General features: G+C 39.7%; 3 protein-coding genes across 8 annotated transcripts; 1 reads left to right on the top strand and 2 right to left on the bottom strand.

The window, feature by feature from the left end:
* Nucleotides 1–34,779: 34,779 nt before the first annotated feature.
* On the bottom strand, nt 34,780–41,980 carry MSTN (myostatin). Its single transcript, XM_054210078.1, has 3 exons — nt 41,481–41,980; nt 38,942–39,315; nt 34,780–36,522 (listed from the first exon to the last, which is right to left on the bottom strand). Exons 1-3 carry the CDS (start codon nt 41,851–41,853, stop codon nt 36,142–36,144), a joined length of 1,128 nt encoding a protein of 375 aa, XP_054066053.1. The 5' UTR covers nt 41,854–41,980; the 3' UTR covers nt 34,780–36,141.
* Nucleotides 41,981–43,404: 1,424 nt separating this feature from the next.
* Nucleotides 43,405–82,240, top strand: C7H2orf88 (chromosome 7 C2orf88 homolog). Of its 5 annotated transcripts, XM_054210319.1 has the most exons (8): nt 43,405–43,563; nt 44,087–44,201; nt 55,199–55,279; nt 62,952–65,047; nt 70,211–70,380; nt 74,934–75,007; nt 75,303–75,379; nt 79,008–82,240. In XM_054210319.1, exon 8 carries the CDS (start codon nt 79,174–79,176, stop codon nt 79,435–79,437), a length of 264 nt encoding a protein of 87 aa, XP_054066294.1. In that variant the 5' UTR covers nt 43,405–43,563; nt 44,087–44,201; nt 55,199–55,279; nt 62,952–65,047; nt 70,211–70,380; nt 74,934–75,007; nt 75,303–75,379; nt 79,008–79,173; the 3' UTR covers nt 79,438–82,240. The 5 variants fall into 5 exon arrangements, with proteins under 5 accessions (XP_054066294.1, XP_054066296.1, XP_054066295.1 ...); XM_054210321.1 differs by lacking the exon at nt 44,087–44,201; XM_054210320.1 differs by lacking the exon at nt 55,199–55,279.
* Nucleotides 82,241–84,663: 2,423 nt separating this feature from the next.
* Nucleotides 84,664–126,749, bottom strand: HIBCH (3-hydroxyisobutyryl-CoA hydrolase). Of its 2 annotated transcripts, XM_054210317.1 has the most exons (14): nt 126,666–126,749; nt 125,642–125,684; nt 124,731–124,871; nt 123,173–123,257; nt 122,190–122,270; nt 120,047–120,099; nt 106,685–106,763; nt 101,557–101,702; nt 100,569–100,655; nt 99,380–99,438; nt 98,518–98,599; nt 91,213–91,332; nt 89,974–90,007; nt 84,664–85,221 (listed from the first exon to the last, which is right to left on the bottom strand). In XM_054210317.1, exons 1-14 carry the CDS (start codon nt 126,695–126,697, stop codon nt 85,106–85,108), a joined length of 1,158 nt encoding a protein of 385 aa, XP_054066292.1. In that variant the 5' UTR covers nt 126,698–126,749; the 3' UTR covers nt 84,664–85,105. The 2 variants fall into 2 exon arrangements, with proteins under 2 accessions (XP_054066292.1, XP_054066293.1); XM_054210318.1 differs by lacking the exons at nt 84,664–85,221; nt 89,974–90,007; nt 91,213–91,332 and adding an exon at nt 95,292–98,080.
* Nucleotides 126,750–136,908: the final 10,159 nt, after the last annotated feature.

The raw sequence follows: 136,908 nt of genomic DNA, 5'->3' as shown, positions 1-136,908 counted from the left end.
TGTTTCATGAAGTGATGAAAGCCATGAGGCTCCCTGGAGAGCTGCCTGTCCTTGCAGTCCCTCAGTCCCCAGCTGTACGGGCTGTTTGAAAGGAAGAACAAAACCTAAAATGTGTAATGATGAGTAGACTTGATTATTGTTGTGCTTGACCTCTTACCTTAGAGGAAAAAGCAGCGGGGCAGGACCCGGTGGGGGCATGTCCCAGCAGTGAGTGGACAGGCTGCCACATCGCTGTACCCCACACCACGGTCCTAGGCAGCTGTTTCCACCACAAGTGGCCAGGTCGGGGCATTTCAGGGGACTTCTAGTATTTGCACTGCCCTCTGCTGGCATTTTATTTTTGTACAATTTTGTCCACTTAAAAATGATGGGTAGGCGGGTCTGAGGTTGACCGTGAATGAGCATCATTCGTTCCTTAATTTTGGTCACCCGTAGGTCAAAGCGTTATCGCTTATGATATTTCTCATGATGTCTATATTTGCCTTCCCAAAGCATGCCTAGTGCACGTAGCAGCGTTTCCTGTGTGATAATCTGGAGCTTCCCAGGCTAAAGCACAATCTCGTAATAAAAATTATAAAATGCCTTGGTACGTAGTTTTTAATTTTTCAGAGGCTCATCAAGAAAGCTGGGGAGGGGCTGTTTGCAAGGGCATGTAGCGATAGGACGAGGAGCAATGTTTTTAAACTAGAGCAGGGCGGGTTTAGACCAGACATTAGGAAGAAGTTCTTTACAACGAGGGTGGTGAGACACTGGCACAGGGTGCCCAGAGAGGTGGTGGAGGCCCCATCCCTGGAGGTGTTCAAGGCCAGGCTTGATGAGGCTCTGAGCAACCTGATCTAGTTGAAGATGTCCCTGCTTACTGCAGGGGGGTTGGACTAGATCACCTTTAAAGGTCCCTTCCAACCCAACACACTCTATGATTCTGTGATTTGTGTGGTCGGTTTGGGCAGGTTCAGTTCTGGTGGTCTATTTGCAGCTCAAGTGCCCACCTTGCCCAAATCCTGAAAAGCTCTTATTCTTTAAATAGGAAATTATTGAATATGAATTTTCTTCTTAAATTTAAAAAAGAATGATTTTCCCTGCATATAAATATGGGTATGAGCATGAAACGGAGGTAGTGCCTTTTACATGTTTCTTCTCTGAACGTATTAGGCATCTTAATAATGAAGTTTCTGTTTCCTCTCAGTTAAGAGTGTCCGTGAAGAGATTTGGAGTATTTCTGTGGATTTTTTTCTTCCTTTAGTATGAGTAGTAGCAGTTCAGAGAATAATAGCAAAAACAGAAGAACACTTAACTTGTTTCAGGAGCACTTAGCAAGTCATTGGCAACAGTGAAATCTGCATGATGTATTTTGTGATTTGTTAAAACAGGCTCTTCTGTATTTCCATATTCTAATATGGAATAATTAAAATATCTCGCAATAGAATCAATACTCCTGAGCAACACACTATTCAGTTATACAAGCACCGATTCTTCGGTCTCAATTTATGCAAGTGGTTTCCTTCCATTTTTTTTTCCCTAGGTGCATATTGGTATTACTGTCATGAAAGTAAGCATCAAAGACCAGCTTTTTAGGGTTTTGAAAGGATTGTAGCATTTGGTCATCAGAGCTTGTTTTATCTTGCATAAAAGCAAGTCGGGTTTTGGTTTGGCAGGATTTTTTGGGGTTGTTTTATTAAACCTATAATACCGAATTAACTTTTTGGTTTCAACAGCAACATTGAAGGATTTTGAATGTTTTTTTTCTTTTGTATGTAGCTTTTAATGGCCTGGGTTAACAATTGTAAGAAACTTAGGGTATTTTGCAATATTTTGCAAAAACTTTGCAAATGGAAAGCTACCAGGAATAGCTTTTATTTTTTTCGTCTCCCTGTGTGTGTCTCTCTCTCTAAGTATGGAGTATCATATCTGAAATTATGGAGAGTATAAATGTGGAAATGTTAAATCTTTTGTTAATGGCTTCGAATTAAGCACACATTGTTGCAGATGATTTGGAGGACTTATTTAAAGTAAATATACAATTTCAAGCTCAATTATCATTCATAGTTTAACTAAACATAGTGAGATATTAAGTCTGTGAATTTGATACAGTGTTACTTCATAATTACGATGCTTTTTTACAGTAAATTTGATATAGAACAGTTGCTAAAGGCAAGCTGCTGAATAGTGTGACCAACCGTTTTATGGGACACATCTGGTGCATTAGTTCAGGATGTGCCCTGCAGAAGAACAGAGCCTTTTGCACAAAACGAGAAGGAAGCTAACTCCACATGTATACGTTTTGTGGACATGCGGAGAGGTTAAACAATTACGAGTTAATTGTGTAAGCTAATAGGAGGGGTGTTCATCATGTCATTTCAAAATAGCTATGGAGGAAATGGACGAGAATTATTGTTTTAAAATCTCAAATGAACGGTTTACACCTGTTAATGTTACATTTAGAACAGCTGTTTCTTTTATTATCAGTAAACAGATGCAGAAAGTAATGGAATGTTTTAAAGCAATATGTTAATCCTGTCTTCCACTACTGAACATTCTCACAATATCATGATTAAATATTAACTGTAATGCTGCTGTCATCTGCAGTTACAGAATTCTTATTTTTTTAATCACTTTTGTATCTGAAGTTGTAAATGTTCATCCAAAGTTATTGTAGTCTTTCATCAACCCATTGTAAGTCTTTTTGCACACCAGTAATTTTATTGATGATTTCATCGGGCTGAATTACTCGGCCAAAGCAGCTCTGACTTAGTTTTGTTCAAAGGTTTATTTCTGGTTTTGTATATTAACCCTGAAATGAAACGAGCTGTCTTTATAAGGGGAGAAAAAAATTGATCTTGAGGGCCCAGGCTAACACGCATTTCCTGGGAGCTCCATATGAGGTTGGTTGGTATTACAGGTGAAGCTTTGCCAGAGCACGCCTGGTCATGTCCAGCACTGCGCATGGGGATAGTCCCAATCAAGTGCTCCAGGAGGGGTTCTTTAGCGCGTGAAATTTTTTGGTTTATGTGAAAATAAGTTTAGTCTTAGTTCATTTATTTCCTGTATGTCTCATGACAACCGTATTGTGCTGCTAAAGTTTTGAAATACAGAACAGCTATGGTTCTGACAGCCTCTGGGAAAAAAAGACCTCAAAACTGCAGATGCAATACCACATGTACCTAGTAAAAAAAACAACAAGTATTTCAAAATGTTTAAAGATTAGTGCCTAAACTGACCTGAAGAAACCAGTACCTGCTGCTCAGATGCTCTAAGATGATAGTAGCAGTTCTTCTGCTGGAAAACGTGTCTGTCTTCATTTTAGAATTCTAGTATCTGTAAATGTTCTAAAAAATCTGGCTTTTCAATGAAATGGCATGCGATTGTGGAGCATTACTAACTCAGCACTCCAAGAACGGAAGCACAGAAGATTAATACTGTATAACTTATTTGGCAGATTAGTTTTCAGGAAATGTAGAGACCAATGAATATGGCAGCTGCGTTATTAAAATACTGTATTCAAGCCCAGGTCAAATTGTTCATTCATGCATGGAGTAACTCAGCATTAATTGAATCATTACATTTTTTAGATATTTTAGGTCACTGATATTTTTTGCTTCAGCACTTAAAATGCCTGTTTAAATCAAAATATTCACAAGCAGCAAGCATTTTGACAGAGGAACGTTGTATGAAGCGTTTATATATGAGCATTCCCTTGTCAGGTCATTGCAGTAATAAAATTGCATTGGTAGAACTAAGGTTCTACCTTATTTCTAACGTTAGGACAGACTATTTTTGGAGGATTTTAAAGATGCTCAGTCAGGTAAAATTATCCAAATTGATATAAAATAACAAAGAGGTAATATCTTTCCTTGTTCTTGTTAGCCTGGTACTCTTTATGTTAGATAAATGAGAGAGTGTTCCTGACAAAAGGTGAGAGAATTTACTTTCTCAATTAAAAGAAGAGGGAGGGAGGAACCCTCTCGTGTTTTAAGTAGCTTTAAGAGAGTTCTGTCATGTCACTTCAAGAGAATGGAAAGGAAAATTCTTTTGGAGACAGTCTGAGTTTATCTCATGTAAAGTAGTTGTTGAAAGGCTAATGGTTTCAGCTGTGAGGAGCAGATCTAGGTATGATTTTTGTCAAACTTGGCCAAAACTCACTTGTAATAAATTTCAAAGGAACGTGCTGTTAGATTTCTGTTCTTCACTTAAAGCAGGCAGACTTTGACTGTCATTGGGTCAGTTAACATTCCTGATGTTCTCTGACAGCTTAGGTGTGTATAATTTAGAACAAGTTAATAGTTACTAAGACGTGTGAAACTATATACATGTAGTTCTAGAAAAATGTTCCCTCATCAGAGGAATTCATACAGTTACTTCTCGCACAGCTTCACATTCAGCTTCAGAATCCTCTTTTTCAGAACTGCCTGCCTGAGATCCCGTTGCCATTTAGGAGAGACATAACTTCTATGCTTTATTTACGATGACCTTTGAGCAACTGAAAATGCTGCCAACTCCTTGAGGAAGTATGGATTTGAAACTTCAGTTTTGGTCTACATTTGCAGATCAGTAAACGTGATTATGCGTCAACTAGAACAGCAATAAAATGGATACTGGCCTTTTAGAATTGTAGTATTTTACACTATTAGTTATCTTTACTGTAGAACCTGAAAACACTTTAGTGCATCAATCACTTGTAGATTAAGGAAACTGAAGAAACAGCTCAATCGGCCTTGAGCTGGGGGCAGACATTACAGGGGGAAAAAAACCAAACTCTGTAACTCAGCTCCCACTGTTGCGTTTTTACTATAATGAGCATTTACTTTAATGACACCTAATGGTTAATGGGTGGGTGCAGTTAATTCTTGCCTAAGTATGAGCTCTTTGTGGAGTCATCAGGACTGTAATTTCTGACTCTATACTACTTTGAGTCACTGAGAGTTATGTGGGTTTTTATTATTGTGTTGTATTTCTTCTGAATTTATTTGGATGCTATATAGCAAGAAAGCGAATTGAATTCTTAAATAGTGTAAAGCAATGAAGGTTTCAAGCACCACCAGATTGTTTTTTTAATTTTTTTTTTTTTTTAACCTGTGTGGATGCAGAATTAGTAAGACTAAAATCAAGTCCAGCTAAGGAAAGATTTAAATGATAAAATATATTGCTATAATAGCTGTCTTACCAGTTTTCTTCTGGTTGTCAAAGTCTTTTAACTGTAGCTCAAAAATCTGGAGCAAGTATTTTGGCATAGCACGGTTTGTAAGGAAGATTTAATAGCTTGTTGTGTCCTATTTCTATAAACAGAAGTCATTTAGAGTTCAGCAGATATATTTAGAATCAGCATTTGTGCTGGTAGTTGCAAGCTGAATAAAATAATCTTTGAAAAGCTGAATATACAGAAGGGAGTATGCAAGTCCAAATTTACCTCGCAACTAATTCTCTCTCAAGTGGCTTTGGCATATTCAGTAATACAAACCTACAAAATTGTGAATCACACTTATTATTTTATTTACAAATCTTTTCAATGATGAGTTCAAGTGCTATGTGCAAACTAATAGTTTTAAGAGAGTTTTATGATTATTGTTGTACATTAGCTCTGACCTTGCATATTTTACCATGGTAAAATTCCCTAATCTTCATAGAGGAAGATTTCTCTGTCTCAAGGAGTGCGGTGTTAGGCCCAATAAAATGGAAAGCCAGAAGTTCTGGAGAGTTCTTCTCTACTGGTTTGGGTCAAAATATTAATAGGAATTTATATTGAGTAATTTGTAATCTAACTTGTGATTTGTTGACTTCAGGTATGCATAATATCTGAAAAATTTATATGAAGTGTGTTTAAAGATACAAGTTTTATAGCAAATAGTAAATTAAAACCATAGTGACCTTTTGGTCTTGCTGATCATGTGCGTAAAGATGTTCATCTGTTGGTCTGTGCTAATCACAGTGACAGGGCTCTTGCTCGGGGGATAGCAGGCATGAGCCAACGCTCTTGTGTATTTGTTCTTCTACTGTGCTTTCTGTTGAGAAAATTTTGAAATGAAACACCTTGATGCAATTTTTCCATATTCAGTTTTGGAAAAGATAGTAGTTCTTTTCCTATGAAAATAAGGTTCATTTAGTGGTGCAAATTTCTGTCCCTACTGCTGGCGCTGGCAATGTTGGTGTGAAGTCTGATAATTTTTACTATATCATTTCTGGTATAGATTTTGCCAAACAGGAGTTTGAAAACATTGAATTGAAAGTGTATTATAAGTTGCGCTTGAATATCTTTCTCCTCCTGTATTTTAAGATGTTAACAACTGTTTTCCTTTCTTCTGTATTAAGTGTCCAGGCTTTCCGCATCACAAAAAATGTCACCTGATCATGTGATCACCCCATCACTACTAAAGAAGTATCTTGCAAGGATTGTTTTGCAAATAACTAAGACCTTCACTTTATATTATCATATCTAAACAGGATGTTTTTCAGTTTCTACCATGTTTGAATTTTGGTTGTTTCAGTGAATATCAGAGAAGTTTTCATGTAAGTGCATTTTTTTTTTTTTTAAATGTCATTACTGAAGGGAGAAAACATGAGAATATTTTCTTGTGTTACTTACACAGATAATAAAATGATACTTTACAGTGTTCATTGCTGTTTGTCCAAGGGTCGTAAACGTGAAGTTGTATACACAGATGAGAGTCACATTATGCCCATTTGTCCCCTCATTAAACTGGCATATCGAAAAGAGGATTGGCCACGTAGCTGGTTGTTGGCAAATCTGGGAACAGAACCTAACACGCTGATAGTGTTTCCCCACTTTAACTACACTGGAAGTCTACTTGTGGGGGAAAATGATATGCTGGTACCAAATGATATATATGATGTGCAATACAAAAGATTTCCTGTTTTCAGTTTATATGACATGACCTGTGGGCTAACTGAAGAAAACATCACTGAGAAAGTGCTATAGCCCCATATACAAGTGTTCCTATTGATATGTTATTTTTCTAAGATTTTGCTGAGTAAAGCTATTTCCATACATAAGCGTTTTGGCCATCTGCAACTGCTTGTCAATGAGCCTGGTTTGAGAACACTGGTCGTAATTGTAACCTCAGGAATGTGTGACCAGCTCGCGGCCAGCTGTGCATGCCCTGACTTTTCCCAGGTGTTAAGATACATGGCCACTTTTGTTCACTTTTTAACCGATGGGGCAAAATGCAGTCCTTGTTTTTCCCCACCTTTATTAAACCTAAAAACTCCCTTTTTTTTTTTTTAATATGTCATAGCAAGCAACTAGATGAAGTTGTCCTTGTTGTTCGACTATTGTGCTTAGGGACACAGTGCGCAGCATCTGTATGATAGTATGTGTTTAGAGAAATACAAAAAGGGTCCTCAGTGTGCCATGGTCATGCTATAAATCAACAGTGCTGACCCTGCAAATCACACGCGTGCTCTTGTTTGTTTGTTTGTTTGAAAAAGATTTTACTTATGTTTCAACAGCATAGAAATTTCTGCAGTTTAATCCCCTTCAGCCAGTGAGTTTGGCTACGTTTTTTAATCAGTTTTATTTTAATCATCCATTTCATGATCATAGGAACACTTCCTAGCTGCTATCTGCATGGAAGCCTGATTGGAATTCCTCCTAAATCCAACCTGGGTTGTCTGCGTCGGGGGTTTTGTATTTTGTCTTTACCTGTGTAGCATTTTCTTTACTTGTGTAGCACTTTTTACATTCAGGGTGAGGCATGAATAGCTTGAAAGCAAATAACATGTGAGCACAGGTCTCCTCCTCACAGATGTTGGAGGGGGAGAGCGCTTCTAGCAATCACGAGGACAAAATTTGCTCCATGGCCTGTGATACTCTGTTTAGTCAAGTGAAAAGTGAAAGCATGAGATAATTCATGGACATGATAATTTGCACAGCGTGATTGTTATAAAGTAATAAATCCACTTCTCCTCAAGTCACTGCTGTTGGCTCTTGTTTGCCAACAAGCTGACATGATCTCCGCCTAGTAGGTATGGACAAGAAATGAGTTTGTAACTTAGAGACTGGTTCTTTATATGGTTAAAACCACATGTTATCTCTAAAAGTAACCTACCTATTTGGATCAGTTTCCGTGGAGCGAAGTCAGACCTTCAAGCAGAGCTGATCTGTGTCTTCTGTAACAAGTTGTAAGTTCATGGAGTGTGAATTTCTGCCTTTTATGGCCTTTCAAAGACCTTACACTGTTGGGTTTGGTCATCTTTGAATGTAGGAAGGACACACAGATTCTAAACCAGTGCTAGGATTTTCCTCAATGTTCTAGGGTCGGTGAGGGATGAGCACATGCGAAAACTTCGCATATGCCTAAATGCTTTTCAAAAGCTGCTGCTTAGGGACTCAGGAAAGCTTATTTGATCTTGAAAGTCAGTGAAGAAATAGGCTCCTAAACACTTGCTTAGCTCTTGAAAAATGTACCGGAACTGTTTGAGAAGGAGGAGAGGATCACACCAATCCAGTGCTGAGACCTGCTTAAACATCAACTTGTAGCAATGCAAGTTCTCCCTTATAGCTGCAATGGTACGGAGCACTCTTGCATGATGGTCTTACATAAAAGACTGAATGATGTGCTTTTTCAAGGGTGTTTTTGTAGTTAAAGTACTGGTCTGTGAGTCGTCTTTAAAAAGCGGGGACCATCCACTCTTCACCAGAGCACGCAGGAGAGCTGGTAAGACCTGGGATAGAACTGCATGGTAGAAATCACTCGTAACCGATTTGTGCCTCTGACTGACATCCCTCCGGTGAAGACTCCCAGATACGTACCAGCATGGTGAGATTCCTGCAACCACTGGTCTTCGGTATTTCCTGTGAAACATAAACCTAATGTTCAAAATCTGCATCAGCACTGAACTATTCTGTCCTTTGTTTTCTGTTCGTCAAGGTGGCTTTTCTCATTAGCATAAATCACAGAGCTCCTGCAGCAGTAGCATTGTCCATATGATATACAGCATCTCCGCTGTGGCCAAGGCATATTTACAGCCCAAAACGCTCCACTTCGCTTGATTTGGAGAAACCTTTCATTGTTTCTTCTTTCACAGTTTCTTGCATCCTAATGAGTAATTCTGGTTATGAGATGGTACAAATAACAGTTTTTAAGAGAAAAGCATATAGAAAACCACGATAATTTTATTAGTATCAATGTCTGATGTGAACAAAATAAATTAGCAAAAGAAAATTAAAAAGCACCCCTGTGGACATTCAAAAGTTTAAAAACAATGAAATAAAAATGTCTGTGGTGCGTTACATTAGACTGTGCTAAAGAAGTTAAATGGCTCTAAATTGCGTGTAACCTACTTGAAGAAATAAGATACTGCTGTGGGGTATGGACACATAATGTAAACAATTTCAAAGACTATTTGGCAGCGCCTTGGAATTTGCTCCAAATGCTTTTGGTTCAATGGGAGTGAAAAGCTATGCTCCATTATAGCCTCACTTGATATTTGATTTTGGAGGAAGGAAACTTGGAAGCACGTCTACGGTTTTTTTTCATTGCTGAAAGGTGACAGTGGAAAAAAAGTAAGATGAGCTGCATGCTTGTATTTCTTCCTACCTGCTCATCTTTCTTACTTTCATTGTTGCCTTTAACTTCCAGTCTTACTTAAGCAAAAAAGCATTAAAATACACACACATATGTATCTACTAACATATGATATATTAATAAGTGTAATTGGTGACAATTGCTTACTTCGTGTATGAAAGAAACTGATTTGTATACATGCTTTAGTTTGCTGCTCTTTCTCAGAGATTGCCCTTGGGGAGAGAGAATTGCTATTTCTGATGCTATCTTCCTATCTCTGTATCTTTACAGTCTTTGTTTATTATTCTACCTGCTGAGATGATCTTGAATGCTTTCTTTATGAGGACTTAGGACTTACTGGAGTAGGAAACATTTTCCTCCTCTGCAGCTTTCGAAGGATCAGTACAAATGTCTCTGATGCCTTGCAGCTTTCAATCATGTTGCCTTCTGCTGCATTTTCATCAGATATTGCAGGCTAAGGACTATTAATCTGCTTAGTAGTTGGGTGGAAACCACAGGGAATGACGAGAAGTTGATTTTTTCCCCGTTTCCTGCAGCGGCATACGAAACCAGTTGAGCTGAGCTGTTAGCCTTGCTCCCCAGGGCTAACATAAATTAAAGGTCCTGAGCACTAGGGGTTGTTAAAATTCTCATAGGGCTCTTCATAAGATGTTAACCCCCGTGGTCTGGCCAGGCTCCAAACGGGGTAATTACATTCTTCCTACCTAAATTCCCCCTGCAATTGCAATTCGATGTGCTGGTATTCCTCACTTCCTCTCCTCTGCCGTGCCCCGTGGAACAGTTGTTGCATTTCATCCCAGAGGTACTTGCTCTCAGTGACTGTTGGAGTGATCTGTGTGTAGAGTCTACAAAGCATTTTAAGAGCCTTTTGGATTAAATGTAATTTACGATGCTTAATATTTTTTTTTTTGTAATTATCTGCTATTTAAAATGGACCTGGTTAATCTGAGCCTTGAATGCGTGTGAACTGTGTGCAACAGACCTGGACTGAGGCAGTATCGACAACTGTTCTCGGTTTTCCTTTGCACTTCATCCCAGGGGTTTTTAGACAGAAGAAGTCACAGACCAAACTAAAAATGTAGGAAGGCTTTTCTAAGGGGTTCATTACAAAATAGGAAGACTATGACCTATGTAGTAAGCCTAATGTGATTTTTGCCTCAGTTGAAGTACATATTGAAATATATATAGGTATATGTATATGTTGCTTCTGCTTAGGGATTCTGTGGTAACCTGAAGAGCAGCATCTAAACACTCATGTTCTAAAACTCACGCTTTTTCTACTATTTCTTATACTAGAAATGCCTTTTATTATTAAAACACTATAATTTTTATCAAAGATATTGCATACTTACCGGAAGTAGACAAATCATATGTAAATTTAAATGTTGCCTATAAGCAGACAGAGACGGAGTTAGTACTCAATGTTCGACAAGATAGTCAGGGAATATCTGCATGTGCCAAATACACAGAGACTTCAAATACAGTGTTCTCTAAATGTGGGATTTGCTTATCATGTACCTGCAATACCAGTAGGATAAAGCGATGCTGGGGGATGCGTTTGCGTTTAGTTTAAAGTTAGTTTCTCTCTTCACTTGTGGTGTGACTCATACTGAGCCTAACCGTACTATGTGAATGAACTAAAGCCCCCTTTGCCCCTTTGATCCCTCAGCTTTTATACTGAGCGTGATGCAGATGGGATGGAATACCCTGTTGGTCAGTTTTGGGTCACCTGTCCTGTCTGCTCCTCCCTACGGGTGGGACCCCTCTACGCTTCTCCGCTTCTAACCCTCTAACGGGGCAAAACAGCAAAGTTAACTGACCTTGGTTGTTATAGCAATAAGTCTAAGCGAGAGCCTTTGTGCATACCGTTCCTTGGTGTAACCAGGTCTTATCACTCTGAGAGTGAACAGCGTCTGAACAATACGCTGTTAATTTCAGACTTTAGTCAGTTAGAAGAGGCCCAGCTAAAAAGTAAAATTACAAATCAGAAAATTGGTTCTGTTTTACCTCAAAACAGGACAGTGAGATCACTTAGTCTGGTCTGTTGTGTCTGGCATTTCACTTGGTATTAGTGTCCAGCCTAAATATTTGGTTAGGTCAGATATTTCCCTCCTGGAACATCAGCACATAGGCTACTGGTAGAAACAGAAGATGACAGTTCACCTGTGCTATAACGTCCTCGCTAGTGAAGTGACATCTCTCAAGGTGGTCTCAGCAGGTCAACTACTCGCCACGCTGCAGGGAAAGTTGCATATTTTGCAGGCGACTTGTCTGGTAGCATGAGAAATGTATTTCCAGTTGGCAAAGATCAATATATGGACCCCGTGCAAGTGAATGCGAGGCACTACCTGAGATCCTGAGGGGATTCTTAGTGTTCCTTCCCGAGTCAGTGCAGATCTCCAAGCGCCCTGACCCCCGCATCAGCCAGTCGCTCTCCGGGGCTTCTGAGGAAGGTTAAAAAAGCAAACCCAACCAATCAACAAACTGAAGAAACTCCTTTTTATGTAAAAACGACATTAAAAAAATACCTGGCTACTGTGATAGAATAAGTTTGAAAGATCGAAGCATAAAATGTCTTGCAAGGTGTTGCTGTAAAAAAAAAAGTATGCTATTATGAACATAAATATCTTTCTCTTTGACCTGTGATGAAAGCTGAAATAAATTTATTTAAATGTTTGACACTGAATTTAGGTCAATGTGCTCTACTGCTTGTTGCTTAGAAAGGAGCCTGTACTGACTACGTAGCCGGATGCTAACGGGAGTTATACCTATGTGCACCCACTCAGTTGGCTTTAACGCATTCTAACTTGGAGTAGGAAATTTCATTCTCTTGCCTATGACCAATTCAGACATATTCTTACTTAAAAACAGTTTGCCAATTAAAATAAGCCATTTGTATAGTTTTAGTACTGTAACCTTTAAGAACGTGCTTTTTAAATTGCAATACATAATAGTAAATATTTGAATAAAATGCGGCTGTGCTTGAAGCATTTCTCTTATGATCATTTATAGTTAACATTACCAGTGCAGTTTAAAAATACATTTAGCTCGTAATTCTATTACAGAAGGAAATGTGTTATTTTTAATTAGTTTATGTGTAAGTAAATATAAATAGCTTTATTCATAGTCGTCTCCTAACAGGCACAAGAGCAATGTACTCTCTCTTGCCATCAACTTTCCCATGCACTTATGTCTTCTAAGCATTCTAAAGTGTTTATATTGTTTCATTTGTTTGAGCTTTGGTAAATCAGCATCCTTTCGTGTTTTGCACTAGCTTCTGTTTCCAAGATGAGACACAAACTCCTGGTAACTTTCATGCAGAAAAAAACCCATGTATTTTAAGACTATAGGAACACTTCTTTTATCAAATAATATTTTTAGGTAAAGTTAATCTAATAGAATAAGGCGGCAAAGGGTTTATTTAAATGGAAGATGATTCATAGCTACATATCGTGGAGATGCATACCCCATAATTTTGTGCTTTTCTTTCTAGCTTGTCTTGTTTTGTATTCTTTTTCTTTACCTGACTGTATGGTGTAACTTTTTAAGTATCTGTGTTCCATTAATGTAAGTATCAAATTTATTTTTTCAGAAATTACTATCAAAGAACAGTGTATTCAATTTACCTATATTTTGAATTATTTGAAATTCTGATTTTCTATTCCTTCAGCAAATAGTCTCTGCTGTTTCTGACGCCCCCATCCCAAATTATCAGACTTCATTCTTCTCTGGTAAATTCTCTCCTTTGCTGTTTTTTTGCTGCTGCTTCTTCTTGCATCCTCTCCCTCTGGAAAGGAGGAATGTGCTCTTTCCTTTTACTCACGCATGGCTTTCTCACTGTCTGTTGCTCTTTATTTTTGTTACCCATCACGGTCTTGTTTTTTCTTATTTCTGTCTCTCCATCTACAGCTTTTTTCCCCCCAACACTCGCTGCTCTCATGAACAACTTCAAATTAAAAAGAACTGCCTTTTTGTTGAGCTATAAATTCAATTTTGTAGGACTCAGTAGAAGCTTTCACATCTACAGTTGAAAGAAAAAGTTTTTTAGTGTTTTTCTGCTCCACACAGTTTCCTATCTATTTCTTCTTTTTTTTTCCCCCTCATTGATGCTATTTTTCTTCTTTCTCAACCTGTCTCTTTAGCACTCCAAGCTCAAAAACTCCCTTCTGTGGTTGCATGTGATTAAAGACACAGTCTGATAATTAAATATTCTAAAATATGTACAAAATTCACTTCAGTGGATTTGCATTAAGCTTTTGGGGGCAAATAATTTTCAGTGCTAGCATCTCAGTCAATGTAGGAAAACATACTTTAGAAATTTGAACAAAAAAACAACATTAAAGCCATTTTTCTCAGAGCCCCAAACTCCTCGTATTTAGGCGATTGTGTAGTCTACACAGAAGAGCAGATTATTATTGCCATTTGTTAGAGTGAAACTGTAGCAGTATCTGTACATAGTCCAAAAATTCATCATCATTATGGGATGCTGTCTCTAATGACTGCTCTAAATTCCATTATTTTTTTTTTATAGCTATTTTATTAACTTGGTTGTGGAGACAGGTGGATATTTACACAAAAATTCGCTGTACTCTTGGGGAAACCAGCCATACCACGAATACTCACTTTAGCTGCAATTGAGATAAATAATTTGAGGGTGACTTACTCAAGTTTTGAAACAGTTAACGCTCTTTTAGGAGGAGATGAGGGGTAGATAAATGGTGAACAACTGGGAAGCTGGCTCTGAAGCACGTGCTCATGAATTTGGACACCGACTAATCTGTTTTGGCTGTTGCTGGCACTGCAAATAACAGCATAATGCAAAACCTTCCTGTTTCTTCCCACTCTGGCGTTTTAACTTTCCACTGAGGGCAAGCAGCGGCCACGGGCCGAGCCCTCAACGGCAGAAGTGGGAGCAGCAGCTTGGCCAGGGCTCCTCGCATGGCCGAGTCCGCAGCCTCCCTCTCCCCACTGTAGTTCCTCTGGCACTTGTGCCGCTCGATGCACAGCGGAGCATGAATTTGGGAGGGGTTTTTTTTCCCCCCTTTGCCAGCCTGGAGTCAATCTGTGACATCGAGAGGAGCATGTGACTGTTGGACGGGTGCCAGCTGCAGCTGTATGGCTTGTCTGTGCCCGGGAGAAAAACTAGACACCTGTAACCGGTTTGTGTTGTACCGGTTGTTCCTGTTGCATTGGCAGAGTTACTGGACTGACAGAATCACCCAAAGACAATTGCTAATATGGAGATGTTGCCATTTAGAGTTATCTCATGCCGTTTTCCTATTAATTTTTCACACTGTGTAAGATTCACACACTCAATGGCACTTTCCACGCGCTGTCAGTTTTGGGTTGGGTTTTTTTCTTCTTTTTAGTCATTTATAAAGATGATGAGGTGTATATGTGAATTCCTCAAAATGTTCTCACATTTAAATTACTTTTGTAATTTAAATTTCTTGGTTTCCTTAGAAACCTGATCCTTTGCCTTGTCTTGAAGAGAAGTCACGCTCTTCAGAACTCATCACAAACTCGGTGATATCAAGTAAAGTTTGCCTACTGTTTCATCATCTGGTTCAAAAGTTATTCTAGCCTTTTATATCCTTTAGAGTATCTACCTTTTTTCCTTAACTGATGACCAAATGATCTGAATTTAACCTCAATTCTAATTCATTATTTTTTTTAAGGCATCAGTGAAACAGAATTTATGCTCTACTTGCTCCTGTCAGGTGCCTCAGTTGTCCATTTTTCCTTAGCTTAGGTTGGAGATGTTTGGGAAGTCATTGTGTTACTGATGTATTGTCTGTATGCTCTCTCTTTCATTCCTGAAACATAACAGCGATTTGTTGTTGAGGTGTGTCTCTAAAGAATACCACCACCCTGTTCCTTGCATCTACTTGGGCTTCCAGCTTACGTGCGGCTTCAAGACTATGTGGAAAGTCTGTGTGACTAACGAAGAGTATGTTGTGATGGTCTTGGACACCGAGAGCTGAAGGTGTATGATAGATGCAGATAACCTATATATAACTGTATGGTAACGCACACTTCATTCTGGAAATATGAAATTTCTTGTGTTAGTATATATGCTAGTATAATTTTGTGTGAGTCCTACAGATGTACAGTTTGATTATTTCAAACAACACTGCCGCCACCTGTACTGTGGCAGGCACCTTTGTGTCTGAAGACCTAAAGGTAAGTCCCTTCAACCACATCGTCATCTCCTCCTCCAACCCACTTTTTCAGTATTTCATGTTCCCTGCTGGACAGAATGTTATGGGCTGCCTTGCCCTCAGGACCAATCATCTCCTTAAAGGTCCTGTTCTTGCCTTCATGGACTGTTCCAGCACAAATCCCTTTTTAGCACTTCTGTCTCTCTTGGCTCTGTCCTGTAGAGCATCTAAAGGAAATATTCCCTGAACAAAGTCTCATCTTCCATTCAACCTGGGGTTGGATTTTGGTTTTTTTTTTTCCTTATGATCAGTGTCTGTGTAGGACAGAGCCCCTGTGTCCGTGTCCTTTTCAGATGTCCTTTCAGATGGCACACCTTCCTGTTCTCCCGACGGCTGCCTGCCAGGAAGCCACAGCTCCATCAGAGGGAACTTGCAAGGAGCTTCACGTGTCTGTTCTGTCATTGGACCCGTACCGAGAAACCACCTACCCAGTATTGGGAATTTAAAATTAATATAGTCTTCTTAGGGCTGTTGCTTCAGCTGGAAGAGATGGTATGGGAAGGATCTTGTGGAAAATCTTTCATATCCTATGTTACAAGAAAATTTAGGTATGTTCTCAAGTTTCTGTAAAAGTTAGTTTTAGACTTTCGATGTAACCAAATAATTTATCTTCTGTTTTTCCTCGCAAAGCCCACGTTTTATTCTGAACTGTGCCAGATTTCACACTCCCTACGTGAAAAGGTTTTTGTGGTTCAATGCAGAGAAAAATGAATAGTTGTGATTATCAATCCTGTCTTGATAAAGGCAGTCTTCATCTGTTTCAAAGTCTTCTAACTATATTAAGACTAGCTATCAAATAACAAGGAACGTATTAAAGCCCTGCTCCTCTAAGGCTCAGGCAGTCCCTGCTGCTTCCCTAGGAACTACAGCAGTTTCTTGAGGTTTTTCAGTATTGCTGTTTAGAGTTAGATGTGCATTCATTTCCTTTACCTGTTGATGCAGAGATGTAGAAAGGATTGGTAGTCTCTTCTCCCACCTCTTCAAATTAGAGCACTTGTCTCTCTTGAAGCTCAATGAATACCTTTCAGTCACGTAGATGAGTGTCTGTGTGGGCAATTGCTTGGGGAATAAATTTCCTTTATGCTGAAATACGTGTATACCTCCAAAGTAAATTTGTGCATAGTTGCAGTGGTCCTCATTCTGACTCCCTCATCCCACCCCCCACCTCAGTCCCAATTAGCTGAAGCAATATAGATTCACAATTCTGAAGTCTAGGTTAAAAAAACAAACAAACAAACAAAAACCCCCAAGCAATGCTGCTGAAGTGCAGTTAAGGCAAACAAAGTACAGTCACCCCTAAAGGAATGCTTGTTCCAAGAAAATCTGATTGGAGGCATTTAGCAAATATGCAGTTTAGGCATAACCTGCGTGGGCAAAACACATTTTGAACATATATTCCTCTATGACTATCATCTTTGACGCATTCCTTAAGAACAGGAGACAGTCTGGGAAATTAAGGGGAAATACATTGACCATAGCTGGTAGATGATGGCTGGAATCCATCAAAGTCTTGCTATGGCGAAATTCATACATCTTCCTTATGGTCCTATTTGCTCCTCAAACAACCTCCTGTATTTTTTTGGTTTTAGCATTGATGTCAGTGTCTTGGACAAAGTTCAGCAAAGGAACTACATTAGTTTTACATTTTCCCAGTAGTTCCTTACATCATATTACGACTCCAAAATAACTAAATATTGTCCTCATGTTTGGTTTGTGCTTTTGATTTCAGTTCCCAAGCTGTGTAACTCTTTCAAAATCATTCAAGCCTGGTTCAAACTCCCAGAACAACTGTAATACTGAAAATGGGAAGTGAGACTGGTTAGTGTTTGCATAAATAAAAATGCCGTTCGCCTCCGCACTTGGAAGGATGCTTTTGTAGTTGCTGGAGCTGAGGAGTACGGTCAGTAGCAAATGACAGTCTTCAGTTGGAAAGGGGCATCTTGGAGAAGGTTGTTCAAGTACGTTTAACGTAGGTTGGCAGACGGGTAGTTTCAAAGATCTTCAAGGAAATGTCGAATGAACACATATAAAGATCTCTTTAAATCACAGAAGACTGGGCAGATAGATGCAGGAAAATAAATGGCACGTGCATTTGGGGTTCCCTGTCATTGAGAAAGATTGAAGATTGACTGTAAAAGGGCATTGGAGCAGTTGGGAAGGAAAGTGAGTGTGGCATGAATGTATTTAATCAGATGTAGAGTCAAGGTAATGATGAATAATGACTAAATACATTCGTAAACAGGTGCAAAACATTTTTTTTTCCCTGCCTGGAGAGTTGCCACTGTTATGTGATAGCTTAATGTTTCAGCTAGAACTACAGCTGGAAAGGCAATTGTATTGAATGATTTTCATTATCCATTCTGGGCTGCTGAAATTAACGTAGCCATGTAAAATAATACTAAAATAAACTCATCAAATAGAATTTGCAGTAAGCTTTACAGAAAGGGATTTTTTTTTTTTTTTTAAAAATGAGTGTACATTTGTGGAAACCCTTCAAAAGAGCTCTGAGCTGCTGATGGAGTTTGCAGGTAATTTTTTTTAAACCTGTATCGCTTACAGTCCTGAGCTACAGGTATAAAAGGCCTTACCCCTGAACTTGTCACTAATGCTGCTCTCTGATGTGGCAAGTGGCCTTTGAAAACGGGCCACTCGCTGGGACAGTCCGATGTCAGCTCGTCATTGTTTCCCAGTATTACCATTGTAGCACCAGGACCCTGTTGTAGATGCTGCATAAACTTGCAGCAGAACTGCAATCCCTAATCTATGACAATTAGTGACAGTTGCTAGACTAATGCTAATTAGAAAATTAGCAGTAATTTGGTTTTGAATTGCATTTCTTGGATTCACTAGGTTTATGCTACAGGTGCCTGGAAATATGTTCACTTTTAATGCGATCATAACGTTGACTTAGCTTCTTGCTGCCAGTGCCGTATATACAGAGCATCTATTTTTGTGCGTCTAGCATCGGTATGTTTTATAAAAACATGCACAGCAAAGATTGTGTAATATTCCTGAGGCCAGAAAGAGCAAGAAAGCAAAAGCATCGCTAGCTAACTGAAGATTATTATTTTTAATTCAGTATAGCATGTATAAACAAACTTGAACAGGAACACTTGATTTAAAAGTCTTAGTAGAGGGAGTCCTTAATAATCAATATTTCTTCTAGCCTTGGACTTTTGGACTTGGGAAAGATATTAGTGTGCCAGTACTAAATATATCATGTGGTTTAGCTTTCCGCCAGTGTTTTTAGTTTCCCAGCTGTTTCTAAACGTTTGGTTCAACATGTAACAATGTGAAAATATGAAACATAAACTAGCCTTCTTGCCTTGTTTCTGACTTGTATTTCAGCTTGAATAGTATAATTTCAATACAGAGAAAGCTGGATACCTAAATAGACAGTACTGACCAATTATCCAGGTGTTTAGAAAACTCTAGTTAATTTTGTAAACACAAATTCGTCTGAAAATCTTATGTCAATAATAAATATAATTTATTACCTTGGAAAATCCATTCTTTATTTTAGATTGGATTACTGTTGGTTTCAGAAGGATGAAAACCACTGCTGAAGTATATCAGATTATTCATGGCCCATAGGGCAACTGCGCACTAAGGAAAAGCAGGTGTCTCCTTTCACTAGGAAGCCTTTCTGTTATAGGAACAGGATTCGGAGTAACGTACGGATGCCTGCAGGATCCTCAAGATCTCTGGTTCCTGCTACTCTACATCCTTTTTCAATAAACTTTTGTCAAAATGAGGCAAAATCATGTTTAGTCCAGTTTTGTGCTTACATAGCAAAACTGCAATCTCTTTCAAGTAATTTTCGTTTGGAAGACTGCCGCTTTTTGGTGGTAACTTAAAACCTCATGTTTTGTTGTGTTTTTACTGTCCCTTCTTCATTAATGCACAGGGTGTGGTGATAAAACAATGCAAATTTCTGCTAAGTTAACCATATTTAAATAGTTTCTGTACCAATCCAGTCCATGAAGCCTGGGAGGTGTCATAGCGGTGGTGGCCTCGGGGGGGGAAGCTGTAGCGGTCTCTCAATTTCCCAACCCTAAACTGCCCAGAACAGGGGAGTTCCCCGAGTCGTAGCTCTCCCAGAGCAGCCATGGTAGAGAGTAAATGAAGAAAGGCTAAAAGCAGCAGATCTCTGTTGAGAGTCCATTGGAGCTCAACCTAAAACAAATTGTGGGTGTCTTTATGGAAAGGCAACTTGTGTTAAGGTCCTGGGGGAAGGCGAAGCAGCTGTCAACAGTGCAAAAAAAAATACGTTGGGTTGTGTGGCTCCTCTTTGCGTAGGCCATAGGGATGGTGATGAAGATGTGCTATCCATCCTTGTCCCGTCAAGGAGTGATTCATATTCTCTAGATATTTTTCCCTTTCTTCTGTATGTTTCACTCGAGAGGAGTAATTCTTCCAGAATTAAAGTGCATTTTGTCCTAAAAACAAACATCCGCCTGCAGAGGACATTCTGAAATAGCCCTTCAGTAATGTTTTATTCTGAAGGAGCATTTGCAATTTGTTGTCTTGACAAGTATCACTAAATCTCTGCTATTAGTAAGCCACTTGCGACAGTGTTCTTGGAGCAGTGGGGCTTTTTTTATCACTTGATAGTTTTTAGCTCTAGGAATGGAAATTGAATTTCCAATTGAATATAGGATAGTCATCACTTGGTGACAAACAGCTTCAGAAAAAATGGTCAGATTGTAAAATGTTTGGCACTCCATGCTCTGAGATTAGGTGTCGACAGCATTCCTTTGGGGTAATGTGAATCTCGCAGAAAACACCCTGGCAGGTTTTTATCTAAATCATAAAGGAGCGTTTGGAGGCAGTGCAAATCCCGGGGGAATCTTTGCTGGTGCGCTCAGAGTAGATGTATTGCTTCAAGGAGAAGTATTGGGCTTGCCCCGGTCGCAGCTTAGTTCAGGTTACTTGATTTGAAATTGGACTTCCACAGATGGGGTCCCATACGTTGCCCTACAGGATGGGTACGCTATTGTAAATTATATTGATGTGGAGGGAGAAGGGAAAAAAAAAAAAAAAAAGTGTTTTAGACAGGGTATTGCAGTTTCCTACTGCTCATGGAGCCAATTCACCTTCTGGAATAGTACTTGCAAAAGCAAGCGTTGTATTTCCATTATTGGTGTATCCTCACTGAAATGCTTAAGATATTCCAAGTTTCTCATTCAGGTCTATGGTAGGGAATTTCTTTTTTCTCAAAGGCATCCGGTCGTGTAGGATGCTTCTGCTACAGCGGTGTGTACATACAGTAGGGAACATAAATTAGTTAAGAAGTGCAGAGCTAGTCAAAGCTAGCAAATCTTAAATGTGCTGTGGAGTGTGCATTAAAAGTTGGAAAACTTATTTCATTTTTATTTCTTTAGAGTTTTCATCGCTTTGTGGTATTACGAAGTTATATTGTGTATCGTGTAGTATAGCAGGTACGTTTCTAAGATGTGTAAGTCACTGTGCTGTATTTTACAACTTCTTTGCTCTGGAATTTTCACATATGTGCACATCTTTACCGTCATACGGGCTTTAAGAGCTGTATGCGCTTCCCGATGTGTTTTTTTTTTTTTTTAAGTACCAATATTTTAATGCATTTTGAAAGGATTACTTTTTTGTTGCCTGTCCTCCACTGTCTTGAAGATGAGAAAGCTTACTAGTATTTGGGTTTTTCTGACTCTGCTTAATGGTCTTCAATCTGTTTGCCTTAACTTTTCTCAGTCTTCCTTTATATTGCTTCTTCATTTTTCCATGTACCAACAGGAATGGGGATGTTTTGGGGTGTAGCTAATTAGGATAAAATCTTCTGTATACACAAATACTTTCTTTAGCTTTAGGAGCGGTTTCTGACTTGCCTGTTGCAGGGCAAAAGGAGATGCAGTTGTCCTGGGAAACCTGTCGAGTGTGTCACCAGAAACTGCAGCCAGAGGGGAGGCTGTTTGTGTCCCACCCCTTCCAGTGTCACAGTTGCCCAAAAAGATCATGTCACCCAAAAAAATCAAGTCTGGAGCATGCAGTAGCTTTTAACCTACCTTTCAACATCCTATGGTCATCATAGTTTCAAATCTTTATATGATTTAATCACGAAGGTAGACTTTTGCATAGTTTTGCTTTAAAAGTTAGCTGGGAATCAAAGTGTGAATTAGATTAACACAAAGGATGCTGCTTCTAATTTTTTAACACTACTGATGGGGTTAAGAACAGCTACCGCAGCCAGAGGTACATTTCCAGACCTCAGCATTTCACACAGGGTGCTCTCATAAGAGGAATGGAAAATCTTCAATAAGACTGTTTCAGTGACTGTGCTGTTGGTATAGGATTGTCGCTATTTCATTGTGAAATTTCCAGTTGGAAAGAGAAGCTCTTTTACGTTTCACTCTTTCATTAAGATTATTTTCATTAGTGCCATCTTGTGATGATGATCTGTATTTGTATCTAGGTGACCCATTTAGAAAGGATGGACTTTCTAAACAAGTAATTTACAGATGTTCTCTACGTGAATCAAAACCTAGGTATCTAGTGTTTTTAGTTTTCAACAGGGAAATTCTTAGATTAATTGTTGGTAAAGAGAACGACACTGTTAAGTAATTTGTGAGTTATTTGAAATTACATCTCTGTTTCTTTGTCATGTGGCTCTGCAGTCATTAGTACTGAAGTCCACTTCTAGCATCTGGCAATAGTCTGGAGGTTTTGAACAGTGGCACAGAAGACAATGGGGTTATCCCTTTGGTCAGAGTGCATGTGCAACCCAGCCTGTGGCAATGGAAGTTCATGCCCACAATGATATGAAAAATATACCCTTGAAATTTTCAACTAGTTATGTTTATGATTAAGGAGTAATCGTTCTACTAATATCATATGCAGTTTTAGTGCAAATGTGAGTTGTGAGTGACAAATACACATTATCAACATTTTCTTACAATATTTATTTCAAATCAAAGATGAGTCTTTCTTGGTTTTTTTATTTGTGTAGCACCGTTCAGGGTAACGGGAACAAGAGTTCATTGGTTTTCCATTCTTAGAGCAAGCCCTGCACTGATGAACGAGGCTGTGCCTTAGCTGAGAAAAATCTTCTGTAGTTCTTGAGGGGTGCTTGGTCAGCAGTCTCAGAATGGGGTCATTTAGTGCATTTAACAACACAGGAGTAAAACCGACAGAATTTTGCACTCTTAGAATAATTGAATATAAATTATAGCTGGCTCTGGGTTGAACTCTTAAGCAGGAACGAGACTATGGAATGATGCTGAAGTAGACGTTTCATACTAAAGCCGCTTCCCCACCCAGAGGTTTATGTGCAGTCAGACTTCCCTTTAATCTCAAATATGTGAAATGCAAAAAAAAACCCATTAAAAATATCCAACTAGGAATTTCAACTTTGAACAGCCAAATTTCACTACCTTGCTGGCAGCAAGAATGAGTGGAACTTCTTTTTTTGTTAACAGGCGTACCTATGTCAAAGTAGAGCTAGTTGAGAATAGGTATACAAAGAACTCAAACCAGAAACCTGAACTCCTGGTTTCTGAATAGCAGGTCAAGTAAATGTTTTTGCGTTTTCATCCAATTGCCCATGTAGCTTTCTTGGTATTCCCAACTGAATTGCTGGGATGAAATATATTTATTCGTAGTAATCTCTGTAGTGCGCTAAAGCAAGCCACCATAATGGCAATATTATCTTACATTCTTTCCACGTGTCTAGAATAAAAATTACTTGAGTATTTTAGCACAACTGAAATCTGGAATTGAATACTTTCATCTCGCTTATGAAATAATGGTCATGAAATTCAGATTCCAGTCTGTGATTTTGTCATTGAGTCCAAGGAGGTTTTATTCATTGTTTTACTGTTTCCTTAAATAAGAACATCTGGGCAGACAAAAGAAAGACTCTTTCTGTGACTTTTTTTTTTTTAATAGCAATGCCAATAACTCTTCCAGTTATTCATGCTGGCCAAGCATTATTGGAAAATGTCAAATATTTAAAAAAATAATAATTTAAAAAATTATTAAAGGACATAATTAGACTGCAAAAATTTCACTGGAAGAGTTTCAAAATTTTTTTTTACAAAAAAATCGCAGAACATTCTTTACTGTCTGAAGCCCACATAACTCATGAGTGGGGGGCTTGTTGGAAGTCTTATGACCTGGACCACCGATGAATGGTGAGAGAAGACTTAAAAATTAACTGGAACAAAGGATGAAAGTATTATTCCTCCTCCTACCTGGTAAATGAGTCTATACCATTCTCTCCTTGCCCCATGTAATGTATAATTACTTATTCCACATTGGGTAGTAGTGCTTTAGTAGAATTATCCCATAGCTTGAGAGTGCATTCATCTAGGAGAAAAGAAACACAGAATTTAGAAGGCTTCCCAAACATACACACGCAAACCAAATTATCAACAACAACAAAAAACAAAAAAAAAAAACACACAAAAACCCAACCAAACCACACACACACACACAGAAAAAAAACACCAAAAAAGCTAACAAAAAACCAACAGCAGCACAACACAGTTAGGTAAAAGGGAAGGAGGACCAAATAAATTTTGTGTTATGTAGTTGTACCTTTGCGGGACGGATTTGGTGTTAGGGTTAACAAGGCTTAGGCAGTTGTGGATCCTGACAAAGAAACGTAGATGCTTGTGAGTTAGACTTAACAACCTGAAATGTCTATTCGGAATTTACTGTTTAAATGTTGTCAGGTTTTCAAGGTTTGGGTTGAGAAGGGGATTTTCAGGGATGTCTTTTGGAAAGTATTAATCCACTGTATCCCTCTCCTGTAACTTAGAGAGTGAATATTAATGCCAGGAGACATTCGAAGATGCTGATCCATGAATCATTCCACCTTCTCAGAAGAAAAGTTACCAAGTTACTTATTCTCCAAAAGATCATCCTGTTTGAGATAGTATTTGCCTGATTTTAGAGAAACAATCATTTTTGGTGTAAGACAGCAATCAGTTGTCTCATGAATTTATTATACTTTTTTCATATGACCTTCTGAATATTATCTGTAGGATACTTGAAAACTTACATTTTGTGTAGAATGTAAAATGTGTGACTCTGTTGAATACAAGAATTTTAAAGCCAGATGCCTCAGCGTGGTAGGAGGACCAGCGGAACAGGGGCTTCTCAGATCCAGTAAACACATATTTTCCTGTCATCATTTCAGTAATAATCAAAAACGTTGCCAATTCAAGGTGTCTGACTCCTTTTTCCATGAACATAACCTTGACTTTTGCCAAAGTTTCACAAGCTTTTAGGAAAGCAAGGGTTGATAAAGTTGTGCTTGGCTTTTGGGTTTTGGTGTGGGGCTTGATTTTTTTTGGTTTTTTTTCCTTTGTTATGGTAAGTATTCGGCGCTTATAGAAGAAAATCTGGCCTTGGCTACGGGTGCCTACATGTCTTCAGTAACTCTGGAAACATTTCCTGAAATTCTGTTAAGTGAAGGGTATCTAATGTTAGTGTGATTGCAGACCGAATGCGAAAGAAAAGGTCTGATAGCGGTAAAGGTTCTGGATGCAGTACAGTGAAGTGCAAGAGGTGCTTTCACGGAATGATAACTTTCCGTTATTGTCATGTCATACTTGCACGGATGGTTGGGAACTGCTCTATGCATGAGGCCTTGATGGTTTGGCTCAAGAAAGGGTCATTCTTGAAATAATTCCCTTTGACCTTATCTGTTTCTGTTTTCCAGCTTCACACTTGTTTCAATTTGTTTAGCACTCTTGGACAGGTGAAGCACATAGAAAAAAATACTCTGAAAGAAAAGGTTTTAAATCATTTCACTGACTTGAAACATCAGTTCTGCCTCCTTGAGTTTGCAAACAGGACCCAGAAATGTTGCAGCTAGAGGAACACCTGTCAAAATATTGAGTCAACGTTTTTAATTATGTGGTTATGTTCTTTTCTGCTGTCTGCACTCATAGTAGTAATTCTTATCTAACAGAAACATCCCTTTCCGCTCACCGGGTGGGACCATTCCCAGGTTGTGCAGAGGTTGTCCTTGGGGATCAGTGAGTTCTCCTCAGACCCTTTGCCTCTCAGGGCAGCTTTCCACCATGATCTCACCGGCTGGCTGCTGAAACAAGCCATAAGCCCAGGGCTGCTGTTATTTTGCCTACCTCATGTCCCTTGCCCTGCCATCTCATAGTCACTACAATGGTTACCTTCAGTCATCGCATTCCAATCCAGGTGTGAGTAGCGGAGCCAGTGGAAAATCTCTCTCATGCAGCCCATCCCACACCCGTCTCGAACGTCCTCCAGAAATCTCTAGGATTGTGTTGCCCTTCCAGCAGGTGCTGGGGTGGTCAAAGTCCCTATGTTAACCTGTGACCATGCAGTTTCATCTAGTTCTTTAAAGGAGGCTTCCTCATTTTTTGATGAGATGTTCCATAAGAGACACCCACCATGATGTCTCCCTTGTTGGGACACATCTCTTTGATCCCAATGTCTCTGCAAATACTTGGAGAATCCTAATTCCTCCTGCAACTTTCCCACTATGTGTGATGTTTTGTATGGGCTCTGGAGATGGACCTGATGGTTTTGCAGCTTGCCTGGGGGCAGTACCACCCCTCTGTCCATGCATAGTTCCCCTATTCCTCCACTCACCGAGAGGCTTGGGCTCCACCCCTCAAATAACCTGTTTGCAAGCCTGCTGGCAAAGATGCTCGTAGCCACTTTGTCAGATAGGTCCCACCTCTCTCCTGAAGTGCTCACCCTCAAAGATGGTCCTGTCATCACAGAAACCAATGCCCTGCCTGCAACCGGCCATGCAGTCAGTAACAGCAAAGGAGGCATTTGCAGCACTCTTGCTACTTCTCCCTGTTCGACCTATGTAAGCCTCATACAAATGCAATCATCTTCAACTGTTTAAATGAAATTTTAATAGTTTGAGTTTTTTAATGAACTGTTTATGAGTTGGCGTCACTTCTAGAACCATGCAGTAACTATGTAGGTCCAGTATGTGTGCGGAAGTCAGGTCCTTATCTGCACACGGTGACCCACTTGGGAATGAAGCTGGCTTTTGAGACCTGGCTTCCTTCCTGCTGAAGTACCGACCACGTTGTCTTGCCTTTGGGCCTTTCGGTACTTGCCCTTATACAACAGGGATGGTTTTGTCTCTGTGCGGAAGAGCGGGAAGAGCAAGCTGCGATGCTTGTGATGCGTTAGATCAGCCCAAGCTGATTGAACCCCAACAGCTCTAGTGAGAGAAGCTCAAGAGCTCGTCCTGTCAGCTGACTTTTGCTGCTGCATCTCGACTGTCGCTCTCCCACCAAGTAGGTTATGCTTAGCTCAGGTATGTCTGTGTCATCTGTAACCGCATATTCTACTTACAAGAAGCTTTAACTTTTTATTGTGAAAATACAGTATCGGGTATGGTTAGAATAGCTCGATCTCAACTGACACAGCATCCCACCCTTCCCGTCATTGTAATGGGCAGGATCTAATATGGGTAACTTACAAATTGTGGTTTAAGCAAGTGGTGGGTGTACTGGGAGACGTTGGTGTTCCGCTGTAAGCCGGTGGAGAAGGTGTTGCTAAATCTCTGAGTGAGATCCATGGCAACGCTGCCAAGGAACAATTGGCTTCTGAACCAGAATTAGGGTCCGTGGGAGCGGATCGGAAACGCCTCGTGAAGGCTGCATGGCCAAAACCGAGTAATTGCATTTTTGTTCTAACTAAGCTCCTTCTTAATCACAGTTGAGAGAAATTTGTGGGAACCAATTTTTGGTTCTTTTCAGCGGCAAAGATCTGAAGTTTATCCATATCTAATCCAAACAACAGATACCCAGCGTTGTGCCTTCTGGAGGGATAATTTGGCTTTGAGATCCACTCAAAAACAGGAGATAAAAAAAAAAGAGGACTGGCGTATAGGATTATGTGGTAGGAACAATTAATGCAGATCTAGTCAAATGAGATCTTGTACAACTGAGGTGGGAGAGTTAAAGAGGGGCAGTTATGGACAGCTACAGATTTCTGAAGCGTTTTGTAAAGGCCAGCGGGTTTTAACACAAGTGCACAGATAAACGTAAGGTAACAGGAGCGTCACTGTCACCGTAAGAATCTGTTACTAGACCAATACCTTGCTGCCTAAAACTTGTGCCCCCAAATAAGAACCAGTAAAAAGTCATTCTCTATTGCTCATTACGTATGATGAAATATGTAAGAATAAGTAAGAAAAAAGTCACCAATAAATATCTTGTTCACCAATGATTATGATGGAAAATGTCTTTTACTGAAAAAATACCGTCCCCCCCCCGCAGTGTTCCTAAGACTGCTATTATTAAACATAAATAAGTAAATTAATTCCTTCAGAAGTACTTTTTTAATATGGATAAAGCACTAAAAAGATAGGATCTTTTCTGAATACTGTCTTCCCTGGAGTCCTGAAAAATTCTATGTACTTTTTAAACTTTACTATGAATGTTTTCATGAACAAGGAAGGAACTTTAAAAAAAAAAAGAAAAGAAAACAAAGAAACCACAAGGAAAAAGATCGTTTCAATAGCAGATAAAATTTGTGACAAGAAACCTAAGATGATAGTAAAGCCCAAAGATGACTATTGTTTTGTGGCAAGGAGAGCTTGAGTTTAGATCTGAGTTGGTTGATAAGGAAATTTAAGACAATTGTTTGGGAGCAAGGACAAGATGCTCTTAGACATCAGAAGAGAATCTGTGAGGATGCTTTAAATAACATTTGCAGTTTTGATAAGATGTTGGAAATCTGAAATAAAGAGAGATCAGTACAAAAGAGTAAATCAATAGGTGTGTAAGCACAAGTTATACATAAAAGCTAACAAATAAAAGGTGAGACAAGTAGAATAAGAATATTTCAGAGACACCATGGCGACCTCAAAAGAGAATATTTGGGCAGCTGCATTTTCCTGTCTCCCCTAGGAAAGAAGCATCACTATACAGGCAACGTTCTGTCTGAATGGGTGCCAGGTAACAACATCCTCTGGAGGGAAAAAACAACCCCAACCCCCCAAAACAAATTAAATGAGTTTTATTAGTTTGAATTTATCGAGTTTTTTGGTGGCTGTTGATATATGGAGTCTCGTGGATGCACATCCATGATATCTGACTGCGTGTAAGTGTGTAAAATTCTGATGCTGTGGCTGTATATTGTGACGTGACTTTAGGGGAATGCTTCTGCCGGTGGGGGAAAAAGCCCCGTTTGAAATGTGCTCTGAGAATAATTCCTGGTCTAGAAGGAAAATACTCAGTAATGATAAGGCAACGCTGCTGTTAGTTGGAGTAACCCGTGCTCTTTGGCACCTCTGGGCATACCATGGTCGCTGCTGCAATCTGATGGCGTTCGTTGTTCCACGCTGCGACGGGGTGCGCAGTGCAGCCGAAGGGAAGCCTCAGGCCAGCTGGGGAGGTAGCTCTCCAGCGTATTGTGGGCACCTATAGCAGCGAAGCAAGGTGCTTTTTTGGGGTTGGTTTCCCCCCCCCCCCGGACTAGCACCTAGGCCGTGCTATCCCACGCGACAGCAGCATACAGTAGCAGCTGAGCTCAGCCCGAAGCACGCGTTTGACGTGCCTCCCGCTCCTCCGCTGCTGCGACCACCTGGCGCCGCGGGGCTGCAACCTGATGCTATAATGCGTGACAGCCAGGTGTTCAGTTTTGCTGTTTCATATGTCAGCCTTACCAAACTTGATGGAATAACAGCATGAAAAGCGTTGACAAAAATGCTAGCAGGAGGGCGGGTCGCTGCTTGGCTCAAATCAGAGTAAACCTCTCATTCAAAGGTGCAGATGCTGGAGATAAGGGAAAGGCTTTGCTCTACATGCTGTTGTGTGCGGTGCTTAGGAAAGAGCCTTGCTTTAGAGTGCTTTATGGCACTTGAATTTGCAGTTCTAGCTGCCTAATACTATTGCTGGGTTGGGAAGGTAACTGCTCCTCTCCTAGGTGAAAAGCTAATGAGGAAAATAAAAATTTTGACTGCATTTCTGCAGGAAGAGTTCATGAATTCAATAATCTTACCCACAAGCTATTAGCCAAGTCATCAGCAATTATATTTTCGATTGCTTCATATTCAGATTATGACGTGAAAGATTGCAATTAAGTTAGATTTGCCTTAAAACCTCTTTTAATCTTGGCAAAGAATAAACCTTTTCAGTTTAAGCATTTTTATGGTAGAGGTAGTCAAGGATTAGCAAATGCCTCCAGTATCATCCTGAATTTGGGAAAATAAAATCTTTCTTGCTGTCTTGGTTACATCCCATCAAATTATTTATCTCCTTTAAATTTCTGTTTTTTATATTATGCTCAGTTCATTGAAAGTTATAGAAGCAGACCATCCTTTGCACATGACTAGTTTACCATAAGTATGGTACGCTTTACAAACTGCCTTTTCTAAGTTTTGCGGAAGCTGCCTACTAAGTAACGCCTCCGTAATGCTTTCCGGGGTAGTCTTCCCCGGAAAATACCATCATACCATCATAATCTTTAAGGCCCCTTGTTAATTTTACTGGTGAAACATGGAACACAAGGTGCATTTCCTGCCAAAACCGAACATTAGTTATTATGCCTAACCAGATCTCACCCAGAGGTCATACAGCATCCATCAAGAGTAACAGAAAAGACAGTGCTGAGCCAGGACTTGTCCTGTCTTTCCGCAGGTGGGATTCATTCGACCTGAATCCTTTGAGCTCTTGAAGAGGGATTGGCTTTACTTTTACGGACTCAAGATAGTATGATAAATATAATGGAAAAGCAACAGGTTTGAAATTAAACTTGTTTATTGACTTGTAAGTGAAAGGCATTTCTATAGGGAGAAAAGGTAATAGCTTTTAGGGTCACTGGTTACTTTGGACGCGTAATTAGATTTAGAGCACAAATAGCCTCTAGGTTAAGAACTGATGCATCACAAGGTGATGGACACTAAGCTATTTTATTTTCTCTGGAAACAACTATTTTGAAAGCAGGCTTGGTGTGAATTATGTCCACTTCTGAAGAAAAGGAATGGTCTTTCCTGAAACCTCAGAAAGCTTTAACAATCAAGGCTGGTGAAAGTCAGCCAGTTTTACACCCAAAATGCTGTAAAGCTTGTGGCTGATCTTGTCACCTCATCTACAGAGGGGTTCAAGGCTGTCGTCATCTGTACTTCTGGAGTAGTGAAAAACAGACAGCAGAATATCCACTGTAACAGTTCTTCATACCTCAGTTCCCCCTGTCCAACTGTCAAAGAGAATGATTCTGCTTTATCTATCAACACATCCAGTTATTAATTGCAGTAGATTACTGTTGGAGGAACTGTATGTTTGCACTTCTCCATCACTTTTTTTCCACAAGATTGTTTGCAGCAGATGCTGGCACTATTGCTTATTTTGTGATTATTTAGAAATAGCCAAGAGTGAACAGAGCTGCACTTCTTGCCTATTCATATTCAGAAGTTGGCCTGTAGCCCTAACTTCTTCCTTTGGGTCATGTCAGGCTTTTTATAAACTAACCATAAGAGTGAATTGGCACTTCAGTGTTTCCAGAGCTTGTTAACATCTTGTTTTTATGGATTCAAACAGGCTACACGTGCATTTCAAGGGAGAGTTACGGTCTTACTGCTTGCAGGGGAAGATCGCATAGAGAAGCAGATACGGATGCATTAGTGATTTACAAAGTGCTTTATAAATTTTTTAATTTATAAAGTGGTTCTTTGCCGTGTGTCTTGGTATTAAATCAATGCGTAGATGCTGTTGCTGTAGGTAACATTGTTGGGATGAAGCTAAAGTGCAAGCACGTGGCTAGCTGGGATCATTAACGACAGATAACTAAGGTTCTTTATGACGATTTTGCTGAAGTACGTAGGTACAGTGTTATTTTGAAGTAAACCTGTCACATAAGTTTAGTGTCTTCCATAACCTATCTCTTAACTTTTAAAATTATTATTGACTAAATTTATAAGTGGAGGTGGGATTGTTTGATTAAGTTTGTCCAGTACTTCACATTTTAATACCTTGCTTTGTCTTGCTGTAACTTTAACAAAATGTAACTGCCTGGACTGAACTGTGCAAGCCTAGTCTCAGGCCGATTTCTTTTCTAAGACATTTAGCCAAAAGAGCCCATTCGCATCCAAGAATGAGTCAATTCAATAATCTCCTTGATTAAAAAAGAAACCACCCAAAAAAACCTACAAAAAACCCCAAAACACCAACGAACAACCCCAAACCTAGACTCTACAGAACTGAGGAAAAGCTACCTAAAACCGTGAATGGATTTGGCCTTTGGTTGTTCCTTTGAAATCTGCTCGCAATTAGCAAACCAGTACATCTGTGAGAAACTGCAGTTCACATGTGCTTAGTGGTGATGACTCCTGTGTCAGCTGTTGAATTCCCCAAAGGCCCCATTTGAGCATATTGCAAGATTCTCCCTCAAAGCGCAGCTTTCAGCAGAAGCAGGATGTGTTGGAACTGCTTAACGGGCAGGAGGGCAACGCTGCAGGGGGGGCTTTTCCTTCCCTCTGCCGAAGGGGCCACGGGGCAGAGCGTGGAGTGTGCTGTGAGCTGGGGAGGGACATGGGCTGGGGTGGGGTGGCACGGGACGGGGGAAGCTGTGAAAAATGGGGAGGGGAAGCGCTACTTCAACCCCGGTGTACTGGAACAGGGTAAGAGGTAGGGGTAGAATAGCATGGGCAAAGAGATGGGCTGATGTCACTTCGAGTACTGTGTTCAGTTCTGGGCCCCTCTGTACAAGAGGGACACTGAAGTGCTGGAGCGTGTCCAGAGGAGAGCTACCAGGCTGGTGAGGGGTCTGGAGACCAGGTCATATGAGGAGAGGCTGAGGGAGCTGGGCATGTTTAGCTTGGAGAAGAGGGGGCTGAGGGGAGACCTCATGGCCCTCTACAACTACCTGAAAGGAGGTTGTAGAGAGGTGGGGGTTGGCCTCTTCTCCCAGGTGAATAATGACAGGACCAGAGGAAATGGACTGAAGTTGCGGCAGGGGAGGTTTAGATTAGATATTAGGAAGAATTACTTTACTGAAAGAGTGCTCAGGCACTGGACCAGCCTGCCCAGGATGGTGGTTGAGTCACCATCCCTAGAGGCATTTAAGAAACCTCTAGATTTGGCACTTCAGGGCATGCTCTGAAGGGCAGAGATTGTAGGGGGGGTTTTTTTGTGTGTGTGTATGGTTGGACTCGATGATCTCAAAGGTCCTTTCCAACCATGAAGATTCTATGATTCTATGTTGGGAGGGGGGCTGGGCAGTAGGGCCGAGAAGATCTGAAGCAAAACGGAGATGAGGGACCGCCCCATTGAAGGTGCACACACGTCTCAGGGCACTTGAACACTGCCTTGGAAAGCTGGATTCTACCTGTGTCATTCCTTTGGGGTTCTCAAAATGCTCGGCAAGGAAAGGAGGCTGTTTATGTCTTGGAAATTATCTCTCATTGCCTATCTTCCTTTTTCTGGGTACGCAGCTTAACAGTGATATTTGAGTGACGCATAAAGCTGAAGTCTCTAGGACCTGAGCCTTGGAAATATAAGGATGTAACGATAAGAACTGAATGAATCATTGACATCTCGAGCTGTTTGCCAATAAACACATTAATTATGAATCATTTGGCAGCTAAAATCAACAAGAACAAAGCCCAGTGCGTGTTCCTTGAGGTGCCACTTGCATGAGAGGTCAATATTAGAAACATGGGAGCCAGGACTGTTCTACGATAACTTCCAGTTTGGCAAAATACAAAGGGCAAATCCTGCATAAAATTTCCATGGAATAAAATTTATCTGAATGTCAAGACGGAATGATGTTTGGAGTAGATGCTTTTGGAAATTCATATTATTTCTTTTCTCGGTTTTGGTTTATTTTTGTTTTCAGTGATACCAGCAAAAAAAAAAAAAGTCCCATCACTTGTGCACTGCATTTGTGCAGGGTACAGGTATCAGTAGGCAGACAATTATGTCACTTATGTGGGGGTAACTGAATTTGCGTTAGCTTTAGTTTAGCTATCGGGAGTAAAAATAATCATGCAGGTGTTGTAACAGGACTCTGGTGCAGACTGGGGATATATTTTATTTGCTATCAATCAACTCCAAAATCCATGCTGCTGCGTCTCTGCGGCTGTTGCTGTATGAACTGACCCAACTAAAGCGAGTGAAGGTGTAACTACACGGTATACGATGGAAGTTCATTTGAAGTCTCCGAATGGTTTAAGAGGCTTTTGGTATGCCTGGTGCAGAGAGATACTGTTCACAGTTCATATGAGCAGGATGGTGCCTGAATGTCACAAGTTAAAAGTCCAAGGGGCAAAGTGTTGGTCTCCCTTAAAGCCAGTGGAAGTTTAACTTCAACAAACCTAGGTTTTCTCCCATAATTCTGTAACCTTGATTTTTGGAGAGGAAGTAATCGAGTTGTACTTTTACTTCTTGTGGCTTCACCAAGACTCCGTATTCCTAAGCGTTTTTAAATTATCTTTTATTTACTCTGATTGTGTTTTGTGGGAAACTAAATTGAAAGTGTATTTAAGGGCCCCAGAGACCTGCTCTGATGAACTCCATCAGGAGAAGCTGAACATCTGCTTGATGCTCGGACACAGCTTTAGCAGAACTCCTAGTCATTCAAAAGAAACTGTAGAAAATCTGTTTGCTTTTAAGTTTCAAACCTCATCACTCAAATTTTAAATTTTAATGTCCTTGCATACAAATAAAAAAAAGTAGAAAACTCAATACAAAATTATTACCACCTTGACAGAAAATATATAAAAGAAGAAGAAGATCAAGCATTTGTGCAGTTTTAGGGTGGTTTTACGCAAAGCAAAATTCAAAACTGAATTCTGGAATATAAGAAAATATGTATCGTACTAGCATGAAGATGTTTTAACAGTGATTGTATTGTCTTAACAAACACCTGTTTTATCAGTTGTCTTTCACATGTGAAATGAAATGGACTTTATAGTAAATAGAGTTTTTAATTTCAGTTAACAATATTTTACCATAAGGAAACTGTACAGAATTTGTGTGGTAATCCATGTACTATGTTTACTCAAATAAAGGTAATACTTTGCTGCAAACTTTTAAATATAATAAAATGCATTTAATAGCAATCTTTTGTGGTATCATCATTATTTATGGACGTAACATTCAAAGTACAGAAATTAAGTTGTGGATCAAAATGACCATAAAAACAGTAACCCAAAGAACCTTATAAACATGTCAACACCCATCATTTATCACAGATGGCTCATACCAATGTAAAAAACATATAAAATGCAGTATAATTCTCAACATATGGTTTACTTTGTTGCATTGTTCCTACATATTATTTGTGTTAAAATCCAGGAAATTATATTAGGAAGAGAATATTGGTTTTGTTTATTAAACTAAAGTACAGGTGAAAGTCATTCTTTTCTTGCGATGAACATATACCAACAGTGATTAAAAAATAAACATTTATTTACAAAATATTGATGCATACATATTACACAAGTCAGTTATATCAAAGTGGTTTTTTAAACAATATCTGTAGCAACCAACTATTTGCATTGGTTTATCATAGTGCAAATGGTAATGTTGCAAAGGCAGGTTATAATGCGGGATTATGATTTGAATGCTAGCCTTCTCTGCTGCCTTTTGTTTTACTACATCTAGAAAACTATTCCCTTTCATTTAAAAAATATCTATTTCTTGCGAATGTTGAATAGTGTACCTGAGGATAGGGCAAATTCATTATTATTCTAAATTCTTTCACTTAGATAACTATCTCTCGATTTACTCAGCCTGCTTACATAGCACCATTGCCATTGATTACTAACATACTAATGAGAAAAAGGAATGGAAACACGCTAAATACACTATGCCATCCCTAATTTCAGGATTTATCCATTTATGTGGAATTTCACAATTCTGCACTATATATTCAAGTGTTTAAGGATGATTCTGGTGGTATTGTGTGGCGGTGTATATGTTACCGGTATATATTTTCCTGTAAGTACAATATTAAGAGAAGCTGTGAAGAAATGGACTTAAAAGCCCGCTCCTTCTGTCCTCAGGTGAGAAGGAACTTGCTTTTAATTACCAACATGTACTGAAACCTGCATATAAATTTGCGTCTGAATGACTGAACATTGATTCCCTCGCAATGTAAGAACTTCGCGTATTAAATCTGGTGATTTTGATTGTAGCTTTTCTTTTTCCCTGGCTCAAAGCCAGCCGTTAGGTAACTATATCGTCCTTTAGTTCATGTTCTGTAGCTGGTGCTGCACTAAATCTGTACGATTGTAGGATAGCCTATCATACAGCATATAGGATGTCGGCAATGCCTAGCATACGTAACTTCACAGTTTCAAAGACTGGTAAGTGGGTATAACTTTTTTTTTTTTTTTTCCCCCCTCGGTAGCTTCCACAATTTACGAAGCGGTGGATCCCACGACGATCTCATGAGCACCCGCAGCGATCTACAACCATGGCCGGTATCTTGCCGTATATTATTTGTTCTTTCCCGTTGAAGTACAGCATGTTTATGGGGGACATCTTGGTGGGCGTGCAGCAAGGGCCTGCCGAACCTCGGGGGTTTGCTTGGTGTACAAGGTGAGTGTGCGGGTATTTTTGTAAAAATACAAATTCGCATTCTCCGGAGCAATAATTGGCTTTGTATCTTTTAGGTGCGATAATCCAGTCCCATCCGAAAGCTTCAAAATCCACTGTCAGCGGGTAGCGACAACATCGGGATTCTGTCGAGTGCTCATCGCAGTCGAGGCCAAAATCTCTGCGGGACCGTTTCGGGGTGTCTGTAACTCTGACCTCTAAAAATGGGTTCTGTGAGGAGAGGAGAAGGAATCAGAAGCACTACAGAGGTAAACCTAAGTTCAGTAAGAACATGCAAACAGATAATATCTCAGACAGATGTATCAAATTAATATCCTCAAATAATTTTTGTGAACAACACTTTGTCCTCCTGCAAATCTCTGCCACAGCTGATCTCTGCTCAAGGATTATTCCTCTTTTTCATGCTGAGGACCAGCATTTCCCTGCTGTTTCTCTATAAAGAGCTGTAATTTCTGAGTATCTCTTTCTGAAATCACCATCATCTCACTGCTAGCACCGTTTCTGTTAACTGCTAAAAGGTTCCAGAAATTTGGAGGATGCTGAATTTTTATTTTTGATGTGGGTTTTGTTTGTTTGTTTTAAACAATAGTAAGAGCTACTTTTTTTTTTTTTTTTTTTCTTTTCCTATGGAAGAACTCCCAATAGGAAAGAAAGAAGTCCAGAAACTTTTCAAGGGCAAGATCAACTGGTGTTGGTCTCCCTTTTGTGAGTCCTTCTGAAATTCCCTCCGTTAAAGTCATATTCAGTTCAGGCTCTCTGGATAACCAAGGAAGGCTTCTTGTCCAGACCAAGAAGGAGAAAAATCACTCCATAATTGCTGTCGTTCTTGAATGACTGCAATGGCAGTAGAAATGAGCGTTTCACCTGCTGGTACAGGTTACTTGTACTTCACAGCTTTCCCCTCCACCAGAGGGCTGAATTTGCCGTACTGAGTCTGGAGGAGCAGCAATATTTTGCCTCCTGAAAGAGCCCTGTGGCCAGGAATGTACTTTTGGCAGATCTCTGAGCCACGTGCTTCCTAGCGAAGGTGTGTTTCCACAGTCACCAACTGAGAATAGAACGAAATTACAACCTTCACAATCACGAGTTTGAAAAAGTTCCCAAAGTTTCCTCCCTTCCACTCACTGGTTTCAGCCCCGTGTGCCGGTTTGGCACTGACCGGGCTGTCCCATGAAGGAAGAGCGTTCCTTAGGAGTAAATAACAGCCCAGCTAACTTTGTTACATGGATTTGTCCCTTCCAAGATACCCGCCTCTACAGCTGCAAATTGTCCAGCTGCTGGAGATGCTCCTCCCAAAGGTAAATGATATGGAGCGGGGCTTGGCGAGAGGAGCATCCCCTTGCTGGGAGCTGCCGGAGAAGAGAGGAGCCAGAGGGAAGAGAAGTTTCCTCTCCCGTTATCAGCTGTGCATCTAACCCTGCCCTGCTGCTGAATCGGTTTGTTTTTACAGATGACGATAACCATGGATTATCCACACGTGTGAAAACACAGTGTTGCGTGTTTGAAGGGATGGAGGAGGTGAGGACGTTCCTTATCCTGATATCCAGCCGGCCTGTTTCAAGTATGGGAGATCCACATCTATACTGGATCTACAATTAAGATACCACCGAGTTTTTCCTTTAAGTTCTTTTATCTGCATTATACTGCTATGAAGTTAAACATTACATAGCTACATAAATACGGTTGGACTCGATGATCTTAAAGGTCTTTTCCAACAGAAATGATTCTGTGAGTCTATGATATACAGATTGATTTACTGCATAGAAGCGAAAATACAATAATATTCTTTATACTTTGTTCAAAGGAGGGATTTCTTGGTTGTAATTGTTTCAGCTGCAATAGGTTCAGGAATTTTTACAGGTGGTCGAGGATTAGTGATTTGCAGAAACATAACGAGGAAAATGCTGTAGTTTAACTGGTACACTTCAGATTTTATTTGTTCATCTATACTTACAAAAAGGAACCAGATAGTTATTTTACGCTCTTTCTCACGATTATGACCCATTTATTGTAGCAGGCAGAATTTCTCTATTCAGACATTTCTAAAAGGTGGAATGATGCCCTCCACCACATTATCACACACACTCTATCTACTGAAAGGTACACAGCATTATGAAGAAGATCTGTTCTCACATTCATTAACATAGATAATTCTGGCTGTTGTTAACAGAAAACATATGCATACAGAATAGGGAGAAACTCCCTGACAGTTTGAATGCAGAAAGCTTCCTCAGCACTATCAGAGGCAGCTTGCCTATCAATGAAATTATCCAATGACTATACTGTTTAGATTTACTGCTTATTAAACAGTATTTGCTCTCAAATTTGAAAACAAGGTTACTTTTAATATTACCATCCATCAATAATTACCAAAATATTTTCCAGTTAATGCCTCTCAATGTCTTAGTGAAGTACTGCAATTTTTCTCACTTTTTCAAATAGGAAGCAGAGGCACAGGAATGCTATCGATTTTGACACGATCAGAGAGCAAAGAATGAAAGATTTGGCTATACAGAGCTTGTATCTTCCATTTCCTATGCAATGCTTCCATTTTATCCTTCAAACACAGCTTAAATGCTTTCCAATAAAATGCAAGATATTTAAATGGGATTTTTCTGAATAAACTTACCAATCCATCTTCACCTGGTCCCGGGAAAGTTACAGCAAGATCTCGTCCATTCTCATCGAAAGCTTTTATTTCGATGCCTAAATTGGATTCAGGCTGTTTGAGCCAGTTTTGCAACACTGTCTTCACATCAATGCTCTGCCAAATACCAGTGCCTGGGTTCATGTCAAGTTTCAAAGATCGGATTCCAGTATATCTTGTACCGTCTTTCATGGGTTTAATAAGTCTCAGGATCTGCACAAACACTGTTGTAGGTTTTTGGACTTGCCTCAAGTATATCCACAATTGTGCCTTTACTACTTTGTTATATTGTATTTTAGAGCTAAACTTAAAGAAGCAACATTTTGGTTTTCCCTCCATTTGTACAAGAAAATCAGCTATAAATGAATGGAAAGAACAGATTACTGAACAGGGAACAAAAAGAAATAGGCATATATAAACCCCATTATTTTTTTTTTCTAGACCATGTAGGAAGTCTTACAATAGGTTATAAACAGTATCAGTAACAAAGTGGATTTAACATAGTTCATTTTCTGTGGTTTATGCTCTATGGCAAATTTAATGGATATCAACAAAATCATTATGCTACCCCCTGAAAGCAACATCATGTGACAAGGAACCGACGATTGCTTTGTAAACAGGCTAAAATGAGGTTTGGCTAATCATTTTCTACATAATTCTGGTTGCTGTCTTGTGCTCCGTGGGCTAAGCCGAGCGGAGCTGTGCTCGGGCTGAAACTCGGAAACGACGGGCAGTCAGGAGAAGGTGCACGCTGTGGGGGACCTTGGCGGTCCTCGGCGTGCTCGGGGCCCTGACCAGTGGTACCGGTGCCGTGGGCTGACCCGCACAGCTGCAAAATTGCCTCTTTCCCAAACACAAACTACCCGGGGAGGGGGCACAGCCTATTCCACTTCACAGCAGCTACTACCCGCTCGCTGCTGGTAGTCATCCCCTGAGGACCGTCACAAAGCATGCAGAATAGCAACTTTGCATAAGCTGACTCAACATGTATGTGGTGATCCAGCTATTTCTGATTTACTAAGTAGCCTTAGTGGGCTTCCCATCGTACGGAGACAGCCATGGGCAAACTACACGAGCAATTTAATCTCTTTTCTCAATGGTAAAACAAATAGTTAAAAGAGGTTTTGGTTTCTTTTCATTTGAACAATATTATAGCAAAGTCACGTGGAGCGCTGCGTTCCTCCTTCCTGTGGACTACGATGCAGCTGTCATACCTAGTCATGGCCATATCTTTCCATGCCAGGATAAAATGGGTAATACTGATCTTTAACGGTGCAGGGCTTTGACATTCATAAATCTCACCACTTAAGATACCTGCCTCTTTAGTGCATTTAAAATAGTTTGAGGGCTTTTTATAAAAAGCAGGACATGAACTCGGATCAATGAAGTATAATGACTTTTTTTTTCAGTCATTGTAATTATATAATGGTTTAATTAAAAATAGTTATAAAGCCTTGGACGTAATAGGCTGGGATGAAACTGCTGGCAGACCTCAACTTTGTGATAAGGCTGCAGTAATATATCGCTATTAAGTACACATCTTATTAATGAATAACTTAAAAAATTTTACAGATGAAGTTACTTTTTCATCAATGCATACGTTTTTAGCTGGCTAGAGCAGCTGATATGTTATTCCAGTGTGTGTATTGTAACAATATCTGTAACTGCTAACATGCCTTGTATGTCCTGTCATCTTTTTCCTTTTTGACATCATATTCGTAAGTGTTATTTAAAAAAACAGCTGCCATAGCCAAATACTTTAGCTGATGAAGAACACGAGATACCGTATGTATTAGCCGTGCAAAAGATACTTGATAGGAGCCATAGCAGATGTTTAGCACTCAGAAGATAACTCAGAATCTGCTCATTCAGTAAATGCCTTCATTCTTCCTTGGCACGACTACTGGAGCTGAGTGCTATAGCATGGACATTTTAACACTTAAATCTGTTACACACATATTTGCTTTAAATATATAGTTTTAACTCAGAGGTAGGTGGTGCTAGTTTATGGGATCAGCAAAGCAGCAAGAATTTAACTCTATACTTGCACTTGCTGCAACGTGTTGCAGTTAGGTAGCTCTGGTGCTCTAAGCTGGATTTCTGCTGATTTCTATTGCTTCTAAAAATACTGGCCAGTGAAACCTCCCTCAGGAAAATACAGTTACCTCGTTATCTGCACTAGTAGTTCATATTTGTGATAGGAAATGCCCTGCGTACCGCAAATAACGCAGTCAACTAAACTGCGGATCTCCCTTTGCTTTCTCAGGCAACGGGCAAATCCTAAGCGCTACAGGGCACCCGCGTTATAAGGAGCCGAAAACCGAACAGTAAAACAAAGGATCACAACAGGGTCATCTGAACCTGGCTCAAATTCTTTAGAAATAACGCTCTCCTCCCTCCCTCTAGCAGAGTTCAGCCAGCAGCCTGTTGGGAGAGCCCGAGGAGGAGTTGCGTGGCTCTACAGCAGGGAGACAACTCTCTCGGAGGAGCGGTGGGAGGTGAAAGCAGCAGGGTTACTTACACTCCGTAGGCATTGTGATAATCGTTTCGGTGGTGGCATGATAGTCATCGTCTTCCAAAGAGCCATCGCTACTGTCGTCTCTCTGGACGTCATACTGATCAATCAGTTCCTGTAGTGGAGGAGCTTTGGGTAAAAGTTGTTTAATAACGTCCCTGCTAATGTTAGGAGCTTGTTCCAGACGCAGTTTGCTGAGGATTTGAATTTTTATGGCTTCTATTCTGGAAGATTTTGTATTCTGTCTCCACATACAAGCATTGCACAGTCCATCTTTTTCGGCGTTCTCTGTGGGCTGACTACTGTCATCCAGAGCCACCGGATCAACTGAAATCAGCATGAACAGGTAAATATAAACATAGATCGCTAGCTTTTGCATGATCTCACATTCAGTGCAGCTTTTTTCTTTTTTTCTTTTTCTTTTTTTTTTTTTCCCCCCTCCCCCTTTCCCTTTTCCCTTTAGTACTAAACAGATCCGTGGAAGCAAATGCAATCTGAGAGACAGCTTGCCACACTGGTGTACCTTATATATTCCAAGGGGGCTTTTTATACTCCAACTTTGATTAGGCTCATGTCGTCAAACCCGACGATTGGTTGCTGTCCCAACAATGAATCTGGCTGTCAGAGGGTAAAGCCCTGTCGATCACAAGTCACTAGACAGCATTTAGTTACAGCCAAGGGTGAACTGATTTATCTGGGTGATTCGTAGAGGATATGTCTTCGCATATTGAAAGGATATATTTCCAAGTATTGTGGGCAGCAGTACTGAAAGACAGCACTGTCATTCTTAAATATATACCAACCCTGTATTTGTACTATGAATCAAGACAGGCATCTCACTAAACTTGCTTTAGGCTTCTACCAGGTTTTTTGGACTTGAAAGTTTGTGCTATTTTAAAGAAAATCCCAGGGGATTCCTGTTAGCAGGCAGGGAAGAAATGCTTTAGAAATGCAGTGTGAACAGTGCTAACTTAGGTTGTTCAACAACTAAAATATATAGAGCGGTTCAAATTTCAGAAAAAACCTTAATGGGTTTTCCTGCTAGGTGCTTGCTAAAGCAGTAGTAAAGATTTTGTGCATGTATGACTCTATGTAAATGCATATCTTATCTGTTTGTCCCTTTAGCATATAAAAAAATCAACAGAACAAATCCCTTACTGAATTAACAGTCAGTTATGAAAAATGAGTCTGTCCTCTTCATACTGTCACTAGGTCAGCAGAATCCTGGGCAGTAAATTAAATATTGAGAGATCTTTAGTAGCAAAAGTATTTTTAAGGAATATCTTTAGCTACCTACTGTAATATTATACAGAAATAATAAAGCTTGCTTTTTCCATTAATAGCGAAAGTATTAAAAGACTTAAAACATTTAAATCTCTACTCTGACCATTTCTTCTTTTTGCATGTCATCCTTTATTTTTGTTCAAAATGCCTCTGTGTTATGCCAGTGTAAGTGATACCTTTCTGTGCTTTCTTTTGCTTTCTGCTCAAATATTTGTAAGTTCTCTAGATAAATTACAGTTTTAATATGCTTTCTGCATGAGGCAGATACCTCTAGGCATGGTTTTATACTTCCAGGTTATGGCTTACAAAAATCTTACAGCAACGTAGTTCACATTTGATGTGCTCTTAGCAAGAATTATGGAATTCATGGTTAGTTGGGGAGGTGGGAGGCTGGGGGTTACTGTTCAGCATAGGCTGTATATTGCAGCAAGAAGAAACCCTGGAATTTGTATATGTTGTGTACATTTGTGTATTTGGAATCGGTATATTACCGCCAACAGAAATCCTGGTATTTCATGCGATATGCCAAAGTTTGCCTATCTAAGTTAGGACTGAGTTGTCAGTTTCTCATTGAGTTTCTCTTCTTTTTCCATTCTCAGTACATTTAAACATGTGGCAAACAGGGTTTGGGGTTTTTTTGGCATATGTTCATGCAGGAAAAATGTTGGTATACAGGAAGATGTGGGACAGAACTGTTTTCTGCCTGGTCATTCATATGATTTGTATCACCTCCCCAGGGCGCGCAAATTCACTGCCTTGCACACAACTGAGCCTAACAGTCAGCTCATGACCAGTGATGTAAATCGTGAGTATTCAATTGAAATTGATTTTCCTACCCTGGTGTAAAGTTGATGCAAGCAATAGATGTATCACGCTTGCACGTTCCAGACCTATGGCTTTAGGGTCAGACCCTGATATTCTGATTTCAGTCAAAATCTGTGTTTAAAGCAAGCAGCTGGACGACTTAGCTCCTGAGCATTTGCTTTTTACACAAGATACTGGTGCAGCTACTCCCAACGTGTGGCAACATCAATGGGCTCGTGGCTCACTGGAACTAGAAGTCAGGGTAGATCCGAGTTTGCAGTGAAAACTGCCTGCCATGTCTATAACATGTTTTAAACAGATTCTTAGTGCATTTCAAGTGCTGGAAATGTATTTTTATGGAAGATGCATAGCATGATTCACAGTAAGAAGCTTTTTGAAAAGCACTGACCCTGTTGGTGAATTTCTGGGGGGTTTATGTTGGGGGGTTTTTATTTGCTTGTTTACTATTATGACAGTGAATATCATAATAAAACTATTTTTAATTCTTTTTTATTTTAAACCAGAATGATTTAACCAGTTGGGTATAAAAGGATATCCACCCCAAGCGGAAACCTTGACAGGCACCAGGCTTCACACCAGAAATAGTTTTAAAGAGAACAATGATTCACCAGTAACCAGGTGGGAATAATGATGCAGTCATTAATATGAGAGTAATTAAATGCTCTGGCAGGCTGTGGCTATAAGCCACTCATGTTGGAGAGGGGACAAGAGAAGTGCTCAGCAAAGCGATGCCCCTCGCACCATGACTCCTCTTTGAATGTGCTCTGCAGCAGCTCGCCCAGTGCCCGCGCTGGCACCTGGCCTGCTCCTTCTCGTTCCAGGTCTTCCCACGGGTACTGTGGCTCATCATGAGCATGCAGAACCTCCATTTATTTTATTTTTCCCAATCTTCTGCAAGGATTCTGTTGGTCTGCAAAAAAGGGCCCCTTTCGCATTTGGTGGTGGCTGCAGGACCAAAGTCCTCTCTTGTACGCCTGAAACCCCAGTGAGCTCTGAGCAAGAGCTGAGCTTGCTCTCGGCCACCAAGGTGACACGTGGTGGTGAACAGACCCTGTGGAGCACCATGCCTCTGCTCCCTGGTTAGAAGGAGGAAGCAGCAACAGCAGCTGGAGTGGTGGCATAGGGACTACTGACCAAGGATGACAAAAGTGCCCCAGAATTCACCAGCAGCCGCATGACCAAGAGCAGTATTTTTCCAATGTTTCCCTCATAAAATGCACTTCATATTGATGCACTCTGCATAACTCTAGGCTGTCAGTAGAATACCTTTCTCTTCCTCTTTTGCTGTTGCCGGCTTTTTCTTTTCTATGAGGCTGCAAGAACTTGGAAGAGAGCTTAAACAGTTGCACTTGATCAGGAGCCTATTGCAGGATCTAATTTATTTAATAGTAATTATAATACAATATGCATTTTGCGTTTCTTTCTGGCTTTCATTGTAATGTTTTTGGAAAGTGATGACTACAAAAGTAGGTGACAGAGGTGTGAGAAGTAAGCGATAAAGTGACCAGGCAAAAGTTGTTTCAAAAATCCATTTGGCAAAAAATAATTTAAACAAAAAACCCCACCAGCAAAACTAAAGAAGAGTTAAAAATGAAATGCATATTTTACTGAACTTTATGGCATTTTAATATTAACTTTGGGATTTGTGTCATTCTACCCGCTGTGCCTGCCAATAGTGAATAGTATTCCCAACCCAAACTATTCAAAGATCATGGCTCAGGCCCCCAAAATCAAGCAATGTAAGAATGTTCCTTTCTGAAGGAAAGGAACTGTCTACCTGTCAACTTCTCTCCTTTCCCTCTTCCACCAGCAGCTTTTGTGCTCGTTGGAAAACCTAAAAAAAAAAGAACGAAAAAAACCCCAAATCCACCCCCAACAAATTTGACCACTATAGAGGTTTCAAAGACACTGCGTTACTGTGAGTTTTATGGAAAAACAGTGACTGTGTAGAGGAAAAGGAGATTACTAATGCCCTCCCTGAGGAGAAGGCAAACGGAGCCCAACTATTACCCATCCTTTTTGGCAGCCTCTAATTAGCCAATCAGCTTGTGCGTCTTCGTCATTAGTCAGCATGCTGATAGCTCTGGACCATCTACAGTGTGTCATCCCTTGCTGGGCCAGCAACCCAGAAAAGACAGATAGGGAGCAGGATGGGATTTGAGCTTGTTTTGGAGGTGGACCAAGTGGACATGGAACGAAACCAGGACGTTTCTGAGAAAAGGGAGAGTTACAGGGGTATGGAGGAGCTGCTCTCATGGCAGGGAAGGAGAAGGACATGGGTTATAACCCTGCCAGAAATCAGACAACTTCATCCTGTTGTAGGCTAGATTTCCAAACACATCCTTACAGCCTGCAGGACCAGAAATTCACTCTGCTTTTTTCTGTTGTTTAAGTTAAATGGAATAGTTCCCATAATCGATTCTACCTCCGAAGGTAGCACTTGAAGAAAAAATCAGGTGGTGTGAAATGCACTGCAAATCTGTGATTGCTGTTTACATTGATGTCAAGTCCTACCTCTGAAGCAGCTGGCTTCTCTCCCGGCTTTATTTTATAAGGAAGATACAACATTCCTCTTGAGCCACTGAGGACGATCCTCTTTGAGTCACCTTTTCTGTCACTGTTGTCAGCGCAAAGCCTGATTTCTAGAATAGCGTATTGAAATGGATAGAAAATTCCATTTTAAATATTTTTGGGCCAGATTCATCTCTCACTTAGCTGCAATAAGTTGGGAATAATGTTTGTGAAGTAATTTTGGTTGGTTAAATTTGAATAGAAAAATTCAGACATATAATTAAATGCAATGGAGTTAGGGTTTTTAAGTGTTTAACTATGAGCCCAGCTGCCTTAACTTACCAGCTGCTTGAATTGCAAGATAAATGCATTGCTTTGAACCTCATAGCAGATATAAGGTCATGTCTATAAAACACCTAGAAAGAAATCTTGCAATAACAAAAAGCCTATGAAAACATCATCCCAATCACGTTATGAAAACTAAAGCTGCAGCTACTGTAAGGCTAAAGTAACCACTTTTAAAATTCAACTTATTGCCATGAACTAAAATATGAAGGCTGGAAGTAGTATGAACTCTTGCTCTGTAACAAATGCCCTGAAACAGTTTGTCCCCTGCTGTACTTTTTTTTTTTTTTCCTAGAAAAGTAGTCACATATAACGTTCTAAACGTTGTGCTGTATCAGCTACTGAAAGTCAACTTTATTTTTTTTATTTTGATGGTATGAACATTTAATTACTGCAACTTACCAAAAAAATAAGTAAGTTCATCTTGTTTTCACCAGTTTTGAGTTCCAGGTATCGGAGAGCGTATTTCACTGAGGAGAAGAGTGTGCACGGGGCAGGGCACGGATGCCCTGTACCCTGGCATCTGGGTGGGGGTTCTCAGCCCCTGTTCTCAGGTTGTTTTCCCAGGAAAACCCTGATGTTCAGGGATTTTGAGTGGTCTCCCCCAGGGTATGCTTGGGTCTGTGTCTGCAGTTTGAGTATGAGGACAAAACGTCCCTCTGTCTGGTGGATGACTCAACTCAGGAGCTATGGGAGACAGTAGTGAGTCCTACCTGCTAAGGAGCTTCTCGCGAGCCATGGTATGTAAGCATGTGATGGATAAAACGGGAGAAACAGGTAAAACTGATGGCAAACTGGTGCTGTGGCAACTTCAGCCCTTGCTGCACCTCTTAGCTTGGCCAAGAGATTCTTCTGAACCTCTTGGGCAGGGAAGTCATATGGGGTCCCCTTCAACTTCTGGCTTACTCTTGCCTTTCTGGCCATCTCCTTCCTGCCCACAGCTTTTGTGCTGCCATGCATAACTGTGCCTGTGGAACGGGCCAAAAATGCCCCGTCGCTTTTTTCTCTCCTACGTATCCCAATACTTGTTAATTCGTGTTGCTCCAGAACCAACGTGATACACTAATGGAAATGAACTTTAGAAACAGACAGGAAAATATATTCCCATTAGGCTCATTAAAAAAATTTAAGGAAGGATGCAATTATAGTAAAAGCTGCCAGTTTTTCTGAGCTCTTTTGTGTTTGGTATTTTATTCTGTAGCCTTCGCTATGGCATCTAATTACCAGTCTTATAATAAATCTTATAAAAGAGCCCTGTTAAATACCTGTTTAAAGGCTCTACCCTTGCTGCAGAATGCTGTCTTTTCTTTAAAGATGTAGCTTTTACGCTTTTACTCAGAATTTCTGACATTCATCCTGACATTCATCTTCAATGTCTTTTAAAATAGCTGCATCAGCCGCTGCATCGCCGACGGGAAACCTTGAATTCCGCTAAGGAGCTGTTACTCTACTTGGAGAGGTTTCACTTCTGCATTTGCACAATCAAAGTGCTTGAAATACCAAAATACTTCGTCTTGGTATTACTAGCTACAAGAATGCTTGCGTTCTCTCTCAGGCACAACTCTTTTGAAGGGGATTTTGGGCCCCGGAGGTCAGAGATTTGGTATGAGTGGCCTGTCCTCTGCTGGGGTGTTCGGGAACGGCATCCGCTGGGAAACGAGGGCCACAGCGCTGAAGAGTCATTTTCCTTTTCCTCCTTTTCTTTTTTTTTCTTTTTCTTTTAAATACACGATGGGTTAAAAGCTAACAGATGTTCTTGACAAAAGCAGAAAAATGTAGTTTTGCAGGATGCAGCAACTTTGACTCTGCTTAATCTTGCCCAGTGCCATAACAGACTGAATTAATCAACTTTTTTGATCAGAAGATAGCTGTTTGCGGGACGGATTTGGCTCCTCGTCCAAACTACCCCTTTGCTGCCCTCCCTGTGCGCCTCTTTCACTTTGGTCCCACTCCGTGGTTTTGCCTCTACGGAATATAGGTACAGGCGGAATGGGAACAACCTGTAACACCTGGTACCCGCTTGCCTATAAGCGACAAGTAAAATCACAGCAATATAGTGATATACAGGGGTACGAATAGCATTTTTTTTCCTCTTCTGATTTTTGTAAGCAGAGGGGCTGGCTTTGAAGTAACATCTTCCAAAACTCTTAGTGTTTGGGACAGTGAATTCATAAATACATGGAATTCTAATGGTTAAAATAAAAGCACTTTTCCGGGATTGCAAGCCTGGCACATCGTTCTAGCAGCATGCATCTGCAGCGGCAACACATTTGCTGAACTCCTTTTAAGGTGGGACATAATCAGTCACACCGTAATACAGCTGATAATAATGTAGCGTAATTATTTCACAATGAAATAGATACTGAAAACGTACATTGGTGTTCTCTCCTGGCTGCTGCCGTACCTACCGGGATTGGCCAACCACACTCACACTGTGCATTTCTGCACACACAGCAAAGGTGTTAGTCTTAGGTTTTTATATATAGTGTTTAGGTCCATGTTTAAGTGTTATAAACACAAATATTTCAAAAGTCAAAACAGATCCAGAAGTTGTAAGGCGTTTCTTCTAAACACTCTAAATGTTGTCTACTCTGTATAAGCGTAAGAATTTTCAGTTGCGCCAAATTATATAGACATTTTTAGGCACCTACTTTAAACCTGAGACAAAAAGGAAGATTACCTTTCAGACTGAGAGCGGCAGGCTGTTTAAAATGCATACCGAGAGAAAGGAGGCGATGAGAAATGTCACAACATGATTTTGCCCATGAAACTTCTTTCAAAAACGTCCACTAATGAAATCCCAGTAAAGAGCAGTAATATCAACCTTTTCCTTTGCAAGGTGGTACTTCATACCTCATAGCAACACAGGACTGACAGTTTTTCCTACTTACAAAGTTCATTTAGGAATATGCGGATCACAGTTCTTGCCCAAGGGTGTGCACTTTAGTTGATCTCCTGTCATTGCTCCAAGCGAGCAGAAAGACTAAGATAAAATTGTGGTACAGCTTCTCCTTCCCTTTCCGCCACATGCTGGAGAGGGTGCAGCAAAGGGCTACCGAGATGATTACGGGGCTGGAATATTTCTCTTATGAAGAAAGGCTGAGGGATTTGGGTCTCTTCAGTTTGGAAAAAAGACGGCTGAGGGGGGACCTTATCAACACTTATAAATACTTAAAGGGTGGGTGTCAGGAGGATGGGGCCAGGCTCTTTTCAGTGGTGCCTGGGGACAGGACAAGAGGTGACGGGCACAAACGTGAACATAGGAAGTTCCACCTAAACATGAGGAGGAACTTCTTTACTTTGAGGGTGGCAGAGCACTGGAACAGGCTGCCCAGAGAGGTGGTGGAGTCTCCAACTCTGGAGACATTCAAAACCCTCCTGGACGCGTTCCTGTGCCACCTGCTCGAGGTGAACCAGCTCTGGCAGGGGACTGGACTAGATGATCTCCAGAGGTCCCTTCCAACCCTACCACTCTGCGATTCGGTGATCTATAGTCAGTTTTAGAAAGGCTAATTTGTGGGAAGAGCCTCTACGATGGAATGGAAAGTGGTGATAACATTCTCAAAGGAATCGAAGAACGATATTCAGATCCATAGTCATCCAAGGTGGCCTTGGAATCTGGCATATTCATCAGCAAAGTTGTTTAATCGACAGCTTAGAACTAGGTTACCTGATTTAACCCTGCTGTTAAAAATGCTGGTAATTTAAATTTGCAAAAACCCTGTGGAAAAAAACTAAAACAGGTAATTTTTGATGATAAAATACATCATATTAAAGCCTTCAAAGTCATTTAATAACAGAAGTGTGTAATGGCAAAAAGCAGGCACAAAAGGATGTAGCTTCTGATGAAGCTGTTTCTACTGAAGTAAGACCCCAAAGAATCAGGTGTTGTCTGGGCAAAACCCCCTACAAAATAATGCAGAGACAGGAGGTCATATAAGCTGCTTCAGGGTTTTAGAAGACAAAGAGCAGATCAGAGACTGAGTGAAATTTCTTGATGATTTTGATCCTCGTTTGGAGGAGAAAAACATAAATGATAAGTTTTGTAATAAGTGAGGTAGCTTTGGAGTTGCACGTACTAGTGCAACTGTTCAAAGGGGTTGTGCCATCCAAGCGAAGAAGAAACACAGCTTTTACTCCCTCTCCTTTTTTATATCTTTCCTGATTTGTTGTTTGCTCCCTGCCGATGTGGTAAAGATGTTTTGTATTTATGAGCTCCATTATGCAGCATCACAGAAGAGCATCAACTGAAGGAAAGCGGCCTATACTGGCTCAAGCATTAGCTTTACTGCCCTTTCCTCCTGGGGAATTGTCTCTGGCTCCTTTAGCAGACATTTCCAGTTCCTCACAATTTAAAGGCTGACGCTTTAAAAATTTACAAGTTTGCGGTTTGTTTTTTTTCTTGGGACTCGCAAGCTTTTCTCTCCCATCAGCCTGCTAATTGGCAGCATCAGCCAACTAGTTGATGAGAAACAGGAATCAACCACAAAGGAATTGACTCTTTGGGGTTTTTTTACCTTCAGCAACAGACTTGCGAACCCCCTCTATCATTCTGCAGGTATAAAGAACTGCTTAGGAGTTAACTCTTCATAGTCTTGTAGCAAAGAGCCTGACTATCACTGTATCAATGCATATATGCCCTATACTCATGGAAATGACGTAAAGCTTTCATATTCTTTACTGGCTATGCAAATGATCAAAAGGATTATGCAAAACATAGTTCATATAATAGATCTGAAATATTACATTGCTTCAGAGTTGAGTTTTAAGGCGTGCCGGTGTAACATTAGCTGGAATAGGCATGCTCCTATTAATGTAGACCGGAGAATGGCTTTTAGTGAGTAGATCTGGAAGAGTTAATAGAAAAAAATATTCCTAGGATACTCAGATGAATAGATATAGAGTAATTTGTATGCTATTGACTTTGTGATAACTGCACAAAGCTTTTTTTATGTCAAGTGAACTTTGTACCAGGATATTTTGAGTACACAAATCTGAGGAACTTCAAGCAAGTGGCTCACGATCGTTTCTGAAGTTTTAACAAGGAAAAGAGTCTCTTGCTGCATACAAAAGCCAAGCTTATGATCAATTAAAAATGTAATAGTTTGACCAAACCTTTAAGGCTTTCTGGAGCGTGTTGATTAAAATGGACGGATGATATAATTAGGAATGCAATGCAAAATGGAAATAAAATTGACTATATCAAATTACTTTATTATACTTTCTACAAATTACCAAAGTAGCTCAGCATTAGGAAATTGCAACATTTTGTCATTTTCTCCAAAGCCTCTAGAAGAAAGGAAAATTAATTAATTACTACTGAATTTGCAGTTGGCTGCTTTGCTAATTCTAAAGTTTGATTGATGTAAACTAATGACTTACATCAATAACTCTGAGAAAGCTGTGCGGTACATTTTAATATCCCAGTAATAACTCAGTAGAGAGAAATTGCTGCACTAGATCCTAAACTGTGTTAAAAATATTATGTTTGTATTTATATAGTTGTAGGGGTTTTCTGTACATATAAATATATGTGTATATATATATAGGTTTTGATTGGACATTCAACAAAAAGAGCAGGTCTCTGCTCAAAAGTTTGCTCATTTTTTCTTACTACACTGTCCAGCTTAATAAAAGAGATTGCCTTTCTCTATGTCTCTTCCCTCACGTCAATCAATCAGGCATTAGCTGGGAGGACCATAAAGTCACTAAATACTTTCCAGAATTGTGCTACAAAATGAATGGTATGTATTTCTTATAAGAAATAAGGTCTATCAAAATGATGAGAAGGAATTACTTATTTCAGCATGTATATGGAATTGGATAAAATGTATATCTGTCGTGTATATAGGAAGAATGTTGTACTTAGAAATGCTAATTATTTAGTGAGAGGCACACCTTCTTGCACTTCCAGGCTAGGATTTGGTGTCAGCTGATATTGATATAAGTTAATAATCTAATCTATTAATCATAAATCAAATTTACAGCTCATTATCTGAGCGTTACTGTATAGGGTTAAATTTGTTTTTCTGTTTCAGCTGTTCAGCACTACTGAAGTGTAATAAAAAGAGGAGAACTGATAGCCAATTTTGTAGCCTCTACTGTGAGTCATAGTGAGCACTGAAAGAAGCGTATTACCCTGGAAAGGATGTTATTTGCGTTACGATGCTCTGTGCTTCAACAAGCTGTTTTGGAAGGCCTCAAGCTGTGTTAGCCCAGAGCGAAACAGGGCAATGCAGCAAGTACAAACTCACGGGGACCCTGTATAATACCAGCAACCACCACTGCATAGCACAGAATTTAATTTTGATTTTCAAGAGAGAATCTAATCAAAAAGTGTTTTTCAGTATAACGGTGTCGTCCGTGGTTTATAGATAGTGAGGAAGTCGCCACCGTCAGTAATTTCTCCGTACAGCTAGGTATGATGTCTGTTCTCTGTTACATTATCTAGGATAAGAGTCCTACAATGCCCTGAATCTTTGCAGCATTTACAGAGAGGCCCTTCCTTCCTCAAAAATAGCCATCTTTCTAAGCTGCTGCATTAGAGCCAGTCGTTGGGGTAGAGTTGCTCTTTAATTACTGCTATTAATATGTCGTTCCTGCAAGACATCCATCATGCTTTATGAACCTCTCTCTTCTCGAAGGAGCGCGTTTGCCGTGCACAGTACATAAACCACAGCAAACCTTTCCCATATACCTTCTCTGTTAGGAAGGTGACTTCAAGGCATTGGGACCAAAGCGTGACTGGATGGATGCTGGTGCTGGAAGGAAGGGCAATGGCACACTTACTGGAGCCATGCTGAAGGGTCTCCCACACAAGAAGGAGCAACTGCTTTAGGGTTATGGTGGCCCAGCCAAGCCTTTCCTCCATCCATACAGAAAAACAAAAATCAGCCGAGGGCACGAGGATTTTTTTTCACTTCAGCTTTCTCGCAGCGTGGTCCCTGGGGAGTTTTTCATTCAATAAAAGCAGACAACACAAGAACACGCAACGCAAGCATTCCTAATCACGGGAATTAGCGGAGGGTGAGGGGAGACTGGCAGGCATTCCGCAGCTCCCTGCTTTCTGAAGGATGGCTACTGAGCACAGCAATGGCAGCGACTTTCCTTCCAGCCGCAGGTTGCGGTGACGTTAAACAGACATTTCTTCATCTTCCAGCAACGGACTGAGCTTGAATGTGTCATGTAAGTTCTAAGCAGGGTCAGAGGGGGTGGGCTAGATTTCCTCTTAGGATAAGGCGTATATCTGAGCTTTGCCTTGGGAGCAACTTTCCTCACCTTTTTTCTTCCCGAGAGGCACAAAGCGGGTGCCAAAGGCAGGGGAAAGGTGAGGAGCTGGAACCAGCTTGCCCAAATGCACTGGCGCTGCCTTGTTTCAGCTGGTGTTGGAGGTTGGCTCTGAGACATGGCTAAAGAGCTCAACTGGTTTTATCTTATCTGCAGTGGTTTGTTTGCCTCCCACAACAACGTTGAAATATCTGTCGCGGTTTGCGTCCAGATAACTCTGTTCACAAACTTCCATAGCAGCAGCCATCACAAAATATTTTGGGGGTTTGGTTTGGGGTTTTTCTGGAAAAGCTCTTTTGGCATTCTACAAATGATCAGAAGAAGAGCAGGTGTTTCAAGAGAACCACAATAAACCACAAATCTTGTTAACGAGTAGTAATCAATAAGAAAGCTAATGAGGCTCAGGGCAATTCTTGTGGCCCGTCAGAGGAGCCGCGTGCCTCCAGAGCAGGTTTTGCATCTGTATGACCAAATCAGTCAGGACCCAAGAATTCAGGTTATTTTCATTCCGATTCAAACGAGCCTGGTAAGCTTCCTCTGCTTTTGTAAAGCTATAATGCAAATATCTTTTAAATATCTCATTGTTGACTGTCAGGGTTGTATTCTTGATGTAATTCAGCCATTCGGTGTCCTAAGCGTTAACGTTCAGTTAATTTATATTTCTGCGCCTACTAATAGCTAGTTCCTTAATATTTATGGGCGTGTTTTTCATCACATTCGCGTGGCTATACCCAGAGGTGTACAGGGAATTCAAACTGTGCTTCTTGAATCCCTGTTCCCCCTCTTGTCTTTCCGTTCTCTTCTCTGGTTTTCACCGATTTCTTTTGTTTTCCAGTGAGACCGTCATTAAACTGTGTGTTCCGTGAAATATGTGCTTTTCTGTTTTCTGCTGTTTAATTACTAATCCACCAATTTTGGTTGAGGCTGTGAAATCAGAGATAACATGCATGTATTTAGCACACAACCAGATCCTTCAGGTCTGCTGTAAAGTTCATTTCCTTTACCACAGTCACAGGGACCAGGAAATGGTATAATCCTCAAGAAATCTCCGAAAGCCTGCAAAATAACCTGCCACCTCGCAGCTCTGCACCTTGAGCAGACTAAGGACTGGCTTCAGTGTCAAAGCATGAGATCAGAAATCTTTTCCAAACTTTAAGGTGCGCATTACAGTAAATCTAGGTGTTCTGAATCCACTATAGTGGTAGCATCTCCTATGGGCTGACTACGTAAAGAGATAAGTAAAGAGATTTCTCCTTTTATCACTATGGAATTTCCTTCCTTTCCTTTCCTTTCCGTTACACGGTCTGTTGTACTTTTTCTATGAGAAATAGAAAACAGCAGTTTCTTATCTGCCTCCTCTCTTCCATGCATACCTTTAGATAGATTATCATGTTCTTTCTTTTCTACAGTAAATAGCTCTGCTTTTTCAATATTAGTGGTTTAGCCCTGTATCATTTTTTCCCCTTTTCTAGGGCTACGCTGTGAGGAGTTTGTTTCTCTTAACAGAGAGTAATCAACAATATTCTACAAATGTCTACAATACTTCAGTCAAGGTAACGTACTGATTATACAGCTGTAGATAAACTATAGTGGACTTTTATTTACCCATTCCGGTATTTGGAAGTTACAAAAAACACCTGCACATTGAACAGAAGTTTTTAACCGAGCTATTCACAGTGGCGTTCTCTTTAAAAAATAACAATTTTTTTACAAAAGTATAATAAACACAAACGCCTGTAAGCTTTGCAAGAAATTCAGTTCTTCCTTCTGCCTGGCTGCGTACTCAGTAATCCCAGCGGAACGGTCTGCTCTACGCGGCTGTTTGACTGGAAGGCAGGACGTGAAGGTATTTTTCCCCAAAGCGCTTCTAGTTTAGCTGTAGTCGAACCTCATGAGAAGCGCAGCTCTTAAAAGCAATGCTAAATTGTTCCACTTTGGGTGGTTCTGGCTGCTTCCATGACATGGAAGTTTCTTGCATCCAAAAAGAAATTTGAACAGGTTAAATTTGCTTAAACTATGCATTATTAAGTTTTTTAAAATCATGTAATAGTTTTAAGTATTGCACTTGAGTTTACTGGGATGACAATTACAATACTAAATACTTTTATCAGTGACGTCCCTCAAATGTACTTTAACAGTGAGCCCAAATTTTCTCAAAGGTGAGATTATATCATATAAACTTTGATTTTCTATACGACATCATAAAACTACCTTTACTTACAAGATAAAAGAAAAAGCAACCATTATTTTTACTGGTACTTGGTGTATACAGCACCACCTATGATATTGGCTGCTGCACAGCTGAGCAGTCAGGAACTAAGCTAGAATAAATTTACTTTCCATCTGCTCTGTGCATGACTGTAGGAGCGGCAGAAGGATATTTAAAGAAAAAGAGAAAGGGAAAAAAAAGTTTCAGAGCTTAAATAAACAGACTTTGTTCACTTTACTCACAGTCAGTGATGACTTTGAGAAGTGGCTGAGAATCCTCCAAAACATCTTTTCATGACTGCTGTGGCACTGAGTCTTTGGGGTCTTGATTTTAGGGATGAGGGTGGAGTATGGATACTATTGCAGTGCATCCACATGCCTATGCAAACGTGTCTAACACCATGAAATCCACTGGGAGGGGGGAGAAAGCACAAAATCTTCTAGTTTTCTGCTAGGGAGAACAAAGAAGCTGTATCAATATCCAAAGAGATGCAAAAATTTTTTGACAAAATTCTTTATTCGTGCCTATAAGACTAACAGATTCAAATGCAGAGATTTTATAGCATGAAATGGCTTTCTTCTTTCAAAGGACAAAATAACAATACTGAACTTGAAGTATAATAAGGATTCAAAAAAAGTCCCAGTGCTGCTTGAAGAGACCAAATCTTGTGTGCAATTCCATTCACAAATGAGCACATATACAAAGCCATGAGTAATTAATAAAACCTGGCAAAATATCAGTAAAGACAAAATATTCCAAAGGCAGTGTTGCTGAAATCCTTTGAAACTGAATTCGAAGATCATAGGGACTTCCGAAGGTTGTGTAGATCAAGCTCTAAAAGAAGCCGATGCTTGACTTTAAGTTCCAGTGGCCTTTGCCCTTTTGCATCAAGCAGGAGCTTCTTCCAAAAATAATTTCCTGAATGTAAATGACCTCTTATAGCACTTATTACTTGGGGTATAATGTTCGAAGCAGAAGTGAACCTTAAATTAGTCGAAGAACACATACGAAATTTCCAACTTCTAATAATAGTGAAGCAAGTCTTCCACATGTTGTTATAAATTTAAGTCCAAGATGATTAACGTGGCTCACAGGCTACTCTTGTAAGATGATAGAACAGATATTTTTGCTGCCTCTCCTGAGAGGGGTAATGTTTCAAAATCATTTCCAAACAAGCATCTTCCAAGCGACAGATATTTCTCTTTTTTTTTTCCTCACTTTAATAAAAAGGTGATGTATGCTCTCTTCTTAATTGTGTCATTATATGAACATCAAACAAATGTCATGACAGCATGATGTGATAACAGTGTGGATGTGATAGCCATGAAATAATATGTTATATTCACTAATACAAGTCATTAATTTATTGTTGCTGTCATTCTGTTTGAAATAGAGTGCTTGTATTGTAAGCGTGCAGGGAATCTCACAAGCAAATTCAACAGATCCATCTTCATTCAAAGTTATTTGTACTTACAATAGGTTTCTATCCTAGCATATTTTAATTCAATTCTGTCAAAAGATTTTAGAAAAAAAAAATATCTTACAAACTCCTTTATTAATTTAAATCATACCAATAATAAATTGGGTAGCGAGTTGTTTACTGCCATAAACAAATTGTAGTGGCCTGGGATCGTTCTTTTGGCACAGAAAAACACGACTGGCAAAGCTCAAAGGATGGGTTTGGGCAATGAAGAAAGATTATTTAGTTTCAATACCTTAAAACTTGGGTCTTGGCTCTACTGAAATCATCGATAATTCTGTGACTCACTCAGGCAAATATGAATTCACCTCTTCATTATTTGAAATCTTGCTCAAGGGAGTGACCGACAAACTGAAGAGGCAATTTTCTGGTTCTGTTCTCCAGGTCGTTTGGGTGACCTTGGACAAACCAATTTAGTATTTCCCATCCGCTACCAACAGCAGTAAAAGGACTAATTGTTAAACGGAGACCTTATTCTTTCTAGTGATACAAGTGACTATGTGGCTGCCCGGTTGCTGTGTTAAGCCACCGGAGCCAACCCCAACCGAGCTGACGCATCCCGGCTGTCACTCCAACGCAGGGCGGTGCGGCACAGAGCAGTGAGGTGTGCCCAGCGCCGTACCCCAGCTTGTCAGAGCCAGCTCGGATCTCTCTGCACAGCCCCTCTCTGCACGCACACACTTAAGCCTACGCGTTTTCCAAACTTCCCTACCCATCCCCTCTCATTGTCCCTCGTTTCCCCACCGTTAAAAAGTAAATATAATTTTCCACTCGGAGGATAGTTGCGGTAACAAAATGTACGATGTTCCAAGGTGCTGCCCTGACGAGAGGTGTGTTAAGCATAGAGGCAGATAGGTAAGGAGATGGCAAGTGGTACAGGTTGCAGGCATGAAGCAGTTATTTAATTACTGATAGTACGTGATGCAGTTCATAGACGAGAGAGATAAAAATACTAAATATTCTTATTTGGCTGAAGCTATTCATCCTGATTCATCCTCTCTGATTCAGAACTGAGGTTTGCAACACGTTTCTGTCTGTGTGTACTATTGACGCTTGCTGAAAAGAATTTGTCAGACCGTGTGTGTTTGTGAGCTCTTGGCTGACCCACTCAATGACTCCTCTGGTTCACTAAATGCAGGCTTGTTTTGGAGCTAAGTGACACAAGTTTTGCTGTGGAAATTGCATCCAGTTGTTGGACTCTCAACACAGAGTCTGTTTTTGACTAAATTTTTCCAGCTAGTAAGATGTCATGCCGCATACAAGTAGGATCTTGAACTCTGAACCACGCGAGATGAACAATGCTCAATTCAGACATCAAAAAGCAGAGTTGGGGGCGAGGGGAAGAAAGGAGAGCCAGAAGGAGAGTGAAAAGTTACTCAAGTTAGCAGGAGCAAATTTCCAATATGAAGCTGTTGGCAGACCACCTCAGATAGGGTGGCCCTGGCAGATTTTTGGTGATCCATTTGTCTCCCTGAGACTATTTTGGTGATCCATTTGTCTCCCTTTCCTATATTAACTCCTTAATCAAATCAGAAAACTTAACCATATAACATTGTGCTGCATCTAAGTGCAAGACAGCTCTTATGTTTATGAGCTACTGGATCATCATATACATACATATATATGTACTAAACTATGTATCTGTGTGTGCTACCTTGTTAAAACTTGGGACTACATCCCAAACTGATATGATACAGGATATCTGATGCTTCTTGAAAAATGTGCTTTGCAAGAGCCAAAGGCTGAGCCAGGTAGGTTTAATTCTTATATATTACTTTATGACATTTTTCTTGTATACATTTCTGCTCAGAGATCAAAGGCAGCATCAGTTAATGCCAACTGAGATGTGCGTTTTTGTAAGCCAAAGCTTACTGGAAAATGGAGGGAGATTAGAACTCCACCATCAAGCTTCCAGTGACAGAATCTGTAGCTTTGGGGGTTTTTTTGGCAGGCCCATATAAGCTTGATTTTGCCTGTTGGTTTTTTTTCCAGTCTGAACCCTGATTGTAGGCCAGTGTTTAGGCATCACCTCTCAGTGTATTTTGGCAGTGTACTTGTGGGCATTAATCGTTGCTCTACCGTCTGCCTCTCCTCTAGCTCAAGCCCCAGCAGCCCCTGCCAGTCCCAAACCTACAAGCGCACCCACCACCTGTCCAAGGTGAACGCACGATCTCAATTAACACTGACCATTAAACCTAGGTCTTAATTCTGGCTTTATCCTGTCTCATAGCTTATTCCACAAACCCTTTACTAGTTCAAATCGTATGCTAGTGGCATACCAGCTCAATTTTTAGGTTTTTTTAGCAGTAGCTGATCATAATGGGTTGTTTAGAATCATGCATATTATCAGACTAAATATTTTGAGTCTTTTCAGTCATAAAAACTTTTCTATGTGCAATCAAAATTAGCTTTTATTCAAAGCTCTGCTTTAATGAAATAAATGTGTTGCAAGCTTCTGCTGTCTAACTCAGTCATCCAACTAAAATGTTCTTTCCACTGCTATATTTAAGGTAGGAACAGGTATCATAAAACTAACTAGAAACTGGGAAAACTGAGACTTGAAGGCAGAACTCTAGACCATATCCTAGAAAAGGGCTCCTGAAACACGCACTCGCGCTCTGTTGAATCTCTCAGTACAGAGTAACGGTTACACAGACCATCCATAACCAACATTTATTTCAATTTAATTTTTCTGCCATGCTTACAGCGTCCTCAAGGCAGTGGTTTTTTTCACCCAAGAGAAATTCCTTGTACCATGTTAAAGGTTAATTTTTCCTCCTGAAATCAAATTGCAAAGTCAGGGCTATGGGGGCCTATGTATACCATGAATGAAATCCATTTTCTTATTTTCTTCTTTGCCATTATGTGGTTATAGATAATATTTCTATTTATGACTTACAAAAAATTGTTATTGCATCTTGCTGTTTGACCTATATATGGGCATAAATTTCACTGTGTACAAGGGCTCTGATTTTAGGATTATGCAGCTGAAAACCTCTTGATACAGTGGAAAGGATATCATATATTGTATAGTAGCTCAGATAAGATGAGATAATTAGATCATTAGGGTATTGGATAATACCTGTAGGTATCAAAATATTTATTTTGTGAGGTAATCATGATGACAGTTCTTTGTCAGTAAATTAGGCTCTTCTGAAAATGAATTTCAAATTTATCTTCTCATTTCAGTGACAGCTGAAGTCATTTTGTGACTTTATAAAGGAATTTATTTGACATTTGTGCTGGAAAAGGTGGTGTTGGTATATGAGAGAAAGTACACAGTGTTTGATCTCGGCCAGCAAGGCAATTTAGGGAAATGAAAGAGTCTTTAGCAGCAGTAGCCCTGATTCAGTCACCCATAAATCTCCCCGAGGGATGCGCATCCTCGGCATCCGTATCCGTCAGTCCCCTGTCTTTGCCCTGATGTAGCTTCTGAGGGAGTTTCCACCCCAGCGTCTTTTCAAGGTATCTTCTGGCTCATTTCCTATTTGAAAATCCATTTGCTCAGAAGGAGCCGATTTTTCTGCCCATTTCGTTAGTGCACTGAGCGGTTCGGGCTGCACCGCAGGGTGAGTCTCTGGTGGTCCCCCTTGGGCTGCCTGTGCTGGGCAGGCAGCTGAACAACAAAGCAAACAAAAGCTGCCCCTTAAAGTGAGGGGGGGACACGCGCCTGCCCTCAAGGAAAACCGAGAGAAGTGGGCCAGGCTCTCAAAACAGCAAGAGACGTTACAGCTGCTCTCGTGGCAGCAGGAGTCCACCCTTTCACAAGTTTGTCTGCATGGCTTAATTTCTCAGGGTTCAGAAACTCATCTTCTAGGCAAAGGTAGTTTTGGGACTACAGTTTTGGTTTCCTAGTACTACAAGTACTACATACCCATTAAGCATCTTTAGCTTTGTCCATAAAAACACATGAAGAGCACATTTTGGGGAACGTATTAGTTCTTAGGGGGGCAGCTGATTTACTCTGAACAAAGCTGGGATGAAATAATGTGATGGGTTGACCCCAGTCAATAGGCAAACACCCACCTGGCTGCTCACGCCTTCCCCTCTCCTGCTGGGTCTGGAGAAAAGAGAAGGAAGGCAAAGGAGACTTGTGGATGGAGATGAGGACAGTTTATCAGGTGACACGGAAGCTAGGGGCACAAGAAGAGTTTGCTCACTACTTCCCACTGGCAGGCAGATGTTTAGCTGCTTCCCGGGAAGCAGGGCATCAGCATGCACGGCCAAGGGGTACTCGGGAAGATGAACACCACGACCACAGACGTTTCCCCTTCCTCCTCCTTTTCCTGAGCTTGTACGGCCGAGCACAGTGTCGTAGGGTATGGGATGTGCCTTTGGCCAGCTCAGGTCAGCTCTCCGGGTCGTGTCCCTCCAAACCCGCTCGCTGGGGGGGCAGAGTGGGAAAGAGAGAAAACACACTTGACGCTGTACAACTCCTGCTTGGCAATAGCCGCAATATTGGGGAGTTATCAACGCTGTCCTAGCCACAAATCCAAACTGCAGCACCCTACGGGCCGCTATGGAGAAAGTTAACTCCATCCCCACCAGACCCAGGACAAATACAAAGCCTCTTACTCTTGTTTCATATTTGTTAACCTTTTTAGTTGTTGCTCATAATGATGGTGATCTCAGCGTGAAAATTTGAAGGTACAGATGTTGGTACAACGCTCTTCTGAAGCACATTGCCTCATGTTAAGGACATTAATGTCCACAGATGTTGCAAGATTTGGAGGAGCAGGATCTCGGTGTGTCACTGCTCTGCTGATCCATGGCTTTGTCTGCAGCGACGTGTCTCCATCTCCACTTAGAAGCAATTTCCCATTTAATATTTTATTTTAGTACCTTTGGATTGGGAACCCTGGGAGTGAATTTTATTTTGGCAAAGGGAATGTTATGGGAAGATTAGGTCCTTAAATTCCTGTTATTTCCCTGTAATATTTCCTCTTGTGTAACAACTTTTGTACTGCTACTGCTTTGTTGCTGTCCTCAGGGCTCTTAGCTTTTGGCGCATCAGTGACCGTATTAGATGTGATTTTGCTTTTTTGACAGATAATATTTGACTATCATAAAGCTATAATTTCCAGTTTAGAAAGAAGATGGCGTTGTTTGCAGCCTCATGTCGCAGGAAAGCCTGACGTGACCTATCGCGGCGCACATCCCAAAGTTTGAGTTTATTCTAGGAGAAATCTAAATGTAAAAGATTTACCCGTTTTCTGTCTGGCTGGCTTCTCAGCTGACTATAATTCTGGTGGGTGGCTTTTCAGTCGCAAATCTCTTTTGATCCTCTTTGCAATATTCTAATGCCTCATGTTTGGTTAATCCCCTCGCTGTGCTGCTGCCTGGTGTTTTCAGGGCTGCGGTTTGCATGTCCTCCCCTGCTTCATGTTTTGCTGCCGTTAAGATATTCATTAAAAAAAAGAAAGAAAAGAGGACTCGCATATAAATTAGGAATATTTCTCTGGCTGCTATATTGCCTTATTAGCAGAAATGTAAGTAATATTTGGTGTTTGCTGTTCTCCTGGTTGATGTTTTCTAGGACCGCGCAGGGGGTGCGGGTGGTCTCTGCTCACAAGGAGGTACGTGTGTGACTGCACAGGCTGGGTGCAAACCCCACCCGAGCTGCTGCCGCCCACTGGCGTGGCTGAAGCCCCGTGCCCACGCTGCCTCTCGCAGACAGCTTACGTTCAGACTCGCCGCTAACCGTCTGCCAAACACCATCTCCAGTGTCATAGACAGACTGAAGCAAACGGTGCAGCTGCCTCTTTCCCCAAAGCTCCTGGGAAGTTTTTATCGCTGCTGTTTCGGTTTTCCTTCACGATGAACGCGCAGTGCTGCTTCGGTGATTTAGTGCCCGGCGTCTGTACGCACCACAGAAGGAGCCATCGTTGAGAAAGGTTTCTTAAAAAACCCGAGTTACTGCCATGGCACCAAGATGAGCCACAGACCGAGGCCAGTGTTTGTAATTCCCTGGGGAACACACTTTACTCCTCTGTCAGCGCAGAGCCCAGCTCAGAGCTCACCACCAGTGAGTCTTCATTAGCTGAAACCGTCAACCTCCTCCCGCTGGAAGAAATTCCACTGTTCTGGAAAACTGTCATCTCGAATGAGAATTAATACTCGGAGTTGTTTTTAAAGATTTCTTGGCTGCTTCTGAATTCCTCAGGTGTCTTTCTCTGCCTTTACTCGAGGGCACTGACTTGAGGCCTCTGGGGAGCGGGGGTAACTCAGAGAGTCCCAGGCCACCAGCGCCGCTCCCTGTTGTAGGACACTAAACCCAAAGAGCCCCGGGAGCATGAGGAAACCGTTAGGCTTTTCCAATATAACAATCTTCGAGCTTTACAGCAACTGGGGAGAATCCAGTAAGGTGAAACTACTTCTTAGCAGTCACCAGATACTTACAGAAGTCTTGAATTTGGAGTACTTCGGGGTTTTTGGCTTAAAAACATTTTTTCTTTTAGTTACACTTCTAGAGCATGTAGTTATATAAAATAAGGCTTTATGTTACAAAGGTATCTCCGTTTTTGGGAGTAAGGAAGGAAAGATACGCTTGTATCTGGTATAACTAATAATCCAAATGTTAATCAAACCCATGCTTTCTCTTACAGAATTAATGTTCTGTACCGTGTCCTTCTTCAGCCCTGAGGTCTCTTTCTTCTATAATCTTAGGCCAGACTCTGGTCCTGCTTTTACCTCCCTACATATAGGCTACAATGGAAGCGTCTTTTTTCTGTTGTAACAGTGCTACAAAAGATGGAACCTATGTTAGATACTTATGTTTTTCAGTATTTAATATTTACTCTGTCTTATCAATGTTTCTTGATAAATCTGCTCAACACAGGTGTAAGATGTGAGATGTACAAAACTGATGGACAATGGACAAGAGGAGATTTATTACAAACATCCATCAGGTTTCTGACTAAAAAGCAGAAATAAGGAAAGCATTTTCAGGCCTTACCTTGCAGAAAACAGAGGACAAAAGCTTCCGTGGGCTCTCCCTGACTTAATGTTTTCTTGTAAACTTTGTCTTCTCTGCTCTACAAAAACCACCAACTTATTTTCTTTATGGGGGTCCTTTTAACAGCATTTCAATGACATGCAGTATGATATAAATTCTTGACAATATTACAGGTTCTATCAAAAAACCAAGATGCGTTTTGTGAATTAACTTTTGTTATAAGGATTCCTAAAATTGCCCAAATAGACTTCCACTACAAACTTGCTATCAATTTCTGGAACAATGGCTACCACCCGTTGGAACAAAAGAATCCAACAAGTATTACACTCAATTGGCTAAAAAATTGTGCTGTACGGAAATGTGTAATTTATTTTATAACCCCTCTTCTGGTTTCTTCTTTATTACTGGTAAGTATAGTTGTTATATGGGAGAAAAGAATTAATACCCATACATTACATCTCATTACGCCTTTATAGCATATTGTCATAATTAACTTTTTAGCACATTTCTAAGTATCTAGACAACTAAGTAAATAATAATATGTCTTCACAGAAAAGTTGGCAAATAAGGTGGTTTAAATAGTTCCAAATGTTTTCACACAGATGTCACTGACTGGATGCAATGAATTATTGCAACACAGCCCCCATCCGCTGAAATACAGCAGCACACGCTGAAGTGTAAGTACAGGAGCGGAACTGAGCCCACGGGCTTCAAGTTCTGCTGCTAAACGGGGTATCTCACCCATTTTTTTTGGAAAAAAACCCCAACAGGTCTTCCTCCAAATATCTCATTGCAATCGTGATGGAGACTGACGATAATAGCCAGCTATTCTCACGTAGTGCTGGGGATTCCTTAATGCGTGCAAAGTTCAGGGAATATACTGATGGTTCATGTTGTTTTTCTCCTTTGAGCTATAGCAGTATATGGACATTCAATTAACAAAAAAAAAAAATCAATAGCAATGGGTTAAACATCGTATTTTAAATATTCAGTATATCTTCATACAAGAAAGTGGAATCAGGTTTTAATTTATATTCTGAACTTAAAGTTAGAAACTATCAAACCCTTTTTTAAGAGCAGGAGGATGAGCTGTTCCAAAAATAATTGTAGTCTAGAAATCAATGTTGTGCCCTAAGGTTTGGAGCCAATGTGCAATCACCACTGTCATGTACTTTTGTAGTAACAGAGTTGAAAACTAGGGCAGCCCTGAGTGACTTCTGTGGCCTATGCTTGGGCATACTCTAATCACACTTGTCTTTCTTTACTTTTAATCAACGCGGTTGCAGACACAAAGGAAATATTTTAAGAAAACAGGAGCTCTAAGAAAAGGCTTTGGTAAATCTCAGTTGTGCGCAGAATACAAGCGCAATGCATAATGGACAAGAATTAGGTAAAGAAGAGAGGAAAAATCCGTAGCTGAGGAAAGGAACAGCTTTCCCATCATAAAGTTTTTTAAGAAGAGCATTTATTTAAAAAGCAATTATTTAGCCTATAAAGGTGGTGGTTGCAGTGAAGAAGACCTACTTTACCTCATGGTTTTGAGTTTGAAACTCTACCAAAGTACCTTATTGCAAGGCGGTCAGAGCACGTCGGGTAAAACTTTAAGGCTTTTGGATTGTTAGGAGATTTTAGTTGATGGGAAAACTTTGGGGTTTTTTAGCTCTTCATACTCTATATTGATGCTTTTCAGACTGCGTAACATTTTCCAACCCACAGAGTTAGTGGATTACTGCACATATAAATAGATTTTTGTAGAGTCACCACGTGACTGTGGGCACGCTGGGGGGAGCTACTGGGGCAGAGGACACATGTCCTAGCTTCCCTTCTTTGAATCTTCAACTGAATTAGAAATACGTGCCTCAATAAAGCCCTCCCTAATACAAGTGTACGCATGTATGTTAAAAAAAATAACATGAATTGGGAAACGGAGAAAGTATGAAGTGGTCCAGCCAGCAACCGATGACCAGGGACTGAGCTGGCGGTTGGATTTGGACTGATCCAGTAGTCCTCCGTGGAGTTTTGTAGCCCTTTTTTGAATGCCACCCTTGGACAAACTCGTTAAAAGTTTGCCATCTGGTACAGAGGTTGGTAAGCGACAAATTTTGCGCCAAAAGTAGGTTAGCAATTTCTTACCCAAGTTCCTCTGAAACTTCAATGCAGCTATAGCTATCATGTAGTCCGGCATCCAGCTACCGTTCCAGCAATGCCAACAGCAGCACCATTCCGCAACTTCCATGGTTCAGTTTGCGCCATTTTCCTCCCATTGCAAATGTGTTTATGCTGCACTTACCTTATTATCGGAAAATGCTTGTATCACTCTGGGGACATCCAAGTGGTTGTCGCCCGCCGGGGTGAATAAGGGCACGCAGAGCAGGGCATGCCAAGCGTTTAGAGAATTCGGATTATTTTATAGGAAGATGTAGCAAACTAATAAGTAAATAACTAATAAAAATAGCTAATAAATAAATAGCTAATAATAAATATCAGATCTTATGACAACAAAAACGTCGAACTTGGTTCAAAACTATTTCTTCCAGAGGGAGAGTGCTTTCCCTAGCCCTATAGGAAAGTGCTTTCAGCCACTCAAACAGGGGAGACGGGTGTAAGAGGCAGCACGATGTGGGAAGCGGAGTCCCAGGAAAGGCTTTGGTGCCGGTGCCTTCCCAAACCAGTCTGTGTGCAGCAGGGGCTCCTGCACCCCGGCTGCTTGGTACCCTGGGGACCCCCGGCCCCGTTCAGTGGGTGACGGGGTACCTCAGATTTGGGCACTGGGGTTTTCAACATCACAGCACCTGTGTCTGGCCCCAGCCCTTCGCGTTGAAATGCTTTACAAGCTAAATATTTCATAGACTGCCTGGTGGTAGTCATTTCAGATGGATGCTCTGCATTTAAAAAGACTGACTGCTTTGCTTGAGCCAAACATAATAAGCTGTCTCGCATGCTCCACAGCTAATAAAATATTAAGTATATTTTGGCACCCAGAAATAAATACCGGTTCGAAATTCTCATCGCACATATCTCCCTCTCCTGAACTCCCTGTCCCCCCCGGCTTTACACTGAAGTGCTGCTGCTCAGGCTAAACGGTTTGTTGTCGGGTCCTGGCACGGGCAGGTGAGTGGTGCGCAAGTACTGTACCGTTATTAGCTGTTGGGCTGTAATGAAGTGATGAAATTGGGTGCTGCTGATGTACTTGCAGCCTGTGCCATGCAGAGGAAGGCAGCCCATGCCCCACGTCTGTTGAGACTCAACGGGAACTGCACTCGCTCAAAAGCTGAGGTTAAAAGTGGAGCCTTGCATTAGAAACCTGGCTAGAATAAAAAAGACCACAGTGCTTGTAAACCACTGCAAAAATATTCATAATTTAGTTATGAAAGTCTTATTTAAAAACTGCTTGCATATAGTTTAAAAATCATTGTTGTAATAATACTACTGTGTTAATGCAAGGCAACCATACCTTTCCAGTACTCTGTCTCGTTTTATTTCTCAGGGCTATGATTTTATTTGATTTGCTCCCCGACCCACCCAGAGAACTAAAACAGTCATAAAAACAACGGACCAAAATCTACCCGTATCAGCGGGTGCCGAGTCAAAGCTCCTCGAGATGAAAGGATATAGTGCCTCCAGCTTTAATAGGCTTTGGGTCAAGCTCCTAAAACCTGCTCCTGCAAACACTTGCACACACGTGCTTAGCTCCCAAGGGGCTTACTGCTGCCTGGTGAACTCACCCCTTAAAAATCGCAGGTGTGGGGAAAAGAATGGGAGCCAATGCCAATAGCTGAGGTTGCCTGCCCTGGGAACTGCTGCTGTGGGGAGGGTTTGTGCCATCCCATCACCCCCCCAACATTTGCACCCCAGCCCCAGAAACTCTCCCTTTGGTCTCTAAGGGCGGCGTGGTTCCCCTTAGTGCTTTAGGTGAAATGATGCAGCAAACGCTTCTCGTACAAACCCCACGCACAGCACTTGTCAGCTAAATGCCTTCTCTGGACCCCGAAGGCAGTAATTAGTAAAATATGTATTTTTTTCAATTCACGCTCATGATGGACTGCTTGCAAGTAACAAGTGTGATGTTGCACGCTGTTGTCGAATGGTCGCAACAGCTGTAGGCAGCGATCCCTTCCCATGAACAGCTGGATGCTGTTTGTGGAGGTGTGTAGGGGCGGTTGCCCACTCCCTGCCCCACAGCTCAGGGCTAGGGAGGAGGGCGTGGGGTTTGCCAGTCACAGAGAGATGTGGCATGTGTTTTTCCATGCCTGTCTAGCCCCTGGCTCTCCTGCACAGCCCCCCCAGGACCTGGTAACAGCAGTGCAATGGGCTCACTGTGACCCAGCAGCTACATTTGTAATAGCATTTTTCTTTACTAATATTACCAGTGTGGTGTTTTTGTTGGCTTTGGTAGAGTTGCAATAAATTGCTTGGCTGGCCAATGCCTAACTGGAAATATGTTAGAAACCTACTTGACAATAAAACTGTGGCCTAAATCCATAGGAAGACTTCACCACAGGTCAGCAGCAGGGTATAAAGCCAGTGCTACCTCTGCCAAGGGGCCTGAGACCCCCGCCTTTGGACTGGGGCCCAGCGTGAGCTTCGTGTCCTGAAGCACAGAGCCGGTCATCGCTGCCACCAGGAGACCACTGCCACCTCCTGGGGTGCTGCTGGCCAGCCCCAGCCAGGCGTGAGCCCCAGTGCAACCTCACGGAGGTGACCGATGTCCACGGTGCGCCCCCATGGCTTTGATGTCAAGGCTCCCCGAAGGCAGGAGGAACCCTTTACCCGAGACATCTGCCCACAGCCTCTCTTGAGACATATTTATTTCATTTTTAGCATCGCTTTTATTTTAGAAAAATTAAAAGCGTTATTTTAGTTTGCTGAGCTCCTTCATTCAGGAAGCTTTCCTTCAGGGTGGGGGCATTTCTTAAAAAGCTGTGGTACAATTGCTATTTTTCTGTCATTGCGCACAATTTGATGCTGCCTGACAGGACAAAATAGGAGGACCATCACCCAGGCCTCGCCCCTAGTCTTTCCCACACTTTCCTTCACTTGAGCACTGGCCAGCACTGAATCGCTCCCCGTCCTGTGGCACGTCTGCGTTTTGTCACAGGGATTAGCCAAATGTGCGATTTCGATAGCCATGAGCTTTTTATACGGTAACTCCGTCCTTAAAAAGCGCTTCCCATCGTTTAAAAGAAGGAGAAGCCAATGAAAGGCGATTTTCCTGCGTGATTTTTTTTTCCTTTTTTTAAATTTTAAACCGCAGGCCCCATCCCGGCGCCGGTGCACGTCGGCCCCCGCTGCCACCGGCCCCGCCGGGCGCGGGGGGGTCCCCGGGGGTAGGGAGGGGGCGGGCGGTGCGGGGCGGCAGGTGCCGCTGCGGCGCGGGGCGGGGCGGCAGGTCGGGGCCGCTGCCGCGGCGCTGCCGAAGGGGCCGGCGGGGCGGTGGGGCGGTGGCGGCGGCGCCTCCCCGCCCCGGCGGTGCCGCGGGGAGGGCGGAGAGCGCCCGGCGGAGCGGCGCGGCGCGACGTGAGTCGTAGTGGCGGCGGCGGCGGCGGCGACGGGTGGGGGGCCCCTCCCCGACCGGTGCCAGTTCGAGCGGGGCCGGGCCGGCTGCGCGCTCCCCCGGGAGGTCCCCGCCGTGCGGGGGGCGGCGGTGCCGTCGGTGCGGGGCGGAGGCGGGGCGGCGGCGCGCCGGGAGCGGGCGGCTCGGCCCGGCCCGGCCCGGCCCGGCCCTGCCCGCCGGGAGCCCCCGGCGCGCCGGCTGGGCGGGGGGAGCTTGCGGGCAGGTTCCCCGAAGTGTTTGTTGTCAGCATGGACTTTGATGGTGGTTTCGCATCTCTGTGGTTCAGGGAGAGCGATCTGGAGGACGCGGCGTTGGTGGGACGAGGGCCTGATCCTGCTGGCACCTTTGGAGGAAGGAGCATCCCTCTCCAGGAGTTTCTCCTCGGTGGCCGGAGGCGTGCTGGTGGGACCGCGTTTGCAACATGCTCTTTGCACTTAAACCACCCCCACCGTGCTGGTATGTCAGACGGGTTTCTTGCTCCCATCTCATCTTGCTTAGGAGGACCATGGTAGCCTGGCGCGGTGTTGCGGGAGGAACAGGCCGTGGCCCCTCGCAGGCGTCACAATGGGTGGTGACCCACGGCCATGGGCAGGACTGGCCTTCAGCATCCTCCGCTCGTGCTGCAAGGAAAGGAAGAAGAGCTGGGCTTTGAGGTGGGGGTTTTCAGGACAGGCAGCAGTGACCCTTACTCCTCCCGTCATCTCGCAGTGAGGTCACTAGCAATAAAGTCCTCAAAACCGAGCAAAACAGAGAGGTGGTGCTCCAGCTGGGCACCCGTGGGGCTGCCTGAGAAGAGGTAGTACCCCATAAAACGATGTGAGTGAGGGAGTGCGGGAAGGTAAATGGTGCGGCTGGTTCTCTGTAAGCCACGTTCCTGCTGTGGGGAAGGCAGGAGACTGGTATTTGCTGGCCGAGGTGGTGTGAGGGCTTCTTGTCTGCCCCTGCTCTGCCATGCTTCAGCTTTCCCAAGCTTCGGCACAGACCTGTACAGGGAAGGTTACCTTGATCTGGCACTTTGTGAAACACAGGTTTAGTGGTGTTAGATCAGCCGCTGCAAAAATTGTAAAACATTCAGAAACATCACATGCTTTCTCATAGTTCAGGAAGTAGGAGTCCACATTAGGTTTCTAAATATAGTAACTAAAAAAAAAAAAAGGAAAAATACAGGGATTTATACTATAGTCTTAACAAAGTGGTATTTTTAACCTTTAAGTACATCCAGATTCATTTTCTTCTGAACATTTTGTTCTGCTGAGAAAATATTTAAAAATCACTTTGATTTGTATGTGTCACACGAGGGGCTGGGTAGAGCCTTGCCATGCTCGTGTCTCCAGGGACAAGGTGGTTCCGTGGGCAGGGTCCTGGGGGTGGGGGGAGCCGGTGGCGCTGCCAGGCTGCGTGGGGCACGACTGCCTCGCCTGGCTGCCGGCTGCCCCGCTCCTCGGGCGCGAAGGCAGCAGCTCCGTTAGAAGTAGAAGCTGGCACATTAGGAGCGATGAAATTCAAGAAAACAAATACCGGGGGAGAGCCGTGAGACAGTGGTTTTTAAGGCTGATGCAGTTCTCTCTCACGATTCTGGGCAGCTTTCATACAGAGAATCTGGTCATTAACTTCTCATTTTGTTCTCTTACTCCTCAGCTGATTTCTGCCAATCATTAGTGATGTAGTTGTGATTTTAAAATGTGGGGTTGTGTTTTCCTGCGCATTCCTATGTGAGACTTGGTCTTCTGTTGCATTCCTAGTTCTGATTCCCAGTTTTACAGTTGGCTTCTGTATATGGAGATTAAAGAACAGAACGGGGTGTGTGCTGCTTTTCTTGTACTCGTCTCTGGTTGTTCCTGGGCAGATCCTGGCCATCTCCTTCGTTCTGACTTTCATTTGTGTTAATCCAGTGGGACCTTTGCCTTTGTAAGGGCATCACAAAGCAAAGCAATGCACCTCATTCATACCTTATGATCTGCAGCTCCATATGTTCGTAGTTGAATCTTGTGACAGATACTACAATAAAACGCGCCCCTGTCAGACTGAGATACTGATCCACTGTTTTACCTGCTGCTGCTCATCACTTCTGGCTGGCAGGATCCCCAGGCTGGGCAGCAGCCAGAGACAACAGAAGGAGGGGCTTTCTTGCTTGTAAAGATTTGTGCATCTCCGTTTGTCGTCTGCATCAGTCTGTCTTTGGCTGGCACCTGTAGAGGAGAGTAATATGCTTTATTAAGGCTAGATACGAAGTTTTTGCATGAGTATAACTAGCTTAATGTTTTAACTGTTCCTGAAGGTGGGCTGTTAATAGGTAGGGTGTGATACCACGATTGACATACTGGGATAGAAGTTCTGTGCTGTATATAGGAAAATACCAATTTCTGCTTTAGTTCATTGAAAACGGTATCACAGCGTTGTGATCAACCAAGAGGCTGCTTCATTTGACCCAGCGCCGTGCTTTCAAGCTGTGTAACCTCGGTGTGCGACTCAGAGGGGCTCTCTGACAGCCTTTGGTGGTACGCCTTGCATTTTCCCACCTGTGGAGAAAATATTTGTAGGGGTCTTCTCCAGGCTATAGATTTGCAGCTAATACATATAGGGGGTGGGGTGATAATTGCAACAGCTGTGGGCTTTGCTGAAAGATGTGCTGATCCAATATCTTTCCATGTTATGCAGGGCAAGGGAGCAGCTACACATCTATGTTACAAACGTCATACCCATTTGTTATGTCCTGTCTCTATTTACTCACCAGTTCTGAGCATTATTTTGTATTTGGGTCCGGGTTCTTGGAGAGTTTCAGATCTCCTCCATGACCATTAGCTTTTCCTTCCTCTGAACCAAGGCATTTCTCACTAATTTCTGTGGTTGAGTTCCTTCAATTTTGGCAAAGCTTCCTGCAGACAGAGCTTCTGAGAAGCTCTGCGTCTTCTTCATGCCCTTCTTTTACAACCTCTCTCTGAGGCCTCACTTGCTAAGGAAACTCCATTGGTCCACTCCTACTCATCTGGAAAGCAGGCTTTCATAAGCATTAGGCATCCTACTCTTGTTTGTGTGAGGGCACGTTAAGGTAATGACTCTCCCTTGTCCATGGTCTGGCAGAGTCTGTTGAGAAATGTCTGTTTGCTTGTATTCTGGGGTACTCGGGGGAAAAAACCACCAGGCATTGAAAAAGCAGAATTAATACGTTGTACGTATTTTCTCCAAAATAGTAGTAGGATGGTTGCTTGGACAAGCAGCTAAGTTATGCGAGAGCAGAACCCATAAGAAGTTCTCAGCGTCCTCTTGCCCTCTTGCCTTCAGGCTGCTCTCTGAACTGCATGCAATTCTGATAAATAAACTGCTGTTCTGGAGGGAGGATTTCAGGACAGACTGACTGGGTACAGTTTTACTTTCATGAAATCAGACAGCTACCAAGCACACGATGTTCTTTACTTGTAACATGTCATTTTTCCTGGATGAAAACTCACCTTATGGCTGCTGAGGACTGTACCTGCTGGCATGGCTAATATTGGTATTTTCACCTAAAGGTTCTTCGCTGTCCTTCACCTCTGCCTGCTCCTTCAACTGTCCTTTTACTGAAAAGCCTTTTAAAGTAAGCTAGAGGTCATGCCTGATTCTGAGAAGTGAGTGTGTTGTTTCCCCAGTCAGTTACAAACTGGCTTAGGAGCCTGCAAAAGTTTTATCAATTCTGGCCATAGGTGGGAAAAAACTCAAGCCATTGAAATTCCAGCACGTACCCTGAGACAGATAACCAGGAGACTTTCATTTACATGCTAATCCTGCACAGCAGTTGTTTTCCGTTCCTGCATCCAGCCCTTCCCAATCTGTAGCTCTTATCTCTCGTTGTCAGTAAGCAGCAAGAGAGGGAGAGGACGGCCCTGCGAGGAATGAGAGCTTCGCTTTTTCTCTTGCGGTGCCCGAGTTCTTTTGGGGTATTTAGATATTTTAGTGATTGCCCAAGGTAGCTTGATCTTGGGAATTGTGCTTGTCTTAAAAGAACTCTAGCTTTTTAAAACTTCCTTTTCCTGTGGTTAGAAGGAGACTTTATAATAAACATTACCCCAGTGTAGCCGCTCTGTAGGATTTGCATAAAACTGGATGTTAAGGAGAGGCAGAAATATAAAACTGGTGGATTGGACTGCTTTGAGAGCCCCTGCCTGGGGCTGCTCTGCACGGGGAGTCTCTGAGTCCTGCAGCGATGGAGACGATGGTGTGCGCTAAGTGAATGATTCATCCCTCTACCATTTATGTGCCATTGCTCTGTTCAAAACTGCAGAATGTACATAAGCATAATATCATGTATCCTCCTGAATAACAACCCACCTTGTTAGGGAGAGGAAAGGCAGACGTAGGATGTTCTGGGTTTCTGTTTCTCTCCATTGTTAGATGGAGAACGTAAATATTTAACGTGATTAGGTGCAGTTCAGAGGTCTGGATGTCTGAATGCTGTTTGGTTTACCTCTGCCGGTACGACAGTTGGGTCATTTGCCTTGAGTTTGAATATCTTTGTTACAAAGGGTAATGTTTATTGTTTCCACGATTATGACAGCGCTGTGATTATCTGACTATTCTCCCTGTGTGCTTGGATGATGACGGTCCAGGTCTCAGCAGAAGCTCTGAGAGGGGGAAGGGAAAACAGGAGAGAACTTTTAAGCTTAGGCAAAAGATGGGGTGCTCCAGATGCTGGCGTATTACCCTTCCTGTATCCTTGCTGAAATCATCCGTAACTGGACTTACTGTGGAAGGAGGTTGGCATCCTGCATATAGTACAGGAGCCACATGCCCAAGCAGTGGCCCCTCTGTATGCCTGGGATTAGGAGCTGTATATAAATGGTTGTAGCCTGCCATTCAATCTGATCTCTTAAGTGCTGTATCATCCTTTTACCTTTGGCAAAGTCAAATACTGTGGGTGAACAGGCAAACAGACTTCTGCAAGGCCAGCACTACAGGTTCATCTAACTTTGTGATAAGACGTAACTTTGACATCTTCTTGAGTGCTGTGCTTTATTTATTGGTTCCCATTGCAGAGTCCTGGTTGTGAAGCTGTCTGTGCTGTACTGGGGACAAGTGGGACAACTTGCTAAAAGCAGACGTGTTTTTGGTAAGTAGCATACTGACCTTCTCTGTCACAGCAGAAATTACTCGCTGTGTTCAGTTGGGCAAAGCTGCACTACGCTATTCTTCATCATATTCCAGAGAGGCAGGCGAAACCCTTATTTTTGGATAGCTCGCATTTATCCTTTTGTAATTATTTCTTCTTGATGATGTTAATACCTTAAAAAGTCTTGTTTTTCTAAATAAAACTGCAGTTATGCTATTAATGCTTTCTTCCTGTATTTTATATTGTATAATAGTGAATTGCACGCATCCTTTTCCCATTGTTTTGTTTCCTTCAGTGGTTAGAGATGAACTCGCCTTGGCACGAAACACGTAACCTGGCTGGCAAAGAGACTGCTTAGCCCTCTCATGCAAGGTGAGTTCAGCTATGTGGTATGACTCCCTCAATATTTTCTCTCTCCTTGTATTACCACAGGGCACACACGTAGTAAATAACATAATAGGTGAGACAACACCTGAACTTGTCCTCGTGAGCTTCTGATTCAAGGGAATATGGAATATTCAGGGATATGGAAGGGAATCGATTGTTTGCGGGACTCTTCTTAAAATAATAAACAGTGTTTATAGTATTGAAGTTAAATGAGGTATTTAAAAGCATATTGACTATATGTCCACTGAAATTGAGCACAACTAGGAACCTGTATTTTTCAGATGAATTAAATCAACATTTCACTTACCGTAAAATTGGAATTTAAAAAGAGAAGATATGCTAAAGTATGTGATGGGGCTGCTTTAACTCCTGGTTGACAGTGTAATCAAGCAGATGGCAGCTCCCTAACCTCTGCCTGCAGCTAAGCGCAGCAGCTCGTCACGTGGGGAACTGCATCTGCAGGGGTTTTGGCCTGAGCCTCGAACAGTCTATGCAGCGGTTTCTGAGACACAACTGGCAACAGAATCGAGCTTGGACACCGAAAGAAACAGACTCCTATCAGACAATTTTGCGTTGTGCAGTTACTGAATGAAACATCGTGCTGGGAGTAAAATGAGCTGCTTTTTTTTTTCACCCCCTCTGAGTGTGTGAGCATTGTGAGGAAAGCTGGAGATGTTAAAAACCCTGTCAGAACTTAACGCTCTGGAGATGAGTTCGGGGGAGAGGATTTAAACAGCGCTTCACCATGTATGTGCAAGCAATGGTTGTCAGAAAAACAAGGAAGCAGTCAGAAGATTGAGGGCAGCTTCATTTGCGATCATTTATGTGCCAACAATTATTAACTCAAGCAGAGCAGGCAAACTATAAAACTTACTGCAGTGACTTGGAAAGTACTGTGCTGTATAAATAATGAAATGAGCAACAGTCAAGAATTTAAACTAGGGTCGATAACCTTGCTTTTAAGCTCAACTAGTAATCAATTTGGAATTTAGTTGTCTTCTGTGCCTTGCTGTCTAGAAGTTTTATAGCCCGCCCCTTCCTCTGTGTAGGACAGCCAAACATTTGATTTAGCACAAATGAAAAGTCAGAGGTAAAAAGGTGGGAACAGAGGTAAATCCTGCAGAGAAAGATGCTGACCTGTGGAATTCCTCCCACCTGCTTTAGGAGATGTTTGTCCTCCCGCTACTCAGTTCCTTCCTCCTTTCTGCTAGACATTAACTCGTCTGCATGTGTCCCCTAACAGAACAGGAAAGGAAATCACCAGTTGTAGGACAAAACCATCTTAAACTAACAATAAAATACTAACTGAAGTTGGCTACCATTTAACAGACCTCTAAAAAGCACAAAAAAAGAATAACGTGTAAAAGAATATGGCTCCAAACTTAGATAAAAAATCCAAATCTGAATAGTCATTAAATAGTCAGGGATGAAACTCAGATAAAATATGTTGTTATATCAACAGTGGCATAGAGCATGTTTATGGCCAGGGAATCCGAGGTTTAAATCTACAATATTTACGGTTCTGACTAAGCCTAAGGAGGACACAGTATCGAATCTAAAACTGCTAATTGTCACCAGTAGCATAGTGAGAAGGTATTGGATGGCATACCTGTCTACTTCCCAGTGAAGCTTGCGTATTACCTTGGCTGCATAAAGACTGCAGCTTTCTAGTATCAGCAATGCTGGGTTATAGATGCTGTTAGTGATTCTTTGCCATATTAGATACTTCGAGCTACATATTTGTCCAGAAGAGCAAGTGGAAATTATTTTTATTAATGTGTTATTATTAGTAAACATTGAAATTAGACGTGCACAAGACAGTAATATTAGAAATTTTTGAATTACTCAGACGTCTGAATTGCTTTCAGACATCTCCTCGGCCTCTGGTCTGTAAGCAAGTTCTGTAAGCGTTTTAAGTTTCATCAATGTATGCAGTTGATAGACATGGGCATAAAGCTCATGGGGTTTTTTATAAACCTCCACAGGGATAAATGTGGTTTCTTGTGCAGTGAAGGGAATCCTTCCTTTTACTCATTTAATCAAGTTGTTACAGTAAAAATCTCACTGATAGCTTAGCTCTCCTCTGTGTTGGGTACAACTACAAATGCTAGCAGCGGGGTTTGTTACAGGCTTGTTAACTACACCGCCTGCTCTAAAATGCACTGGCACATGCTGCAGCGCGTCATTACGCACACAAAAAAACTTCCTGAATTTTATTAAAGTAGTTTAAAAACATTTCTCTAGAACTCTGAAATGCTCTTATACACACATTTTCATACCTTTAGCTTTGTATGTACTTTCTGGCTTCAGAAGCCCTTCAGGTCTGGCTTTCTGCCAGGAATATCAACCACTGCTTCTGAGTGCTGGCACATCAGTCCTACAAATGGTTTTCTAAACAGATAGTGATGTTTCCATGAACTAGCAGAAAGAGGAGAGAAGCTTGTCACTGTGAACGTGGTTGTCATGAGTCAGCTGCTGGACTGGGGAAGTCCCGTCCTACCTGTAAAACACCATTTACCTGCAAATGGGATTGATTTCCTCTGCAAATATTTGCCTGTCATCAGGTTACTGGATTGGAGCCCCTATTTGCCCCAGCATATAAAGCAAATAAATAAGGCTTAACATCTTTGCCATGATGATGTTTTCAAAGGCTATTTACAAAAAAATCTTTAACTTTGGCTGACCTTAGTATGACGTCATTGGGTGAAGCTGTAGGAAACAGTTGGTTTCTGTGCAGCACAGTCTTTATTTTGGCTGGCAGTCTATTAACTCCGATAAGCGGGTAAGCTCAGCCAAGCAAAGTCAGGCATATCATGAGATTCTGCTTTGCCTGTATAGAGAAAGTAGCCTGAGAAACAGCTTTGTAGGCCAGTAAACAAAAAAACATATACCAGAATTTGGGGCTGACCGGTTCTGATTCTTGAGGAGTTTGACAAAGGGACCCTGTCAGGTGTTTCATTCCTCGCTCTCCCTTCTCTAGATCTTGAGTTGTCCTGCTTCAGTAGGAATGGCGCTCTGTCAGACCTGCCTCAAACGCAGCTGTCCGCAGCTGCTTTAACCTCTCAAGGAAAAACCGAAAAGCAGCTCGTTTCTCGTGAATCCCTCCTCCTGACTGCATGCTCAAGCATCCTTTAGCAGCAGCTGAGTGACACTGAGAGTGAGCGTCACTCCTGCCCAGAGGGTGTAACCACAGCCACGACACAGGGCGCTCTGGTGGTTGTGAGGTGCTTCTGTGGGGTGTTTTTGGGTTTTATTTTTATTTTCTTTAGCAGCAGCAGTCACTGGAGTTAAACAGTATTTGTTTAAAGATTCAGGAAAATAGCACTGCGTTGTCAGTTTGGAAGAAACAGTTTGGGTTTTTTTCTGAGACCTTTACATTCCTAGAAGCCTTACATTGCATACTACTGGGAATTGCATTCAAAGGCAGCTTGAATTCAGGTCAAGCTTTGCCTACTTGTAGTAGATGGATGTTAGTGATAAAAACATTTTACGTGCACACCGTGCAGAGATTTACTGAAGTTGCTTCTACAAGCGTCTGTAGTGAATTTAGCTTTCCTTTGAGCTCACTGAGAATGGCAAACTATTGCATTTATATGAAACACTATTTTGACAGATTTCTTCAGAAGTAAAGAAGCACAAAAGGAGACGTTTTGTTCTTTCAAAATAACTGGAACCACTGGCAAGAAGCAGCAACGCTGTGCATTGAACAAGGGAACCATTTCCAGATTATCAAAACATGCTGTTGAACTGAATTTTGCAGCTGCATTTTCAAATGTACCATGGGATGCATCAAATCCAAGGACGCCTTTCCAGGTTCAAATGCTATCCAGGATGAACGGATCAGGGGAGGTAATGAAGGATGCACCGGGGAGAAATCATCACTGATAGCGGTGAAGGTGGACGAGAAGGGTCCATCAAGCACGATAGTGCTAGACTATGCACACCGTCTCTCCCATGAGATTCTTGATCAGGCGGTGAAACAGTGGGCAGTGACGGAAAGCAAATACAGCGACATCCCTTATATCGAAAGTGATGTGCCCTGAGCCCTGACTGGCAAGAACTGGCTTCACAGTGGGTGTCCTGGCTGTTAAGCAGTTTGTATTTGGTACCAGTGCAAATAAAGTAAAATCAGCTGTGATTTGAGCATAATGCCACTATATGAGTGTGTTTGCAATGAGAGGCTGAAAAAATTTGCCTTTAAATCTATATTGCTAAGAAACTAATTGGATTATAGTAGAATCTATTAATCAAGTCTCACTTGTTATCAGCCGTATTTTGAGTATATTCTGTCTTTGTATGTGTTGAATGTGATCAGAAATCAGTGTTTAAAAAAAGGAGGAGAAGAACGTGGTTGCCCTGCAACTGTAGAAGTGCTGCCACAGAGGCCCCAAAGATGCTTAAGAACAAAGTGTGGATTACTTTTATGTACTACATAAAAAATCAGAGGCCTCTTTGTAGGTGAAAAGAGAAGAACTCTCCGTGCTTGGTAAATTTGCCTGCATTTTGCTAAAGTGAAACCAAGGTCTCCATGTAGCAAAGGTAACTGCTGTTACAGATTTTACTTTGATTCTTTGACCTGACTAAATCTGTAAGCCACAAAATAATGAAGGCGATGAGAAGCATTTTATAAAACCAAGTAGTATTCAGGGAACCATATGGATTATGATAATATTCAACTTCCAGTCTTAAGCGAACCAATGAGAAACATTACAATATTGATGAACAGTGCATTATAATTAACAGATGCTCTGGAGTCTGTAAATGCATGAAGGCTATTCTTTAAAATCCTGCAGTAAGATAGTTTAATTACATCTGATCACTGTGTTCAGCCAAAGCTGTTCGGTTTTTTAGTTTGAGGGTTTTGTGTTGTTTTTTTCTTTCTTTGGTGTTAGGGTGCTGGCTTTGGGAGTTTTGGTTTTTTACTGTAACACAGATAGATGTGCAAAAACTACTGATGCTAACTAGTGAAATGAACCTTCAAAGGTGTAACGATGTTTTAGGACTATGTATTTCATGGGAAATATGGCTGCATTACACTAAAATTTCACTCTAAAGTAACACCCTTGGGACAGTATACCTTCCTTAGGTTCTGTAGGCTCATCGCTTACCTACTGATAATGGTGATGCAAACAAGAGCTGTAGAAACCTAAAGCCTGAGCCGTGCACTGAATTAGCGAATCAGCCTTAGGCCCAAAGCTGAAGGGCTATGTTCTTTACCAATTTTATCGCGCTTGCATCCACACACTGGACCCTGCTTCTCCAGGAGTTGCAGCCTGACCTACTGTGCTCATAACTAGCATTTGAGAGATTAAGAAAGGGATTAATTAATCAGAGTCATCTGAAAGCTACATTTTTGCTGACATTTTATACAAAATTAATGCCTTGTAGAAGCTTGGGGTTGTAGCACCTGTTTGTTCATTTTTATTATGGCCAGTTTAAAAGATGCATATTTTTTTCCTAAATCAAAGTGCTTCCCATTTTATGTTTTTGTTTTATAGAAAAATGCTTTCCATACTGGCAAAAACTGTTACTATTTTTAAAAAGTACACATAGTTCTAGTAACTGATATGAAGCATGATTTTTCAAGCCATGGTAAGCAAGCAGAAAGAGGACCATGCAAATCATTATTTTTAGCTTCTTCTCAAACATAAGAGAGTCTATGAATTGAGCTGTTTTGCAAACTTTGTGACACAAACTTAGTTATTTGAAATTCACCTGTACTGGGGAAGTGGTTGTATCAAGAGTAAATGGTGAAAAATACTTCTTTGTAACACAGCACAAGACTGCCATTAATGCACACTGATCAGACCCTGTCTGTAAGACTGTTCTCAGCCTTTTGCTGAAAAAGGGAAAAAAACCCTGCTCTTGTTGTGACGTCATCTTTTTTGAAGCAATGTAGTATTCGTTGAAGCCATATGTAAAGTGGGACTAAGGTATTATGGTCCATTTAAATTCTGCTGCTAACGGCGATGTTCCTTGAAGCTCTAAAACATGTAAAACATTAAATCATGCCCTACCTTTGCTCTATCTAAGAAAACTCCATGCCATATACTAGGGTGAATTAAAAAGCAAAAGCAAAACACTGATCAGATCAGTACATGTGAATTGGATATTGCTTAACCACAGCATTAAAAAATATCCCTATCCTTATTATAGCTAAAATAAAGCTTTATTACAAAAAAAGGCCAGCTTTCCTGTAACATTAGTCTTGGCTCAAGAATGTTACACTCCTAAAGACAGTAATTAAAAAAGGTGCACCCAAACTCCATAGATATTATTTGCCAGATAGGCGAAGAGCAGACAGAAAACTGCACTCGCTTAAAGAGTGCATTTAGGTATATCTGTCTTGACCCTTGTACCTTGGTGGCTGCCATGGGGAGTCGGGTGCTGCAGTGCTCACCGTCGCAATGTCTCAAATCCTTTCTCTGGATGTAGCCTTAGCACCTGGCACTCTTCTGGAGGCGGAGTATCGTGTGCACTTTTGAAAGCAGCTTCTCCATTGGCAGGCTGCCACTGTGCGGTCCAACAGTAGCCAGAATTACAAAATAACATGAAATAGCCTCAAGCATCTGTACTGATAAACACCCAAAATTTCCCCAAAGGAGAAAGTTACCCAAGTATAATTAAACGTACATCACAGTGAGCTTCCTTTTGGAGTACTTGCTGTGTAGGACAGCTACACTGCTTGCTCAGAGAGCCATCCATAACGCAGTAGCGACTGGATCGCCTGCTGCTGGTTATGTCCAAACAGTCACTTACCTGCAACCACAAAGCTTGTCTTCCCTCATTAATGCTTGAAGATTACAGCGACTTCAATATGGCCTGAAGCGCAATTCCAGCTGGTTTACGATGCTTTCTATGACATTGGCACTTCAGGGAAAGCACACAGCAAATGGAAAGCGTACAAGCTTGCAAACAAGCTTACAAACAACAGGGAGACAGCTTCTCACCAGGAAAATAATCTCTTTTACAAGATGCTGTCCTTAATAAATAATGCACTTACCATTAAATAAAAAAAAAAAAAAAAATCTGTTCAATACTACAATCTGGTGAGAGATCGAATGACATCTCATTCCAGAGTTCTGCTGTATTTTAATAGGCACAATACATAATAAAGACTTCTTTACCTAAATAAAATTACATCTGCTTATTTATCATTAGATTACTCTAAACTGTGCTATAGTCTTACAAAGCCACTTAGAGTGGCTTTCCAGCTAAGTTGCCACTGATTCTTTGACTTGATTTTGTGTAATAAAGGCACTCCAGTATGAGACTGGCATACTCTGCAAAACCACTTCTATTTAGGAGTTAAAAATACATTTGCTTTATATTTTCTGCAGGAAACGTTAAGTATAGTCAGTGGGTACTATGTGACTGACAATATTCTAATAATGGTTCAAAACACATTAACTGCAGCACAACTTTGTAAAAGTGACATTTCTGTAGTAAGACACATCAGTATTCCCAAATAAAACACACTACGATATATTTTTACAGTATTTTTGTGGAAAATACTTTCTTGTGGACCAAATAAAATTAAACTTGCCATCTGCTTGTAAGATTCTTATTTCATAAAATGCACCAATTGGACAGGGTCCTGTTACCATGAGTTTGGGATAATTCCTGTTCACAAAAACTTTGGAAGCAATTGGACATGCAAGTCAAAGTTTATTGATTCAGAAGTATACTCTTGCTAAAATGTTTTATGGCCTTTTCAGTCAGAGAAGGCATGATCCCTACTCCCTGGGGATTACTGTGTTTTTTATTAAATATAGTTGCTGAAGATTGCTTCTTTTGTACAAAAATAATGGAATGAACCAATTCTTAAAAATAAATTAAAAATAGCCATTTTTTAAGAATCTAAAACAAATAAAAATTTTAAACAATAAGGGGGGAGGTTTACATTCCTTACAGAACCAGCGTGAGGTAGAAATTTAAGTCATTTTTCAGAAGTTACCCTAGAGATATTAATGGAATCTCTCAACTACTTTTGACTGTCTCGTAACAAATACGTACATGGTAACAGCTTAAATTTTAACAATTTTATCTTAAAGATTCTAGTGCCAAAGCAAGGTGCCATTTTTTCTTGATTTTTCTCTCCATTTTGCTCACCTCTAGTTCTTTGAAAGTCACTGCAGTAGTTCACCTTGATGCCTGAATTTCCTGGACTTTGTTTCCAGGCAACAGCTTCTAGGAAGAAAGGAGCCTTAAGCCAGTGTAGACCATTACTGTCGGTAATAAAAACTGCCCAATGTTGAAAACTCCGTAATGGTTCTGCTGTACCTCTGACTTTTTGATTCCCCAGTGCTGATGACTGACTATGTTATTCTTTAGTCTCATTGGTTCATCTTCAGAGAAGCCAAAATTTGTATTTGTGACCTGCCTGTAACTGTAGAAACAACTAGGAAGACGTACTGACGTATGACTTGATTAACCGTAAAAAAGCACGCAGGCTTAATGTTGAAGAAAGATTAGTAGCTGTGTGTTGCATACACAATAGAAAAATTAATTTTAACCCCCCAAAAGATTATACTTTTATCAAGGGGCTCCGGTTATGTCATCTAACTTCCAAGTATTACTGGTATCAGAACCCAGCAACCTTTTGTACATATACGACCAGGGTTTTTTGATGTATATTTAAATTTTGATCCTTACAAATACATTTTTTAGGATATGTGGTGTTAAAAAAATTTATGATCCATGTAGCAGCAGATATTTCATGTTTTCCCCTATTTGTTATCTTTGGTACTTATTGCTGTGTCCCCCGCTACTTTTCACAAATTTTCCACACAGCGAACAGGATGTTCACGGGCACAAGCAAACGGGAACCCAGACCTGTTGGTATAGATAAAACTCCAGCCACTTGTAGTACGCGGGCCAGGCTGATCTCTGCCACTAAAATCATTAGGCAATCACTAAGATCAACAGGAAATGTGCCGCTTAGTGTTCAGAGGAAAGTCTGAGACAGTTATTTCTTCACCATTGTAAAACCAGGAAAACTAGCAATTTTTGAATCATGAAAAGCTAACAATGCAGTTCAATCAAACTTAATGGCATTTTAAAAAAACTGGGTTTACAAGCAACAGAACTGCGCTCTCGGCTCTGGCAGTATTTTGACATTTGAAACAATGTCTACATCACATAGCAAGACTGAATACTGACCAACCGTTAACTCAATAGAACAATTTCTTGCTCTCAAACGGATAATGTGTCAGTCTGACCTTTCATTTAAAAGACTACTTAACACCATGGATTTAGCATGCCTTGCATTTTCCTTTGTAGCTCTGACTGTTTTAAAGCTTTAAGTATATTTTATTTTCATTGTTTAAAGAAGAATCTGAGGCACAATCCCAACTTAACAAATCAGTGACAGAGCCAGGAACACAAAGGTCTCCCGACTTCTTGCTTATTAGGTCATCCCTTCACTATGCTGTCTCCCCAAAAGGTTCCTCCTAAACTAAGAGTTGATGCAAAAAATTACATGTTAATCATTGTGTAAAGCAGTAAAAATAACAATTTGCCTTGAAGTCATTTTCCCCCTTATTAACCATCATTATGGCAATGTAACAAAAAAGAATGTCCCTGAATGCAAAAAAACAGATTTACAAATCTCAGGGTAGCTAAAAGAGTCTTATCAAACTTCATCATACTACTATTAACTTTTATATCAGAGAATTAAGCAGATGTATAAGATGTCAATAGGCTTGATCTTTACAACTTGAGATCGTTGTTTCCCAATGGCTTAAAACAATCGTTCACAAATTCATCACTGACTTCTTCTAAAGCAGCTGGCTTCCATCTGGGGGATTGGTCTTTGTCAATCAGCACTGTCAGGTGGAGTATAAAAAGACAAAAGTTACTTGTAAACTTTCTCTAATTAAGATTACTTTAGATTGCATCAAGACAGACACATACAGTGAATACATGGAGGAGAAAAATCAATACGCTTTGGAGAAGATGCAGTTGTTAAAACATAGATATTTCTACTGTAATAAAAATTATGGAGTTGTGACCTGTCTAGAGACATATCGGGGAACCACCTGATGATACAAGGCACAGTGGATCACTTCAGAAGTAGCCCAAGCTTTGAAGGAATAGTCCTGAAATTTGTGCTTTCTCTTAGACGTACTATTCTTGCCTGTCTTCTGCTTTTTCACGTGAAGCTGGGAACAGTATGCATGATGATGCTTTTGGACAAGGGCTTTCACATCTCTGTGTAAATCTGACTCTTTGTAGAGTATAGGAAAAGACTCAAAGTAGGTGCTAAATGCCCAAAGCTAATTTAAGTGCATCATATAAACTAATAACGAAATAACTAATGATGAAAGAGTAAAGCAGAGTATCTTTGCGGGAAAATCAAGAATATTCATTTGTAAATACTGACAGATACTGCAGACCTATGTAGATTTAACTGTGAAGATTTGTATAACCTTAGTATGTATACTTTACTCGGTAGGCTGTGAAACACACATCACTGAAGCTAAAATCATCAGTGAATGAACTGCATGTTAAAACTGTAACAAGAAATACCAATGCTCAAAAAGCATTCCTTGTATCACAGGAATGTTGAAGGCACGTCAGCAGGAACAGCTGCACTAGCAAACAATAGTAAGACAAGAAAGATTTTATTTGTGTGTAAAAATGAGCAATATGAATGGAATTCCAGAGCACCCTTCCGAGCACCTTTGTGGCTCCAAGAAAATCCATAAAGGTGCTATTCAAAATGTGAAATTTTTATAATTTAAAAAAGAATAGCTTTAGTAACTGTAGCTGTCCAGGATGCACTGACTACCCAACATTCCTCCTCAACACACCCTCTCTTCAGATGTGTGATATCAGCACCTGATTTGGAGATGCACCTGTGTCCTGGGAGACCTCCCGACTGACACAGCGCACAGCATATAAGGGAGGGCAGGCAGAAAGTACCTTTCAAGTTCCTCTGTTGAGAATAGAATTAATTTGTTTGTCCTTTCTGACAAAGACTTCAGAGTAAGGTGGTTTTAAAGGCACACAGACAAAAGATACTCACAGGGACTAGATATTTTGAAGACTAACAGCTAAGGTAAGTTTTCATGTCTTTCTAAATGGACTTCATTTGTGGTGACTAAACTACAACTATCCAGGATGAGAAATGTATAAAGGAGTTGGATTATAAATTCAGTGGAAAGAATGCCCACCTAAGGATTGTGTCTTATCAAAAGACAGGCATTAAGGCAGCTTGTGGTAAAAAATGTGACTTGAAATCTTCTTTTTAACTCTTCCCTCTATAACCAACTCTTGGAAAATGCCTAGAAAATAAATACTGTTCAAATTACAACTGCACTAATTAATATTTCTGTAGCTGAAGACATAGAGGCATTGCAACTCTTTAGCTTGCATCTCCAACGAGAATCGGAGCCCTGTGTCAATTTACCTGCAAGTACAGGGCTAAGGACTCCCTGGATACAAATAAACACACTTTTGAAGAGAAACCCATTGTAGAGATAGAAGCTGCAATTCCATGGAGAGTAGAATCCATGTGGGCAATTCTTTAAAAGAAATGTGCTTTAAGAGAATGATTTTATTAGGCCATTCAACTGGGTAACTTAATGAAAAGTTATAATTCTACAAGTTAATTTTAAATATTATGATGTGAAGCGATTGATTGGTTTGGGTCAAAACATATAATTGTCCCAAATCAACTATGTTTATTCCATCAGAGTAATACTTGTCTAATGACTTCAACTGAAGTTGAAGGTCATGATCTGGCCAAAATAATCTTAACTGTTATCCACAAAAGACAACACTGACTAGAGACGCTTTAAATAAGGCGGGGTGGGGTGGGGAGGGAAGTCCATGTGTATGCTATTCTGAAGACTTCCAAGATAAATTAAGGGACGTTCATTAAAATAACAGTAACTGAACATAGACATTGTGTTCAGGGTTTGTTGTTGTGGTTTTTTTACCTCTTCAAAAATAAGAAACAATTCAAAAACCCCTCTGTTCAGTAGCAGTGACCTCACCAGAGTTAAATTAGTGTTCTATTTTTCAGCTTCATTCAGCACAGTCAAAACAGTGATATTTCTAAGCACCTGAAATTCTGTTGGTTGCAATGAAATCTCTCTACCTACTTGCTGACTGCACGGGGTTTGCGTGCCCAGGGTAAGGCTGCCAGCACTGCAGGAGAGAGGGCAGAAGCCATACAGAAGTAAGATCTTTGCAGGGTCAGCAATATGTAGAAGGCCTTTACAATTCCATTTGAAGTGTACGTTCCTGCACAAATAGTTAGGAGGCTAATTTAACAGATTTCTGTACCCTCAAGCTGCTGAGATTGTAGTGTACCTGGATATGTTTGAGCCCAGACTCCAAAAATGACACTTTTCTTATGCAGTAAGAATTAAAAAATAAAATTGTTGGAAATTACCCAAATCTTTGCATTTCTTAGTTTATGTATTATTCTATAAATCAAGGTGAAAAATGGATCTCTAAAGTATTTAAAGACCGCATTTACCATTATATGGGAAAACGCTGATGAAATATGATCTTTGTATTTTATGCTTTAAGGGTTTAGGCTGCTACTTAGTAGCCCCAATCACAAGTGGGGAAGTAGATTTGGCAGCAGAGTTTCAGTCTGGCTGAAAGAAAACTGTCTAAAAGAAAAATGAAATTTTGACCTCAGGTCAAAGCAGGTTTAAAAAGCTTTTAAACAAACTCTTTCCCTAGCATGCCTATTAAAATTACGGTTTGAAGCAGATAAAAACTGTTATTAAAACCTGACCAATGGCCATTGCTGCTGAAAAAAAATCTTCAAAAACTAAAATCTGATTATTATATCTTAACTTTACTTTGTGGTAGACAGGGTCAATAGCTGGCTCTTAAATGCTTGGAATATAATGTTTTAATGAAGAAAAAGCTAATACTTAACACTTTTATCATTTTCATTTTTATTCACTATGGTTGATCCTGTGAAGTACTTAATAATTTTACTTCCTATTAAAAAGGATGCTCAGCACACTGTTGGATAATGATTTCTATGAGATTAGACCCAACTACAAAAATGATTTTTGAGTCTGATTCTGCACCACTGTTAAACAAGAGAAACAATTTTAAGATGACAAATCTGAGAACAAGATATATGCAGTAAGCAGAGAAGAAAACGGCTTCAAGAACAAATTATTATTCTTAGCAATCCCCCCAGTGCAGCTGGATCTCTGGTGGGGTTTTTTTCTTCCCCTGATATAGTTAAGCCTTTGCTATGCCATCCTCTGTAAAAGAGGAGCTTCCCAACTGCTGTTCTTGCAGGTTCTTTCTTTACAAGCAGTTTGTATAATATACTGACATGTGATTTGCTTTTGTGTTCTACTGCATCCCCAGATGGTTTAAGGACCTTGTGCTTTACGAGTGAGAATTTGGCTTGTTGTTCATCTGACTCTCAGACTTTGAATTTGTCGCTTCCCAAATAACTACATTTCAGCAGTTTATATGGTGGTTTAGAATATATCCTAGGAATATTCTTTTTAAGATATCTTTGTCCCCATTACACAATGAATGTACATGTACTTAATGAATGTAGTAAACCCTTCAAAGGAGTCTCTGCTAATAAGTGCTAAAGATTAATTAAAATCAGAAACTTTTTCCATGTTGTACAAACAAACTTTGCATCTCTCACCCCAGGCTATCTTTAACGCAATATTATTAATAGTGAATGCTCAAACAATTATCCACTACTTTATAAAGACAGATATAAAAAATGAGGAGGAGGTGATAATACATACTCAAGTATGTAAATGTGTGAATTACAAGCCAGGTTCCCTCAACCCCAAAGTGTTATTCATCCAAATGTTTTGTACTGTAAGCTCCTTGGAAAAGGAAATGCCTCTGGTTTGTTTCATCTTGTGCTGTATAGTACATAAATAATTACTACAGTTTCCAACAGATGTGACACTGGGTTTGACAAACTGCATAGTGAATCAGCAGTAGAATCAAGGACGCAATCTAAGTTTGTCCCCTAGCTGAACTTGCTGAGCTGCTGCTCTACTTTTACCACTACCTATTTTGACTAATGCCTTAAAATGCTGAATTATTTAAGTTTACATATATGACTTTTTAATAGTAAGACACCTTTATACAGAGATATGTTGGACATGGGTGAAAGTAGTCTCTGTTCTAACAACTTTCTAAGCAAATAGCTGTTCCTGACTTTGAGTCTTAAACCATCTTACAGCTGGTTGAACCAGCTATGTGGCAACACTAAGTCTAGACACATAAATGATACCCATAGCTACTCACTACTACCAGCATTAAATATATTTTGAACTTTCCCAATGAACTGGTGAAACCTTTTCACGGTGCTGCATTACCAGGTGGATAAGTAACACCAGGAAACTGAGATTACACAAAGGAAACAACATGGCTGTTACACTTTGGAACAAATAATAACTTTTGGCCATACAAGAGTCCAATGAGCAAAAACTGTAGCAAGCTGGGAAGTGTTCTCTGGGCTGCTGCCGCATGTGCTTTTCTTAACCTCTAGAGAAGCAACACAACAGTGAGTTTGCATATTATTAAATTTGAGAAACATTTCTGGTGTGCATGCTTACCTGCTCGAACCCCTTCATAGAAGTCGTGGCCTCTCTGAAAGACACAAAAACAAGCTGTAACGTGACAGATTCTATTTATTCCATCTTTCCCTATCCCACTTCTGCTTGAAATGTAAATTTTCAAGATTTGGTTAAATCCCACTTGTACTGTTCTCATCTAGTTCTGCTTTCGCCTTACTTTGAGCTCTCTATCCTCTTGCTTAAATGCACCCACAACTCTTAAAATCAGTGTGTTGAACTGTAGTTGATCAGCCAACTTTTATGCAGTGCAAGCTCTCTCTCTGTGTGACACTTCATAGATTTTTCTGAAGAGTTTTGCATGATGAGGGCTAAGGTGTGTAGGATTAGAAATTCCTCAGAGAAAGGCCAGTTTTCAGGAATTGTGATGTATTCTGTATACATGAAACAAGTTGCAGTTAAATGGATTCCTGGAAACATCCAGTTTTGTTTTTTTATAAAGGTAAACCTAGCATTTAAATCCCTAAGGATGCTTCACTAGCAATGGAGCAACAATACTAGTTTCAGGAAAGATATGGTAAGGATACTGTCAGGATCTACAACATATCAGAATGATATACATTTTCAAACTTTTTAAAAAACATTTACTTTATCACAAATCATTTAATCAGATACATAAAAATCTTATTTTAAAATGTGACAAAATTAATAAGGGTGCCACGGGGAAGCTTTGAGGAATCTGCTCAGATAATTCATTTAGCAACTCTGTTCTACTGAAAGGATTGCTTCCTCATATGTTCTCCAAGTACTCAGCCCCTACTACAAATAGTACTAAAATCTCCTGTTTCCTTTAATAAACTTATCACAGCACTCCTGAAAGGCAGTGATACGCAGCTATTCCCACCCTGCTGACAGGAACTGAGGCACTGAGAGCAAAGTAATGTAAATAGGAAATCTGGTCAACACCACCAGAGTTTTAAAATTATGGTCCAAATACAAAACTTCCTAGATTGTATAACATTATCATGGTTTTCTTAACAAGTCCTCTACCATTCCCAACTGACCATCATTACTGTGATCTTCTTAGAGTTGCATATAAATATGTGGAACTGGAAAAAAGAAAGTGACAGCCTAACAAACAAAAAGAAGATACTGGAAAAAAAATCCCTATAAATGTTGAGCCCTTAATGTAATGTATAAAAAACCTAAGTGTCTGACAGGCTCACTGCCCCTCCATGGCTGGAAAGAGACAACGGGCTCAGCGCTCAGCTGCCTGCTTACCATGCATGCTTGGCTCAGTCTGTATTCCATTGTGAGTACGTCTTGTAAGCTCATGGAAGCTCCTTCTCTGAGCTGTCTGAGAGTCATCTTTAAGGATGTAGGTGACATCTTATTAATAGTCTGGGGAAGATATTAAAAATGTTTTTATTATCTTCAATTTAGACACTTCTGTAAGTCTCTCTTTTTTGCATTTTAAATTTCAAGTAAATGATGGTACTCTTCTCTCTGAGCTCACTTATGTGGTACCTATCCCTTCTGCTCCCTCCCACCATGCTGTCATACTAAATGAACTTACTTGCATAAACTTTTATCAGCAAGATCTTGTGGAAGCATGCCATCACTTGTGGAAAGCCTAGAACTCCTAAGGTCACATCATTTATTATCAAATTACTACTAGTCAGAGAATCTAACGCAGCTTAAATGATTTCCAAACAGATACTTTTGTAAGTGAAGGTGAGCGTTACAGGCAATTAACTCCATTTTTAAATATAAATGTATAGTCTGAATTGCTCTTAGATGTTACCGATATTGTAGCTGATAATACTATTGTACAGCACTTACATTTTATTTAGTACAATAGTCAGAGTTTTAAGGTAGCAGTGGTGAGAATAGCCGCAGACTTTTAAGTAGTTGCTTTATCATCATCTGCAAAAACCAGACAATATACTGAGAAGAAATTTGTGGAAGAAAAAAATATTAAAAGAAATCAAACCTAAGTGCATATTTGTCCAGGCTTCTTGTCTGGGATCAACAGATACTGCAGTAATTTAGCCTTACATAGCTCTGCTGATGGGAAGCCTGGAGGTCTTGCCTTCTTTTGACAGAGCTACAGGCTATAAATATTATGCAACAAACAGGATCTGTTTACGGCACACAAACAAATGCTGTAAATCTGGCTCTCATGACTATCCTTCAATTAACAGCATGCCAGTAAACAGTAGGGGGAGGTGGGGAGAAAGATGAAAACCTAGTTAAGAAAACAGAGCTGAGCTTTAAAGCTTTCAGGGTTGTGGGAGAAAGGAGCTAAATCTTATTGTTGTTGATCTTTGTTTTCTTACTCTAAACAAGACTACTCTTTCCCTGTAAACCCAACTAAAAGCTCTATTATTCACAGTACAATAGACATTTCCTGTTAATTAGGACATTTTTACCACTACCAAAAAGTGGCAGATGGTAAGATTTGCCTCTTTACATTATTTTCATTGCAGACATTAGACTCCTTATTCACAGACTGAAATGGCAGGTTTCCAGTCATTAATGTTTTTTCTGGCTCCCAATTACTCTTCATCCCTCTTCAGACACCAGCTGATACAGCAGTGACCCATTTTTGCCTAGTTAAGCTGGAAAACATGCTATTGCTATACAAGCAGGAGGCTGCGCAATTGTACCTTAAAAGCACTGGTTCTGTCATTCTATTATTTGCATGTTGACCACTCGCTTGAGAGAGAAGCTGGTTTAGAAAGAATTAATGCTGGCTCAACCTGTCAGCATTTCCTGCATTCTGGTAAACCTCTCTAACAACAAGCTACCTTTCAGCAGATAAGGAAACCAGCTATACCTCTAATTACATCACTATGTATGTCTCAGATGGATAGCAATTTTTAACTGGATCCCTTATTTCCCATAATATGCTCTTGCTGGCTGTACCTTTGAACTGGACCTTTTCTCCTTTGAGTTTTACATTCTGTCGTCTAATTAGAAAGTCTTTGCTCAGACCAGGTTAAACAGTATGCACAGTGCAACCAGATGGTTTCCTAGGTGAAAGGGTAATGGCAACTTCTTTCTGGTCAAAGAAAGCACTGAAATGGGGAAGAACTGAAACTAGCACCTAACTAGTCTAGTGCATCCAGCAGCTGCCTTATCTTGGCATATCAATGAGGCTGAAGGTGGAGGAGGGACTGCCATAAATGAAGCTGAAGGAAGAGGAACAAGGAAAGAAAATGGGTAGGTGTAATTGCAGAAAAATGAGTCACCAGTGTATCTATAAATAAATTCTCCGTATGAAGAGGAGGAGAGGATCGGTGCTAGGGAACAAGCCTGAAAAGGAGATAGGATAGGCTGAAGTGGGGAGTACTAAAATGCAAATAAGTCTTCATAGAAGTATTTGACATCTATTCCAGTATCTTTCACACCATCTTGATTTCAACATAATGATCCTGAAAGCTACAAGCTGAATTTGCAATAGATCTGAATTCCAATAAGATACTGTCAGAAGGTGACCAAATTAAGTGTCACTGACTCAATGGAATCCCTTACAAGAGTAACAGCTGGAATAGTGGCTGCCTCTTGTCTCCACGGCCCATTGAAGTTTCTCACCTGAGCTGCTTAGGGTCCTTGAGGGAGGCTTTCTTTAAGTTAAAACAAAACAAAAAAAACAACTCCCAGAGGTCCAATGTACCAGTTCCCTTTCAATAGATGAAGACACCCATCACTTACTCTCTGAGATACCAAAGCATTTGTTTGTCTGCAGCAAACAATGGTTCTGGACGAGCTTTGATTAAAATATGAGCATCTAGCTAAATCATCACAGGAAAGCTACTTAAGGACAGACATATCATTCTCTTACTGGTCTGTTAACAGAGGCTTCAGAATGCATCTTTACTTGAATTCAGCACTACCAAGATACCATCCAGCTTTGTTCCTGTCATCTATCATCTCACCCACTTGCTGCACGCCCATTTAAAGTTTCAGGAGCTAGTGTCTGCATCCCAGCCTGACCAGTAGATCTGGACAAGGTGTCTTATAATTCCTAGCCTCTGCAGTGTCCTTCACAATACACTGGAATTCATTCAGTAACAGTGAAGGCTAGTAAATAATGAAGTATCAGTGCTCAGAAGGTGCACTGTCCTGCCAAAGAAAGCTGTCAGAAAGCATTGTGTGAAAGCCAAGTCAAACATCAGATGCTTTTCAGGTTTTGACCCTGCATGTTTACTTCATCCAATTAGAAGTGGTACTTCTGTCACTCAGATCAAAGCTTTATGGCTCATGTAAACCCTGAAAACAAAGTAATGCTATAAAGTAAAAGATTTAAAAAAATATTTTACTACGAATTCAAAAAGTGTGTTAGTACTCTGGCTTTCTACCTATTTGTAACTGGATTCAAAATATGATTTAAATCATAAAGCCATTCTCAAGTAGAATTTTAACAACTTTACATTTTTCTTACTCGTGCAAACCACTTCAGTATCAGATGTGTGAAAGCCTGCCAATCAGGCATGTTTTGAAAGTAAAAATCGGAAGTACTGTAAATTGAACAGAACAGGATACCTAGGATAGCATGGCTCACAGCATACTTGGATTATAGCAGAACTAGTGTTCCGTTTTATTAATGCTAAAAGGTATCCGTACATCCAAGGTGTACCTCCAAGTTAGGGTATTTGTATTAGACTTTCAGTTAGGGCTTATTCCATAAGCTTATTAATATATCATAATAAATATACAGGGAAACAAAAAAAATAAGCATACACATTGCTGTTACTGAATCCTTTAAAACTTCTATATTTATCATTTGAATGTGCTGTTGTTCCTGTACCTGGACACTAAAGTAAAACCTTGGTTTCACAAAGTGACAGGAAACATGCAGGGGCATACTCTTGGTACTGTGACACTACTGATGAGGAAAATTACTTGCTTCACACAAGTCAGCAAACTGCTATCAAGGATAATGTCTGATAATCTCAGACTGTTGTGGTTTTGTTATGTGTTCCCTGCTCTAACCAGTTCTTTGAACTCTGCTCCTCTGAGCAATGTGAGAGCAGGCTCGGAGTGTGGGTGTTGTAAGTTGCTCAACTGCCAGGGTGCAAATGACCATTCTTCCTCCAGCTACAATTAAGTTTAACTACAATTCTGCTTCCCCAGTAAAACAAAACCTCCAGTTTAACTGGCAAGCATTTCCTGGAGAAATTTATATTCCTGGAAAAATTTATACCTGAATCCCTTTTTAACACACACACACCTGCCCCAAATGCATTTTCCTTCTTTGGTTTTATGGATCTTTTGCAGAAGAAATTAAGTATCCAATCCTACAAATTTACTTAATCCTACTGGCTTAGCACAAAATGTGTGCTGTTAGAGACTTGTCTGAAATTTACATACTTGTTCACACTAATAAGCTTTGTACCTGCTAGAAAATATTAGTGGTGGGTTTTTACCACAAATTTCTGGGTGGACAGAAGCCACTCATATTCACACAGTCTCATCTCTTGAACAGATAATTGTTTGGGAACTTCTGGCAGCTCCAAGGACAGTCTTTCATTTACTAATCATATGAAAGAAAAAGGCTGCTATAAAGTCCTACTAAAGATATGAAATAAAATTAAAAAAAACAAACCTGAAGAAGCAACAAAAGATCTTTATTTTTGTTCAGGAATTAAAAAAAAAAAAATCAGTTGCACAAAATCATAACTTTGAAGTAGATGACAGTTTTCAGTTCTAAACTAAAAATATGAAACAAATGTATCCCCCTAAAAAGAAGGAACAAGAACTTTTTTTTAAATAGGGGAGATCTGAGTTAGAAGGCTGCAGATGGAGGAAGCAAGTCAAGCCGGATCTGGGTAACTAGAGCAAATGTGGCAGAACAAATTATCTAGTTAACATATTTCAGTAATGAAGTGTTTCCACACTCCTTGCACCTTTTCTAGTAGAAACTGTATTTTGAAAAAAGCACCCCTTAAGGGTTATAAGCCATTTTTAAAAGTTCCACTAGGTCTGATTATGTTTTAAAGTGCCATAAAATTGCATGAAATTAACTTAGGAAAAGCTGTAAATAATTCTTGATTGTTTTCAACCTCCACTGAAACTAATCAATATAATATGCCTGCAGAATTCTATTAAACTTTATAAAATCTAGAAATAAAATACTGCCTCGTAACTCAATACTATAAAGAAATATGAGCCACTAAAAGTGACTGCTATTAACATGCTATCAAACTGTTTCAATAGACCTTAATATTACTGCTTACCCTGCCATCTATAACATAGGGAAAAAGTGAAGAACTGAATCATACAGCCTTTACAGTTTGGGGGAAAACCATGATGGTAGCCTGTGGTAGAACTCAGGTCTACAAACATAAAATTATTCTTCTGGCACTAGCTCACTTGACTACTTTATTCAGTGAAACCTGAATACTAGTTGCGAAAAAAAATTGGCTTTCCCTTTCATTCAATTTTGTTTTGTAATACATACGCTGAACTTCTTGCAATGTCCTAGGCGTACTGGTTGGCACAAGGATAACTTTAAAACTTCCTTTCTCAAAAACTGTTTGAGAGTTCCAGTGACACAATGTTAAATCTTTAACCAAAAACTAAAACCAAAAATGTGTCTGTGTTATCTGGGACAGGATGCCTAATGTTAGTGATACTACATTATAAGATTATATTCCTTCTGCTCAAATGAAAGTCCAAAGATGATGGATGTTTTCTTTTATTGAAAGAGCAGGATTTCTTCTGTCATCTGTTACCAAAGTTAAAACAAAGCTTTGTTGGACAAATGCTTGTGTGCTATCCAATTTTAAGTAATATTTGAAGAGCTCCAAGACAAACCTTTACAAGGCACCAGAATACAGATACTTCAAAGGAAAAAGAGAAAATACACACATTACTTGTAAATGAATGTAAGTGGCTTCTTGCTTCTGAGGCTGAAGTGTGTAATATTGCTGTACATTTTTTTGAGTAGTGACTGTATCCAACACTCAGAAATGCATTAAAAGGATCAAAAAATACTTTGTGATGACAAGTTGCTTGCTGCTTACCCAAATGAGATATCTAGTATGGAAGAAAACGAGCAACACTGTTCTGGCACTGTTTTATTTCAACCCTTGGCACTGAATGAGAAGCTATAAAAGGAACCTTTGTCACCAACAATCCCCTGATCATGGGGAGGGGAAAAGGGAAAGAGTTCTTGTTTTTTTTACTAGATTACAATTTCATGCAACATATGATGGTATTCACATTGTATGCTTTTACAGAGGAATATTCTTGTCTGAGTGGAACTACTGGCAATCCCACAAGACTGTCCAATGTCGTATTGGTGTTATGTAGTATTAGTTATGTTAATAAGGTGACTAAAGTCTGCCCCGTGAAAAGAAAGTAGAGATCCAGACTTAACAATGTCGGAGCAACTGACATAATCTAGCTGGACTTGTGCAAAGCATTTGACACTGTCCCACACAACATACTTGTGTCTAAATCAGAGACGTGAATTTGATGGATGGACCACTCAGTGGATAAGGAATTGTCTGGATGGCCACACTCAAAGAGTCAATGGCTTAATGTCCAAGTGGCGAGCAGTGATCAGTGGTGTTCCTCAGGGGTTGGTACTGGGACCGGTGCTGTTTAACGTCTTTGTTGGTGACATGGATGGTGGGATTGAGTGCACCCTCAGCAAGTGTGCTGATGACACCAAGTTCTATGGTGCTGTTGACATGCTGGAGGGAAGGGATGCCATCCAGAAGAACCTGGAGAGGCTTGAAAAGTGGGCCTGTACAAACCTCATGAAATTCAACAAGGCCAAATGCAAGGTCTTCCACATGGGTCAGAACAATCCCAAGCACAAATACAGGCTGGGCAGAGAATGGATTAAGAGCAGCCCTGAGGAAAAGGACTTGGGGGTGTTGGTGGATGAGAAACTCAACATGAGCTGGTAATGTGCGCTTGCATCCCAGAAACCCAACCACATCCTAGGCTGCATCAAAAGACGTGTGGCCAGCAGGGTGAAGGAGGTGATTCTGCACCTCTACTCCACTCTGGTGAGACCCCACCTGGAGTACTGTGTGCAGCTCTGGAGTCCTCTACACAAGAAAGACATGGACCTGTTGGAAGGTGTCCAGCGAAGGGCCACGAAGATGATCAGAGGGCTGGAGCACCTCTGCTATGAGGACAGGCTGAGAGAGTTGGGGTTGTGCAGCCTGGAAAAGAGAAGGCTCCGGGGAGACCTTATAGCGGCCTTCTAGTTCCTAAAGGGGGCCTACAGGAAAGGTGGGGAGGGACTCTTTATCAGTAAGTGGAGCAATAGGATGAGGGGCATCAGTTTTAAACTGAAAGAGGGGGGATTTAGATTAGATATTAGGGAGAAATTCTTTACTGTGAGGGTGGTGAGGCACTGGAACAGGTTGCCCAGAGAAGTTGTCAATGCCCCATCCCTGGAAGTGTTCAAGGCCGGGTTGCACGGGGCTTGAAGTAACCTGGTCTAGTGGGAAGTGTCCCTGCCCATGGCAGGGGGGCTGGAACTAGATGATCTTTAAGGTCCCTTCCAACTCTAACTATTCTATAATTAAATAGCTAACAAAAATAACACAAAGACATTACCTCTAGCTGCTTAATGGCAAAAGGAGAACCATCTTGCTTTAATTTTTTAACAATTTCTTCCATGCTATTTGCTGAAAAAAGACTAAAAGGAAAAAAAGTAGTTAAGAAATGAATGAACTGCTTTAGCCTTCCTCTTCCCTATCAAGTGCTAGTAACACAGAAATTAGAAACAGAGCGTAACCCTCTGATTTGGCTTTTCTTAGCAATGCGTTCCCTGTTCAGTTTTAAGTAACTCAGTTGACAGGCATCTCCTCTTCCTTTACAGATCTCCAGCATTTCAATAAACTTCACTTACAAACTCTGATATTTATCCAGAAACTTTAGTTACTACCATCGGTCTTATCTGTGTTTTTATAATACATCAAATGTTTAGCTATCAGTTCTGTTCTATTGGTTTGGTGTCAACATCTCTAAACTTTCTTATTGCCGTACTTCTTCAAAAGTTTTAGGTGCTTCTTATCACTCTTATTCTTCCCTTTCTGACACACAGAAGTTCCAAACAATCAAAGAAATGGCCTTATATCAATGAGTATAAATGTGCTATGTAACATTTCCTGTCCAACTGAACGATTACTCTCAGAAATCCCCATCCAGTTTCTATAAAAAATGTTTTTTCATGTGCCATAGGGTAGTTTAATATAATGGTCTATGAATTAGGCAAATATGCTCAAGTATTCAATATACTGATGAGTGAAATATTTACTGAGCTTCAGATAAAGCTCCCTAAAGACAAAAAAGTTTAAATTACTACCTTGAATGTAATTTCTATCACCTTATCTGGGGAACACTGATACTGTTACTGGATTTAACTTCATGTTCTCTATCCAAGAGAATAAAAAAAAAAAAAAAGATTACTGAATACCTGTTAATCTTCTCCATATGTTCATCAAGTACAAACTCCTTTTCTTGATCAATTTTGCTCTATTTAAAAAAAAATTACATATTTTACTTGGGTTTTTAGAGTGAAAAACTTATCAGTACTGAAAAATTCCAATGACTTGTGTTACAGAAATATCATATCATAAAAGAACATTAATATTCATAGGACACTGAAATTTTTAATGAGTTACAGTTTTGTTTTACAAAACATTACTGTATTTTTTACAGTAATGTTTTGTTTTTTTAAAAAAGTTTGGTTTTCTTAAAAAGCAAACAAACACGTATATACATTTTTTTTTAAATGATGAAACAAAAAAATGCATTTCTCTTCTTTATCTTTTCTCTGTTGTTTTACAAAATTTTATTTAGAAAACTGTAGTGTGAAAAATATGCTGGCCTTATGTGGAAAGGCTGTCAAATGTTTCAGATTTCCTGCGGTTTAGGATATAAGCAGATGTTTTGGTAACAGCAGCTGACGCTGGGAAAGGTTCCCTTCAGCTCTGATACGTAAAAATACACAGCTTCCTTTTCCTTTCCATGCCATCTTGTAAAGCAGTATACTGCAACATATAATCACTCCTATTTCATAGCTTTCTATTTTGTCAAAATAATCAGTACTACTATGTAAACTGGCTTATCCCATTTATTTTTCTAATTAATCTTTATATATGAACTTAGTCATTCCAAAACACAAATAAAAAGAGTAGACACTGCTCATTTTAAAGCCAAACAACTGAGGAGTACTACTCAGATTAACTGAATACATTGAATCCTGATTTGACTCCAGAAGTTTCCTTTCTTTTGAAATAAAATTACAACGCACATCAAAACAGCTAAAATAGCCACCGAGTAAACTGACTGTAAAGCCAAAACCTTTTATTTTCATGCCCATGATCATGCTACTGGCTGAAAACTTACTTCCACACATAGAAGAGAGAGTGAGCTGATCACAATTGGAATTTGAGGATTATCCAAAACAAATAAAAAGTGAAGAAAGACTTTTAAATTTTAATTTTGACCACTGTAGGCCTTAGTGCTGCAAATCAGTGCAAAGAGTTTGGAAACCCATTATTTTTAACCATAAAATGAAAGATTAGTAGCATGGATAAAAAATAATTTGGTTTTACGTATATTTAACAATTCTGCTTGATTTCAGTAACTCATCAGATTACCTTCGCATGGTAGGAGTTCAGTAAGTCTGCAATATTTTCTGTTGAAGGAGATTTCAGTGCTATCAGGTCTTTCTCTAAGGCAGGTAGCTATGAAAAATAAGATTTAATGAACAGTAGATCAAACAAAAATGTACTTATTGGATTGTTACTGCTTTGGTAATAGTACTACACAGTATATATGTATATAAACTTTCAGACAGATCTTAAAGAGGTACCAAGTAAACAATAAAAGGAGCCACAGTTCACTTTTTTAGTGTTGAACCATCTGGATTTAATTATGCTTGCAGCAATCAGCAAAGAACTCTGCTTCCCAAGCGGATCCCCAATGCAGTGCTACAGCTGCAGCAGGTAAAGCCAGCCTACAACAGTCTGAGAGGAAAAAGCAGGTGCCTGGCAACCATGCTATGCTCAAAATAGTATCTAACCAGCTCCACAATGACAGTCATGGGTCTTTCCACAGAGAAGGAAAGCAAGTCATTGTTTCTCCTTCACTTATGTCCGTGCGAGTTACTGGAACATTATGAGTCTGACTTTATCAAATATATGAATTTTTACACTTTCTTACAGCAACTGTAAGAAACAAATAGGATATCTCTTAAGGAGATTGAAAAAGACCACGTTAATGGGGTGTTACCTAGATTAAAAACTTCGCAGTTGTATAAATCTCTCATTTCAGGTATTGTTCTCTCAATTGTACAATCCTTCAAACAACTTCAATTATGCTCTGTAAATCATGCCCTTCAACAGTAGAATCATGAAGACAGCAACACTTGCTCCCTATTCCAAGCAAAGCTGTCACTAGCTGGAATGTGTTATAGTGACAGCTTGGGAATATCTTATGATCCCCGTTCACAGTGTACGGCCGGCTAATACAATTGCGCCTCTGCATACACTCAAGTTGGTAAAAGTGTATTGGTGTGCAACACAACTCAAACTTGTCTCAAATGGTTGTAGGCTGCGCCCTTGCTAGCACTGGTTAGCAGCTTACCTTTTCAGATTCTACAAAATGTGTAGCGATGCCAGCTTTCAGTACATCTCTTCCTTTCAGCCTAAATCCTGTTAGTGCAAGGTAATAGCCAATCCTTCCTGATAGTCTTGGCAAGAAATATCCTCCACCTACATCAGGAAAAAGGCCTGTAATAAACAAAACAAAACAAAAAATGTCAAGGGAAAACAACTTGTCCTACTCATGCACGTAACTTACTAGCTATTTCTTCTTGTCTCACTTTCATCTCCCTGACTTAGGCACGGCTCTCTTGCCCGTTTCTCCTTGACTTGGTTTGACATTTCTGTCATCAAAACCCTTCCTAAAAGCAAGCTCTTGAACACCTTCCAAACTGTATCCTTTCCAATGGCACGTAATTTACAAACATATACCAGACAATATGGTATTTTCATTCTATTTGCCAACAACTTGAGATGTTTTTTAGATGCCTGAAGAATCAAGCGTGCTCTCAGCAAAAAACAGAATTGACACCAAGATTTGTGAAATAATCTGTGCAAGCTCAAACTGCATGCTGCTCTTTCTCTGAAATCTTTTATTATGATAAAAATATCAAACAATGAAGAAATGCCTCTTTCACAGCTAAGTTTGAACAAATTTTGGGGCTGAGAATTCATTAATAGATCAACAGTATTGCTAGAGTCTTCCTGAAGGTGGAAGCACAAGATGCTGACTTGGCTCTGACAGGAGTATGACTAACCTGCAATTTAAAAAAATTATAAAACTTCGCAGTTTAGTGACTGGCTTACACCTATATTTTTTAAAAATCTAGAGTCATTTTTAAAAATTCACATCTGTGAATAAAATTTAGAAGACTTATAAAAGTTGTAACTGAAAAATATAACTACTTTTATCAAAGTTTAAGTATTTAAAATCATCACTTTGTCAATATCTATTTATTCTATTATATACATTTATCACCTACAAAATGAATTCAAACACTTTTTGTAACTGTTAACATACTTAAACTTAAGAAAACTTAAGCATAGCTGTATCAATCTCAGAAATCAAAAGGAAAGAAGCAGTGTCCGGTTACTACTTCAAAATAATCCCCAATGGAGCATTCATGAAACTGAGTCTTTTGAAGAAAATTAAAGGTGTGTTGGTGTTTTTTTCACTTTGAGAGAATAAATGAAACATGAAAATAAATGAAAAATAATACAAATGAGCAACAAGAAGCTCAGAAAACACTTGCCAAAGCGCAGATATTAACTGGGAAGACTAAGATGTACATAAAGAGTTTAAATGGGGTTCTGATAGAATGTGGTAATTTTTTACTGACAAGTAATTGCTTTAAATCACATAAGATTCAATGTAGTTTAGAAAGAACCCATTACAGGTATTTTAAGATGTGGGAAATTAGTGGTCCCTGAATATTCCTCCCCCTTGAACGGAATCAAGGGGAGGTTTCTTTCAGATAGCTTCTCTTCAGTGTTTTCCTTTTCTCAATAATCTTGAGTTCATCACTGCCTTATGTTCTCACCCATCTCTCAGCTGCTCCTCTGGTTCCTTCTTGGTCCTCCCTTAGTTCTGCTGCATCTACTACATCACTATAGTTGTAATGTTCTATTCCCATTCCCACTGATGTGTGTGTTGCCATTAATTGATTTATTCCTCATCACACAGGCTACTGAGACATGCAGCTCTTCTCCTAAAATGCTGAATGTCTTCTTGGCACCCTTTAAAAGCTCTAAGCTGTATTAACCCAAATTCATCACTTATCTTCTTTTTCATCTGCACTCACATTCTGAATAGTCCACTCTGCATTTTACCTTCTCAGTTTGAGACATCATAGCTATAATGTTGATGCCAAGACTGTCATTTAGTTTTATGTTTCCATTCATCTGTCTCCACTTGGATATCCTACTACCGCAAAACAATCTCTCATTTCAAAATGAAACTTCTCTTACAAACGCCCTCTGAAGCAAAAAGTCAATTACATTATTCTCCCAGTCCACCAGGACTGCAACAGTAACAAACCTTTTCCTCTTTGCTCTAATGAAAAGACTATGCTGAAGTACCCTTCTCCCCACGCTCCAGTAAGTTTTCAGAGGGAAAGCCATCTTCCTATTGAGCCATATAGGGCCCTTCCACATGGCCATAAACAGGGAAATTAGTTCTAAATAAGCTGTGAAGTTGATTAGCTTAAGTTGATTTAGAGGTGAGTAAAACTAAACTGAATGAAGGTTGCTTTAATTACTAAGGAATTTACAAACAAGATTAGTGAAGGTGTAACTAATCCACTTTACACTTACTTGGTTGCATAAACATAGTCCACTATAGCTTCTACTGTATCCTTTTCAAGGTCCCTGTTTTCTTCTTACAATTTTACTCCTCTTGTTCCTGTTCTACATATTCCTCTTAATTCTCTCAATAATGCTTCCCATATGTTTCTGCTTGCTACTGGGTTTCTCTTAACGTGTTGCATATACTTGATTTTTTTCCCTTTTGATAGCATTTAAGAATTATTTCTCAAATCCCTACTTAAATAAGAGAAGAACTGAACGTCTGCTGCGCTTACGAGGCTAAATGCTGTAATGCTGACTTGCAGTTTATGCTCTGAGACAGATGCAACACGCTTCGCTGTTATCCCGAATTGTGAAACTCTGCAGTTGCCAAGCATAAAATAAAGGTAGCTACCGCATTCCTACCTTATCATGCAGAGGTGGTTGGAGATTTATTATTAAATGACTTATAGAAAGCTAAAAACTTAGAGTGATATACAAGAAACTGTCCACATTGCCTTAAAGCCTACCTCTTAAAATAAGCTTTCATCTTTTGTTCTTGTCACCAGTGGTTTTTCCACACCTTCCTACATCTAAGCTGTTTTCCAGTGCTTTATCTTATCTATGTCAGTTCCAAACTCCTACAAGCTAGAACTGCCTTTATTTCTATTTGCAAAGTGGCATATCTATCTATAGCCTTTATTTATGGTTGTGTATAAATGCAGAACAATTGTGTGAGAATGTAGCAGCTGAATGAACGCTTTGTTTTCATTGCTCAGAAAAGGTGTTACGCCTACTGAAATAAGTGAACATATGAAAAATCAATTAATACAGTATCTAGACAGCTAGACATTTTAAACATACACCACAGAGATCAGAACAGCTAAGCCCTTAAATCCAGATTTCAGTGGTTTTACTTCTAATTGATCCTAAAAGGGTTTTAATTACTTTCTCTCCTAAGCAAGTTATAAGATTTTCGTTTACATGTCTTCACAGTCTATTTTTGTTTAAATAATTCCTTCCCAACACAAGAAATGTATGTAAAGTACAAAATTTTTAATACAAGACTACTCATATCTTTACCTTTAAAGAAGAAAGCGAAGCAGGTATCTTTCTTATTAGAATGATTTTATACGCCAAAGAACTTCTCCGCTTAGTTTTTTAAAAAAATAAATGTTTTCTTCAAATAGTTTTATTGTACAACAACTGATTATGAACTTCAGGAGCTTAGCAAATCCATGTTGTATTAATGCTTGAGCTATTTCATTTACTCACTTTTCCTTCATCAGAGAAAAATATTTGGAGAGCTGCAATAGTTTTTGGTTTTCTCCTTCTAAACTTACTTGTTCAGAAAAATTACATGACATTTATCAGCTAGCAGGAATTGTTCTAATATTTTTTTTCAGGAGTTAAAATTATAATCAGCTTGTTTATATTTGGGAGATTTATTATGTTTTATTTGACTTGACACAGCTCATTTAATATTTTAAGAATTTCAGAATAAGTCTTGTGAAATGTTTCATACAGGCTGGATAGCAATAAACAATAGATAGTATGTGTAAGACCCTTTAAAAATATGAAAAATGCTTTTAAGCACTACTAACTGGGGGCATTGCAAAAATCCAAGCATTAGCTAAGTGTGCATTTTAACTTTAGTTGTGATGACATTATTGTACTTTAAATATTCTCAACAAAAGCACAATATTATAACTTTTATTCTCTTTTCAGAACAGAGTCCTGGTTTTTGGTTTTTTTTAATTATCTCTTAGTTTTAACATTACGTTACTGTTTGGAAATTCTTTTAAGAAAATAACGGTCACTACTCCTTACAACTAATTCTTTGAGGTGAAACTAAGATTGAACCTAATAGTGCCATATCTGATGCCATTTAAGCTGTTTAACCACCAGATAAGGTTCTTTATTCTGAACAATGTGTTCAACAGGGCCACATATTACAGAGTAGCCTCATTCTCCTGCTTGAGGACATAAAGATAAGAACAATTGCAATCATCCTTCAGCTGCATTGCCTTGGAAAGATGTAGAAACTAGAAATTTTGCAGGAGAGAAATGCAGGACAGGTTACAGGTTTTGAGCATTCTTCTTAAACATTCCTGATAAGCACGGAGGAGGGACTTGGACATTGATGAAAACATTAATGCAGTATACATGCTAAACAATAATAGGTTCAACGTGGATACCGTGTTGGTGCCAGGATTTTCTTGAAGGGAAACGTGAATGATTTCCCAGTAGGGTTCACTTTAATCTTACTGCTTCTCCTTGAGCCACACCACCATCTTTGTATAGCTCTGAGACACAACATTTTCTTTTGTACATATCAGAGTTGACAAAGAAGCTGTATGATCAAACATTAGAAAACACAAGGTACGTGTTGCTATTAAAAAAATAAAAGACAATGACGCTGTTATCTCCCCTGCACACAGTCTGTGCACAACTGTAATGGGCCTACATTAATAATCTACATGAAAAACTGGAATTTCAAAACCTGTCTCATTAACATTGCAGATCAGCTTGTAGTACAGCCAGTTTGACTCATACTGAGTTGCAAATGTAAAGCTGACATACTCACACTGGGATTTTCAGACTTCATCTGCCTACAGCTGTAGCAAAGACTTAATTCCTCAGATCTACTTCCATTTTAAAAAAATTGTATGCCCACAGTCTTTGCGTCAGTCTAGACAGTAAACCCCAAGTTAACAACTTCAATGATCAACCTCCCATAATACAGAAAATAGTTTCTATATATGTCATCTCCAGTTCATTTTTAAAATTATTTCATTACCACCACTGCTTTCAGTCAAAGACACTTCATCCTTATTACACAAACAGTGAAACTTTAAACACTAATAATATGTGTGTAAAATACTTACCTATTGCTGTTTCTGGCATTGCGAAAAGTGTCTTTTCTGTAGCAACTCGGAAATGTCCATGGACTGAGAGGCCAACTCCCTATGCATGCAGCACAAGCAAAGGACACAGTTGTAAAATTACCGGTAAAACAACCATAACCATAATGCTATGTAACACACCTCTTCCTTTGCTCTACAATTAGAAACTACTAGATTTACTATGCACCTCTCAACAAAATATTAAAAGGCCTTTTACGGTTCAAACACTAATAAAGCATCATATTACCTTCATGATTTGGCTGAAATAGCATATTATGCTTTAAAAGGTTGATGAGTTATACAGAAATTAACTTCAAAAACCCATGAGTGACAGCAACAGAAACGAGTGACCGCATTTTCTCCATTAGTCTACTAAGGGAGTTGACATCCTTTTGCAAATGTTACCCCATCTATAATTTTTGCACGTACTTCAAACCACCAACAAAAAACTGCCAGTACATTTGGAATATACATAAATTGCACAAAGTTGTAATTATAATACTTTAAAAAGAATAATTAACTATTCTTATAATGTGATAATTACCTACTTTATCAATACAGAAGCATTTTAAGCAGGAAAAGCCTTTGGCATTATTAATTAAAATTCAAAATATGTGGTTAGAAACTCGCTTATTTAACTTGGGGAGTTTTGTTCTCCAAGTCAGAGAAAGAATTCACATTTCTAAGTATTGAGCCCTCTTCTCTAGCAGTCCTTCCTGACGAGACACTTCCTTCAAAAGCAGAAGAGTTCCTGGTGTTGTCTATCAAATATTTTCTGATTTAGGCAGTAAGCGCAGCAAGACCCAATAAAAATACATTTTTTCAGTTCACACAAAATTAATTTAATTTAGATAAATGCTCAAGAGGCAAACTAACAAATTTAAAGAAAAATGGTTATCTGACAAAGTTATTATTATTTAGTAATAGTATTTGAAGTAATCCAAGAATATTTGGATTACTGGGCACAGCCATAACATATGCGTAAAGGAGTCGCACTTCTCAAAGCTTATCTACATGATACGTGTCAATGAAATGCATGTTAGATACTACCTACAGACAAAACCCTCTACTGAGTATTTCACAAGAAGTTTCTTCATACAATTATTTTCTCTGCCTTCCTTTCCAGTACTTCAGCTTACTTCCTTTCCTCACTGTTAAATTTCCCTTTTCTTAGTCCTTCCAACCATCCAGTTTTTCTATTAACACTAAGATATGTTAAATATCATTGGCCAAGTGAAGTCAGTGTCTAATGAAGATGTAACAGATTTTTGAGTAACATTTCTAATTGTTTAGATACTAGAAAAATGGCACTTTACACAACTAAGGCTACTAGTCTTCACAGAATTTCATACTTCCCACCAAAACCAGTGGGATTAATTGGATGATACTTGCCTGGACCAGCATTATATATTTGATAGGCTTTTAAGGAGAGAGTAGAACATAGTAGAACATTTATTCATTTAACTTATCTACAGAGATCTTTGGGTGGGTGTCACATTAAAATTTCAAAAAGTTATCTCAATTTAATATAAAATTACATCCATTTCCTCACACCATTCTCATGCATTCTTCCCTGGCCTCTCTTACAATTCTGCCCAGCAACAAATTAATTGTCACCATTTATTCCGTTAGGGTGATACACGACTAAATTTGAAAATATCTTCAAGTTTTTTTCTGTAAAATGAGTATCTGCCAGTGTTGGGTTTTAATATAGATGTACGAAGTTTTTAAGATTCTAATTTCCTGAGAAATGGACGCTTAAAGTACCTGGTTATCGTACTTGATTTTATATCCAGAGACTAAGCCAAATCTATATACACGAAATACTGCTGTTTCAAGGAGGCAAATGGGCTTTGAGCAAGTATCTGAATCTTATCTGCATATGGTACAATCCGTTATCTGTCCTTCAGCCCTTTGATTGAGGACTGGTCAGAGGCCGTAGATCTCGTCCAAGCTGCATCAAGGGCAACGGCCCTTTATTTAGTTCTCTTGCAAATGCAAAGCTACATGTAAAGCTACATTCACTCCTAAAACAGCTCTAGAAATCTTAAATGAAATGGAAGTGTGACTTCATCACTTCCAACTTTTTTTTATATTATAACAGCATATTTTCACTGCATTTGGTAAAGCCTGCTGTTATTTTTATACGTGTTCAGCAATAATGACGACCTTTTTATAAAGATAATGAAATATAAAAAAATCATGCCCATTTTGCTCTTTCTAATGCTAAAATTAATTTTTTCTAATCCCATATCTTAAGAATACAAATATTAGCTCTCATAAAGTATTTTTTCTGGCTTATTCTCTAGAGAATCAGAAGTTTGTATAAGGACTCAACCTCAGTACTCAATACTCAGCCTCAGTATTAAATAACAGAGTAGAGTGTGAACTCCATGAAGAGAGCTTCTCTTCCAAGCTTGTTCTTTTTTATAGTGATAAAAATAACTGTAGAGTTTTAATAATGAAAAGTTGAAAGAGGTAATTTTCTTTTGAAAGAAGTAATTAAATCAGATTTCACTTTCTCAAGTGCTTAAGCTGTAATTGGATTTGGTTTCTAGACAGCCTTCCAGTTTTGTAGTATAGATAAGAGCTTAATTTCAGATGTACATTTAAAAGACTAAAACTGTATTTTCTTCTTATCCGTTGTATCTTATCCTTATAAGGATATTCTTATCCTTATAAATAAAATCATGCAAATATGTGCTTACTTCTTTGAAGATCATTTCTAAATAATCCAACATCAAGATAAAATTAGGAGAGAAAAATGAGTTAATGCTTTGAGGGTTCAAACCTCAGTAATTTATTAAACTGGTGATCGTATGTTTATTTGCAACTTCCCAAATGGTTATTTTAATACATTCACTGTATGTATTTACCCTTCTCCATCTAATACAGAGGACAGATGCTTATTAGTTTAATAGTATCCTGTATAAAAAACAAACTCTTCCAGTCAGAAGTCTAAATGCATTCCTCCTACATTTCTGGATTTTTTAATTATTTTTTTTTTAAATTTAACTGAAATCTTACACAGCTCAGGTCCCACCTAGGAGGCCCTTCACACTGTTATCTGCAGTTGGGCTGTGTTCACTACACCAAATAGTCTCAGCATTTATACATACAAGTCTTGATGCTATAATGTCTTTGCTAAAACACACTAAATCCTGCACTGTCAGAGTCCTACCTTTCACGATCTTAAAATATATACTAAACTAAATGTCTTCCTTCAGACTTTTCCAAGATAATAGACTCCTATGGTAACTCAGGCTTGTCTTTTAATCCAGATAGTTTATCTTAATACTGGCATGAAAATTTTTTTCCACTGATGGCTGAATGTTTGAATTTTGTAAAGGATACTCAAAGAACGAGACTAGAAGTTAAGGAGTTAAGAAATTAACAATCAATCAATTTAAACAATCTTCCTGTAGGGTTTATATATGAATTAATTAAAAATATAGGTAAGAGATGAAATGGTGGTCTAACCATGTATTACTGGAGACTGATTGGCTATGAAGGTGTTTGGTTACAAATTACAGATTTATTATTACATGGATGTTAAGATATTAATCTTAAAAACAGAATGTTACAACAACTGTTAAACTCAGCGCACCTCAAGGAGGCACATAACATTATAGGCAGTTCAGTCTGAATTCCTCAACAAGCTTCTGAAAAAGTCAGTAAAGTATCTGAATTTTACTTCACATACACCTGATTTCCTACCCAATGCCATATTTCAAAATTAATTATGTGACTGTTTATAGAAAATTTATTGATTTCCATTTTTTCCTCATGATGAATACAGAACTTTATTAAAAGTATTTTTATAATGAAAAACAAAGTGCAAATTACTGATAGATGGAGAAATGGAATACAGCTACTATAAATCTTAAAAGTTGTAGCTGTAAGGCTGCATTTTCTTACACTGAGAATGACCCATATTAGTAAATAAAAGAACTCATTACATCTAGGGAAGTTATTAAGAAATTTGAGGGCCACAACAGAAAACCATGTAGAGCAAAATAAATACGCCCTTCCTGAATGACATACATAAACATCTGTTCACATACAGAAAAGCAGATCTGTGTCACAGCAGAACCATAAATCACGCTTGTCTATTTACTAATAACCTAACTCAGACTGTAAAAGAATCACTGCCTACGAAACTGTAAGTGATAGAATACAAGAAATAAACAGAAAAGGCCTTCAGGAATGTTGTATCATCATTGGGCTGATAAAGAATTTTTAGCTGTTCAAGTAAACAATTTTATGATAATACCAATATTAGTATTGTCTGCAGTGACAGTCCTGTTGTTAACAGTTCACATCCAATGATTATGCTCATTTTTAACTTCATGAGAATACAGTTCCTGGTAGGGCTAGAACCACAAAACAAATGTGGCAATCAACAAACAAACAGTGCGTAACACAACAAAGGGCAAATATATCTGAATACAGATGTGTAAAAATAGCCAAGGTGCAGCAAAAATGTTTTCAAAAGCTTTAGTTGGCAAAGTAAGCGAGTGGAATTGATTCAGGAAGCAGCAGGAGCTTGTAGCTATGTTAGATCAAAAATCCCTGATGTAAGAGCAATACCCACTGCATCCAGACACAGCAAATCTTAAACTGAATCAAAATTAATCTTCGTTCATCATTAATGTAATGGACCACTCCGAAGAGTATAATCCATTATTATCTGTAGATAGTAACCGACAAGATTAGTGAACCACAGCAATGCAGCATAACAGATCAATCTGGACTAGGAATCTCTCTTTCTTTGGTCAATGACATATAAATCAACTCTATACAGGTATCTAAAAAATTTCACTAAAAAACAGTGCTTTTTGTGAACCTGTCTATCATTTAGTGTGGTATTTTAAAAGATATAATATTAATGTAATCTAATTTAAATATAAAATATTAATTTCCACATACTGATTATGTATTAGAGATTCTCAGTCCAAATTCCTACAGACATACAGAAGCACAACGAGCTGACTGGAGATGGATTATCTGTAATAACATCCGATGTTTCAGTCTTGTTCTCCTGACCCCTAATTATTTAAACAGATTTGATACAACTACATTAATAGCAATCATTTAGGTCAGGTTCTTCTTACAGTGAAACTTGGAAAAAAAAATACATAGGCCATTCTGTGCACTGATGCTGCTACAATGAGTGTCCTTTATCAACAGAATTTAGTTGAATTTTTAAAAGCCCTGTTTTGATTTTTCTACTACCAGCCAAAACTTATCAATGATCTCAGACTTTTTTTATTAGGGTAGTAATCTGCAATAGCCATATTTTTTCCCCTGCGTAATCTGCAGGAACTGATCTGGTCTTCTGACGGTGAGCACCCGTGCTGGTGTGATCCCACCTGGCAGACTCTGCAGTGGCAGTTAAACACGTGCCTCTGCAGCAGGGATTGAGCGCCTGCAGTTCATGTCCTCCCTTTCCATGTGCATTGGCTCCTCCAAGGTAAAAAGCAGCAGGTTGAGCAGTTTGGTTTCACGGTCCAGTCTGGCTATGGACACTGTGGCTCGAGAACCATGACGCAAACATAAAAACTTTTACCAATAATTCCTTCTGATTACTCAGAATTTTCTGAAATACCTTCTTTCCAGAATTAAGAATGTTTTCTTTGTTTCTTTTTCACTACTGTCTATTACTTCCTAAGACTTACATTTAATAAGCCTACAAAACTTCCTGGCATCAGCAGTCAGCTGTGTCTGTTAAAAAATACTCTTTCACGTCAGAGGAAGCAGAACTTTTTATGGACGCAAGACTTCTGCTGCAACAGAAAGGGAAGAGAAGATGTAAGGAGATTTAGATCTGAAAAGCCTATAGCAGAAGTCATTAATTGCTAGACAGTGAAACTTTTTCTAGTGTTAAATTTGAAAGCATTCTTTTTCCCCCAGTGCTGTTCCCCAGTGTTTTCCCTATACATAACTGGCCACATATGTTCAGAAAAAGATAGTGTGGGGTTTTTATTATTTCTAAAATTCTGGAAGACAAGCTCTATCCCTTTGTCCCTCTGTATCACCTAAAAATGTAGCTACTGCAAGAAATCTGTTATGTCCAACTCATCACATCTTACTGCCTGCAGGCAAGCAGGAGGAAACCCGCTTCAGCAACTCGCATTGACACAAAACTAAGCTTTTGGGTTTTATCTTAAAAACAGACAGGCACATGCAACATAACTTTATTTAAACAGGGGCATAGTTATTTGGGATGACAGGAGTGAACTGAGGCGATTTTGTAATGATGTTCTAAGCACTATTTCTTAGGAAAAAGAGCTTAGAAAGTATAAGACAGATTAAAACTAACTCAAGGAGAAAATGAGCATTCAAATTCTTCTGGCAACGAGAAAAAAATAGCAGAAATATGAAAGGATGGAAAAGCAGGCAAAGATAATTCTCTTCAGAACTCTTTTTCCTTGATCTATAATAAAGGGAAGGAAAGGGAAATAATGAGATAACTCTCAATGTGAGACTAGGCATCTACATGAAGGCCTAGAACTAGAAAAAACAGTGGAACTTTTCGCAAAAAAGAGTCTGGTGTTAAATGGAAAGAACAAATCTGTGCAGAAGCCTGCAAAAATCTCTGCAATGACAGTCAACAGTGCAGGGGTAGAAAAAGCTTTCCATGAAACCACAAATAAAACCTCCTTTAAACATACACAGGTTGCAGAAAAAAAAATAAACTAGAAAGTACAACTTAAAACTTCAACTTTAATCTCAGAGTAGACAAGCGATGTTTGCTCTTTGATGTGATCCATGTGTCATTACATTGCGCAGGAATGCAAACACTTATTCTGTAATTCTAAAATACTAAGCGTAGTATGACTGCGTAATACTAACATCTGTACAACGTACATTCAGGAAGTCTGCCTTTCTTTTCTGGATGTAAAATAGTGGCATCCATTCCTTTTCATAGTCTACATTAAACAACTCAGTCACTGCAGAGTTGGGAGAGGGATGGGAGAGGCCTTTCACTTGCTGCACCAGTACTGATTCATAATTTAAAATACTTGTTTTCAAGACAGTGCTTTATGATAAGCCCTTTGGGGAATAACATCACATGTAAATCGTTGAACATTCAGTGGTTATTTTTTGTTGATGTCAAGAGCTGCTGATATTATAGTCTGATTAGCTATAAATGAAGTGTGCCATTTGTCCCTAGGATCACTCGCAGGAGCTTAGCAGGCAGACCAATGTGCCAGATGGTAAATATACTGTAACATCAGCAAAGAACGAATCCTTTCTTAGTACTGCCTCAGCATTGTTTTCAACATCCTATATTACAAAAGCTAAGTGGCACACAAGTCAAAGCACAACAAATAACTACTTGCAAAATCTGTATTCTGTTCTACAGTAAAAGCTGCCTTCAGCTTTCAAGCATTGGCAACAAACCAGAACGCAGGCTTCTATGTGGTATACATCCATGAGTTTCCAGAGGGACGGGGAGAGGGGGAGAGGAAGAGAGAGAATTGGAAAGCAGCTTATCTAGGTTTAGTATGACAATTACTTTTACTTCAGGGCAGATTTTAGAGCATAAATTAAAACAAAACCAAAGATTTTCAAGTTTCAGAGCATGATGACTGACCAGAGGCATGACATATTTATAAAAAGGAAGAAAAAGAAAAATCAGAAGTCCCAAGAAACACTGACATTTCTAAGTTCCAGTTTCCTAGCTGTAAAAATGGGTTAAAGGGGTTAATAATGTCCCTTACAAAACAGAAGTGCTGTTCTATGTAAAATAATAATTTTTCATGAAATTTTATATGCTGCAGTTAGTAACCCAAAGCGAATGATGTGTATATATATGTATATGTGTATTAATAACTAATAAGCAGAATTTATATAGTTTGCAATAAAATTTGCACCACACATTAAACAACAAATGAATAGCTGTTTTTTCTGTTAGCAATATCCACCTGTGCACTTCATGAATGCACATTCCTCTAATTAAAAATTGTATCACAAGTGGGCAAAAAATGTGAGATTTTACAGATACGGTTAATTCTAATGTTTCATAGTTTTTGAATGTTAGTCTCAAATGCTGCTATCTACACCTCTGTATAAAAACTATATGCACACAACTTGTATGAATACATCCTAAAAGCAAATAAATTTAAAACAACGGACGTCAAGACACCTTATAATGTGGAGGAAAATGGGGAACTGCCCCCCTCAATTGTATTTTATATGCCTGAGGAATATCAGAAGACACCTAACAGACATTTACGTAGCAGCTGCAATTATTGCATATTTGTCTGTCTTCTTTTTCTGCGCATTTCTTATTAACAGCTCACAGTTCAAGTGAGATCACAATGAAGTAAAGCAGTTGGTTGTCTTTACACTTCCCACCTTCCTCTTTCAGTCTTCAGTCGCTTCAGCTGAACATATTGAAACGCCAATATTCAGTAGTTTACAAGATTTAACTTTGGTGTTAGATACAGGCTCACAATGTTTATGTAAATACTTTTTATGGAAAAGAACAGGCAAACATCAGGTGTTATGGTCACAATGATTTTGTTTCCCTAGTCTGCGAGAAGAGACAGCAATGCCAGGCAACTTGCTTAGAAAGAAAGACTCTGTCTGCATAGATGTCCATACCCACAAACGGCACAGAGAGCAAGGGCAGACCCTTCTCTCCTACTTCTGCATCACTGGGAAATGGTTTTGGCAGTGGGCAGATTCAGACTGTGGGCCACTGGATCTTTGCAATGTTCCCTCCCTTTCCTCCTCCCACCTACAGCTGCAGTCCAGCTAGCTGTAACTCAGAGGCTAACTCGTGAAGCCTGAGAATAAATAACTTTATTTGTAGTAGCAAAGGTGTGTTTTTCCTTATGCTGCTTTGGTCATGACTGCAGAACATCAGGCAATCAAAAAACCAAATAATTCCATTTGGGAAGAAACAAGGAAAAAAATGTTATTTGCAGATATATGCCAGAAATTTTATATGTATGTTGGTAGTGAAAGCAACATTCCTAAAAAGTTGCAGCCACACAATCTGGATAAAAAGGGCACGGGATTATGACAGATACTGCTCAATTCCAGCCCCTTTGTGTACTGGAATTCAATTGACTAAAATGTCTAACATACAAGCTGCTTATGACATCACTACCAATTTACTTTATAAGAAATATTAATGTAATGAGAGCTGTTGACCAAATCACACTAAAGTGAAAGTTCAGACATTTGTAACTATATTGATAGAATCCCCATGGTATCTGTAGCAAGCCTCTAACAACATTGTTCAAGAAAACATCATATTAATTTAGCTGTCGAAAGTGTTTGCTAGAAACTGCATTTCTAGTCTGTGCAGACATTACAGTTATGTTTTTTATTGAACAAACACCTAGACATTTTTCAGGGGTTTATAGCAACCATGATATAGTAACTTAATACAAGTAATAATGCAATGCTGTTGCAAAAAGAACTACTTAATGTATCATGCTAGAGCCCAGTCTCTACCAGCAGGCACCAAAGGGCTGAAGTGTAGCCACTCAGCCTAGATTCAATCCACCTGGGAAGCCTAATCAGACTGATGCAGTGGAGCTATAAAAGGCAATGCCAGCTGATATGGCATTCAGGTTTCTTGAAGGAGAAAATGAATACTTTTTTTTCTTTGTAGTTTTTGAGGAAAAAGGTGGCTCCACAAGACTGACTCTCTGACAAACAAGTGCTGTTCAAGGAAGAAGATTCAAAAAATCGGTAAAAGGTAAGCCATAAAGAAATGTACTGCAATGGAAGCTTGTTATGCAAGGAGGTAAGAATAATGGCTTTAAGAATAACTGGAATTGGTGGCCTCCTAGCACCTGATGCTTTGAGAAGCTGCTGTTTGCATGGACTACTTGTGACAGAGTATCTCTGTAATATATGGAGGATAATTATTCTGCTCTACTTGGTGCTGATGAATCCTCCAGCTGAAATATTGTCTGGTCTCTGGTAATGAACTGTGAAGTACACAAACGGGAGAGATTCCAGGGCATCGCAAGAAGACCAAGAGACTTAATCTATAGTAAAAGCTGAATTATTATCCTTACCTCTATTAAAGAGAGATAGCTAGGAGCAAGGAATGCAAGTATCTCAAAATGTTCTTAGAGAGCTGTGACTAAGACAGGAATCTATTGATTACACATACTAAAAACTTAAATTAGACACTAGGGAAACTTAACTTGAAAGAAGAACTAAGTACTAAGGTGGGAAATCTTGAAAAAACAGAATTCCTGCTGTCGGAGAGTTCCAAATGTATTAGGTGAAAATCTGCAATCATCTAGCTATATTTAACCCTACTTTGAGTGCGAAAGAATAATCCTAAGGTTCCTCTCAGCTCTATACTTCTGTATAGTCTAAAGCTTAACATATTTGACATTACTACCCAAGTGACTAACAGACTCAAACAGTTATTTTAAAAAAATTCCACTCTCTAATAGTCACCTTAACGATACTCTATGTAAGTAACTTAGATGTAAATGAATACTAGATGAATAGAGAGGTTAGTGTGATTACTGATGGTGATTTAGCACCATGGTTCTGAAATAAAGCCTAGCTCAGGAAGTTTCTGAATCATGCATGCTCCTGAATACAATACTAAGGAAGAGTGTACTTTGTACACACTGTCACAAATTCCTCCCTAAACTAAAAACAGTGGCCTTTGCCCCTGAAAATTATGTACTTCTGCTTTGGCAATATGCCACTGAAGTTTTAAATATGCTTTACGTAAAGTTAGTCCAGTGACCCAGGCCACATTCATTAACTTCCAAAGTCTGTGCCCTGTATTTTTTCTTTTTTTTTTTTTCTGTCAAATATTCACCTTGAATTCTAAGACAAATCATCCAAAAAGCCACCACTCAAATCTGTCTAGTGTACTTTATTTGGCTTTGAAAGAGGTTCAAAATACACTTTTATTAATCCTTTTAGTCTCTTAAGAGAGAATATCTGACACAGTAACATATTTTGTGCCAAAGCCCTATTTAGAACTGTAGGTTTAGAGTGAGCTTATAAAGCACACTTCTATTCATCTCCCAAGAATTCAGGAAAAGATTGTGACTTTTCTAGAACCAAGAAGCCTAAACTTAGGACCTCATTTACAAACAATAATATTTTAAAAAAAAAAAAAGTTTAAATACTCTGCATTTCTTGTCTACTGTTCAGGTGTTTCATTTAAAACAAATAAAAAAATCTATGGATAGAGGTCAACTAAAATAATATGAATAGTAGTTTTTAGCAATGAAAGGCTATGTGCCCAGTGTTCCCTTCAACAGTATACACCCTTTAGCAGTACACGTGGTATTTATAACTTGTTTCACTATTTTTTAGCAACATGCAGTCATCTTTGCTTCATCAAATGTACTTGTCACTTGAACTTACTGCTCTGTATAAGTACAAAAAGATGAAATGATACACTTATATTGAATATCAATTTTTGATGAACTTCGGGAGTATAAACACGGTGCATAAAACAAGCTCCACAGCCCCATCTGTTGGCTAATTAAGCTCACAAGAAAGCCATCTACCAGTCCCTAGTCAACAATGTTGAAGTGGAACCAGTTCACTTTTTTGACACAATTCCAAGTTTTACCATCACAAATCTATGGTTTCTGTGGATCAGTAGCAACCTTTATTACCTAAGCACATAATAACTGAGTTTCTAATACACTTGTGTGATTTTTCATTTAATTTAAATTAGAACAACAGAGTACTCCATGTGCATAGTGCTGCTTTTTTGAGCAAGGTTGAGATTGACTTGCTTGTATTTTCATTCACAGATAAATGGTTTATAGTGAAATTGCAGTGTTTAAGAGGTGTCCCTTGATTTTTAAGCCCAAACTAAAACCACTTGCTTCTAAAGCCAAGGGCCTGAATGTAGATTTTTTTTTTTTTTTTAAAGACATTTACTGTATTTTGTAAGTGACAAATGTTTATAGCTCCCACTGACTTGTAGGGACTAAGATAGCCAGATCCTGAGCGTATGAAATATGACCTGGTTGTGTTAAAAACAGAGAACCTAGCATATGACCGATTTAAAACAAAGCATCTAATTATACCATAAGTAGAATAACTCCTTCAGATGAATGCAGTTCTAGTGAATAATTACAATAATTACAATAGAATGTAGTACTTCATACAGCAAGCCAAAAAAGATCACAGTATGACCATGACAAGTTCAAGGGATGTTCTAGAGGTCCCAGTCCTGAAAATGGTGAGAGAAAAGGGTGGGGGATAGATGGGATCTAATGCACTTTTCCTATGTAAGCATTGGTCCATTTAGAGGAATGAAAACAAATTTTATAGTCGAGGGAGGTGGCTGAAAGGAAAAGCGTAGAAGACAACTCAAAGCTAACACAAAACACGTACATAAAAATTAATCAGCATTGAGAAATGCTACTGCTGAACTCCATTAAGTTATCAGTAGATACTTCCATGTACTGCCAATGGTGGGGCAGAAGTATGTTGATGAAAACATGCACTCCTGTAGGAAGGACATTATCTCAGAGTAAACTGCAGCTGTATTAACAATTGCAAATTAAATAGCACTCAATGTTAAAAAAAAAAAAGTTTAAAAGTAGTCTGGAACCTGAGACCTACCTGCTTGTTCTGCTAAGTTAGGCTGCATACCTCCTCAATCAAAACCTAGTCCCCTACTGCCAAATGAAGGTATTTGCTACTAGTATCATCAAATTGAGGATACGCAAGTAAGTTGTCATTCAAACTCGAATGACAGCTAAGCTCTGTCAAGGTCGCACTGAAATTTGGATAGCCTATGCTAAAATTTGGGTATCCAACTAGTTTCAGATTAACTGTAGTCTTTTAAAAGCCCTTTAGAAGAAAGGGAACTATTAAAGAGTCTTAGTAATGCAGGATCACCTGACTCCATTATGATCTTTTCAGTCCAAAAAAATACTTTCCTTTTAAAGTATAGCTTAGAATGATATTTCTCCAATTTTTCAAAGAGTTATCCTTTAGTTGTATTTTTTTATAGTTCTAATTTTTAATACACTTTGAGTGGCAAATTATTCTCAGCTCTTGTATGATCTACAAACTCACGCTTCAGTATTCTGAAAACTTTTGTGAGAAGCTTTTCCTCAGTGACAGGATTTTGCTCTTTTTCTCAACACAACCACCAGATCTCAGAGAAAGCAGTTGTACTAGCTATCAAAGAACAGCAGAAGCACTAGAAGACCACCTATCTACCCTGACAGGCAAGCAACAAAGGTTCAGATGATGATGCTTGTTCTTGAATTGAGATGTTTGAAATGTCACGTGTCCGTTCAATCAAGTGCAGATTACATTACTTTAAAATAAACTACGTCAGATATCATACCAAGGTACTTAACTCACCCCTCCCATTGTAATGCCATCGATAAGTGCCACATATGGCTTCTTGCAAGTCCCTGTAAGAAATTAAAAAAAAAAAATAAAATTGAGCATTTTTTCAAAAGAGTGGATCTGTGACTAACTGTGTATATGACACGTTTCCCCATGTCTTACTTCAGCAAGTGCAACAAAAAATAACTGGGAAATTAAACAGTAAAACATCAACTTAAAATGAAGGTACTTCATGTAATTCTTAAGCAATGAAAAAAACCACCAGCTACAGACATACTGCATTCTGAGTGTTCTAAGAGAACATTATATAACCGCCAAATGTCAGATTGTTTCCTGCCTGAGTACCTGACAATTTATCTACATCTGGCTATCATAAATAGCTTTGTAAGATGTTGGGACACAACAGTTTCCCTTTCACCTCATTTCACAGCCTGGATTAACAGCACAGAGTATGCACCAGCACTCCAGTACTTAAAAAGCCAGATGTATTGGTAGGTTTCAGCCAAAATGTGACTATAAACTACTGCAATGCAAACATGTTCTGTCTTGCCAACCCTGTTGCATGTTACAACCCTGAGTGTGGCACAGGCAGCTCAAGATGATAATGTTCTAAAGTACCACAGTTTTATCTATCAATCAGCTTTATCTGTTAGGCCTTTAGGAGGTAAAAAACTAAAGACCTGATGCTTTCAATTACCATTCATGGAAATATTCAGAAGTTCACTGTGAATGAAACTGCTGCTTCATATTCAGTGTTTTCAGGTCAGACTGAAAGTTCAGTCAGATTGCTGATATGGGTATCCACTGCAATCATGTTGATAGCTTTTCTGCAGCAACTAGAGATCCTTGTTTTAAAAAAGTATTATTTTAAAAGGCAGTTCAATTCTTCAAATAGTGGTTAGAAAATATAAACCGAATTGCATTTTTAACTTTGTTCTTACATGAACATATGGGCTAATGCTTGGGCTCTAGATGCTAGTCTTTGAAATAAATTTCTATAGAATTGTGCCTCTCCAAGTGCAAATGCTGTGAAAGCAGCTCCCCTGTGTATTTTTAAGTTGTAAAATATAAGATATAAATAAATCTTTTTGGCAGACATCTCAAAGGAATACACTCATACCAAAGTTATCAAAAATGTAGGTTTTGTAATTACATGCATTATAGACATAGAAGACACTGATCTTTTAAAAAAAAAATGCGAACTTTTAAAGTATGTACCCTTGCAATATTTGAATAGACTAGTGAGTTGGAAGGGACCTACAACGATCATCCAGTCCAACTGCCATGATAATACTAGTTTTTCCCCAAGCACATGAAACTTAAAATATTTTTCTTGATTAAGGCAGGAAAAGTATATGACAAATGTGCTAAAAGTGGAAATTCTGTCAAATGAAATAAAAACAACTTTTCAGAAATCACTCTTATTGTAATAACTCTATGCTCTTCTGTCAACCTAAACTGATAAGCAACACCTTCACGTCTCCTCCTGTAATGACCACCAATGGATACAATGTTTAAAAACTCAAACTGTATTCAATTAAAGTATGTTTGGAGAAGTTTCTTCTCACCAAAACATTCAACTCCTGACTTTTACCCTAAAGAATTAATATCTTTTACCCCAGTAAACCTTACACAGTGTCTTTGCTGTTAGTTATTTTAAGACTACGAACTCCTAGGTTCTTTGCAATAAACTAAGACAGTTAAGTCCTAGCTTGAGTATTCATTTATGCAGTTTATTTAAATGGAAAGCTTGAAAATACTTGATCATCTGCTTTCTGACTGAATACTAATGATTTTCCATGAATCTATTTTTATCTTGGGTCTTCTTTGGAGTAGATCAATGATACTTAGTCCAGAACTGCACTGTCTACATCTAAGACTTAATTCAACCATAGCAGAAATATAACTACCCAGAACAATGGGATGGGATAAGGTAGCTATCTTAATAGCTTAAACAAAAGAAACAAATTCTGTATGCAAGTTATAAAAATGAGATATGCTACACTACTGCTACTGAACTTGATAAAAAAAAAATATTACTACTTCTATTATGTTATCACAGTCTTTTATAGATTAGCAAAGAGAAAAAGTGAATTTACATTCAAAGCCACTATTACAAAAACCGTACTGCTTCAGAATTTGCTATGAAACATACCAATGGCATTGTTCAGCATATATTCTTCTCTGAAGAAATCTTGTGCCAGTCTATCTCCAGTTTTTCCTGCATCTGTGATAGCTTAAGAGAAATAAAAATTCTAGAGATAACTGTAAGTTTAATAGAAAACACAAGTAAAAAATTAATATCATGTGGTAAGGTTTTTTTTCCTACAGCAATGAAACAGCAACTTAACCCTGCTTTGCTTTATTTGAGAAAATTTGCTCAAACTTAAACATGACCGCAAAGCTTCAAATTTGAGTCAATTCTATTACGCTGGAGACTCTGTCACATACTTCTAAGAATGCAGTCCATTTTCTACACTATGGAACCCCTCTTAATGTCTGGTAGTCTCGTTTGTGATATTTTTTATCAATATATAGAATGGTCACTTAAAACTGATTATACTGAAGACTGAATACTAAAAATGAGAAGCCAATTAGAGTAGGACATAATTTAACAATAACCCAGGCTGCTTATTTACCTAAAATTTAAAACAACTGATAATTTTCAGTTTGGAGATTCCCTACAGTTCATAGTTACAAAATAATCACAGATACATTGATCACCATTGTCAGCTCTGTATCTAGTCATCTCAAACATCAGACACAAGTTATCCAATGGTAACAGAGCTACCTATTAGGATCTGTCAAATTTCTTGTAAAGAATCTGTCAGTAATGAAAATCTGGGAAGAAAAAGGTAGAGAGAAGAACCTTCTCTTCTCAGGAATGACTGGCTGCTATTAACAGTTATTCATAAAACCCCAATTTTTACTCTTCTACAATGTTCCGACAGCTCTCTCCTGACAAATAAGTTAAATAGCATCTGTACATCAAGGTGCTGTAAGAAGTCAGCACAATTAATGTCTCTTACTGTTGTGCAGAAAGCATCTGTTTAACGGACTTAGAGTAAATAAAGGAAATCAATGCAAAGTAGTAACAGGCAAAGATATTTCAAATGTTTAAGTGGCTATAGTCCTTACCTCTGATGTCACCCCCAGCACAAAAAGCTTTTCCTCCAGTTCCCTTTATAATTATTAGAAAAGTTTCAGGATCTTTCTCCCAAGTCTAAAAAGAAGTAAATGTTTCCATGTAAGATTAAAGTCTGTGCAAAAAATGCTTTATCTGTATACTGTCTGTAATTCTTATTTTACTTTTTCAAAAAGCAAATCAAACCAATACTTAAAATAGTTTGTTTTAAGCTGAAGTTTGAGAGCTACATGTCTTTCTCCCATTCCTGTGTCCTATTCAACCTTGACATCAGAGATCAGCAAAAGCTGCCTTGTGTCTTTTGGAAAACTGCCTATGCAAAGCTCCCAATCTCTGAAGAAAGGTAGCACTCCCTAAAACAGTGTCAGACATAAATCTCAATGTGAACACAATGCTGGGGCAGGAAGTTGGGAATATGGAAGATATAATAACTATGTTTCAGGCCAAATAATGAAAGTTGTGTAAACCTAAGATGCATGGCAAGGAAAATGGCATTTAAATTGTTGATGGATTTTGCAAAATGACTGCAATCAATGCCAATCAAGCATTGACTGGATCAAATCAATTTGTGCACAGATGTTCTGTTAGGTACAAAGACCATGGTTTCGGTTTGTTGTTTTTCTTCTGAATTAAATATACTGTTACAAGATCTCAGCAGTGCTGCAGCTGTATTGAGAAAAAGATGCCTTTTACAGGGCTTTCCCCCCACCCTTAAACTATGCTTATATATCCCTTATTTAAGTAGGTGTACCAGATAAGACAAGACATTTCTGTATACCAGCAACTGTACTTAAAATTATGCCACCTTTTAAGGTTGTGCTTCAAATAAAGCCTGGCAGTCAGCACTATAGAGTAAGCATTTCTTTCTTTAATTGTTCTTTGAAGAACGCATAAATTTGCAACACAACTGTCTACCAAAATACCAAAAGGCAGGCAACTATCCCACAAATACTGGTATCTAATAAGTTTGACTTTCTGCATATGATATATAATATCATTAAATTAAAAGAGGACTATTTGCATGCTTAAAATTTCACATTACTTCACTAGCTTGATTGGGTAGAAACAGTGCCTGTATAACCATAAAGAAGTTCTTGAAGGAATGACACTAACAGCACCATGCTTCATAATGATTTGTATCCTTTATTTCAGCCCCGCAGCCTCCCCACAAAACATGCACCCAATCAAGAGGCAACACTACTTCATAGCTTGGAATTTGTGCATGCTCACTGACAAGTTGGGTGTTGCCAAAAGGAACATATAAACACTGAACTTGCTTTTAATTCAGTTCTGGTTTTAATATGGGTGTCTCTTTATCTATCCAGATGTTAAATTTAACTTTGTCTGACGGCTTGTTTCTCTGACGTGTCTCCTATTTCTAACTTGCTTGAAACTGACTGTTCTTTACTATCCTATAAATCTGAGCTCATTGGATGACGCACTCACACAGACTTTCATTCTTCAAATCAGTACATTAAATGTCAGACTGAATTTTAAAATTGGTTTTGGACAATGTAGATATAGCGTATGGGTGGAAGCAGATCTACTAACCTTTATTTGTGGATAAATTTGTTGGATCATAGAAAGATTTAGTGCATTGAGAGCCTTGGGCCTATTCAAAGTTATTATTCCTGCACCTCCTCTCTTTTCCAACAACACTTCAGCTGTTGAATCTGTATGCTTAGACATCTTCTGTATATGCAAAAACAAATAAAAAAAGCCAATGTCATCAGTTAGATACCTGGAGTAGCATGCTTACAAGAGTGTTTATGGAAATATATTATTGAAGCGCGCTACTTAAGATCATAAAACACGCATTTCAGAATTACTTGCTAACACTTCCCCACTGTACTTCAAGATTTATTTGCATTTGCTAAACAGTTCTTTTGAAACCACTTTATGTTTGAGTCCTTCAGAGTAATAAACCTTGGTCAAGTTTTCGAGCCACACGCTCTTTAACAATGACATTTGAGTTCATTTAAAAAAACCCCACACAACAAAACACAAAGCCATGTTTCTTTAAGACTGATATTCTGAAAATACCTGCAACAATTATAACAATGACAGTTCCATGTGTCCTTACTGGCAGTTTGACAAAGCAAAACCAAACATATACATTGCTTTGTCTGTAAGTAACTTTTAAGAGTAGAGAACAAATCACTAAATTATTTTCACAATTGATTTCAAACTCACAGTTGAATGATATGTAAGAAATATATGGAAGCTAACCTAGAAACTAACTGTAAAAGTAAATAAAGCCAAAATAATTAAGCTTTAATTTACAGTATAATAGAAACTTGTGACAAAGTGCACAAAGATGTGGGCAGTGTTATGCCTGAGCAATAAATGATGGCATTCATAACCATTGTCAGCAGACGCATTAGAAATTGCATGTGCTGTCTGTCTCAGGGGGGTTGAGTCCTAAAAGCTTCCAACTTAGTCAAACAAGATGCTGTTCTTACCAAATGTTGTAATATTACTTGCAGTCTGTTGAATGGCCTCAGCCTGAAAAAGAAATATTAAAAAGACAGCTAAAACCATAAGCCAGCTACACAATCCCCAAATGTACGACTGCTGAGTTAAGCAAAGCTTTGTCAGAAAAATTTCTAAATGCAATTGGTTTACATTCTCCTTTTCAAAATCAAGTAAAATTAGAGTACAATTTTGACATCAAAACAGTTGGAAACTTCTTTGCTTACTAGTAAATAGGTAGCAGATACCAGTGCCAACTACTAATGTTTTCAATGTGTTCAAGTTAGAAGGTGAACCTGGAAATAATAAGACAGAGAGTTTGGGGGATATGTTTGATACTTAGCAGTGTATGTCTTTTAAGGATTTATAGCCCTTTTCTGGATGTTTAAATACTAGTACTTTTTTTAAATCGTCTTGTCAAAAACGTGTGCATTTCCAAAGCTTCCATTACCCCAAACCTGCCCTCATGTCCTTGTCTGTTTGCACGTTTAGGTAGGTTTATGTTAAGGGCTTGAACATGGCTCGTGCTTCTATTGCTGACAGGAGATACCCATGCTGGGACGTTTTGTGAACACATTACTCAGTTTAAGTAATGAGGCACTTATTAATTGCCACTGCATTCTATTGAGGAAGACAGTTAAGAACAGCATTTGCTGCACTTCAGACACCAGGCTTGCGTCAATGTTAATGAGCCACTTTATCTTTCAGCTACTTAAAAAGCACAAAACACAGCCAATTAACGCGTTACATGCTGACGTCCCGGCGTCCTAGCCTAAATTTTTAAGTACACGCTCGATTCAGAATGTGGAAGTTAATCTAGGCCTAAACTATATTTTTATACAGCTTCAGGGCGTTACAGTCCCCGGCACTAGAGGCCTCCCCGACCCATCACTCCCTGCCGCGAGGCACTGCCGGCCCGCCGCCATTTAAACCCCCTCAGGCGTGGCGGAACCGGGGGGGGAGGTTTTCCGCGCCGCGGGGTGGCCACTATCAGCACGGCCGCCTTCCCGTTACCTGGGCAGCGGCCTCAGCACTCGGGCCGCCATGTCGGCAGGCGGCGCGGCCGATCGCCGTCATGGGCGTAAGCGGAACGGTGGGGTAGGGCGCATGCGCGGGGGGTGGCCGGGCCCCGTTCCCCTTAGAGCCGCCCTCACCCTTCGCTGGGTAAAGGGGAGTCTCTGAGGGGCAGCCGCCTGCCTCCGGGCCCCATTCCCGCTTAAACACGCCTTTTGCAGTCAGCGTAGCGACTATGAAAAGTATAAAAGGCTGTTAGGCCCCTTGCACGGTAGTTGTATGAAGGGTTTTCCTTACCTTGACAGGATTTGGGCTGCTCCCCGGTCCGGGATTAGGTGTGAGGACATGAGGTGAGGCTGTTCCTTTGTGGGTGAAGCAAACGATGTCGCGTGTAGTAGTTAATGGTGGTTGCTGCCCAAGGTGGAGAAAGCTGCGTTTCCAGATTAACCTTCAGAGCCGAACTCTGCCGACCGAAACTGCATTTTGACGATGCATTGTTTTCAGCAAGCAAAGCCACTTGCTTAATTTCAGGCCTCCCTGTTTCTCCTCATCTCTTTTACAGCTGCTGCCACACCTGTGCTGCCCTCTTGGCTACAGAGACACAGATGAGCGAGCTGGTCTAATGTAACATCCCACCAAAACCTGGTTATTTTAGAAGGTAAATGTGGGGATTAAGCAGCTGTCGTGGTTACTGCACCGACAGTAGCTGGGGACTGAACTGTGAGCTCAAACGCAGCGTATGTTCAGCGTAGATAGACTCAGAAATGGCAACCAGGAAAATTGCCATTTTATAAAAAACAGAAGATTAAGGCTTTTGAGAATTAACAGACATCATAGTAGGAGTCCATAATACTAAATTCACTTTTATTTCAGTAACTACGTCAGACCAGATATTTTTAGGCTGCCACATACCACCATGACACTGATACTGCAAAGTGTGATGAACCATAGAGTAAATGACAATACAGTGCATTGGACAGAAATATAGCTTCATCATTTCTTAAGGTAGCAAGTGCTTTGCAGTGGCTGTCTTGATTCACATTCGTATTAAAAAAATATATAATAATTATCTTAAAATCTTGTAGCGAAATTATTTTTGCTGGAACAAAAAAGTGCCAGCTCTCGGAAGCACTTCTATAGGAGTCCCCAGAGGGCAACCTTGCTCTTTATTTCAAGAAACGATTCAGCCCTTGCTTACACCAGTGTCATCCGGATTGGCATTTCTGTTGCAGTAACTCTCAGGGTATGTTAAATTTGGTTGTAAAAATCTTAATCAAAGTAAATGGGCACACACAAAAAAAATAAGCAGAACACTTCTGTACTATGCAGTCTCAATTTTCAGTCTTGTACACTGTGAACAAAAAATAGAACAGGACATGAGGTGCTTCTGCAGGCATTGGGAGACTGCCTACTGTGAACTAATTAATTGCAGAATTCATTAGGCAATCCAGACTATTCAAACTTTTACCTACAGATTATATGATCATCAAAGATGCAGTCTGTTAGTGTCATCTTGGGTATATACAGCCCTATATCCGGTTTTACAGCAAGTACCAATTAAATCTAAAACAGTATAAATGACACCAAATTATCACAATTGCCAAATATGAACCCTTATTTAGATTTATATTTTAAAAATGATTTTTGAGGATAAGTCAGCATCTCTCATCTAGGCATAACCAAATTATGGTGAGTTTGATAAGCGGGTGACATTTTTGTATTTCATCATCTATGTCTGAAAGTCTATATATTTCACAGACAAAAATGAACAGAACCTTTCTGTAAGGTAATCTTTTTGTTAGTGTCGTAGAAATGAAGAAATCAGTGTGTGGAAGCTAACCTTGGGTAAGAGCAGGTGGAAGCTGTTTGGAACCCCTGGAAATCTCTTAATAAATTCCACCTGCACATGGTGTGCATGGGTAAGGCTGTGATCAGGGCATGATTACATAGGATGTCTGTTTCTAGAGTCCAAAACAGAAGTTAGCGGTCTGATTCATCTTTTACTTATGCTGATTCAATCTGTTTCCCCCATCTATTCCCTCCCCGGCTTCAGTATAAATAATGGTGTAGACCCTTTCTTTGTTGTCTTCCAGCTGTATGTCTGATTTAGAACAAGAGTGGGGTTTTTTCGTTTGTAAACAATGAAGTAACAGCAAGCATTGTCTTGCAACAGCTACTGATTTCTTCCCACAGTGCTGACACTGAATTTATTCTTAATGTTTAAATTCTCCCCCCCCCCTCCTTTTTTTTGTAATGGATTTCAAGAAGAAGGGGTGGTGACAGAAGAGACATCTTCCTTGAGCCTAACGTTCTACATCATTTTAAAACATGCTGGTGATGGCTTGAATTTACCTATAGTTTGGGGGGAGAGTGGTAAGTGTTAGAAAATTGCAATTTTCTCACAGCGAGACATTTAGTGACTGAAAGCCAGTCCAAAAAGTAATTCAGATATCATCCTAATTTTTAATAGTCCTCCTGCACACCCCATTTTCTGCAGAGTGGAATATCAAAGTGAAAGTGTTTTCTAAAAAGTAAATAATAGACTTCTGCAAGTAGAAATAGGAAAAAGAGTGAAAATAATGGAGTCACACAAGAATAAGCGGAATGAGGTGACCTTTAGCCTGGGAGTTTATGGATGATATTACTATTAGCAAAGAGGGCGGCAGGAGACTAGATGTGCTAGGGGTGAGCAGCAGGCCTAGTAACCAAGCCAGGAACTCGGAGACTCTTAAGTGCAATAGCCAGAAGGATAGGCAGGTTGTAATTCCTCCCCTTGGAGAAATTTCCTGGCAGTGTGTTCAGCAGGTTTGGAAAGAGAAAACAAATTGCAGACTGTAGGAGGACTTTAGAGTTGAGCAGATGTTTTCGGGTTTTGTTTCTGGGGTTTTTTGGTTTCTTTTCCAGAACAACATAAAACTTCAGGATGTGGGAGCTCTCGCTCACAAGGATTCCAAGAGCTGCTCAGCTGTGTTCTGTATGCCACCTATATACCACTAATTAATCATTAATTTTTACCTCTCACTTACTTGCCTCTGAGAGCTCCCAGTATAGTTCACTGAGACCAGATAATAAATGGTACGAGTACTTCATCATGTCCCGTGCTCCTGCATCCTGGCTTGCTGTAAATTTAATCTTTTCCTCTGCTGCTCTAACACCTAGCATCTAATTTCTCTATGTGTGGGTAGCAAGTGAATCCTTACAGTGTATGAAGGTTAGGAAAAATGAGTCTGTGAAGGCTTGAGGAATAGAACGGGACAATTTTCAGTTCATCCCTGCTAACTGGTTATTACTGTACTGACAAGCAACCCTCAAATTGTTTTTAATTAGTTCAGTCTCAGTTGACAATATTCTAAAACACCTCCACAGATGACACAGGTTCAAATTTCATTACTCCAGTGTGGACGCCTAGTACTGCCGTGGAGAGTCTTCCACTGATGTCAGTGAAAGTAGAAGTAGACTTAAAATAGTGGAAAAACCAATCTGTTTCTCCACTCTAACAATAAGGCAGGGAGGGAAGGACTGAAACAGAGGAAACACATATGTAATATGGAGAAGCAAATTTTTGCTTTTGTCTGTAACGTGAGCAATCCCATGGGAAGAGAGTGCCTTCCCCAGGGCTTTCAGTCAGAGACTTTTCAGATAATGCATCTATATAACATCTGAAGTCATACATTTGGGATGAGGGTGCAGCTAATGGCATGCAGTAGTGAATATTCTCCTGTAAGAAGAAAGTGGGTGAAAGGTAGAAAAAAAAACCCAACCTCTTTTTCTTTTTTCCCTTTTTTTTTTTTCCACCAGTTAATTTGCATCTTATCAGTGGGGAACTAGAAGTGTTTGGAAAAGGATGAAAGCAAATCCATAATGAAACTGTGTGAGTGAAGTAGTTTCCATTTTCTTTTGGCCTCAGAGGGCACGGGGGAAAGTGTGGGGGTGGCTGGGTGCTGCTGCAGATGCTGTCGTGTTGGTGAGGCCAGGAGAGAGGCCCCAAGCAAGGTCCATCCACCAGTGGGTTCCTCCCTCCCCCCATCTCGGCTTAGACAAACCACTTGCGCTGCATCCACCCTGCTGCCAGTACCCCCTAGGTTAGACGGGACCCTGGGCAAACACCCTCCTACATCTTTCTTCCCTGCTGCCACAAGCAATCTGTCACTCCCCCCCTCCAACCACCCTCCACCTACGTACAAAACCATAACTGTAAGGAACGCCTGCTTCCCTTCCCACTTCCCTTCCCACATGTCTGTTTTTCTTTGTGGGTGAAAAATGCGAATTTCCCAGAGATCTGGTCACCCCTGAATTTGGCTTTGAGACCCAAGCTGTTTGATACCTTTTAGGGCCACAGCTTGGAAAGCTCTGCTTGCAGATCTATTGTGTTCGTTTTTCATTTGCATATAATTGCACATGTGCAGGTGGGAAGGGGCTATTTGCTTCCCACTTGCTTTGATATGCCTCCCCTCCTAAGAGGACTGCTTCCTTCCCTTCCTGCTCTCCGCCTCCCACGTATCCAGCAATGAGAAATGCTGCAGAAAACTGACCAGCTACCAATCCGCCCACCTGAGGAGGAGGAGCACTAGCAGCAGCAGCACATTTCTCTCTCTCAGCTTTTTAAACACAGTTAAAAAGAGCTGTAGTGTGGGTGGAAATAGCTGTAGGGAGTGTGTGTGGGAACGGGGCCAGAGGAAAGTGAATTTTCTGTTGGTAGGACAGTTACTTCTGGTGGGCCAAAAAAATCCCCCAAGGATATCTTACTACTGAGGGTGTCTTTGGGTGTATAATCAGTTCTTAAGGTTGAGTTTCCCAGGTCTGGAAAGAATGAAACCGAGTTTCTTTTTTCCTGGTAGCGCAAGCGATGGTACAGTGGCAGCCAGCACTCCTCACTCAGGGAAGCTTGCCTAGAAGACCTCAGGAGTCTGCTTAGCAAATGATATTTGTATTGCATCCTGTTGTATCATCGTGTCTCTTGTTCCGCTCACGATGTATGTTCTTGGTTCTGTGAGAGTGAGAGCTGCCTGTATGTAGGAAGAAAAAAAAGCATGTGGTTTTCACACAGTGTGTGTCTGTATTTCAGAATACCATTCCTGTTGGACCTCTTGAAATAGCACTGTCCCAGAATATCAGTTAATTCAAGATTTACTCTAAATTTGTGCTTCTATAAGGAATTAAATTCAAGTTTATTTATGTTAACAGGATGTTATTTGAGGTGCTTTGCTTCTATAACATGAAAATAGCAGTGAAAGTAGTATAGGAAAACGGAACTTGTAAGACTAGTGGTACAGAGTGCAAAGTGGTACTGCTGTTTCTTAAGAAGTATCACTGATATACTCCCAAGAACCAAGGGTACAGAACAGTTTTCATGTTCTGACTTGGTTTGACTTAGATATCTGGAATACAGGTTTTAAAATATGTAATCCTAATCAAATTTGTCCTAACTTGAGTTGGTTACATGCATGCTTCTCAATCCAAAACTCTACCCATAAATTTATTTTGACTATATTTCTCAGCAGCATCAGATTTCCCCTAGATATTACTGATGCAGAATCTTATAACAGGATGGGGTCTGTAATGATTCAAAGAGATGCAGTAACAGCCAATTAATGAAATTTGACTCTCAAAGTATAGGAGATTTTTAAAAAATATTGCATAGGGCATGTAATTTTCTCCTAGTGAGTAGAAACCTCAAACCTGGTATTTGAATGGCTTTAGCCCTGTGAAGTAACTTTCTTCATGGAAAAGGAGTGCACACTGGAATACAAATTCCGTCACACAGCAACTTACCCTTCCAGTAAAGACACAGCAGTTTGTCAGACCCATTTCACAGACTAGGACCGCACAGATACAGTGCAGTAGGGAACTGGGCTCACTGACTTCAGTGCCTCCCCCCTGCCAGCCTGTCTCCTGTAGCTCTGGGGATCTTACCCTAGAGTAGGAATGAAAAATGTAGGCATAATTCCTTACACCGATCAGCTCAGAAACAAAGGAAGTTGTGAATAAGCCTAATTAACACATTTGCATGTGACACAACAGAAAGATCAGCTGATGGACTTATGTTAGCAAGAGCCAGAGCAGTATCAATGGAGATGTCACCTTAATGGAACTAATTACCCTGATGATTTAAAAGTCTTATTTCTGAATGGTGATTAATATTTTAAATATATCCTTGTAACCTTCCACTGAATCTTATGTAACTCATAATTATAATCTGCTGGAATTACATACCCACCCTGAGGAGGAACAATATTCCAAATAGTAAGTTCCCATCACTTGACTGATTTACTTTAAAACATTGCAGTAATTCCTGTCAGTGGCATTTTGAAGCAGTATTGGCCCCCTTGTAATTGTCTCGCATTTAGCATTGGTTCAGTTAACTTTAAAGGTGGTGCTTTTCATACCTTTTATATCAATGAATATACATCAGATTTTAAATGCAGATTATATGCTTATCTTGCCAACTACTGTTAGCCTGAAATTTTCCTCATGTGATCTACTATGGTGGAATGATATTATTCAAGAAGCAGTAAATTAAAAAAAACACCAAACATTTAGAATCATTAAAAACCTCTTTAGGAGCTCAGTTCTGCATGTAACATTCCTGTTGGCCTCCCTGTTTTATCTGTTGTTCAGCTGGAACGTCACACGCTTTGGTCTTGAACCATCCGGTACCATTTCTTCTCAGGGGTCATAGTGAATGCCTAGTTACCTCATTTTGGTTCAGTCAAAATCACAGTGAATTAAGCACAAAGGCTTTTGATGCTAATTCATAGCTTTATGATAGTCCAGGGATTTGATGTGTACAGAGAGCATCTTGGATGTTTATTTTAAGAATTTGTTGCTCTAAATCTAAGTGAGGCTCTTCAGCAGGGCAGTTTGGCTGACAGCGTGACAGTATCTTATTAAATGGATGTGCGTGTATTCAAACCTTTCCACGTTCCTCATCTGACACCTCACACAGGTATTAATTTTCCATTTGAAAAGATCTACATTTGATTTTAAAAATCAATATTAAGAATATTTTTCAAAATTTCTTTCTGTTTTATTTAATTCTGGAGTACAACTAAAACAGTTCATAAAATAATTCCTTTGAAGCACATTGCCTAGGGAAGGATATCTCATTTAATGCCACAAATGATGCAAAGGACAGCAGAGCGGATTGGAGAACGTAAAAATGAGGAAAAAAATTAGATCAGCAGAATAAATAGAAGCCTTTAAGCTATTAAAAATTAAGCATATATCATTCATTGCTGCAAATATATTCTGTTTGTAGTATAAATTACCAGCCTCCAATATGGGGTAATTGTGACCAAATGCTAGGTTCAATGCAACTCCACTTAGCAGAACTGTGTGTAATTATTAACCTGGCGGAAAGCATGTGTAGCAAGTCAGAAGGGAAAGTGTCTGTGTGTGTGTTTGTTTGTTTGTTTTTTAAAAAGAAGTATGGTCATCCTTGATCATAAACAAACTTGCAATGGAAGTAACAGGGACAGAGTACTTGGTTCCTGGAGCCCTCATTCAGTGGATATACTTGCCCAGGGATACGGTGAAGAAAGGCAGTGGCAGCTGTAGCAGGGCACAATGTAGATCTAAATTGTTCACTGGTATCATTAGTTCTGCTCTGTAATCTCAATCTTCCGTCTGCCCAGTGGATTTCATGATGCCACTGGTTCTGCTGTCCAGACCTGGGCAGTCCCTCCTTCTCTCTTGCTCTCTCTCTGTCTCTGCGAAAGCAGCCTGGGACAGAAGTTCACGCTGCTAAAAGCAGTATATGGGAATATATAGTTATTTCAGAAATAACATGCAACACAGTGTGACTTAGTCATACTTTGACACACCTCTGTCTGCCAAGAAAAATGCAGGCACTACCTTATAGAACTGTTGCTAAAAGCACTTCTTCAGGCTCTAGGAGTGAGAAGATGCTTTATTGTATGGTTAACTGCAGGAGTTAACCGCAGGGTTTCAATCTGGGACCTGCCAAGATATTAAAGCACACAAATCTGTTGCTTGAATTAAAGGCTGTGCTTCTGCCTAGGAGACGTAGCACCATGTAGAATTAGCCTGGGACATTATTTTGCAAATTTAAGACACTTTGAAAAGTGATTTTATTGACATTTGTAGCCTAAAAGAAATAAAGAGAAAGTTTTGGACAGCATCTAGAAGAAACATCCTTTGTTTATTTTATGCTAAAGTTAAACAAGTTTCTAAGAAAGCAGAGACTTTATGTTTAAAAAATAAATAAAGAAAAATCCATTTTCAATCTGAAATGTTAATGGAAATCTTTTTTTTTTCCCCTCATGAGTGAGCAGGAGAATCATGAAACACATTCGGACTGTGCATTCCTTTCCCTGTGCCACCACTAGCATCCCTGTAGCTTTTGCAAGCCTTTTGGAACATTCACCATCGACCAGTTTCTTCCTGGTAAGAGACAGCTGTATTTTGCAGGTACAGCTGTCTGGCATCTTAATTACAATAGCAACATACAATTTTCAACATACTTTAAATAGTCAGAAGCAGACATTGAGAAGTAAGTTTGTCGCTTTTTCACTATTCTGCTGTAATTTTCACTTCTGTAAAGTAAAGAGAGTAACCTTTACCATCTTATCGTAATATCAACATCATAGTTGAAACAGTAAGATGCTCTACACTGATGATAACAAATGGCATCTTATCATTGCACAAAAGATAGCTCCTATTTTTGAGCTAAAGCGTAAATATAGTTTATATGCTTGCATTGTGTATACCAGAAAATGCCACGTAGGAAAATGGCCCAGGATTATGGAATCCAGAGGAAGACGATTCAGATACCAAATGCTTTGAACTTCTGTGTTGCTTTACAAATCAACACATGGAATATATTCTCCGCTTCTGATTCTAAAAAAGAAAAGAACACCTGTTCTGTAAACTGTTATAAATAGATATCCAACCAGGGTCTTTTATGTATGTTAGAAGGGATGCATGCTTTTGCTTTCTAAACCAATAATCTGACTACTGCTTCACATGCAAGCCTGTAATGCTGCCATCTATCAGCTGTTACTCAGCTCTACAGAAGGAAACAAGGATTCTTTTTTAGCGCAGGACAAACAAATCCATGATGTATTAAAATGTGCTCACTCACTCAGTCACACTCCTTTCCTCAGGATTATTTCAGTTATCTTTTATTCTGGGGAAATTTCCCACCTATCCAAGAATTTCCTACCTTCTTCACTTTTTTAAGTAAAAAAAGCCTAGTATTTACTGAACTAAAAAACAAAAAATTCTGTCAGGTCCTCCCATATGCAATTTCAGGAGTTTTGTAGTGTATTTGCACAAGCAGTCAGCTCTCTGTTTCGCAGTAATTAATTTGCTTTTGTTAGTTATTGACAATAAGCAGTCATAATGCTTGTAGATAACATAGCTGTTACAAAATGACTGCAACAATGGATTGTGACTTTGTCACTGCATAATAACAATGAGAAGCAGATCTCTCAGGAATAGATGGAGTTGAAGGTGAAGGAAAATGTCCTCCCTAGAAGATGTCACTTCATCTTAAATACCTGGAAACTTTTTGACAAAGATTTTGGTGACCCATGCTGTGTAACCTTCATCTTTTCTGTACAGAAAGGGGTAACTGTCTGCAGATCTGTGTTAATCTAACATGTAGAATGTGGGCAGCATTTACCTATGTCATAAAAAACTATAGCTCAGCCATGTTTTTAAATTGTTTTAGCTCGGTAGATAGCTAAATGAAAGTTCAACTCTGTAGTTGAAACCGTAGTTTAGTTCACTTTCTGTCTCTCTTTCCCAGATAGGCCTGAGTTAATTAGTAGCCAGCTTTCCAATACCCGTTTCCTGCGTTTGAGCCCTTTGTGTATAAACCATGTATATTTGCTCAGCCGCTGTTACTGCAAGGAGATCACCCCCACCCAGCTCAGAGTCCACAGGTTTATGAGTTTTATTTAGCTAATAAATTTAAAGTTGGGTAAGATCAGAGAGGTTTTGTAAACCAATTGCTGCATTCTATGTTAGTGATACTGCATTTTAAATGCAGTAAATTTTTTAAAAAATTTAAATTTTAAAATAATTTAAAATTTAGTGTTGTTGGGTCAAAACTTAAAATATATTGCAGTTTGAGGTCTTTAAAATTCTTCACCAGTGTTACATCTGGAATGCTAGTTGATGCTTAAATTATTAATTTAGAAAGTAAGAGAGAGATACAAGGTAGACAGGCAACCTATGTGTCATGTACTCTTATGTCCATACCTATTTTCATTTTTGC

This window comes from Rissa tridactyla, chromosome 7, assembly GCF_028500815.1.
Source record: "Rissa tridactyla isolate bRisTri1 chromosome 7, bRisTri1.patW.cur.20221130, whole genome shotgun sequence".
Taxonomy (NCBI): Eukaryota; Metazoa; Chordata; class Aves; order Charadriiformes; family Laridae; genus Rissa; species Rissa tridactyla.
Note: the sequence above shows the minus strand (reverse complement) of the source record. Positions and strands in the feature narration are given on the sequence as shown.

Bases quoted from the DNA above. Each gene is read 5' to 3' on its own strand.
- MSTN (XM_054210078.1), bottom strand. From the start codon at position 41,853: ATGCAAAAGCTAGCGATCTATGTTTATATTTACCTGTTCATGCTGATT. The intron at 39,316-41,480 runs GTAAGTAACCCT...ATTCATTTATAG, and splicing joins TATCACAATGCCTACGGAGT to CTGATTTTCTTGTACAAATG. The intron at 36,523-38,941 runs GTAAGTTTATTC...CTCTCCTCACAG, and splicing joins GACCAGGTGAAGATGGATTG to AACCCATTTTTAGAGGTCAG.
- C7H2orf88 (XM_054210321.1), top strand. From the start codon at position 79,174: ATGGGATGCATCAAATCCAAGGACGCCTTTCCAGGTTCAAATGCTATC.
- HIBCH (XM_054210317.1), bottom strand. From the start codon at position 126,697: ATGGCGGCCCGAGTGCTGAGGCCGCTGCCCAG. The intron at 101,703-106,684 runs GTAAGTATTTTA...TGTTTATTACAG, and splicing joins AATGCCAGAAACAGCAATAG to GCCTTTTTCCTGATGTAGGT. The intron at 100,656-101,556 runs GTAAGCTGCTAA...TATTTTTCATAG, and splicing joins ATTTTGTAGAATCTGAAAAG to CTACCTGCCTTAGAGAAAGA.